Source organism: Anas acuta, chromosome 2, assembly GCF_963932015.1.
Source record: "Anas acuta chromosome 2, bAnaAcu1.1, whole genome shotgun sequence".
In the NCBI taxonomy this organism is placed as follows: domain Eukaryota; kingdom Metazoa; phylum Chordata; class Aves; order Anseriformes; family Anatidae; genus Anas; species Anas acuta.
Window position 1 is genome coordinate 15,193,833 of NC_088980.1, and position 144,179 is coordinate 15,338,011.

Below are 144,179 nucleotides of genomic sequence, written 5' to 3' on the forward strand. Positions count from 1 at the left end.
TTGGCCATAGATTAATCATTTGCCAGACTTAGTTTTTAATTAAATGCATTACTGTACTATATGAGAGCATAAAGGAGTAAACATCAAAGTTGCTCTGTTCTGCTATTGTTAAAATGGGAAACTGTTTTTTCCTTTGGAATTTTAAGTTTTATATTACATGATTTAGCTCAAGGCAAATATTTTTATGGCTGAATTATAAACTTCCTGAGAAACAGGTTTATAACAGAAGTGCAGACAATCTTCAAAAAAAAACATAAGCACCAAGTCAAATTATAAAGCAAAGATGGGCCTGAACCCAAACCCCAGAGCCTGCCACTCCATTAGCTTTTACACACACTGGATTCAGATTCAGTCTTTGTAACACTAACTCATCTTTGCCATAAAATCCCATTACTGACGTGAAAATGGAGAGCTGAACAAATATGTAAGCAGTTGCAGGAGCAGGACCTAAAATACCGTGACTAAAATGTGAGAAGTGGATTATAAAAAGAAACTTCTGAATGTTTCAGTTGATGCCAGTTTATATTCAAGATGATTAAAGATTAAACATTTTCAGATAAATATATGTAAACCAAGGATAGAATGTCTTCGCTCATCATTTCAGGGCAACTCACACATGGAAGATACATGCGCCTGTGTCCATGAACCAGAGGGAAAAAGATGGGTAGAAAAACTAGACCAATGCCATTCACATCATGATAAGAAAGAACATTAATGAAGAACATTAATGTACCAGACTCTGCTATACTTCCTAGGCTTTGAGAATTCAAGCGGAAAAAAAAAAAAAAAAAAAAAAAAAAGTCCTGGTGGGAAACCCAAAATGTCCACAGAGTGCTGAGGAAAAGAAGTGAAAAGAAGTCCTCCTTCATGGGCCACTTCAAACACAACAGAGGCCATCCCTGTCCGGTTCTCTTTGTGGCCTTGTACACTTCTCTATGTGCAAGAGAAGGAAGAGCTGATACGTGAGACCTGAGCACACTGAAGTAAGCCTTGGTATATGGATTAGCAGTTACTAGGGAGGCTGAGGTGATAAAAGCAACCTTCATCATTAGTCTTACAATTTATCACATTGTACCATCCTCACTAACGTACATGTTCTGTCAGTATTTAAGTATTTAATTTTTCTTTCAGATAATGGAATATCTTAAAAATGCACACTAGCTAGCAGCACACTATGCCCACATCTGCAGAAGGTGACATTTTAATCTGATATGGAAACAAATGGAAAAAATGTCACTGTTGGTTAGTTTGTTGCTTTGTTTGTTTGGAGCATCTTTACAACAGGGAATGGGTATTCCCTCTCTTCAGATCCATAGATACCACCCAACAAGACAATGTTAAAGATGGCAAGAGAGCCATCTGTAATTCACAATACACAGTCTCTGGGTATCTACCTGCTACTTTTCTCTTACAAAATTAATAGTGACTTCTGAGACTGTTTTTTGTTTATTTTTAAAGCTAATATGTATGTATACGCTTGCATATACACCGATTAGCTATCATCAGCAGGTAACTTCAGAATTTAAAAACCGATGTACTTTAAAGTGTATATTGTCACTCAGTCAATGCAGACTATGATGTGCACACATTGGACAGGACCAATTTATCTCAAGGACTGTCCAGCAGCATGAGAGTTTTAATAATCAGAGACCACTGTTACTTCTCACCTTCTCCCTTGTTCTGGTTACTTCACTAAGAGTAAAACAGAAAGAGGGCTTAATGTGCTACCCAGAATGTATACATCCCAATCAATCACAGAAGTGCATAGGTATTGTATGTGACGATCGAGAGACTGCCTAAAGACAGGGAAATGAGCCTGAAGTAAGTCAGTCTGACTATCTCCAGCCTGCCTGGTTTCCAGGCAAAGAGCACGGCCTGTCTGGAGGCATGGACACATGGACATGGGCATGGATATGGGCATGGCCATGAGCAAGGTCGGAGGTTGAGGAAGGAGAGGATGAAGTGTGCAGAGAATGTAACAGGATCAAACTGTGCTTTAGTGCATGATATTGCAGAACTGCAATCACAGAGGAGAGCAGGAGTGGCTGGCAAAAATTCAGAAAGTAGTGATGAGAGAGTGTGCAGTATGAAAGCAGCAGACAGATTTCCTACAGACTTAATCTCCAGACTTCAGCTGACCTTAAAGTCGGGGCTTCAAAAGGGCAGCGAGGGAGAGTGAGAGTGGAAGGCTTAGACTCAGGGCTGGAGACAAAAGGATGGAGGAGGCTGAATCTGTGTACGATTTCTGAACACAGATGTAACACATTTGTAGTTAATCTGTGTGGCTGCAGACTTACAGCTATGTTTGAAAATTATTTCAAACATGGTTACATCTTCAGAGCAGACAGAGATTTACTGCTGTGGCTGCACTGGTGGGGGTGACCCTGCCCCAGCAAAGCCCGGCTTTTTTCCCTCTGCATCCTTCAGAAAGCCTCCTTGCAGAGCAGGTCCTCTAACAGGCCCTTTTTCTGTCGAAGCGTTAACAGTTTTCCTCAGCTGTGCACCAGTTACAATTGTTTTCAAACTCTGCTGTGGGAGATGAGAGTGGCTGACATCCACTGCTGGCCGCAGGTCATTTTCGTAGTGCAGACCCTTCTTTGGGGACCATTTAAGGCCGTGTTTCAGCTTTCAGCCTTCAAGCTCTTCGTCTAACCCCTACCCCAGTGACCGGATTGCCTCCACGCAGTGGGAGCTCAAGGCGCTCCACATAAAAGAAGCGGTCAGGTTCAGCTAGGTAATAACTCCCAGGGTGCAGGGGCAGCCTGTAAGGCAGGGCAATGGGGCACGGGAGGGACATGCCCCATCGTCGGTAAGCAGGCAAATGCAGCACGATTTGAAGCTCACTGGTGCCCATCCGCTGGTGCCAGCTTGGAGGGATTGCTCAGAAGGCAGATTGCCCTCCCTGATTTGCTACATAGTCTCCCTGGGGAGCAGGGGGACCCTGGCCACTCCTCAGCTCCTGGGGGAGATGGACAGACTGGTGACAGCCAGACTGGGTGACAACGGGGATGGGAAGGAGGTTGGGAGGCAGGGGGTGTGGGAAAGTGCCCCCCCCCCGGAGATGCAGGTGGGTCCGGGCGAGCCCACAACCCGAGGCTCCCCCAGGGGGTGCGTCCCCACAGCTCAGCCCCAGAAGCGCCGCCAGCACCCCGCGGCACGGCAGGGCATGGCGGTGCCCCACGGGGAGACAGCGGGGGCTCGGAGGGGACACGCGTGGGGCTGGGGAGGGGGTGGGGAGAAGGAGGCAGGGACGGGGCGCCACGGAGGGGAGTGCAGACAAGGGATGTGGGCGTGGGGGCACGGCTCGACACGGCTGCGAGGAGCCACACAGGAGCCAAAGGGGCGCAGGTGGGTGCCCCCGGCCGGCTCGGCGCTACCTGTCGGGGCGGGGAGGCCGCTCCTCTCCCCCCCTCCTTGATCACCTCCGCGGCCCCCGCCCCTGCTGGGTGCCAGGGCTGGGGCTGTGCCCTGTTTGTTCGGCTGCTCTTCCGCGCTGCCGATGTCTTGGGGGGCTGAGGAGGAGAAGGAGAAGGAGGAGGAGGAGGAGAAGGAGGGCGGGGAGAGGGAGGGGACTGGGGCTTGGGAGACGGCGGCTCCTCGGCCTCTCTTATTGCCGCTGAGTTGCGCTCCTCTTCCTCAGGCTGCGAGCAGGAGCCGCCCGGCCGCTTCCCCCTTCCCCGGCCGGCCGGGACTCCCCGCGGCAGCGCCGCGCCCGCCCGCTCGCTCCCCACCGGGGCAGGTGAGTGCGGGGCCGGCCCCAGCCCCAGCCCCCGGGCACCGCCGGGCACCGCCGACCCCCGGGGAGCCGCGGCGGCGCCGCATCGGGGAGCGGGGCAGGCGGGGGGGGCCGCACTTTGCCAAACTCCGGCGCCCGTCCCCGTTCACCGCCGCTCTCCTCTCCTTCTCTCCCCTCCGCAGAGCACTCCCCGGAGCCCGCCCCGAGGTGCAAGCAGGAGCCGCCGGGATTTTTGTCTGTCTTGTTTGTGTGTTTGTTTTTTTTTTTTTTCCTTTTTTTTTTTTTTTTTATATATCCACTCGCTTTCATTTGGCTTTGTAGTCTCGCTGGGAATGGCAGGGGCAGCGGCGCCTGGAGAAGGAACAAGTGTGGGGAAAGGGAGAGGGAGCCGGAGCTGAATGACAGGATGCGGGCGACTTGAGGCACGGAAAGAGAAGCCAGCCTCCCTCTGCCCCGGGGACTGCCCTTGCGGACCGTGCTTTCTGCTCCTCGCTCCGGCCGAAGGATTTAAGACCTAGGAAGAGTTGTGCGTGGAGGGCTTTTTTTTTTTTTTTTATTGTTATTGTTATTATCATTCATCCTCTCCCTGCTCTCGGAAGGGAAAATGGATTGGGGACTTTTCCTGCACTGCGCAGCCCTCACCTTCACCCTCGCCGGGGCTCCGCGAAGCGGTAAGTGCCACGGGGGGGGGACGACTTCGGGTCTCAGCCTGGGGAACCGAGGGCTGGCGACGGGGCCCGGCGGCCCCGGGACCGGCCCCGACCCGCGCCCGGTAGCGGGGAACTTTGTACCCGAGGTCGGAGTCGGCGGGGTCCGAGCCCCGGTGCCCCCCGGCCGGGTACGGCCGCCGACTTTATTTTCCGCTCTTTGGGGTCGTCGTATCAAGCGGGGTGCCCGTTCTCGCAAGCTCAGGACGGCCAATTACCTCCGTAGTGGTTCCTCCCATAGGCAATTAAATAAGTCTCGCCTCCGATATCTGAGAGATAATGAGCATTTAGAAAGGAAGGCTCTTTCTTCCCCCTTTCTTTTTTTTTCTCCAAAGCGTAGTATTTCAGAGTACCGTGCCTGCTACTAGCTGTCTGTGTACCTGCGGGCAGACCTCAGACGGAGAGCCCTCTCGCCTACCCCTTTGCGAAGTCTGCAGTTTACGTGCAACTTGCACGGTGCCAAGAGAGAAGCTGAGCCTCTCTGTGAAGGCTCAAGACTCTCGTCTCAGAGAGAAATCCCGTAACACATGACTGATGTAGCTTAGTTTACTATCTGGCAGTCCTCGAAAACACAACTAATTAAAAGCACCGCGCTCCTCCTTGCCTGCACAATGCCTGGGCACCGTGAATCTTCTACTGCATGATGCATTTTTAAAGACGGTCTAATTGTAGGACTGCTTGACGTTTAGCTCTCGCACGCGAAACAGCTCGTGTGAGTTTTCCTTTCCCGGCAGATCCTGTGCAATTATTATTAACTAATTATCAAATATTTACTTTTGCCTGACTGGGTTTTCAATCAAAGTAATTAAAAGAAGAGAGCACCCTCCACTTAGGCTGGTATATTGTTTTAATAAGAGACCGCAAGTGGAGTGTCGTGTAACAGAGAGTATTAAAATTGCGTGTTTTATGATGGAAGTTAATCTCTTTCCCAATATGTTTTGAGGAGGCTGCTTAATTTAATCAGGACGAGCCTCCCCCAGCGCCGTGGCACGGGAGTGAAGGCGTCAGAGGCGTGCGCCGAGCCGGGCACGGGGATGCTCCGGGAGCGCTTCCCTCACCCCAGGCAGGTGGGGGGCACGGGCAGCCACCCCCTGGTCCTACATCATCCAGGAGTGCCCCAAGCCCTGCACCCTATGAGGGGCATCCTGAGTTCCTGTTGTTCATTTCTTCCCTTTGGAAGGGGAGTGGGGCAGGGTGCTGGGCAGAAGCCTCCAGTATGAGCAGTTAACGTGGTGGCCCTGCTGGTGTCATCCAGGCCATCAGCCTCCTCCGTAACCTCCCAGACCCACTGATGCCACCTTCACCTACGTCCAGCACTAGTGTCTGCTAAATTAATTCATTAACCTTATTTAGAGCTAATGGTCCAAAGTCATTAGAAACTGCTCTTCTTAATCAAGTGTGAGAGAGATTGCACAGAGCCAGGGAGTCTAGCAGACCGCATTATCTTATTACACTGTCACTTTCCCAGAAGTCGCAGATTAAGGAGCGCTGGTGGTAGCAAGTCCACCTTAGTGTCCTCTGAAGTGACTCTGTCAAGTGACTAGAAGCAGCACTGCTTTATTTCAGGCATTTAACAGATGCCAGACTCTGCCATGTTGTTTGCAGGGCTGGAGTGGGCTTAATGAGACAGGATCACTTTCCGAGTGTGCTTACACAGGGAGGAAAAGGCAAGATTCCCTGAGAGCCCCAGACAGCGGATTAGCAAGATCACCAGTGACAGCTTTTGAGCTTTGAGCTGCAGCGCCTTTTGTTCTGGTTACAGGAAAACAGTCTGTTTTTTAAAGGCAAAGCAGAAATAAATAAGATAGCCATTCCCAGCAACATGCTTAGCGATATCTGATTGTGGACCACACAGCTGAGTATGGATCATCGCCTTCCCTCTTAATTTACAGCAAATAATATCTATACAGTGTGTAGCTTTATGCATTTTTGATGTATACTTCTTCATTCATTTCCATTTGACCTGGTTTTCCTACAATAAAATCCCTTACATTTATAAATTCATGCTGAGAGCAAAGTGCCATTTTGCTTTCACAGGGAGGGTATTAGATATAGCATTGCAGTCCCTATGTACCATTTTGGGGATGTAGTGATGTATAGGCTCACTTATTAATGCAGTCTTCCTGTCTGTAACTTACCATCATATTTATTACTCAAAAGTAAACAATTAGTGTGTGGGGAAAGTTTTTCCTCCCCAAAGATTTGTATATAGAAAACCATAGTAGTAATGAAGTGAAAACACAAATCTGCACTGGACAGTGAAGCGAGTGACCATGTAGATTGGGTTTCTTGTCTCTTTATACTTTTCACACAAGCCTTAAAATGCAACCTTGACAACACTGGTGAAAGGACCAAGGTGCAGCATGCCACATTTCATGGTCACACTTGGTGATTCTGAAAACTTTGGCAACTATTTTGTTATTAGAAATAAACCTTTGTTGTTGCTGGGGGGAGGGAGGGAGGAACAGAGAGAAGAGGAAAGGATGTTGTTCTGCTCCATTACTTTGATGCAGTCTCCAAGCATGAACAAACTTCCTTGAAGGAATAAATAGTGGATGATTTCTGCTTCACTAAAACCACTTTGTTCTCTGCTAGCCTGGGTTTGAAGAGCACAGATAGTTTCAAACTGCCTAGATTTATGGACTGATAAAACAATGGGAGGGTCTGCTGCAAGTGAGCGGGGATCCACCAAGACAATCCCAGTGGTCAGTGACACAGACCAGGCTTCTCGCGGAGCTGGACAGGGGGTCAAATGGCAGCCTTTTAGCTTCCCCACCCCCAGCTTCCCTTAAAACTTCATACTTAAGCAGATTATAGTCGGGGGGATAATTGAGGCTCTGACACCCTTCTGGGGCAGCACTAGCACTGCTGTGAGGAGGCAAGGATTGAACACTGTACGGGGCACTGTTTCCTTGTGGGAGCTTTTAGAAGTTGAGGAGCGGGGGAATCCTCTGCTCCTTGCTGGTGGGTTTACGGGTGGGCAAAGAGTGTCAGGCCCCTGTCCTTCAGAAAACGCAGCCTGCCCGTAAGCACGCGGTAAAAGTTTGCTTGAAGAAGGCTGCCGCGCAGGGTGCTCGCCTGGGGGCAACCGCAAAAAAAAGAAAAGCCAAATCTCTTTCATTCCCACTGCAGACAAATGTGGCGACACCATCAAAATACTAAACCCCGGGTACCTCACCTCTCCGGGCTACCCTCAGTCCTACCACCCCAGCCAGAAGTGCGAGTGGCTGATCCAGGCCCCGGAGCCCTACCAGAGGATCATGATCAACTTCAACCCCCACTTCGACCTGGAGGATCGCGACTGCAAGTAAGTGCGGGCGCCGCGCTCCGGAGCGCCACGGCGCCACCTGCCGGCCTCCGACGGGCAACTCCGGCCTCCGCGGGGCTCCTCCGGCCTCCGCGGGGCTCCCCCGGCTTCCAGGGGGCTCCCCCGGCCTTCGCGGGGCTCGCCCCGCCGCCGGCTGCAGCCTCCCTTCTGCCGGAGCCTCCCAGCGGAGCTTCCTCCGTGGGGCGAGGGGAGGCTGAAGGGAGGCTCGGCAACTTTTGCTCCGGGGCATGCGGGTTGGACTTCGGCCTCCCCAGGGTGGGGAGAGGCAGGATGTTGAGGTCGCGGGTTGCGCTTTTCGCCACGCCGAGTTTGCCTGCTTGCTTTTTTTTTTTTTTTTGAACGAGGCTCTGAAGTGTTAAAGAGCGGTTCTCCGTCGTTTTGCGTCCCCACGGCTACTGGCAGCCTGTGGCAGAAACGGGCACCTTGTAATTTGCCAGCTCTGTTTAACGCAGGATTAGTCTGGCATTTACTCTCGCCCATTACAGTGCAGCGGACTGCAGGTCCATAGACATTATTTCTCTCTTTCTCCCCTTGCTGCTGCTTTATAGCCAGTAGCTCTTCTTTTCCCTCCTCCTACTCTCCTGTAGTGCTCTGAGAGAAGGAAGGGGAAAAAAACAAGGCTCCTGTGCTCCTCTGCGCTTATATTCCCACTGACTTATATTGACCACCTATTTCCAAGAGTGGGAAGGGGAGTAAGAGCCTCCCAGAACACTGTTCACCATTTGTCCCCAGGTCTTTGACTGGAAACCACATAGTTTGCACAAGACAACACGTGTTCAGATCACTCCCCTCTTCACTACACCCTCTAAATACTTATTTCATGAAGAAAATATTTTAATGATTCAGTATTTAAAAATTTGAGTATCATGGGTTTTTAACCCCCTTCTGATAACTGCGAGAGAGACTCATTGTTTATTAATGCTACCAGCTAAGATTTTCTCTGCATGTCAGAGAGAGATTAAACTCAGTTGCCATCGGTGCTTGACATTTCATGTGAGTATTCAGTATTTTACAGGCTCTGGTACTGCACAGTGGTGCTTAGCATCATCAGGAGTGGTAGTAATAGGCTGTGAGGTTAGAGTGCTGGACTTAGAGAGGGTCTGTACTCAAGCACTTAATTTTTACCATGCCTGCCTTTGTTCCTATTATTTAATAAATAGATTACTTAGATCATAATTATTGATTTCTCTTAAAATGAAGTTCTTTAATCATGCAGTGTGGTGGTGCTTAGCCACTTTGTTGTTGTTTTTTATAATTTCTTATATGTCAGCATTTCAGTACCACAGTCAAGTGATAATGCAGGAAAACCCTATGCTCATAAAACTAAACTGACTCTTTGTTAAAATGAATTTTTATTGTGGTGTTGGAGCTGTGGCTCATATTCACACCATATGTTCACACGCTCACTTCCCGTTCTTTAATTTTTAATTTGCTGTACTCAGGCAATGATTCACTTCCCCATGCCTTCTTGATACAGATTTTACTTTCTTTCTGTGGGACAGTGCTAATGCTTAAAAATGTCTTCATGTCTCTCTCTCTTTGTCTTTTAGACAGAAATTAGGAAATTAAATCAAGCATATTTCAGTGTCAACCCCTTTTTGTTCCTTGCTAGAATACATGTTTTTCCAACGCTATAAAACCAACATGGTCTTTGACAGCAGTAAAGTGGTGTACAGCATACAATTATTTAAGGAACAAGTAATCTTTGTGGCATAGTGTTGTGCTAAACAGTGCCAGATTGAGCTGAACTCAGTCCAGGGAAGAGATTGACTCCCTCCCTTCATCGCTCCCTTCTCAATATTCATTGTCCACTCTCCCCCTTGCATTATTTCTTCGTCTGAAAGGGGGCCCAGTGCAGTAATGAGATGGTAGTGGGTGGAAGGAAGTCTCTAAACAGGGTTGTTTGCATTGTCTTTGCAGTGTGTGACGGTGATGACTTTACCGTCGTTTGGTCTATGCTGAAATGCAAATCTTCTAGACTATGATAAATTACTCAACTGCTACTTCACTTATATTTAAAATTGCTCTTTTTAACTTGAGAGGGATTGTGTTTGTGCCAAGAACCTTAGGACCAGAATAATAGAAAATGATTTCAGCAACAGGAATTTGTCAACAAGCTCTGTGGTTTCAGATCTTACTGTCTACTTACAAAATTCACATTCCTCATACCAAATATTGCATACAAATGGAGATTAATGCAATAAAACCTATCACAAGATTTTTTGGTTTTGCAGCTAAGTACATTTTGATTTCCTAATATTCTTCATTTATTATCAACTCAGTGTGCAATCTAGAAATGTGCAATTTAGGTTACACACTAGCTTATTGAAAGGTTTATCACTGGAAATTAATAAGCACTTAAATATGAAATGCAGATAGAAAATGAGAGATAGGGGAATTCATGTCTGGGAACAAAAAATGCCCCATACAATTAAAGTGGACTAGAAGAGAAGATTAGCTTTTTGGCCTGGCTCCCAAAATCCGCTTTATAATGCTGTTCATTGCATTGCATACCTTAGTTAGAGTTGGAAATAACTTTAATAAGAAGAACCCCTGAGCCCAAGGGGGGGAACAGTATGACTTTGGAAAGGTTACCATCTTTTTCTGTAGTGCCAACAAGAAAATCAGGAGGCCTTACCTAACTTTTGTAAATATCACTCTATATAGAGATCTAGGCATATTGAAATGTAAAACTGGTAAAAGGTTGATTCTCTGAGGAGAATCAAAAGAAGCAAATCTAAGTGTTAGCTGTACTGAAGCTGTTTGCAGTGAGTATCTTTGTATGTTAGGGTCTGGGATTTGTTTTAAAAATATGCACTTGATTTACCTACTTATTATGTTGTGCTTTAATGGATAAGTATTTCTCAAATGACTCCTAATAAAATTCATATATGTATGATTTTCTGATGATCATTTGAGTTCTTTCAAGCAAACATGGTGAAAAATCCTGTTTTTCTGGAGACAGTCCAAGGGACTCAACTTTCACAGTTTTGAAGAATAAAGATATGCAAATTATTAAAAATATGTTCACACAAGCTATGTTCATCTAACAAAAAATCTTCTAGTCAGAACTACTGCAACAGCATAATGGAAATACTGGGTCTCAACGGGAAACATACAATCATGTCAACCACAGATTGTTATCAAGAATATTAATACGTAATGAAAAAATACACAGTCTCTTTTTAACTTTTAACTTTAATGAATGTTATGCCTCCTCTTTAGGAGGCAAAGAAACAGAAGTTATGGTTTACTTTAAGGGAAAACCAGTTTCTGTTTGCTGTTTTGCCTTTTCTCAAGCAAGCTCCGATAACATCCATGCATTTGTTTTAGTCAGGAACATGGTAAAAATGAATAGAAGAGACAAAACATATGGCTACATATTAGTTAAAATGCTGCGATGTTTGTTGCATGTGGTAAATGCTTTTCAGCACTCGGTGCAAGCTGTATAAGTCTCGTGTTGCTGAAGTATCCTACTGTGTAAATGTAGCCATCTTGAATCCAGTAAAACTTTATACCTAGAAAATAAACAAGAATGTCACTGATACAGTACTTTGAATTTATGGAACTTTTCCGGTTTCCCAGCAATGCACACTATCAGCATGATAATTTATAATGGTTTGTGACAAATGTTGCTGAGCAAAGAGGTGTGTGGTTACATTCAGATCAGATGTCATTATCTAGGGAGCAATAAAAATTTCACAGACACTAGGTTAAAAACATTAAGAAAATGAATGTGAAGCTTCAGAAGAAAAGGGCTTAAGAAAGGTGGAGAGCTGGGTAGAGAAAGCCCAAAAGTGGTTTTCTTACTGACAAATAATTGACTTTGTTGCCAGACTTGACTGTATTGTTTTACAAGGTTTTCATAGACATACCACACAGCACAATTGTTTTATGGGCCATCATTTACAGATGTATAGAATAAATATCATCCTTACGCGACAATTATAGGGTGTATATACAATGCTGTCAAATCAATTTGTGTGGAAAAATTGGCCCATTTTGGGAACATTTCAGTCATAGGAGAGATGTCATAGGTAATTATTCTTTATATTGTGTTTACCAAGAATTAGTTACACCGATGAGATTAGGGCTGTATAGAAATTGCCGTCAGTTATAAAATGCAGAGCAAAAAAATACGTATGTTTGTTTATATAGAAGAAAGCAGTTCCTCCAGACCCTTGAGTTTGGAAAAAAAACATGGCCAGCCAGACATACTGAGTGCAACTGTAGCCCCGCAGAACTTCTGTAGCTCTTAATGATGTTAGAAATTCATCCATCCATTGTATTTCTAAATAATGTCAATGGATTTATGCTGTAAATCTGTAGGTATAACAAACTGAGGCTGGTAAAATAAACAGGAGCAAGGCAAGGCATGGCTCAGCCTTTCTTTAGTTTCTGCAAAGTTTAAGCTTTCATTTACTTCTGTCTAAATCCTGGTTCCCATTCCTCCACACGGCAAAGGCTGCTTTCTGCAGAGTTTGTGGTTGGTATTTCTCTTGTGCAGAGGCAGTTTGAGCCCCAGGTGGCACTGAGATGCTGTGGCAATGCAGTAATGTCCTAGGAGACCTGTGCGCGAAGGGCACAGCTGGGCTGCCGTCAAGCTTCATGTGTCAGAAGGGTCCTTTGAACTACTAAGGGCTGCACACATTATAGCTGCTTTCTGACTGCCTGGAGCTGTGCCTGGGGCTTGGCTCAGGGCTTTCCAGCCCTGAATTGCTCCCAAAAACTGTACAAAGGTCATCTCAGCAGCAATGCAAGGTCTGGACCCCATACTGTCTTGTTATCATTGAAAGCAGTGGGAATTTTGTCCTCCACTTTTGCAGAGCTGTATCCCGTTCTTTCTGGCTGTGAAGAAAGGTGGAACACTGGCCCTGTAAGACTTTTATAACTGCATTAGTCATGCTGATGTCAAACGATAATCAGAGTTTTCTCTCCTCAGCTGCTGTTGAGCTTGGTAGGCAGTGAGGTGACTGCAGTGAGCTGACAACACCAGCTAAGCAGCAGAGACAGCAAAGGAGCAGATTACTTTGGGCCTGTGAGAGATAGGAACAATATTTGACCATGGTTGAGCATGGTAGAGAAGCCTGAATGAGTTAAGGCCTCTGAGCTTTCAACAAGAAATACAACTTTAACAGCCTGGCCCTGCTCCTCTGGGCATCAGGGCTGGACTTTTAGCCATTTGCCTCAGGACAAGGTACGTAAGAAAGGTCTGAATGTCCCCTCATCATCTGCTGAGGGCAGCTGGAGTAATGCCCATGTCCGTGTGTGTCTTTTGATTTGAATGAGCTAAATCACCCATCCCACATACCTTGAACCACCCCACCAAGCACCTCACCACAGGAGGCTGGCATATGCCTGCCTCCCTGCCGAAATCAGGCTAGATGTGGCCATGAGAAGGATGAGAAGCACTGACTTACTGGAAAGGCTGCACCAGGGCCAAAGGGGTGGTTTCTCCACCCCCTTCTTCTGTCTCAGAAACCTCTCTTTCAATAGGAACATCTAGCTGCTTGGGACTACTAAAAGATTATTTGGGATTACTGAGGGGATGGAGGTGATCATCCTTCATTCTAGTCCACACAACAAGAAAAAAGCATTTTTGGTGGAATTTAGGTTGAGAGTTGCTGCAGTGGACTTGAGGGGCGTATAATATCTCATGTTTCTGGGGTGCACTCCTAGAGCATTTCTCTATTTCATTTAAAGTACATGAAAGGCTTTCTCACCTAGTGTGCTGTTGGTGACCACCACTATCTGATACTCTGTGGAAGGCTGTGGTAAATGGTGCCAAGGAAAAGAATTAGGCCAGAGCGTACTCAAGATCAGGGGAGCAAATAAAACTTGTTGCAGTATAGTCGGAGTAGGTTATTGCTTACGCATGTGTGCACATGGATAATACTTTTCCTTAACTTAAAGGTTCTGAATCATAGTATTTGGCCTCTGCTACAGGATTCAGTGTGTATTTCCATACATGTATCAGACGCAAGTATCTAAAAACAGTTCTGCTATTTTATTGTGCTTTTGATACCAAATAAGAGTTGAAAGAAGTTGGAAGTTAAATTGTTTTTCTGATTACACAGTATAATAAATAGATTCTGAAAGTCTCTATTGTTAACCTGGCTAACAATTCTTTCTTTCGGAGTGGTGGTTTGGGTTTGCGTTCTCTCAGGAAATTTTTTTAGGGAAACCATGACCAAACTACCTGGTCATCACTAGATGTCTGTGTTTGTATGTGTTAGGAATGGAGATGCTGGATGCAGAGCCTGTTTTATACTCTGTGGGCATCAGTACATGCCTGGCACTGTAGAGCCTTGATTTGGGTCCCTCTATGTAGCACAGTGTAATTATAACAACAGTTTGATGCAGGTGTTTATATTAATCCGGACAGTTAAGTGAACTGTGGGGAAAACTCTGTCTTGCTGTGCTAAAACCAGATGCCCTTCAGACAGGAAAAAATCTAAGGGTCAGATATGGATTCCCATGAGCCTCATCCTTCAGCCTTTCTGCAGACACAGAAACAAATTCAGAACAGAGGGCTGAGTCCTTTCTAAACTGAAACCCAGAATCGTTGGCATTAACATCATGAAACATTCAATATGCTTTCAGTCAACCCCACCCCACTCTCATCTTCACTCCCCTCCCCCGTGCTAATCTAATTAAAACAAAAACCTACGTGTTGCTGAAAATTAGTTTCTTAATTATAGTTTATTGCAAGCTATAACATTGATAATTATGACAGAGAGAGAGAGCTGATGTAAAACCAAATTCAATTATTTTCTTTTGTAGTATTTCCAAAGAATGAAATTATGTCTGAAAACAGGATACACAAGCACTCACATGTATATGTCTAGACTTATGTGTCATACAGAACAACTTGGATACAGACGTATATGTTACATGCACATCTCTAAGATTGTGCATACGTACGTACATTTATACATATAGTATAGATTTGTTAGTTTATGTAGAAGTTCCTAAAGTAAATCTACTAATTAAAGCGCTAATACCCATCTTAAGGCTGATAATTAGGTATAAAGAGAAAAGGAGACAGGATTAGTGTTCAGATCATGTTCCAAATGCCTCTTAATTGGGTGTTTGTAATCAATCCTGATTGCAAGAGGCAGTGGTTTGGCAGTATAAAGAATGAAAAAGGCTTAGCCCTACTATTTTCCTGTTAGTTGACTTGGCCGTAGTATTTAGGTCAGGATCCAGTGTCAAACAAGGTAATTTTGTCAGCATTAGAAATCCTCATAAAATATATAAAAATCTTTTCTAAAGATATATTCTTTCAAGCTAAAAACTCGCAATCTAAAGAGTTATTTTTATCCAGAATCTTAAAAAAAAAAAAAAAGTGTTTTCAAAGAGAACCACAGAAAAGATTTTGTTCTGGCCTCCATCCACCACTGACTTCTGAAATCAGGTCTGAGTTCACTGTGGGTCTTTCATTGCATTGACCTTGGCACTTTTCTCACCAAGCCACAGTTTTCCATCACAAAACCACACAGCTTGGTATAATGATTATTTCTTTATCCCAAGTAACCAAACAATTTTTTAAACAGGGTGACAGATTTTCCTCTTGCACTGTGGGAAGCAAGCACCTGGTCATTTCCAAATAGAGTTTTAATGAACTTCCTGAAGGAGATTTGAGAGTGGTTTAATAACTCACCTGCCAACTTTCTGGGAGCATAGGTCATTTTATTTTTTCTGTACGAATTCACAAAAATGTGAGCATAACCCCCCTTCCCAAGTCCTAAACTTCCACAGAGGAAATTGATTTTCATGGGCAATATCAAAGGTTTTTAAAATCGTAACCTCAAAAAATAAAACTTCTGATCATTTCTCACACATAAGGTACTGTGAAACTGTGAGCCACAAAGCTGGTTGTGAACTGTGTGATCAAAATACATTTAAACAGAAAATGATTGTCCTTATTTAGACTTATCGTGCATGTTAATAACATTACAAATATTTTACGTAATGCTATAAAATGAAGGATTTAGATGGCTCAAAAGGACCATTGAGAAAATATATGCATATATGGAAGAGACACCCATTTGACGTGGTGATTTCTTCCAGAGGAAACTATGCATATCCCAGAAGTACAATAACCAGCTGTTGTACAGGAGAAACTAGGGCACTTGTCTTCTGCCTTCCACACTGATGTGGAGCTGTAGTGGCCCCATGCCTCCCCTAAATGCAGATGCCTAACACTGAATGGGAGCCTGGGACAATCCCTTCCTTACGTTCCCACCAGCTCAAGCTCCACTGCACATTTGCCCTGTGGGCTGCCCCCATGTGCAGACACAGCACATCAGGACTATAGGGTGGAAGAGGGGTTGGAGCACCCCACTGCAGCTGGGAGCAGTCACACTGCCTGCACAACTCAGCCCTACATTGGGCTGCTCCCCACTGCTTTTCATATGGGAAAAGAAGATACAGATATATAGATATATATATATTTTTTTTAATACACTCCTTTTTTTCAGTTGGAAACTAGGCACCTAGGGAAAATTGAGAGGTCTGTTCACACACACACGATTATTCTGCCTCAAGCTTTGAGAAATGCTCTCTCAGCCAAATTCTAAATTTTTCCTCATCATATTCACATAAACAGTTCCACCGAAGTCAATTAAAACAGCAGACTCACTTGTGCAGGGCTAACAGTGCTTGAAAGCTAGGACATACATTTATGGCCCTATACAAATTAGTAGTCACTTTTGTAACAATGGATTTCAGGTGCTTGCAGAGAAATTTACTGTACAGTAGAAAATTCAGCTTCAATCCTTATTGTCCCCTCAATTCATAAATCACCATATGTAACTTATAATTTGTGCTCCAGAATCTGAGCTCATAACAGTGAAGGTTTGGGACAAATTGCTAAGCGCATTGGTAAGAATCGAAGTTTGTCTCGGTGTAGAATCTTGTGCCAATCTGTCATTAAGCCAGGCAACTTCTGCCGACTCTCGTCTGATGTATTCATCTGTAACAAGGGAAGCAGATCAGCAATTTAGAAAAGCTTTAGCTTGATCACCATGCAGAAATGTAGACTGTGCTGCCTATTTCCATAGTGATCACTCAACTTTGCCAGATGCAAAATGGGAGGCTTACGTCTCCCATGCTAAAAACCCTTCTTATAGGAAATGCTAGGCTGTTGCTCCATTTGAGTAGCTTTAGTTAAGTCTGGAAAAATATGCAAAGGTGGCTCTTAAATAAAAGCTTTTTTTTTTTCCTTCTTTTTTTTTTTTTTTTTTTTCTGTTTCACAGCCATTTCCATAATCTGTTTTGGAGACAGAAGCAAAAGATGTTTTAGCACGGAAGGCATATGTTCTGATTGTTGAGTGTTTATTTTTTTATTTTTTGTCATTCCCACAAAATCCTGAGACTTGTGTCACAATTCTATAAACTTTATTTATTTGTATATTTATATCTGGGCTCAAATCCAAAACTTCCTTACATGCATTTATAGCAGAAAATTTAGGTTCATCTCCATGTATTCCAGATGGCAAACAGTTAAAGCAGGTACACGTTTTAGCCAGTCTATGTAGTCTAACTTCATTCTAATGCATTTCAGAAATCTTTTTTTGTTTGTTGTTTTGTTTTGTTTATTATATATAAAATATGTGCTATATAATGTAGGTGTACACAATAGATGCAGGACCACAGGGAGCTGGGGAGCAAGTGAAGATTGTTCGCTGATGCCCAATAGTCTTGCACCTGCTAGCATCTCAAACATAAAATACCACAAGCATATTGTATTATGTTCCTTACTGGTTTTCATTTTCATTTATGCTCCACAGCTATACTAGATGATGGCCTTCAGACAGTATAATAGTCTTCTTTATCTCATCTCTCTGACATCATTTTCAAGTTCCTTATTACTCTTGAACAGTGTAGCTAATAGTGCCCAAATTGCTTCTCATTCTTCCCATCATAGCATGTCATTATTCAAGAAACCAGTGCTCTTCAGCCTTTCCCACACAAATAGCTCTCCCCCAAACTAAACTTAAACTTACTACCAAGATCCAGTCTCAAATTTCCCAGGCAATCAGGGTACCCCTGTTGCCTATTACATTTTTACTTTCTAAGTTTTTACATATATATATTTTTTATTAACAATACTTGTGTGCTCCTTGAGACTTGAATCTTTGTCTTCTAAAGCCTAGTCTTCATGCACTGATTTTTGTACTGGTTTAATGACTTCAATTAGGGATTTGTTTGTGTATAGTTAAAACAATTCAGCACACACGGGGGGATACATTTATTCTAGTATAAAGATGCCTTATGTCAGTACATTTGCAGAAATAAACCTTGCTAGTGTCAGCAGTTTGTAGCAGGGGCTGTACTGCTTCTTCCATAATGGTTCCTAAACTGGTATAGCTCAAGTGGCTGTAAAAACAGTGTATAGACTAGTACATAACTCTTATAGAGTTTTTTGTGTACTAATTTTGTGAGCAAATTTAATATGATTCCCCTGCTGCTTGCAAGTTTTGGATTGCAATATATATATATATACACATGTACATATTTGTATGTACTTATTGGGGAACTTACTGACAAGTAGATTTTTCCCCGGCTTTTACTCTTTGAACACTATCTCAGGCAAAGTGTCTAAGCTAAGCAGTTCCTCTGCCTACTGTAACTTATTCTTTCCAGGAAGGTTTTTTTTTTAACTTGCCTCACTAGGCAGCTAGATAAATTACTGTGGTGTGACCTTCAAGCACCTCGCTTACTCCATGGAAATCATCCATATGCACACTCTCACCCTGTGATATTCCATATGACGTGCAATGTAGCTTATCCCCTTTTTAGTTATTCTTCTCCCCACCCCCAAGGCTGCAAACTGAAAACACATTCATAGGTGTAACCACAGCTCAGCTGATGCTCTGAAATCAAATTCTGAGTGCTCTGAAAATAAACATCTGATCACCGGGTAACTTTTGCATGTCCCCATATGCTCAGCATAGAAAGGAAAATATATCCTTCCTTGCCACGTCTCAGCTTCAGCTATTTCTCATCTGAAAGATTTCAGATTATTTCAATTTAAATATCTAAAGAAAGGAAGCTGGTTTTCATGGTCCACAGTCTTAATTTTCCCAAAGAACTCTCCACTGAAGTTAATGGATCTACAGAGATTTATGTCAGCTGAACGAGAGCTGACTGTACACTTCAACAGCACCCTAGAAATTTTCAGAAGACCAGCATTGTAGCTCAAACTGTATTAACTTACAGTGAAGTCGGTTAAAGTTCTGCCATTCAGCAAGATCAGACCTCAATACTTGTGCAGAATGGGCAGGAGCTTCTTAAAATAAGGTAGAATATAGACCAAAGTCCTCTCGACATGTGTACAAACCTTTCTTTCCACTAATAGCTTTACAGAACTACAGAGGACTCTGTGCTAGGGCATGATGGCAGTGTTCACAGTGCTAACTCTCTCATACTGCTTGATCTTGGGCAAGTCAATCAATGTCTTTGTGCCTTAGTTTCCTTAGAGAGGATAATATTTCTCATGTTTTCAAATATATTGAGGGTACATTCATGATGTTTGTCAAGTCCCTAGAGACTTCTGGGTGGAAGTGTAGTGCAGTGTAATAGTTATTTGCCATTGTTTTGCATTTCTTAATCTTTTGGCTGTTTTTATTTTTTTTTTTAAACAATATACTGCTGTATAAAAATGCATGTGGCAATCTATCGACTTTCAGAGAGAAGTGTTATCCAAACAAAAATGAAGAATAGGACTCGTGCTCACAAGAGACATATTATCCGTGATGAGAAGAATCTATAACAGACACAGCACTAACTCAAAACTGAACGCCAAATAGCATCCAAATGCAACCAATTTCCAGTGTGTGCATATTGCCAGTACAAAACCAGGCCATTCTGAAAGCACGGCGGCCCCCGAGGAGCTGTGAACCACGCAGCAGCAGCGCTAATGGCTGTCTTCTCATGTGCAGCGAGGGAAAGCAGCACTTTAGAGCCGCCTTGGGCAGCTTTTAAGTTATTCATTCTTAACTTACTTCTATAAAGCTGTTATTGGGTGGAAGCAGATGACAGAAAGATTTGGGGCCTGCTCTGTCTGCAGCAGGGGAGATTTCTCCCTTGCAGATAGGGTAAAATTCTGGCCTTCTTTAAGTCAGCAGCAAAAATTCTCCCCACCTGTGTGGGACTAGAATCTCACTTGAACTGGACAAAATGATTTTAGGCTCCAGAAAACCCTTTTTTGAAGAATATTCTTCTGGTGCCAGTGTATCTTGTAAACCTTTTCTGAGTTTGGACATTATTTTCTTTCTAGCACACAGTGCACTTAGGGGAGCAAAAAGGCCCATGAGTTTTCAAATGTATTTGTACTGCTAAAGCAATAATGAAATACAAAAAATACCCCATTTTCCCTTGAACATTTAATTCATGGTGTATGGTGCAGGTTCTAACCGTTTTCCTAACCTGGTTTCAGAATAATTAGGGCTGCTTTGTGATTTGCTTGATCCCCCTAATGCCTAGTCCTTCTTCACCTCCTCTCTGTGGGTGATTTACTCTCCTGACTAAAACAGTGGTTTTCTTTCTTAATATCCTCTCCAAGTTTTGGATATCATGTCAGACCTCAAAATATGAAACTTTTGAATCTCAAAAAGTATTGAGTATTTTTCCTGTTAGTATATTTTTGGTGATTTTCTCTGTGATACTAATAGCCAGAAAATTCCTTCATCTTAAATGAGAAATTTGCCAATACCATGATATAAGCAGCTGATGCTTTAAAACCTGCCATCAAATTTCATGACACTGGTGATAAAAATCATGAGAGCTGGCAATGCTGTATTCTTGTTACAGTCTCAGCTTTCTGATGCTGTTTCTTTCCTCAGCCACAGCCCTGAATCTTCTATCATTCAAGTGATACATTTTTAGGAAAAAAAAAATAATCAAAGGGAAAATAAATTATTAATCTCCATTGATTTCACTGCCTGTGTTTCTTCACCCCTCACTGCATAACCAAAACTTACAGAAAACAAAATTAATCCCAGAAAAAAAAAAAAATCCCACTTAGTCTACCATCCTTATCTCTGAGTATATATATATGCAATAACATTAGACATCCTATAGTTATGGAAGCCAAATTTTTGTTTGGCTTCATAATGAATTTACAGAGATGAGGAGAAAAGAAAAAAAAAAATTAAAGGCCAATAAGCACAAGGACATGACTTTTGGCTAAGGAAGACGCAGATCTGTAAATTACTGGCATATTTTGGACAAAGCTCATACTGGCTGCTGCAGTGTTCTTGCACTTTCCCACTGCTCTTGTCGGACAAATGCACTGGAGATAAACTAAGCGGGCTGACCGAAAAAAAAAAAAAAAACCTTTCTTATCCCATTTTCCTTTTTCCTTTATGCATTGCACAAGCTAATGTTTTCAGGGGATTGTTCTTTTTCAAGTATTACACACACACACACAAAAAAGTGTAAAATAGCAAATATTAAGGGTCCCATCCTCACCGTAACTATACCATTTTTATGTTGGCATGTTTCAAGTGAAGACAATAAAGTTGTGACTGATGACTTTGTATTTCCCTCATGGGCTGGATCCTTTCCTGCTGCAGTTACGTTAAGTGCAGCGGGACTGCTCTGATGTGCACCAGCTGAGAAGCAGCCATATAGCTCTAAACTCAGGGGCTGTTCTGAGGACAAAACTAATTTTCAAAACATTTTTATGAAGTCAAGGAAATCTTAATGTCTTTAATCTGTTATTACTCTAAAATAATAATCCCAAACTGACCTGGGAGCTATTACTCGGTGAGCACTGGCCCCTTGGAAGGTTTCAGCTTGTCAACTTTAGCCATTTTTTGAATGCACAGAGGAAGTCATTAAGGCACATCAGGCTGCTGATTGCTATTAAACTCTGTAGAGAATTCTGTGTTAAAATCAATGCCATAACAGGGCTACAAGAATCTAGGAGTCAGGAAAAGCATTTCTCTACCCTCTGGATCTCAAAAATGGATTAATAGATTTTGTGAAACCTCAGAAAAAATATCACCTTTGAGTTAGGGGCCACATGTAAACCTCTGTGACAAAATAATACAGCTCAGAAAGCTCCAAGCACGTGAAAATGGGATTATAAAAGAATTGTCACTCCTGTGGCCTCAGCTGTATATGCTGGAGAAATCTCACACATCTGCACATGTACCCATGCACATGGTCATTTATTGTATCCCAAGGAACACCTTTTTTGCGGTATCTACACTAAGGAACTTGGAGAGAAAATCTGTCTAATAAAGCATGTTCTTATATAGTTCTTGCCAGACGAGTACTGAAGAATTTTCCAGACGAGTTCAGTCTCAGCAACAGTGAAACTGTATCTTAGGTGGCTGGCGGGTTCTGCTTGTGTGGGAACGGCACTGAAAAATGCAACACAGCTTATTACTAGTTGAAAACATTTAACAATATATATATATATATTTTTTTTTTTTTTTCCATGGGAAGAAGTAGTTTAAATCATATTAGGAAGCATTATTGTAAACATGTAATATATAAACAGGCAAAGTCCTTTGGCTCCAAAGCCAATTGCCATGTAATGGCTTAAATTCAAACCGTCCAGTTCTCTTCCCCCAGAAAGAAAAGTGGCAGCATTCATTTCAGTTTGGGGCTTGAATTTCTTTCAAATTTGATGAGAAAATGTTGAAATATCTTTTTTATTTGATTATTTTTCTTTGATTCTTAGATGAAAATATAATTTCACTGAGTTGTAATTAATTTGCTTCATTCCATCATAGGATCATTTGGGTTGGAAGGGTCCTCAGGAAATCATCTCATCCAACTTCCTACTCAAAGGAATTACATTTTATATGTACAAAGGCTAAAATGAAGTAATCCATATAAACCAAGTGCTTGCATAAAAACAAAAGAAGACGTTTTCATTCTGAATTAGGATGCTTAAGACTCTTTATTTCATGTAATATCCCAGCCTTTCTACTCATGTCAATACTAGTTTCTCACCAGCTCTCCTTGCTCTCCTTGTTCATATTAAAACCTTAGATTTCATGTTTTTAATCAAAAAAAAAAAAAAAGTCTTCTTGTTTTTCAATTTTAAAACTAACGAAAATATCATGTTGCCATCAAGTTGTCATCCCAGGAGGAGAGCTGAGGGGTAAGGCCACAAACCTGCCCCTGCCCAACTGGGTCTTGGTCCACCATCTCAGCTAAGCCCAGAAAATGCCTTTTTAAAGAGCTCAAGGATGAGCTATCTAGCATCAGGACTTGGGGCAAGCAGGATGCAGGGCCAAAACTGCCAGCTTTGGTCCAGAGGGAGGTAACTTTGGCCCAAAGCTCACAAAGCCTGCAGATGTCCAAGAGCTTGCCCACCATCCTGGGGAGCTGCTGCTGTGCATCTCCCTGAGTCCATGGCAAGAGCAGGAGATTGTGGATGCAGCCAGTGTCAGCAACCCCACCCAGAGTATCCAGGCCCAAGACTGAGGTCTGGAGAAAAGGATCAAAAATAGGCTTTCTGCTAAGGACTGTATCAAGCGCATGCAATGAAAAAGCTCTTAACAAGTGAGCTGTTAAAGCCTGTTTTAGTGTGTATGGTCTGGATTGGCTGCAGTGAGGGGGCAGATTGCAGCTCAGCATCAAGGATAGAGGCTCCTACACTCTCATTATAGCAGGGAAAAATCCACTCTTCTTGCATGGATAATTTGGAAGTTATGAATCAGCCTGTTGTTTTTATTTCAGTGGAGTACAGACAAGAGTTGTGTAAAATGAGGCTGCTGCCTGTCTGTCAGGCAGCTGTAGTTTCTTACCCTGCAGCCTCTTTTAATGTGCATTCTTGGCAAATTCTGAAGAGAAGCAGTCACAACTGTGCGCTCAGACGTTCGAGCAGATCTCATACCCTTGTCATTGAGCTGAGGACTTCACTCGTGTATCACCCTGTGTTTGATGCAGCCATTAAGCATCCTGACCCAGTAACCAGAAAACTGATTTGGTGTCTGAATCAAAAGGCACTCTAAAAATATTTTCTTGAATCATTTGGTTTTGAACAGAGGTTAACATTTTCTTGCGGTATATCTGCTTTTCCCAGGTGTTAAATAGATCATTCACTATCTGCTGGTTCTTATTTTTTTTTTTAAAGGACATGTTAAAGGCTATTTCAGCCAAACTCTACAGGATTTTAGGGCATAAGAGACAGTTATCTGCAGGAAAAAACAAAAAAAAATGCCCTTCTCTCAAATAATTAGCAATTATCTGTAAAAAGAGAAGGAAAAAAAAAATAAAGTAAAAAAAAAAAAAAAAAAAGCACTTTAAAACATCTTTAGCTTTTTTCATCTCCCCCTTCCTCCCCGTTCTCAGCACCCTCCCCCTTTCCCCTCACATTTTCAGAGCAGGCTTTGCCAAAAGAAACACTGATGAAAGTAACTTTCAGTGGCTGAGCAGTTCCCTCCGTCACCTCCTCTCTGTCCGCCCCCTAGATTGCAACAGACATCTGCCTTTGTACACACCATGTCAGAGTCCAGCAGAGACATTTTATGTTCATTGTTTCTCCAAAATAAATAAAAGCAGCACAGACGATGCGAACTGGCTGTAGACATCCCATTGCTAATAATGGAGCTATGTTGGTAATTGCTAATAATGATGCAGTGTTTCAGCATGGGAACGCTGTTCTAGCTGTAATGTGGATCTGGCCTGAATAAAGTGACACAGATGGTAACATTATTGCATACTTCTTTGTAGTGGAAGTTGACATTTTACTGTGGGGGAAAAAAAAAAAAAAAGTGTATTCCTATATTTCTCTCCAGTTATTTCTTTAATATTAGCATTACTGGCATACTTGATCCAAGAACTGTGTCAGTGGCACCTAAGAAACTTGCAGAGGCATCTGCAAAGAGAGGAGAAGCAATTGTTTCCACTTAGGGAAGAGCTTAGATGCTGTTTGACAGAACGGCATTCACGTCCCTTGGCAGGGATGACCCATTCTGATCACACGCAACAGCCCAACAACAAACAGCCAATTTGCAGTAAATCAGACTTCAAACATCTCCGTAGCCGTTATCTGCAAGATGGGTCCTGGAGTCCTCTCTCATTGAGCAGAGCTCCCACATGTGCACTGGGAGTGTTTCCTTGCATTTTGCAGGCTGCAAACAGCAGGGACATGTGCTCCGCGGACGGGCTCCTGGCTTCAGCTGCCTTTGATGCTCACAAAATACGTGCTCCTCTGGGAACGCCCGGCATCCTCCGTGCTTACGTGCCCAAGCCCTTCAGCACCCTGGTGAGCCAAAACCAGGGGAAGGGCACGCAGATACTTTGGCCCGACTGCAGCACGTTTCCTTTGAAAGGTGTTTGTAAAGCTGTGGCAGCATGTCAAAGATAAGAGAGGCAGGAATTGGTTGTGTTTGCCAAGTGTCTGCCTTTGTTGGCTCTGGCCGCAAGAGCAGCTACCCTCACTTTTGAACTCTCCAAAGTTGCTCTGTACTCACCCACAAAAATCACTAAGCTCACTCGGAGCATGAGTGTCAGAGCCAGAGTCATCCTTCCTGCAAGATTAGGTCACAGCATTAGATCAAAGCCCTAATATGCCTTTTTACACCACACGGATGCAACTATCAGCCAAGTTTCAAGTCCCAAGCACAGGTGTCTACTAGCTGCACTGTGTACACATGAAAGTAAGGGCCAGAAGCCAAAATTATGAGCTAAATTTCATCTGTGCTCCCCAACTTTACACCTTTCTCATCCACACTGATAACTTCATCTCCAATTTAAATTCCAGAAGATTTGCAGGTCACTGCTAGTGTCTAAAACTTTCCTGTTTGCCTTTCCCAATGCTGCAACCTTTTGCAATTTTCCCTCTTCCTCTGGCAATTCAAAACCAAGCTTACTAATGCTGTCTAAAAAGAAACAGTTGTGTTTCTACAAAAGAAACTTCTTCCTGGCAAAAGAAGTGCTGCACAATATTAATTGCTGCGTAGAGGGAACATGTAGCAGAAAGCAGTGTTAGCACGCATGTAGGAAATAAACAGTATATTTGCTGCAGAGTGGCCATACAGCTGGAAGTGCAAGGCATGAGCCAGTGACAAGGAAGTGCTACTTAGAAACAATTATGAGTAAAATAGTGACAAAATGCAGAGATTCATTCATCTCATCTCATTAATTTACACTCCTAAAAGCTAGGTGTTTCCTCTAACCTAGATACTTGGGCTTCTCTTGTGATTAATGGGAGGGGAAATACTTCCAGCAAAGTACTTTCCATCCTAAGGCTGATCAACAGGCTAAATCATTCTTTATAGGTGCCTCTATCTCTCTCCCCAGACTACCAAGGGATAACTAGCTCAGAGCACCTCCCTGACTTTTAGATAACTACTGTAAGGTGAAATAAATTCCTCCCCAAATCCTCAGAAATAGCTGCCTGAAGTGGGCTGGAAAGGTGGCAGACTGAGATAGCTGCAGACGCTTCATTTCTGTTGCAGTGGGCACGGAGCTGGCTGCCAGGGCTGGTACAGTATTATCCATCTCAGCGAGGTGAAAAATTTTGCAGAGGTTTGGAAATAGTTCACCATGTGACAGGCTTAATGCACAACAAGTGCTATAGTCAGGTTACAAGGAAAAATGAAAACAGAAAATGAGGACAGGAACTTTATGTTCTGTTTATTTAGCAGTAAACATTTTCTTCAAGAACTGAAACTCCTGTTTTAATACGTATCACTTGTTGATGTGCTTACAATGTAAAAGTGCACTTGCTGAGGCAGTGCTACATGCAACTTCTGAGATGAGGCATGCCACTGTGCTTGGCTCAAAGCTGTCCTGAATCCCCCTGGGGCAAGCTGACAACCTGTGCTCACTGGTCTGTGGCAGTCAGAGTCACTCCTGCAGCGCACATGCACCGCAGGAGCACAATGGTTGGCAGTGAGGAATCTTCTGTAGCAAAGAAGAAATTTGACAGGACATAAGAACATGAAGTAGAAGGGAATGGAAAGAAAATACCAGAGTATAGGAATGGCATACAGCATAGACAGCCTAACTCAGCAAACACATTTCATTCACTTGAGCTTCTTCAGCCTCTCCTCAGTGCTGCCTCAGCTCTGTTTAACATATGCTTAAACCATGCTTAATTTAATGTGGCCAGCAGGTGCTTACAATTAGGCACGTGCTTAGTAACGTGACTGAGTTAAGGTCCAAATATTCCTGCTTCAGTGCATGAACAAGACTGTTTCTATTAAGAAAGAGCATTGCATGCTAGGGCTTGTAATCACTGTAGACCACACCGCGTGGAAGATGAGGCACTATAAAATGCTTCTAATTCAGAAGACTGTTCACATGCATCCATTTAGGTCTGAGCTTGAAACTTTTTTCCTAATCGGGGTCAAAGTCATGACTCTGTCTCAGACCAATTTCCAAGATCAAGAAGCCCAAATCTTGAAGCTGCTGTTGCTGCAAAACGCAAACAGACTTGAAAGATGCAGGTTGGAGGCAGTTCGTAGACTCCTGGCAAATTGTCAGGACAGCCTCCTCAAATTCCAGATGTTTTGCTAAATTATAATAAGTAGCTGTGTACTTTAAAAGTCAGGAAAAATAGAGGACACTAAATTGTCATTTACAAACTGATTTCTTGTCTCTCTACCTTGTGTAGTTAAAACAGGATGGGTAAAGTTAAGCAGCAATAGGGTAAGTGGCAATGACGCCAGCATTTTCTTTTGCTGAGGTTTCAGCCAAGACAAGGATGCAATGCTAATCTAGAGTTATTTCTCTTTTTTCTTAAATAATATTTTTATTGAGCAAGAAGCAGATGTCAGAGTGGCCTTTTGATCAGCTAAAAAACAAAACAAAACAAAACAAAAACAAACAAAAAACAAACAACAACAACAGAAAAAAAAAGAAAAAAGAAAAAAGAAAAAAAAAAAAAAACATTGTCTCTAAGGGAATCTTTCATGTTTATAGTGTGTTACTGCATTTGAAAAATGCTGGCCTCCACTAGAAATAGACTCCTTAGCATACAAGAAGTAGGACAAAACAGGATGAGGCCAAAATGGGAACTGTATATCACAGGAAAGGCAGGAAGTAACAAAAGAAGTTGAAATTCTTGATTAAAAGTATAATTGTACCAGCTTGTGCAAGAGAATAATGACTTTAAAATGTCAGCCTTTGTGCCTGTTCATAATGATAAAGCTATTAAACCGTATGTACTGTTCTTAATTCCATTTCTCATGGCAAGTCATTTAGGATCCGCATCTATTCTGTCCACTAAAATCTGAAGTATTTCTTAAGTAGTATATTCAAACAGTAGATTAAAAGCAGTGCTAGCTAGAGCAATGCCAGCCAGGGCTGCTGCACAGTGGTTTAGAACGTCAGAAATTCTGTTGTAAGCCCCTATTTTTAGGGATTTAAATATGAGCTATAAAATTCAATCCCAAGATGAAAGTCCGCCAAAGAGTGAATATATAAACCTAAATTCTTAAAAGAAAAAGATGTCATTTTTGTATTTTAGAAGTTTTATGTGTAAAAAAGACCTTAAAATACTTTCTGCAGATCTGTAACTGAAAAATGGGTCTATTTCAGAAAGCAATGCAATACGGAATGAACTCCTAAAGCAATCAATGGCTTCTTTATTTCAGAACATAAGTTGTAACTAACAAGCTACCCTGCTTTAAAGCTGCTGCACAGTTGAATTTGGTCCATCTCTGTGTAGCTATTGGAAGAAAATAAAATAAATAAATAAATAAAAATAGGGAAAAAATAGCATTTACTTTCAATGGTAATTAAATGCTAACTTCTTCATCAGGAAGATAGCTCCTGGAAGAAAAGCTAAGAGCTCAATTTTGCGACCACAATACTTAGCAAAATTGTCACTTTTAGTGTCAGTAAAATTGCCTTCAAAGATAGGAAGACAAATGTTGTGCTGGTGTCCCTCAGAGTGCTTTTGCCTTTCCCAGCATTTCTGTCAGAGCGTCAGGGCTTCTGATCCCCAGCCGTGGGTTGTGGTGCTTCCAGACTGAAGCTGGTAATAGCATGTTTTGTAATTATAGGCACATGCCAACAGAAAAGCTATAGAATAAAGCACCATTACCAGATGGTTCAATGTTTCGGGAGTTGGGGAAAGATGTTAGCAAAGAATTCTGCAGCAGCTTCCTCAAGCCTTACCCAGCAGGTGATATTTATGGACTGTTTACAAGATTTTCGCATATGGCATGCTAAAGTTTGTAACTTTTATACTCTGCCATCCAGTTTATTTATTTCACAAAAATCCCACTCCAAAGGTCAGCTATGTTCGGTCTGTCTCAACAACTCCAGGCTTAGGGAAAAATACTGAATGTAATCTCAGCATGGCGTACTTAAACAAATGTGCTTTTAAACATGGTAGAGATGCGTCTTTTTGTGTCTTGTTCTCATACATCTTAGGCCCTGTGTCTCTTGGCTCTAGCCATCATTTAAATGAGAGCACTGCTTAGCACCTCTTTCACATTCAAATGATATATTTGTGTTCTTTTGTGTAGAAATGTCTGTATATTTTCAACACTGTTCAATTCATGTGAAAGTAGACAGGAACAAACCAAGGAGACAAAGATTATGTCAAAAAGGGTGAATAATACTGAAGTGATCATGATGCATCTATTCTTCTTTTCAAAATCCTCAGAGGAAACCCTTCTTTCCTTTTCTAGCTTGCAAGTGGCATGAGGAAGCTCATTTCAGACTCTTCCAGCCTGCTACTCTTCTCTTAGTGCTGGGTTTCCATCCCTGAGCCTCCTCTGTTGCATTCAGTTCAGGAATGGAGGCCAGACTCAGATTTAGTGACTGTCCTCTTCACCTGGCAGCAAAACAGGATGGCTTCTCTTTCTCTGTCCACCTCTTACCCACATACTATAATAAATCCCCTGCTAAGTGATGAACTGCAAGTGAAATTCAAGTAATGAACATGCCACCACTCTGGTCTGCTGAGTTCATTTCTGAGGGTGCAAAACGTGCTTGCACACAGCCACAGATCAGCTTTTCAACTTGCATCCCAAACATAGCTGTAGCTGCGAGCTATTAGTATCTCAGAGTTGTATTTACTGTAGAAGACCAGTGAAAAATTTCAACAATTGCTTGAACAGTTGACTCTCTTGATTCACAAAAGCAGCATGATTACAGGGCAACCATTATATATACAAAGTCTGATTTGTGATATATGTATATAATCAATTGCAAATTATGTGCCTTTCAAACATCTGCTGGGGTTTATTGTGGGTCTATTAGAGGATATCTAATATCCAGTAAGAAATGATGTGTAAGAAATCCATCACCTCTGCTTTGGCAGAAGGGGTTTGCAATTCAAACAAGATGCTCTGTCTTTGTTATATAGGGCCTCTGCATTGGAGGATCTGAGACTTTCTGATGAACCAAACAGGTAGTTTGCAAGTCAAAATTACAAAATCATTATTTTCATCGGCTGCTAATATCCCAAGGGCTGTTCCTTTTAGGAATATTCTCTGAGAACATAGATTCCCTTTCCTCTTAGGAGTCTGATGTACAAATCTTGGAAGCAGGATGTATAAAATGCATAGGGAGGTTTGTGATTTCTGGTTTTAAGCAAGTTTTGTCAAACCACCTCAATTTACAAATTCCATGTTCTTCACTGGAGCAAGAACACTTGAAACTGTATTTCAGCTGCAAGAGGTAAAGGCAGTTATTAAATAAACCTTGTGCTACATGTTTCTAGGTGTACTGAGGAGGCCTTGCCTTGGGCAAGGCCTCTGAGTATTAAATTGTGTACACTTAAATTGATAGAACCCTGTCAGTTTTCTACTCTGGTGGAGCTGTAGCAGCCATACAGGACACCACATGATTCCTTCTGCTACCAGTATCCATGGAGTTTCATAAAATGTACCAAAGAGGAGAAGGGAGTGATGTCCAAATGCAGATTTTTGGGCCTCCATTTCAGGCCAGGTTCCTGCCTGGTCCTCCATGCAGGAGTGCTGCTGTTCAGCTCCCTTGTTTCTCCCAGGTTAATTTGCATAGCAGACTGATCTTGCTGTGGTTTTCCCTTTTTTTTTTTTTTCTCAGCCTAGAGTAAGTTCCATCATCTCTGTGAGAATTTAACTTATGCTGAGACCGTGGGATTGGGACTGTGGTTTACCGTGTTACACCTAATTAGCCCTGGGAATTCATCTCCACCATAGAGAAGGAAGGCCAAGAATATAGGTAGCTTTAAGAAAGAAAATTAAGGATTTGCAAGGAAGATGTAGAATATCCACAATTACATTTCATATGATACAAAATAATTAAGGGATATAAGCCATAATGGTTCGTGGCACAATCCAAGTTCTAACAGATGGGGATACGATGAAATTTCCCCACGGGAAAGTGATTTTGTAATTGTAGAGGTGGGTGTATTCCTTTTACTTCTGTATTTATTTTAGCTGTGCATTTATGTTTGTATAAACATTAAGGAAAAACATCAATCTATAACCTCTGGGTATTTTTACCATTTCTTTAAAATACAGAAGCAATTGCTGCATACTTGTTAAAGAATAAAAGGGGAAAAAAAAAATTAAAACCCTCATTTTTCTCCACCCACACGTTTCTCTTCACTTCATAGATCCCAGCCCTCAGATTGCCCCTCCCTCTACAAAAGCCTGGGAAAAGATTCACAGGCACATGTGAAAAATGATAGTTTCACATGGCTGCAGTAGGTTCACATCCTTATTATGTAAATGAGTGGTTTTGGTTTGGGCGTCTCTTTTGTGGTTTTTGTGCAGATGGTTAAATACTTAAACACAGTGGGCCAAAGTGTTCCTACTGGAATTTCACTGGCTGTGGCTAAGCTACACCAGGAATTGAAACAGGCAATGGAACCCAAATCTACTTTTGCTCATAATGAAATGGCCAAACGGATAATGGGATTGCAGCACAGTAGCAGGGAGGAAAAAAGCAACCACGGACAGATCTCCCTTTGTCTGTTCAGTAATTAATGAAGTACCTGGTGCATAATAGATCTGAGGAACCTCGCCTTGCTGCTGTGATCTGCACTTCCTCCAGACAGGTAAGCGCAGAGCTGTGTGTGCTGGAGACTGAGTAATTAGCCCAAGCAAGTTGTAAAATCTTTAGGAAGCAAGTGGTGTCTGTTTTCGTTTGCACAGGATGCCAAGAGATGTATTTAAAGTGTGAGAGTCAAAGGTCAGTTTGACATCACGTACTCTGAGCAAGGTTCCTGTTTCATGTTAGAAATACTGACTGAGAGCTGTGAAGCTATTGTGCTTGATAAGGAACAGGATTAATCTGCAGCAAGGAAAATTTAGGTTCAATATTATGAAAAATGTTGTAACTGCGAGATCACTTAAGCAAAGTAGCAGGCTGTCAAGGGAGACAGCCGAGGCTAGAAGTGACACTTTTCCATCAGAGATGGCTTGCAGAATAATTAATAACTATTTCTCTTTGAATGGGGAGGGGTGCGGGGCTCCGCTAGAGGTCCCTGCCAGAGCAAACGAGCCCGCCAATGGAGCAGGCAGGCTGGGGCTGAATGCCTCGCACAGATAAAACGCAGATCCCTGAAAGGAGTCTTCCAGCCTCTTCTCAGCTTGTGTTACATATTCTAAATGTAAATTGAATGCAAATACTTTGAGCTGCTTGCTACAAAGCAGCCTACAGTCTCCTGCGCCACATCTGACCCGCTAGAAATTTAAGGGGACATAATAATGGTTCGTATAATTCTTTCAGAACTAATTGGGTTACGACAGGGAAAAAGGCTGACCCAGTCTCTATGATTTCTTGTGCCTGTTTCATATTTATATCCATTATTTCTTGTTTCAGTTACAGTATTTCTAAGTTTTTCACCAGTCCCTTCCACTTTCAGAGTTAATGAATGTGTTAACATTGCATTCAGTGACAAAATGCATAGGCTGGATGTGAGGCTGAAGTTCTAAATATTCTGCTAAGGTTTTTATCTTCAGATTGTTCAGGCTTATCCGCTTGCACTAAACCAGTGATAACAGCGTATCTTTCTTTCTGTCTTTGCTCTGGAAAGATAAAATTTGTCATTTCCTAGCATTATATCCAAGTGCAGAAAATTGCAAAACAAATGCATTACTTCTGAATTATTTGGGGGGGACAGTGTGTGTTAAATTCAATTTCAAAATCAAATTACAGGAGGTTAAATCTCAGTCCCTAATTTGTGCCAACAAAATTGGCAAATCATCTTAACAAAGGGCCAAAGAATTATTGCCTTGATAATAACAGCAAATTTGAACTTGGCAGTTTTATAGATTGGCCTGTGTCTAAAAAGCCCATGGCTTTCAGAAGCTTTAGTAAAGGTTGTTCTCCACCGTCACCAATGGAGCAGTGCTTCACAAAAGCAAATATTCATTTTTCCCACTAACAGGGGGGTTGGCAAAGTAAAGGGGGGCATATGCAACACAAAAAATAATCCATAGCTTTCCATGCACTGCACCCTAGAAAGCCACAACCCAGGGAACTAGAAGAAAGAGATCAAGAGGCTTTAAAAATGTCAGGTGACAGGATCTTATTTAAATTATTAGGTGAGATGCATTCTTGCTTTTAACTATAGCAAAACACATCACGTAGCCTGTTTACCTCTCTCCCTTTTATGCTGTTTTTGACAGGCTGGTGCAAATTGCATGTAGAAATTGTATTTCTGCTTTCCAGCATCACTTTGGATAATGTTTGAAAACATGTTTTTTGTAAAACGGTGTAATATTCAAAGTTATTTGAATCATATAGAAGCTGGAGGATTTGTAACAGATTCTTTACCAGTACTGACAGAGATACAACTAACTTGGAACTAAAGAAACCTGCCTTAGGTTAGACTTAGGGAGTATAGGCACTTGGGGAATATAAGAAGGCTTTTCTGTAATTTTGTCAAGTGATTCAACTTCAAGAATTATGCATTTCTAATTCATATGCATGTCTTAAAAGTTTTTTGTTGTTTTTTTTTTGGGGGGGTGGGGGGTTGAGTTTGCAACAACTGGAATCACTAAGTCCATATAAGAAGAGATTTTTTGTAGTTGTCATTTATGTTGGCTTATTTGCAGCAAGTTAGATGCTGGCCCAACTTGATGTCATACTGAGAACAGTAAAACCTTTCTCCGCAGCTCTGTGTCCAAGCCCTATGCTGCTAAATCGTTTTTCACATGAGTAGGCTTGCTGACATAAACAAAACCAGGGTGGTACAGTCTAACTCTTAAAGTATTTAATGAACATATCAGTTCTTGATACTATTGTCATCACAGGTTTTGTAAGGTAAAACATGTGGCCTGGGTAAGAGACTGGCTGAGTATTAAACTTCTCTGGTTTGCTGAGTAATTTATGTTTCTACATCATGTGAGTAGTGGATAGTACAGATTTAATAAAGCACCAGTCAGCTGAGACTGATGTGTTTAAAATGAAAGAAATGGAAATAAAAGGTCATAAATTTACACATGATTGATGATCACACTTTAAAACAGTTTTCTCCATACCTTCTAATTAGGGGTTTGCATGTCTACATGTCTGTGTATGAAGAGTGGGCTGAAATGAGTGCAAAGACCTCTGCACCATTCTGTCTTCCTTACTTATGCTAATGCCCCAGGGATTCTTCCATAGAATAACACAAATATTATGGAATAAGGAAAACAGGATGGACTATTTTTAGGATTCATAAGAAACCATTGTCACTTACCTTATAGCAACTCTGTTTTTCTTCATGCAAGGGGTGTTGGTTTAAGGCATGGGCAGGGGACTGCAAAGCTGAAGTAAGTGGGACTTGCATCCTGAGGGATTAAAAGCATTAAAGTCTGTGTTGGAGAAGAGCAACCTTAAGCTGTGGGAGTAAAGGGCACGAGTCATACTGGGTGACAGGCACTTCACAGACAGCATGACTTGCTGTAGGGAAGTGTTTCACTAATGGTGCCTGCTTCCTCTCCTAATGCCCCAGGTAGCTAAAGCAGCTCCTGCATGGCAAACAGAGAGAGTCCTTACAACGTGACAGGCTCATGGCAAGGCTGGCAGGGAATACTGTTAACCTCACAAGCCCTGATGTGACTGAAGAGCCTCGGGATCTGTATGGGAGACAAGTCTCAAAATTAAGAGCCTCATTAATCAAATCACAATGTTTTGACAACTTCATGGTGTGTATGCAATCTATCTTATATACAATTTGGCTAAGGCTTTCATGAAACAAGATGGTTTTTGCTATAACTTTATGTGGTAAAGCTCCATCCCACAGTACAATTACTGGGTTGTATGCTGATTATCAAAGGGTGAAAAAGCTTAATCAGCTGAGCTTTGATAATAAAATACTGCCAGGAATTTGAAGGAGGTACTGCATCTCCTTGTTTCCTATTTGTGTTTTTTTTGTTGTTGTTGTTGTTTTTTTTTGTTGTTTTTTTTTTTTGTCTGCCTGATGCATAGCCACCCTCATCACTTGCTTAGAAATTCTGGGGAAGGGTGTCCAACCTCTCACACCTGGGCTCAGGCACGGGACATAGCCCTTCTCACAGAAGAAATCCTTTGAATTCATTCACCAATTTTAGTCAAGAGTGAAACGTGGAAAACCTGCTGGGTCCCCTTACCATGGCACACCAGTGCTTGTCCCTCAGCTCACCAGGTCTCCAGAGCAGCACAAGGTAATTCAGGGCAATCCTGGATCCCTCAGATGTCAGACAATCATTTTCTGCTTAAAAACAAACTCTCCCCCAGACCCTTTGTTCTTCAGGTTTGTCGTAAGTACCTCTTCTAAGGAGCTTAGGGATCACAGTAGCCTCCTCCCGAACCTAGAGATTTATGCAGAACATTTATTAATGCTTTGGGGTTTTAATTGTGTAAATGTCTGCACACCTATACAAGACTATATCCACGAGTATTTCTGGGTTATAAAGAAATGTTATTACTTGTTATAATGTGCTTATGAGAATAGGGTATGATGTAGTGGCAGGAGTTGCACAGTGCCGTATTTCATTATGCACATTTTGAAGTGGAGACTCACAAAAATACATAGCATTACAAGTCCCTTTGTCCTTCTTGCTCAGTGTCCATTTGCAAAAATAAAAATGTAAATCAAAGCTAGAAAGGCTGAACAGCAAGAATGTAGCTCTTTCAACTACATTTAACTATCTACAAAAGACCTATTAAATCACTGAATTAATGACAGTGTCACTGTCATAGCCATTTCATTTCATCTGATGCCTTCAAATGCTTTCAGGGAAATATCACTGATTTTCCAGACTAGAAAACTGAGGCACAGGGAAGTTAGCTGACACCTGGCTTCACTGAATAGCAATGCCATGGGAACAGAGGTTGTGCTTTCAGCCTTCCAGTCCATTTCTCTGTGCACTTTCTGCAGTCATCTCCCATCTCCCTGACTGACCCAAGCCCCATCACATTGAGGGCCAGAGTCTGGCAGCTGGTTGACTCCCAGCTTCCAGCCTGCCACATGTTGGATGTCTGTGTCCACACTGCATTTGAAGACATGACTACAGTATCTGTAATGGTGCAAAAACTTTATCCAGTTAGTGGCAAAGCTGTAGTGGCATAGGTTTTATTGTCCCCAGTGGGAACATCCAGCACTGAACAGAGCCTATGACATTATTAGTACCTCAACCAGTTAAATAAAAATAGCTCAGACATGTGTCCCTGTGCTGTAATCACATCTCCAAATGCAAGAATAGCAAATTCTGGTAGAAGTTATCACTGCTCTGAGCAGCAGCATTAATGAGAAATACTGTGATTTTCCCAGAGCATAATTCTGCACAGAAACCTTACTCAGATTCTTTCCAGCTCATGTATCCTTTTGTTGCTGGCACACGAGGCTCTTCCATGATCCTTATTCTTATGGGAAAAAGAGACAATCCTTCATGAATTCCTCTCTTATCCCACTGCTAGCTCTGATTTTGGTGAATTCCCATGTGGAATTTTCACAGGGGAAGGGCCAAAGGTTTGAAATATTTCTCAAAGTCATCTGCCTTGTGTGATTCCTAAACCAGACATGTGGCAATCATGCAAGGGGGGGAGGACACTTCGTGGTATCTGTTTTAGGAGAAATGTGTCGTAAAAGAGAAAAAGATGAAATATGGGATATTATATGCCAAGGACGTGAAAATCCAATTCTTTGGAGCTGTTTCAGGAATCTGTTTGCCTCAACATGTGTTGTTACTGTGAGTCGGGCAGAGTTTTGCCTCAGTAATATTCTGCTAGTCTTTTAACATCCCTTTGTTCAGAGAGAGAAAGGAGGACTGGTTTACAGGGCCCGTGAGACCCAGCTCAGGTTAAAGCTAATGAAGAACGCATACATTTAATTTGTTAAAGGGGTTTTCTGCCTGTTTCAGGAAAGAGGGGGGGATTATTACCATTTCACCCCCTAATAAAAAACAGGATCCTGTATCTTGGAAATGTTTACAACATAACAAAATGAGGTTATGTTACGCTGTAAAATTTTAAAGGGGGCTGTGCACTGACACCTAGGCTCAAGGGGTGGGCAGGGACTTTGCTGCCAAAAGGAGTCCTGAGTTCCTCCTGTGCAAGCCAGACATCTCCATGAGCCAGCTCAGGGGACTCGATGCAAGGAAAGGGATGGGGCATTATCTCATTTCCTTCCCAGACTTCCTACTACTGTTTTGGACAATTTAAACCTTTAAGAATGCATAAGGCAAACAAACTTGTTCTCCCCAGTGTGTGAAAACCTGTCTTTTGCATTATTAAGCTGCAAAGGAAGGCATGGCTTATCTTGCTCATATTCTCTGCACGTACGAGAGGATCTGGCCCAAACGTATTTCACGGCTTGTCTGTCTGGGTTAGCGTGCTGCTTGCCATGAGTGAAGGAGAGGAAAGAATCAATGCTTAATACCACAGAGCCTTACAGAGATTGCTCTTGTATGCTTATCACTACCAAATAGACAAACAAAAATAAATGCATTAATAGATACCTGACTGGAAGTGTAAATGAAACAAAAGCTATCGAATCAGGATTTTATCCATTTAATTGCAGAATAGGTGTTTTCATCAGCCTTGTAATGGTTTATTGCCTTTCAAGGCTTGTTTATTGTAATTGATTAATGAAGACTTAGAGCACCACTCTCTTATGGGTTAGAAGGGGAATGAAGTTGCAATACCATCTATGTTTGTAATTCACTGTGTTACTGCAGGCTCCCTTGATATTTGAGATAATGCATTATTATAGCTCCATGTCACACTGTCCATCTCCCGGAGCACAAAGCAAGGACAGATGCCTGTCCCATGAAATGCAGAAAGCAAATCTACACCATTATCCCATGCTTGCTTGGGCCCGGTAACAACCATTTCCAAAAGACTATGCTGTTGTCTGGATCACAGCTGTAGAAACAGACAGGACAAGGATGAGAGAGAATGATTCCAGGAAAACATTACTGTAGACCTGAAAAAGAGCAATTCCTATGTGAGTGCATTAGTTTTGACTTAGGTTTTGTGCATAGTGTCTATATATCTATATATCATAGAGATAATAAATATTATAATATACATATTACATAAAATGACTGAGTATAGGTCCAAATGCTCAGAAGATTTAAAAGACTGTATCTCACAAAGTTGCACTGATGAGAGAGGAAAAGGAACTGGAAAGACAAACTCCATCCCATCTAATGAATACTTCCTTGACATATGTGCAGCTCCCGCTGGGGATTTGAGCTGGCGCATTTATGCAGTATGGTCCCAATTATTGAAGCCCACGAGCTCTGTATGTGTTTGGGTTGTGTGTATGTTCATTACCCTGCTTGCTTTCTCAAGTAAGCATTTAGTACTAGCAGAAAACTATGCAAAAATCCTTAGCAGACACTTGTGAATTCTGGCAGATTTTCAACTCAGTTTTAAAACAGTGTAGGTCAATGCACCTCTGATGCAACTCAACTAAACCCTGTAAATTTGCACCAGGGATGACGCTGATCTGCTGTGCACATTTTCCTTCCTGAAAGTCATTATCACATGCCTCTCTTTCTAAGGAAGACATTTTTATGAGAGGTGGATCACTGGGGTGGGTTTCTTTTGCATGGCTGATTTGCCCCATGCTTCAGCCGTAACAATGCGGTTTCACTAGGCGCTGGGTCATACGGCTGACCTCAGCTAACAAGCTGTTCCTGTTTGTAGGCTACTGGGAATGTTTATAGGCCACTGTTTTCCTCCATTCTAAACACATAGTTATTTCTCAAGATCCATATAAATCATAAGGTCACAAAACTCATAAAAACTGTGACATTCTCTGTGATACAGGATACAAATGAATTAACTTCAGGCTTAGCAGCTTTAAACAACTATGATATATTTCATCATAATATAAATGTATTCTTTGAAGATATATATACTTTTTAGTTCAATGATACACACATTAAAACGGTAACAAAATTTCTCAGTGGGACCAACTTTTATATACTGATGTTCCAAATTGGTGCAGTTCAACTGAGCTCTCGTAACAAAACAAAACAAAACAAAACAAAACAAAAAATAAAAAACCAACCAAACAAACAAAAAAAGTACTAGGTACTAGAACTGTACTAAACTGAGCTTAAGAGAAATACTGTTTTGTTTGCAATGAATGTTAAGTATCCATGTACTTTATAAGAAAATGATGCTGAGGATGCTATTGAATTTCTTAATGTAGAATTCAAGACCAGGACCTTATGGGGAGGTTTGAACTAACATGCTGGATTGACAAATCCATGTGTGCAAAAACCAACTACACCTATAAAGAAGCACATTCAGTTACCAATACCAGTTCTATTCATAATGTCTGTACTGAAGCTAGACAACATATTAGTAGAAAGTAACTGGTAGCCATTACTATAGTTTAATTTGCAGAAGTTTCCATTCTGCTGCCCTGTTGTCATTTGGCTTACTTGTTTTGAAATGCCTGTCTTCTAGGCTGAAAGTTTCCCAGGCTGCTCCTCTGCACGATAATGAACTTTGGAAAGAGAGAGCTAAAATGATTCAGGTCTTTTTTAGTTCAAGGAATAATGTAAAAACTCATGCAGAGGGAAGCATGCATACGTGCATGCACATGTTCCCATTGCAAAACAGAAGAACCGTGGGACTTTTTCAGGCAGGTCTTCAGACCAGTTACTGAGACCAGAAGGCTGAAATTTGAAAGCAGCCTCCATGAGTAAATGTTCTTTGCACTGCTCTTGCGAAATATCATCTAGATTTCCCAAAGCCATGGCTTCTTTAAAGTTGCCGGCTGCACATATTACTCATGCTGCTTAAGGGCTGTTTGTTAAAGTGGCAATGTACACAACCAGATGATTTTGTGCTCAGATAACAGCCCGCCAGGAAGCATGCAGACATTGTAAGTGGGTTGATCTCTGAACTACAAATGCTTCTTATTCAGCTTTGTGTGCCTCCCGTGCCAGAGAGTGCTTCTAGATGCTATGGTCAGACACTTTGTCTTTCCATGTTTGTATTATATGAGAGAAGTAAGGAGAGAGGGTTTTCATCTCTAAGTGTTACAACAAACTGCCAAAGGTCTTCTCAGCATTATGACAATATTTAGCTAGTAATTCCCCACATTTCACACACCCTAGGAATTAATTTTCAAGCCAGAGAAGCTTTGAAAATTTTGATCTTCTTTATTAAATTCAAATATATTTTTTTTCTTTGACAATAACTTAAGAGCCCATGTTCCCCACCAAAAACAAACAAACAGGAAAGAGATCTAATTAAACACTGACAGGTCAAAAAAGTCAGCAATGAAGCTGTATGCTCTTCAATAACTCTAGTTCTTTGTAAGTATGCCTTACACTCTAGTTGTGTGACTATATACAGGTTTTAGATGCAGTTTCAGCAAAAATCAATGCATTCATTTACATGTGTCACACTTCCAGGCAAGCAGGACCAAAAGAAATCATTTATATCAATACCAACTGTGTACACGAAGACACTAATCCAACAGTGGATTTTTCATTTTGGCCAATGGCCTGCCCAAAGGGAAAGTGATGCAGAAAACAGAACAAAGAGAAAAACATTAAGAAATATTGAGTTCTGAGTGCCTAACACTGCATCCTTAATGCTCTCTTAATACAGTTCCTAACTGAAAATAAATGAATAAATACCCATCATTTTACTGCATTTACAGAGCTTCAGGACATGGTTGCCATGGAAGAAAATTGCCATAACTTGTGTCCTAATGCTGATATGTATGTCTGCAATTTCCTTTCTCCTTTAGCCTCTTTTAGTTTCATTAATTACGGGTGTTGCTCAGAGAGGTTGTAGACAGCCCACAAGGGAAAAATATTTGAGAGTTTCAAAAGCGTGAAACTTATTTTATGTTCTGAACTTTCACAGTTTCTGTGTAAAGCTAACATCTACCTAATACTTTTGAAAGTCAAGTTCCTTAGGTTATGATTAATATACCACATAGATCCCAATAGGATAATTACAAATTAATCAGCAGTTCAAAACTCCCAAATGGAGTACTATAAGGTTGCCATCCCTTTAAAGCATTCCTTTTCTACTTTCATAGAAAGAAAAATAATCACAGAAGAGTCTGATCTTGGTTTGATTCAGTTCAGTCCCTTTCTCTGTTCTTCAGGCATTTGAGGAACCAAACCTGAAGCTTCAATAACTTAGCAATTAACCAGGCTTTTTAGTGAATTCAGCAGTACATGCTAACAGCGTTAATCCAACCACAAACCATTAAACTAGTTAGACACATGAAAACAATATTTAATGGACATAGAGGCATACAGATAGAGTTTGGCTCACTGCAACAGTGTGTATGTATATAAGCACAAGTCTCTGTAAGTAATTTAGTCTAGCTCTCCTACAGAAATCACACAAATGTATTTGATTTTTAATTGTGTGAGACTTTGCAGCCCTTTCTTCCAGTTGTACGGTTTAAGAAAACTTCCAAGTTTTGAGCCTCTGTTAAGAAGCTTTACTTGACACCCACAGAAGCCACTAGGAATCTTTCCATTATTTCAGAAGGAGCTAGATTGACGTTATTTAAAACACGGTATCTAGCTATCTAGGCTTTGTTCCTTGCTGTTTGCAAAATTTCTAGAATGGCACTCCATCTCTCTCTTCTGTCTCCACATATGTAAAATGAGAATGACAACTTTACCTCAGAGGAATGTTGCAAAGCTTCACGTATAAACAGATTGGCATACTTGGGTGAAGTTGCTCAACTAACAAGAAGTGTTCTGATGGATGGGCGTCTCTTGGGAGGTCATAAAAACAAAAACAAAGCTGTGTAATTGAGTTTGGGGAAATTATTTTTGGGGCTTTCATAAGCCAAGTCTTATGCAAGATGATTGATTGTGCCTCCTTTTTTCTCTCTCTTATCACCTATAATATCTTTCCAAATCTAACCATGTCGACTTAGTGGCTTTATACAAAACTAAACCACGGCATAACCCTCATACCTGAAATGTACGAAGGAGCACAAAACTAAAATATATAAAAACATTTACTTAAAAAAAGAAATGGACTTTGTTCCAGTTTCTTAAGCCCTTAGCTGGCTCAACATAGATAAAGTAGCTATGAAAGAACCAGTAAAAATTAGCCTGCGTTTTATTTTGTGAACACTGGGAAGTTGGCAAGAGGTAAAATTTTGCAGTGAAACAGGGAGGTGAACAAGTTGTAAATGACTCTAATATATTCCAGATGGCATATTTTACTTGGGAACTGAGTTTAGAGTAATTAGAGGCATGTGAATTTCCTATAAATACTAAACTTCACCAGTTTGACAGTAGAAAACTCCATCGTCTCTGAAGCCTTTCAACTCCTAAGTGTTTCTTTTTCCCCACTTAAAGTGGAAGTCATGGATTTGTAAATTTGTCTTATTTGACAGACAGAAACCTTTTTCTGTGAAAATATAACATTTTTCTATGCCAGAAAGTTATGAACTCAAGTTCCTCACTGAAGAGGTTTAAAATTGAATGTTTCTTCCCAGAAGAGGTTTTCATTTTTATATACTAGGATCATTATATTATAATTTATTACAGTGTGTGACAAGCAATGAAATCAGTGGAGTTTGCCCTAACTTCAAGATCAGATCTTTTCATTGGTAAAATGATTTTTGCAGATAGATATGCTGAAGACCTTAGCAGATGAATTTTGCTCTTACTTCCCCTAGGACTCTACAAAACTGAAATGGTAAAACCTGGACCACAGCGTCCAATTCTGTGTGACATTGTTACATTCATTCCTGGACTGAATCCTGGTGTTCATATTTCTGTTGAAGAATTTTCCAGGTTTTATTTGGTGTAAATAGAATAGAACTAAATAAATATAAGGAAAAATATTCTGTCATCACTTCCACCCTCTTTAGCCATATATCAGTGTAAACTGGCTTAGATCCATGGACATAAAGGGGCTAATCTCATTTGCAGCAGCCAAAGATCTCTCTGCTGTTCTCAGTGGAGCAGTATAGATAAAAGTACAGATATAATCTTGCTTATTTAGTTCAGATCTTCAGTTCTGCCAGTCCCAGGTATTCAAAACACATGAGCCAAACAACCAGAAGCATGTGATAAGATGAAGGATAATCAGATTCTAAAATAGTAGTGATTATTTTTATTACTTCTGGGTTTTCAACTTTTATTGGTTAAGGTATGTTGTATATCAGATTCCCCTGCTCTGCAGAGAATTAAAAGCTTGATTTTAACATAAAAGGTCAAATCTCAAAGCATTAGATGATTCCAGAAACCAGTGTAATAACAAAACCGTTGCTAGCATTAGTTGTAATCAAACTGTTACAGTGGGTAACTGTAGATCTTCATTGATGTCTTTGTTACATCTTTTCTCTTTTTCTCTACAGCATTGTCTTGCACTAAAATAGAACCTCACTAGTTCATTCTTAATGGGGACCCACTGTCAGTTAATGGCATTAGTAAATTACTGAACAGTGGCCAAATCCCAATGGCCTTATTCCCAGAAATCTCTTAGGTTGACAGGAGCTCAGCATGAGTAACTTCAGTGAGTTTTGGCCCTGGATGAAGACCATGAAAGCAGCAGCTTAGAGAAGACCAACTGAAACAAAAGCCTCCCAGACTGACAAGGATTTCAGTAAATTACAAATCATTAACTGATTACAAATTGCTAATTTAAATATCCAGCACTTCAGAGAACTGTGTGATTCAGATGATATACTGTTTCCCTCAGGGTGCTCTATCCATGCTGCGAATCCTGCAAAGCCAAAACCAACTTAAAAGATTCCTGCCATGGGCACTCACTCCCACCTCCCTTGTTTGCACAGAGTGTGCATGACCTGGCTGGTGCTAATTCAACTGTGTGTGTGTTCCCACTCAGAGAAATGATCTCCTGGGGTTTCAAATAGGTTTAAGAAAGAAAGCAAGAAAAACAGAATGGTCATTTCACTCATTCTGCCAAAGATATGTCCACATCAACAGCTGACTTGGCAGGATGGAGGAAGACTTCTGATGAGAAGTCTTCTTGCAATGGGAGATACCTCCCCTCTGGGTAGAAACCACCATTGAGGGTCCCAACCACCAGCAAAGGCTGATGTGTCTCCTCAGGAGGGGGCTGCCTTTTCAGCCCCCCCTCAGACGGGTCACCTCACCAGGGTTGGGGACAGGAGCCCTGGAAAGCAGTCGGGCTGTGCGAGAGCTCTGATGTAGAGCAACCTGACAGACGTTGAGGTTCCTGGCAGAAAAACAGCCTCTTTGGGGCTGTGCCTATTTTTTTATTTTATTTTATTTTTAACAGCATGTGCTTCTTTTTCTTGTCGCTAATAAACCGGGATTAAGGTTGGTATCCCTTGAGTGCCTGCCTTTCTTAAGCTCTTAGCTCTGGGATACAGATTGCCTTGTGCCACAAGCACTGCAGTAAATCCCACACCGCTAACCTTCAGTCACTAATGGGGCACAAATCCACAGAGCAGAACCACTCGAAACTTGTTATTTAACTTTCTTCTTCCAGTGCCTTCTGTTTTCAGCTACGATGGAGAATTGTGAGGAAAAAAAAAAAAAAAAAAAAAAAAAAAAAAAAATTTATTATAGAATAAAGGCAAAAGAAAGATATATTCTGGGAAACAGATTCTCATAACCAAGGATAGTCTGTCCAGCATGGATAATTTGAATCAGGAAGAGATTTAACAGCTTGGTGAAAGGGGAAACAGAGAAAGAAAGAAACAGAGAGGTGGAAGATCTTTTCATTCTAACAGGTGAATAACCAAAATATTCATAACCGCCCTATAGGTGAATATTATAGTAGGCTGCAGAAAAATATGGCATATTGAGGTGTAAATTATAGCTCTATGTACTTCACTGATTGTTTCATAGCATAAGTTTAGATTTCAGCTGATTTCCACATAGGTCTTAGGAAGGAATATTTTTTTTAGGCAAAAGGCAGAAACTCTTGCTGCCCTAATATTAGGAAAATGTGAAGAAGCATGTAGCTCGGCAGAGCGGCTGGCTGCAGCACTGGCAGGGCTTTCCCATGCTCTCACTTCCCTTCACGTTGTGCTGTGGTGCATTTCAGTGGTCGCCAGCACGTTCACAACTGAAAACAGACATGAGCACTGTTATCACCTACTAGAAACTGGAAATGAAAAATCCACCAAAATCTGTATTCTGCAGCTGTTTATGTTTTTTTCATTGCCCATTGCTCATTTTTATAGGTATGGGTTGGCCTTTTCCTTGAACCTATAACTTACACTTTCAAAAGAAAAAAAAAAAAAAAAAAAGAGCATGCTTTTTGCAATTCCTTCAAGAATTTGCAGAGGAATTCTGGATTCCCTCATCACTCCAATGGGAATATTTTCCAGCCATTGTGTTGCTGAACCATAAAATTAGGACCGCCTAGTGAGAGCATGCCCAGGCACTGGCTGGGAGGAGTGGTGCTGCACAAGATCCCTTCCCTGAGCTTCAGCAGGCTTCCCTCGAGAGACCACCCCATACAAAACTGAGAGTTTTATTACAGTGCTAACTGAAAGTGAACACAAATGGGATATCCGGAGAGACCCAGGCAAGCAAAAGGGAAAGCTTTTTGTGTGCTGGCATAGCGGCTCCAGGAGCAAACCCACTGACAAACCACTGGCATGGACACGCCTTTCCTATTTTCACACATGAACTCACGTGCTAGTCTTTCACCTGAAACTCAGAGCAATGGTTAGCACCGTGTTTATATTTACATCTCCATGCCATAAACCCTAAAGGACTATAACATTACAAGAAATATTTGCCACACCATTGGCAGCAGTAACTGAGCGAAGAATTGCCAAGTGGGAAATCCGAATTTGCAAACTCAGTACTCTGGGCTGCACGCCAAGGCTGTCTGGGCGCTGTGGAGGTGACACGTTCAGGCTCCTCACAGGGAAACCAATGTGCCAACTGCATCCCTGGCACAGCATCTTCTCCTGACATACTTATGGAGAAGAACTGCGACCAAGTCCAGAGGGAGATGCAAGCTGCTTTCTGAGCTTCCTTGGCAGCAACTCCACTTTTGAGTTGTGACTGTACTTTCCCCTATTTACAAGAACAGTTGTTTGTGATACACTACGATCTCTGGTAGGATTTTGAAAAGTGCAGAAATGACAGTAGGACTTCGGTTTCCAAGGATAAACTAGTAAAATCCAAAGTTATTTCCCTAGTAAAAAAAAATAACAAAATTACTCAGTTATTGCAGCCCAGATTTCAGATGTTGCTGCCAGTGTGGGAGAATCCAAACCCATTTGTTGGTTGCCAGGTGAAATCCATGATCCCTTAAACATGAAGGTTGTAGGGCCGATCTCTATAGCTTCCCTTTTTCAAATCTTACTTCATACCTGTTGTCTCACATCTAACCTTTTCTATCTGTCAGTAATTTTTCAGAGCAATAGAAAAAAAAATCAAAAATATCCTTCAATCTCTGCAGGCCAGCATGACCTATAACTTGCAAAATCCATTAGAAGACAGTGTTTTGTAACCAAATTGTTTCATTTACAACTGCACAGCAGCCAGAAAGAGCACTGTAAATTACAGTTCTGTCACTATAAGGGACAAAGGAAAGGTGTGGGCAGGCTATTGCTATAGAGGAGGAAACCTTGGAGAGCAATAGAATTTAATTTGAATGTTTTTTGCCTAATGTTATTCCATATAATAGCAAAGCTGGTACTTACTCATCAATGACTTGTTTTTAGTGGTATATGAAAGCTTTAGTAAGACTGTAGAAGATTTTTTATTCTTGAGGTGTAGCAGAAGAAAGATGTTGAATTCAAACCTTTCTTTTTTTTTTCTTTATACAAATAGTAAAAACATGTAAAATTGGATTAACATTTACAGATAAAATTGTTCTTAATATGTAAAAATTCAGCAGTAGAGTTATCAATATTAATTTGAAAAATCAAGTACTTTTGAGGCTTGAGCCCTGAATGGCACCTGGGTAACTGATGAAGTAATGCTGTCAGAGAAGAGCAAAGAATGTCACTCAAAATCAGGAAGGGACTGAGATATCTGAACCCCATTAATGTCAGATGATGCAAAGCTCACAAATAACTTTAAGCACCTGCTCTTGAGCTAGAAGAAAATTCTCTGCATCACAGTGTTTGGAATGCTGTGGTTTTGAGTGGTTACTCTTTAATAAGCAGTTAAGGATATGGAGAAAGGTTGTCTAGTTAAAAAGTCTTAACACTTATTATTCCATAAGGTCTGAAAACCCGCAGCCTGCAACCCTGAGTGCATCCAATAGGTACTCCAGGGAACTTAGAGCTGGTATTTTTAAGTATATTTCTATTGGGAAAATTAAAATAAAATAAAATAAAATAAAATAAAATAAAATAAAATAAAATAAAATAAAATAAAATAAAATAAAATAAAATAAAATAAAATAAAATAAAATAAAATAAAATAAAAAATTTTTAAAAGGAACTCTTTCTGAGGTCTTTTAATAATTCCTTTCACAACTTTCAGATGCTCCTATCCATCATAATGAATTTGTAGCAAGAACAGAGGTTTAATTTAAAAAATGCAAGTTACTTGAAGAGTTTGTAAAATTCTCTCATAAATGAACATTTCCTCTTTGTATTTCCACCAGTTTGAAATGGGACAGTGAAGCTAACTAGCTGAGCAATTGCTACTAGAAATATCAAATACATAGGGGGAAATGCAGTTAACACAATATTTCACATATGTTAATGCTTACAGTTCCATCAGTGTCATCTTTATTTTCTACTTGATATACACCAAAGCTGGCACACAGTTTTAACTGATGAGGTAATGTCATTTTTAATTTAAGGAGCCTTAAGCCGGCCACTTTAACTAGTGATATCATCTTTGCAGTTGTCTCACGGGACTTTATGTAAACATAAGTAATGTGTCCTGGATGGTTTGGAACAGGGTTGTTAGAAATGACATTGATCATCACAAAGACATTCTTTTTCCTTTGATCTCTTTAAAAATGTCAGACGCTTTATTTTACTGTCATTTTTAGCTCTTCCTTGTATATTAATATGTTCAGAACATTTTGGTGAACCTAATAGTAGAATAAAGGTCTAAACAAATTAATGGCTACATTTTAGTGTCAGTTGTAGTCGGCTAATGAAAAGTAAATGAGATTGTCTGGCTAACAGCAACCTGTTAAGTAAAACGGCAGCATGCCTGAGATGCAAAGAATTACAGGCAGAGATACAATCCAACAGAGACCAGAGCAGAACCTAGGCTCCAAATGCCACCGCATTTTAGGAAAAGATTAAACCAATTCTTCAGACTGTGTCTGCCCTTCCTTCCCACCTAGGGTTGAGTGAAATCATCTGCTAATAAAACTTAAAACCTGACCTGTCTCCACACATGCAGCTCATGCCTCTCTGTGACCATGATGCTCATTTGTATTCTCCAGGTTGGCTCAGTGCACCAAGCTGCCGAGCTCTCCCCAGCCCACTGAAATCCAATTTGTGAGACCCAGCCTCACGTATTGGCATTTCTGGTCACTCAGCTGAGGAACCCTAACATGACTGGTGCTCCCAGGCCTATCATTATTGCATATTATTGCTTTTTCTTATGAAGTCCTTGAGAATCTAGCAAGTAACCGAGGAGGATTTAGCCCAGCCTGTTCAGTAATCATATGCTGAACAAGCATGAACAGTGTAGTGTGCTCGATTCAAATACCTAAGAAAAGGTGATTTGTAATGAGACAAATTTTGTCTGAGAAAACTGAAGTGTTGTGATTGGTGTGTGGATTTTGAGATTCAAAATTATTTGTCCAAATAATGGGGAAAATAACAGATTTTTCTATCACTGATCTGCAACATGGAGGAGTTTTGAAGAAAAACTAATGTTTAGGGATTTATTTATTATTCTGTGGACATATGTTTGGAGGACAGCATATGGAAATCAAAGTATTGTTCATAAAGAGCTCCAGCCAAAAAGACATTTTTGAATTCATAACAGAACTTCACAGTTTGAAAAGAATGCTATGCATTATGTATTGATAACAACACTACACAGACAAAGAAACACAATTTAATAATACAGAATTGTGCTCATGAGATTTCCTTTTTTTTTTCTTGTTAATTGGTTACTTTAGCTGACATTGTCTGCAAGCATAATGGACACCATTCTTCCTAATAGTTCCATGTTGCCAGATGATGTCTACAGACATAATGTAGTCCATTTTAATTATTTCATTTTGCTTACATCTTTCAGCATAATGCATTTTCCAAGCAAGCTAGCATTTTTCTTGATTATCTATGTTGTGTTATGGTTTCTAAATTAATTAGGTCTCCTTCTTTCCTGGAAGTTAAAAGTTTCTTCCTTCCATTTATCTACCAGGTATGATTATGTTGAAGTGATTGATGGAGATAATGCTGAAGGACGCTTATGGGGAAAGTACTGTGGAAAAATTGCTCCCCCTCCTTTAGTGTCTTCAGGACCATATCTTTTCATTAAATTTGTTTCCGACTATGAAACACATGGAGCAGGATTTTCAATCCGTTACGAAGTTTTCAAAAGAGGTGAGAAACAATTTATTGTTATATAGCTGATCACTTTGTGATTTTTGCTTTCATCAAAAAGTTCACCATAATTTTTAGGAATGGCGGGAATATGGTAAAATGCTTGAAACAGAGAATTATACTACCTTTGTCATTGCAATGTGGGGCATGTATTTAATGGGTGTAAATTGTTATGAATCCAATGGGTCAGCTGCATTTGAGGATTGACTCCTTTGGGTGTAATCTGATAGTCTTCATCAGCTGTTTGTTTGGATCTTCAGATCTTCTTCAAACCATTAGCTTTTTTTATTTTTTTTTTTAATTTTTATTTTATTGTGATAATAATTGCTGTATGATTTACAATGTTACTGCCTTAACAGCACTGTAGCCTTCTGAGTCCCTGTCTTATTCTGGTTAGTGCTTTGCTCTGCATTCCCAATAGGCAGCTGTGAGCTCAGAAAGGACCAGTGTACACATGGGCAGCAGATGATGTTACTGTTACTTTCACAAATCATGTTTGGGAGTTAAAGGAGTGGGGAAGGTCACACAGTTCAGAAATTAGTCCTACTGGATGCTTGTGCAGGGAGCACAGATAGTGGTATAGGCTGCAAAAAAAGCCCAGAGAAACAGTCCAGGGTTAACCAGACCAATAGACAGTCTTTCTTTAATAATTCTCTGAATCGATACTAAAAGGACCTTGAGATAATTTTTTTGGCATATGCTTTCCCTACAGTTGGATGGAGATAAATAATTCATATATCCCATTCCTGAAGAATACAGGACCACAACCAGATAGCATACAGAAAGACAAGAAGCTTAAGACAAGGCAAAACCAACCAAGCAACCAAAAATATTGACTTCAACATCAATGATACAAGTCATATTTACAAAAGCAGATAAAAACTCCAAATTTCCAATGCAAACCACTCCCAGACAGTGTTACGTTTTCAGAATGAGTTCAAGTCCTTTTTATGTACCTAAATCAGAGCTGGATTTTCAGTTGTGTTGAGCACACACACTTGGCGGTAGCCGTACTGTTAGTGAGGAGAATCTCAGTAGTGAGGGCTCTCTTCAGTTGCACACTAGTGCTGCTCTGCACAGTGCTAATTGGGGCCACAGACCTCTTGTTCACTATCTTCCTTGTCTGTAAATCCACTCTTGGCTCCCAGAAATTCTTTTGGTGACCTTCAGGGTCAAATTTTTTGAAAGAACTCAGCATCCAAATGACACCAAGCTTTCCTGAAAAATATCTCTATTTATTTTGGTGTCTTTAGGAGGCTAAACTCTTGAAACTGTGTCCTGAAGTTTCTCAGTGCTTATATATATATATAGTACCATCTTTCATAAAGACCAAGGCTGAAACATGAGAACAAGTGAAAGAATGGCCCGTGAAACAATCTATTTTAGTAACTGAGTGTTTTCAAGAAGAAAAGCTTTTATTTATTTTCTAATAGTGTAGTGGCAAGTCAGAACTCTGACAGGAATGTTGTGCTTATTTCCTTGTGTGGTCATTTACATTTCTCAGTGATACACATTAAGCACGTTAAGTTGGCATTATGAATGTGATTTTACACACACAGAAGTCAGGAAACTCAAAATTATGGCTCCCAGAACAACTTTAACTCTAGTTCATTCCACATAAACTGTATATTAAGGCAGAAAAGTTATCACCGGGTACAGCATTAGAAAAAGCTGTGTGTACACAAAGGGTACAAGTTATAGTTGTCGTGGGAACACATCCCTTTTTAACTTCTAAGTTAATGCATAGATGCTATTCCAAATTTGCATTTTAATTTCTGTACCAAATAAAGCTGACCAGTTTACCCTGTTATGCAGATGAAGCTCAGATGTGCACACCAGACTAGCATGCCCTGTTTTAGCATATTCACCACCTCGCTTATCATTTCCCAGACATGAGAAGCATTAAAATGATCCCAATCCCAAGCTCCTGCGGCACTGAGACAAAGTCTGAGCTGCACTCCAGCACTCCTACATCCCAAGATGTGAGAGCATCTTTAGTTTTAGAAAACAAAAATTGCATTACTCTACCCATGCACTAAACTGAATCCTAAACCTGTAGGTTCCTGAAAATATAGGTTCAGCTGAATCCTGAACCGACACTTAACCCATGTGATAAATGATAAATGCATGATAAATGCATTATGGACTTTGAGAGTAGGATCTGCCTTTACTTCTCATCCAGTTCCTGAGCCATCAAAACACTGAAGGAGATGTTGAGTTCCAGAATAACATGAAATCCATATTGCCTAATGTTTAGCTCACCTGAAATGTTTCTTATTTTGGCTCTGGCAGCCAGCCTCCCATAGGATGGGTACTGACTAGAAGAGGATCAAGATAGTTCACGTCCAACATTCCTAACCTTAGTTTATTCAGAGAAAAGTCAGTGTCAACCAAGAAGGCAAATGATCTTCTGGCTCAGTGACACCTATAGAGAGCAAATGAAATGATCCCTTTCTCTTTCATTGCTCTCTCTTTTGTCTCCCTTCCCTTCAGCTCATCCCTTTTACTATGTTGCATGCACACACACATGTAATCTCCCTGCCTCACAAGTATCTGTTTTGTTAGGTCTCTGCAAGAGCCTTTTCTGCCAGTTTCCCATGAAGATTGCTTTGTGGAGTTCCTTGTAGCCTCAGTGTTGATTTAATTCTTGGGTTTTTTTTCACAGTGTCAATAAAGGGTCAAAATCTGTGGAGGGCATTTTAGTGAGGCAGCTCTTCTGAAAACAGTTTTTTGTTTCTTGCACCAGATTGGCTTGAACATGTTTAAAACAACGCAAGCTGGTACTGAGATGCCATGTGTGAATGGAAGGAGCCTGATGATCACATACTCACAGAGCCAGGATTTGGCTGTATTTAATAAAGCAATAATGATCCTGGCTTACATTTTATATTGCATCTTTTATTGGATTCCAAGAGGAGTACAGAGCACTTTATGCTATGAATGGCATACTCCAAAGCTATTTTATCCTGGAACAGCAGCTACTGGTGGGAGTGAGGAGCAACAACTAGAATATAACCCTCCCATACATGACTAGGAGACAAGAGAATGACAGGGAGAGAAGAGAAATATCCAGCGTATGGGGGTGATAAAATTATAGGCAAAATGTAATTTCCCAAATTGGAATGGGTCAGGTTACATGAGCATTAATATCTACATCTTCCAAAATATGCCATGAAGTGTTCTGAATATTGATGTGATAGCTCAAGCATTTCCCGTCAGTGTCTACTGAAGGACAAAAATACCTGAACTGACTAAATTCATTCATCCCTCTCTCTTGTATGCTGAATTTACTTGGAAGGTGGCCAAGTCTGTGGGGGGTAATATGTTTGGCACATTCACAAGGAAAACATTTTCTATGGTGAAATAAGAGTATTCATATATGCAACAAGCCAGACTGTTTTCCTTCAATGATCTGTGTTAAGCATTGGAAGTCCTCTAAGGTTCCTGACTACAGTCTCTAAGGAAGCTGGGCATCCTCATCCACACTGAAAGCTCACACACACTCATTCCCCAGCACAGAGCTGTTGCAGCCAAACTCTGTTGCCCATGTCCTTCTTTTACTCCATGTCAGAAGAGCTTCATCTGAGTCATCCTACCCAAACTCCCCAGGTTGGCTGCCATCCACAGATGTCCCAAACCCTGTAAATCACTTTCCATTAAACCAGGAGTGTCAAAAGTCAGAGAGGGGGGTACCTGAGTTGACCTCATGGGAAGATGTGTGGGCAGTGCCTGCAGCTTATTGAGAGCACACCTGCAGATGTGGGATCCACAGAGAGGATTCCCGAGGGACCTAAACAAAGGAGAAACATGATCTGTCAACAAGAGATTGACTCTGGTTTTAGTCCCTTGTATTCAAGGCAAGTCCAGTGACCTGGCTTCACATCTCCAGCACCGCTTTCCTGCTCTACCGAGAGCAGTGTTTGGAGCATCACTTTATGCCATGGTGGGGACATGGGGGAAACCAATGTGTCAACATTGACATTAGGTGACTTCTTGCAACACTGCCTGTAATCACACAGTTTATCATGCTTGCACTAACAGCAACATTTTACTGGTGCACCTGTGTCAACACCACTCAGAATGAGTCACTCACCCTTGGTACGTGTACGAATTACCTTTCACATTTAGTTTGTCAAGGAGGCATAGGTCACATCTGGCAGAGTTACTGAGTCAGTGCTCCAGGAATCTGAAACCACTACTCCCTCTACTGAATTCACTCACCCGCTTTTGGAAAAAAAAAAATCTATTTCACCAATAAAAGCCTGTCAGCTATAAGATTTAAAGATTTGAGCTTGAAGGGGCTATAATTATTTCTCTAGGGCTCTGTCGAGATTTCTGCAGCTTACACTTTCATTGTTCCCACATGACTTTGTATTTGTCATAATTTTTTTCTAGAGCTGGTACAAGTTTTCATATTGTTCCATACAAATTGAAAATTGGAGATCAGACAGTGTATGTGAATTGCGCTTTAAAACCTGACTATCAGTAATATGAACAAGCTGGGTGAATGATTAATACAGTGATTAAAATGAGGTGTTTCATTGAAAAGCCACCTTTGCTGCTGGAGAGACAACACAGCCTAATTTGTTTTCCAGCTAACTGCTTTGCTTAGTAGCATAGTGTTAACCCAGGTGATTTTTTCTCTCTCTTGCAGGACCTGAATGCTCCAGAAACTTTACTTCATCAAGTGGAGTGATAAAGTCCCCTGGATTCCCTGAAAAATATCCCAATAGCCTTGAATGCACTTATATTATCTTTGCACCAAAGATGTCAGAGATTATACTGGAATTTGAAAGCTTTGAACTAGAACCTGATTCAAATACCCCAGGGGGAGCGTTCTGTCGCTATGACCGATTGGAAATCTGGGATGGATTCCCTGATGGTAAGAGAAAAATGGACTGTGATACACATAACCATTACTCCACAGTGTGCTGCAGAAGGCATATTCTCATTTTTTTAAATGCCAGAGTAGAGAGGTCCTTGTTTGATTTATTTGAAATGAGTTGAATTAAAGAGAAATGGGGAAAACGCTCTGTAAATTCATTCAGTAAAGCATATCACAGTGTGAAGTACTTTTTTAATGAAATATATGTACTTTTGAACAGTTGGCTTGGGGAAAAAATGCATTTGTAGAGGGAATATGTGATGGGCTTCCTACACTAAAATATGAAACCCTATGAGTCCCAAACTTTCACAGATAAAACACAAGAATTTTCCAGTAATATCCAAAAACTTGCACAAATTGGAGTTCAGGTACTAACTCTCCAGCCGGAGGAAACAGGTTTCAGAACTGCTGACCAAGCAGAGAATTTCTTTGCTAGAGCAAATGTGGCATCCATAGTTACACGCACTGAACAATTCCCCAGGTCAATGGGCAGTCCCATTGCCATTCGGGTAACATTGGTGATCAGGCACTGCGGTGTTCCTCTCCCACAGTGCTCTCTCTTCCAGCAGTATAAACAAATCAAAGGCTTTATCTTTGCTAATTTATAATCTCTGATTAGCTGGGCACACGTGCCAGGGTGGGTGTGTTGGTGCCCTTCTGGAACGTACTTCTCTGACATCTCAGTAATTTTCCACTTAGTTGTTGATGACACTTGACTTTGTTTAATTCAATAAGTGCCCAACTAGATATTAGCTAAGTCTATGGAGCCAATGAGCCCTCATTTCACCCCATATCCAATATTATATCCCTTTTCTACACTGAGACCAGTTAACAAAATAACTGTGTGATTTCTTTATTTTTTCACCTAAGTCAGCCAGTCCATATTAGCCAAATCCCCTCTAGGAAAGGGGCAGCCATGGACCCCAGCTAGGTAGGCTGCAGTCTAAAAGGGGCTGCTCATGATAAGTACCTAACCTTTAGGATGCCCTACTGCCCATACAAATTGTGCAAACATCTATGTAATACTTTTTGTGATGCTTTTTTCAGTATTTTCCTGTATGTTGCAGACTGATAAAGGGAAGCATCATGTAGCTGCCTTATATCTTCTTTCTTTTGTAACTTGTTGCAAAATTCATTGACTGATGAAAATTCATGATTGATGTTGTTTTGTTGGGTGCTAATTACAGATATTTCAGTTTTCCACTGGTGTGCTAACCCATATTAATAGATATTTTCTGGCAGTTTCTACAAACTGCTAATGCTACATCAATATTTCATTTAAATGAAAACATATAACTTCAGGAACATATTTTAATAACTCATCTAAACTTGCCTGCTTTCCTAGATAAATCCCCAATATCATTTTAATTAAAGTATTTATTGATACTGTGGTAAATAGGTGTGTACTTTTTAACATATATTTGTTCTTCCTTTTTGTTTTATGCTTAATGGGTTTATCACGGCTCTTTTCAATCCACTCCAATAAACAGCAAAGAAAGAGCCATAACAGTAACTGAAAGACTACTTAGTATTTAATGCTTCAGTTAGGAAAAACAGTATTCTAACAACACAATAATGATGTCTGGAACATTTAATAATAGCTTTATTTGTATATAGGCCAAATCTTTTCAAGCTAAATTCCTGTAGAACTTGGATTTCAAATGACTTGTGAAAAGATGATCCAATCAATCAATTTATGTGTAATATTACCAAAAAGAAATGCATTATTGTTAGTGTCAGAGGGTTTCAAAGTGGTAATTTCCTGGTTCAAGAAAGTGACTGAGCCATACTGAAGAGCAATTAACAACAGGCATTATCTGCCTTCCAATTCCCTCACAAACTGTCTAAATCCAAAATGCTCCTGACATCCAATAAGGGTGTTTACATGTTTGTAAATATTCAGCTGAATTTGTAGACTAGAGAGAAATGTTTCCTTAGATACAAACTGTTGGAGCTTGTAGTGGTTGTAGGGAAGCATTTCCTACATCATTTCACTGTGGGATGCTCTTTAGCCAGCAGTCAGGCTTTCTTGTTTAACTTAACAAAGGCAGAGAGGATGTGATTTCTTCTGTATAAATGCATCACAGGATGAATACTTAAGAGGGAGAACTATTTCAGCCAAAGAGCAAAGATGACACAGGAAACTGCTGGTATGATCTGGCAATAGACTGAAGATAGGGGTGGGAGAGAAGAGACGCGACATAAATCTAATTTGCATCTACATGGAAGTAGTACGTTTCAGAAAAATATTCAGTAATTTGGCTGCCTTTGAGCAAGGGAGGCTCCTCCAGGATGAGTCTTTGTTCCTGTTTCCCTACAGTCCATGAAACAACATTTTGAAGATATGTTTTGAAGCACCAGGCTTGAGAAACAGTCTCTGGTTGCATGTACTGCTTAATCACTGGCATGCTCCCTTGCACAGTTTTAGCCCACATCAGCTTAAACTTCCCCACATAATTCCCAAGCACTGTTTGGAGGAGCGAGGGGCTGTTCCCAGCAGGCACATCGGACATGGCTGTCCTGCTTCAAAAGGAAGAGCCATATAGGAGCGAGCTGTGTCACACTGCTAGTCTGGTCCCAGAAACAGTCCCTGGCCACTGACCGCAGGTCCAGAGGATGCTCCCTGGCCAGCTTTATTTTCTCATGTGGACATAGCCATAAAGAAGTAAGCTATTTCACTTTGCTGTACTACATCACTGCTCACATGCCCAGTTGAGGTAGAGGTTAAAGTCCCCATTGCACTACACTTATATAAACACAGAGTAGAAGGAAGTCTAGCTCTAATAATGGGACAGACAGCTGTCCCATTATTAAGCTGTTTCCTTAGAGGAAAGCAATGTACAAGAAGGAGTTTAACACTTTAATTTGTTTAATTGTAAACTTTTATTCTATAAATGTTTGGAACAAATGTATGTCCTTCAGTTCAAGTCCCCTGATCCAAGCAACACAGCTCTGGTTTGCAGATTATGATTTTTTTGTTGTTGTTTCTTTTCTCTCTCTCTTTTTTTTTTTTAATAATATGACAGAACAGTTTGGTGGAAAGTAGTCATGACTGTAACCAGCGCAGAATAAGGTGGGCAGCCTGCTGAACATGGTGCTCTCCTCTAACTCTGGAGAGCAGGCACCGATGTTTGAGCCAGGTACTGCCAGTCTGAGCAGAGAACAGCAACCCCTGCACCAGTCTCCTCCCCCCAGAAAAAAAAAAAAAAAAAAAAAAAGAGAGAGAGAGAGAGAGAAAGAGAGAGAAATTTTCTCTTAAATAAAAAATAACAATTATATTTAAAAGAATATTTTTCTTCAGAAAATTTGCCAGCAACCATAATGATCATTCATGAAGAAGTTAATTCTGAAATCTGTCATGTTTGTGAAGTCCTCAGCCTTCCTGGTCATCCTTTTAGTTGAGTGAATCTGGCAAGTGCTCAGTACTTGCATCTTGATTCTGCAAAACAAGTGCTTATCTTCAGAACGCATGAGCGGTTAGACTTACTTCAAAAGGAATTCACAGAGGACACTTACAGGTCTGAAGTTAAGCACTAGTGTAAGTGTTTTGCCAGTTCAGGATGGGAATGATAGGCATTCAGGAACACCTTAATCCTGGTATTTTGTTTCTACGTAACTATGCCATAGGAACCCTTTGGTCTATTCTTTAAAACAAAGCAAAAAGTGAAACACTGTTGGAGAATATTTGGAAATTACAGGTGCATTTTGCAAATATTGTGCAGAAAAGGGATGGTTGTTTGAAGACGGTAACAGTAACAGGTAGAGCAGGAGCAGGAGAGAGTAGATCACAGAATATAAATGTATGATTTTGAATAAATAAACTAGACACCAAAAATGTTTTTGCCCAAAGCACAAATACACCTCAGTGAGCCTTGGCCAAGAACAGTCCATTGACGACTTTGAAGAAAAATAGCCCACTCAAAACCAGGACTAGCTTAAGTGACAAATTGCACGTATTCATCATGCAGCTCTCTTTGAAACTCTATAGACTGTCTACTAGGGCTCAAAAGTAATATAAAGTTTACATACTGTTTGAGAACCACAAGCTAAACATTGCTGCTTCAGTCAATACCACAAGAGCTTCCACTGAATTACAGAGCAAAACAGGAGACTTTACTGCAGTTGTTAACATCAGTGCAAATGAAGGTTGCTATTAATCTGGATGTTTTCCTCCTCTATTGTGGTTGCTTTCTTCACTCTTGTGAGAAACCATTACGATATAAAAGTGTATGTAAGCTCAGTGTGACTAGTGGACTGTGAAAACAGGATTCATTTTTCAATTCTTTTCTCTTTAGCATCCTAAACAGTGTGCAAATGTTTTGCCAATAACAATCACACTGCTGTGAAAATATTGTTCACAGCACACCAGCACACTTATAAAGGCCAAGTTTAAAATTCAGTAAACTGGCTAGTTAACCAAACATTTCTTCTAATATTTTAGAATATTTTTCTAATATTCTAAAAATATAGAATATTAAACATATTCTGATATTCTAATAAAATATAGTATTTTTCGTTGCTTTTTTTTTTTATAATTATTACTCTATTCCAAAAGCTCAGATTTCAATCAAAAGTACAAATACATATTTCAACAAGTCTCAAAATTAGCTGATACTTACAGTCTTTGAAAGCTAGAAAGGCAAACAGCAGATTTTGAATTAATTTCACCTTTTATGGTGTCAGTTGTATGAAGCAAAAGAAAAGAAGAATAAGTAGGGACAACGTTTCTGTTTAGCCTTAAGCCGTCAGCCATATTCTATACAAATGATAACTCAGATCCTGTAAACCTTCACACATATTTACTAAGAATAACCAAGGATTTATTCAAGCACTAAAATTAGCCTCGGCATTTTGGGAAAAAGCTTGTAAAACAGCTTTCTTGGTTATTCCTCCATCATTTAACCTAAAAGTAGTTCTTTTCTACTACAACATACCATGCCAGTGGACAGAGGAGCCAAAGTCTCAGAAATAGCTAACACACGTGCAGTCAAGTGAAGTAACAGGCTCACAAAAAATGCCTCTGTTCTGCAGGTAATGTAGAAGTGACCTTGAGTGAGGACATTTCCAAGTGGCTTATATTTGGAGTAAGCCTTCCTGAGGGATGCCAGCAAAGTGACATGATGGTCTACAGGCAGAGCCTGCAAAGAGCTTTCTGGGCCTAATGACTTTTCAGCACCTGCTAGCCTAAAATTCCCATCTGGGGCTGTATCTGTTCTATTATGAAAGCTCATCTCAGGTCATAAAGCAGAGTCAGAAAAAAGGAAAAAGGCAGGGAAAAAGAAGAATTTTAGTTGTGTTAGCTATTTATATAGGAAAAGCAAGAATCTTTATTTGATCCAGTTCCACTTAGATCTGGATATATTAGCTCCATATTAGCTCAGACAAGTAAGGTTTACATGTTGTGCAAAAAATGCAATACCTTTTTCTGTCATGTTCTGCAAGTTTTTGGCTCCTGCATCTACACAGCTAGTAAAGGGAATGGTACTATGATAGCAGTGCCAATCTGCAGAAGAATGAAATGCAGAAACATTAAATGTGTCTTAAAAATTATAAACCAGTGAGTCATGGGGAATCTTAAAGCCTGTCTGCTTTAAACAAAGTTCTCTTCTGTTTGTCATTTCAAAGACGCTTCCCTGCAGGAAATGAGAGGAAGGAGGCTCAGAATGTCCTAACATGATGGCCTTATACTCCTTGTTTTCTTGCAGATCAGTGACTGTAATGTCAAAAGACCATCATGTGAAAGAGCAGGATCAGAGCTGTTTACACATACAGAATGATATATATATACCAGAACTGCAGCAATTGGAGCCTGAAGTGGGCATTATTTTGTGTTTTAAAAAGGCTAGTAATGGTAACAAAAAAACAACCAGTTTCTCGCTACAGATAATAAAACTGTAAAGCTTTAATGATTTCTAGAATGAGAAAGAATCCAACTCATATGCTGTATAGGGTGTTCCACACTGTCAATACCACATTGAACAACCCTGGTGAAAAAGTCTGGACTGGCAGGTACTATAAATGCCCTGAGATTGCCAAAGTAACTGAAGACTAACTCTGGCCAGAATATGGTTTGAAAAATAGATGCTGGCAGGAAAAGCTATATCATCTGAGCTCTCTCTTTCTGGCAACTCGAAGGCCTTACAGAAATGTGTAGCTTACATAATGAAGTTATTCCAAGCTGGAACTGTTTTACTTGTTGGAAAATGCCAACAAATGACTACAAAATGATGTTAGCTGTGGATTTTCTTTGAACTGTGAATAATTATGATATATAAACATTTTATATTTTAAACTGAAAGTTAAATGGAGTTCCTAGAGATATGACAAGGTGTTAATTTAAGCCTGGAAACCAGTGGTGTAAGCATTAGAATGACGTTCTCTGATTAGTTTTATGATTGACTCCATGCATGGCGTTTTAGCATTATCTGTTCTTATTGTTTGTAAGCACAGATGTATCACTGCTCAACAGCCTAGAGACCTATCTGTAGGGAATGCTCAAGTGCAAGAAGGCCACATATGTTAGTTGTGATTTGAGTAGCTTAATTAAGGGAAAAGATTATCTCACTGCACAGGAAATCCAGAAAAATATCAGGAACCAGTTTATACATTATTAACACTGAGAGAAATCATGTGTGCTTGTTCTGTGCGATGGAGGTATACTTAAGAAATCCTTGCACTTTTGAATGGATTAATATTTTCTTCTTGAATTCTTTTACAATATTCTTTAATATTGAGCATATGGGTGAACAATCCATGAGGATGTCCTGAAGTCTAAATAGGAGGGAAAAAAAAAAAAAAAAAAAAGAGAATTTGGTCATTGGCTCAATACAAGAGCAATTATTTTTTTTGTTTGTTTGTTTCCCAAATCTGCTATAAAATTAACAGATTGTCTGCAGCATTGGGCATAAATCCTGGAAAATGTTGTCTGCACTTTTTCTAGAGCTAAGGGTATTCAGCATCTTGTTGGCTGGGTGGGCAAATCAGGACATTCAGATGTCCTTGTCATAAATAGGCGCTTCAACCACACTTTGGAAAATACTTTTGCTGTTTTGTACATGTAATTTTGTGCATCATTGCCCTCTCTGTGCACTTTAAAGGACACGTTTTTGAAATCCTGGTTCTTTACATTTTCAGAGGTTTTATGGAGTGTTACCTGGAACATTTTAGAACTAAGATTACTGGGGCAGGGTAAGCAATTTATTGTTCATTGCTAAGTTATTGATGAGGTTGTGATTTTAAACCATTGTAGAGGTTCACTTATTCCTGCTGAGGGAATCGCTTTGGAAGCTATTGTAGTGTCATCTATTGTTGCAGCAGAAGTGGTAGTTTACTATTATATTCTGTCTTTTTGCAGTTGGCCCACACATAGGGCGCTATTGTGGGCAGAACAACCCAGGCCGCGTCCGCTCTTCAACAGGGATTCTTTCAATGGTATTTTACACCGACAGTGCAATAGCAAAAGAGGGATTCTCAGCAAACTACAGCGTGTCGCAGAGCAGTGTATCGGAAGGTCAGTATTTATCCATCCTGCAGAGCTTCTTGGAAAATATTCTCTGTTATGTCTTCTTGCACACCAGGTGTTGCATGAAACTTTAAAGAAACCTTAAATAAATAAGATGGTGGGGGAGGATTGGTTCTGTTTTTTTTTTTTTTTTTTTTTTAAATACAGCTACCCTTTGAAAAGCTGTTTTCCTCAGAGTTTTATTCCTCAGTATTGCCAGGAAGTTGGAAAAATTATCATTAAAAACCGTGCTGACCAAGGAAACACGGAAATGCAGAGCATTTGAATAGTTACATTAAAACAATGAAACATGAACAATGAATGCACTATCCAAAGCCTTCTTTTATTACATGGAAAAAGCTTTGATGATCGATTTCTTGAATAAAAAGAACCCATTTAATAATACGTGCTCTTGTTAAACCATTTCATAAGCTATCGAAGCTTTGTTCTCTGTTACTTTGCTCCCAGTTGCCTCATTTTCATGCTTACTCTTTGCACAGAGAATGAAACCAAGTGAGGGAGACACAGGAAAATAATGGGCTGTGTTACAACATGTCCTTGCAGATTTCCTTTCTTTGCTTAATGATAAAATATGCTTTAAATCAAACTCTCCTTTCTGTGACTGAGTTTTGAGTAGATTCGGAGTTAATGTAGTTGTTTAATCAAAGAAGGAACAAAGGAAAAATCAGTAAACTGAAATTATTGGTGTTTCTCCTCACCTCTCCTTTGTCCTTGCATCTTCATTAGCTACCATGTAGATGCACAGCAAGGAGGAGTTAATGGGACATGCCCCAGCTGGCATGAATGGGAAGAATCCACGAGACTGGAAACCTGTTTTTTAGATATTTTGATATGACTCCAACCTAGCATGACTTGTGTCCTCTGTAGTGGATTCTTCTGATTCCAAGCAGAAGCTGATTTACTTGAAGTCTTACCCTAAAGTAGTTCAGTTTCAGTACTTCACCAAAGGCCCCTACTACACTGAAGCAGCAGGGAAATGGGGAAATGGGTGGAACACAGGAAATGCATTTTTTTCAGCAAGCTTGATAATTCTGTTATGAAGCACCTTAACTACAAATTAGTCTCCAAGGCTAAGTCAATTTTCACTTTCACACTTTACAGAATGCTTTCTACTCTCCTCCTCTTTAGGTCCAATGCACAGAAGCAGTGAGCTGTAGCTCTCAAAGCTCGCAATTGCATTTGCTCAACAGATGAGGTGAATCAGAGGCAGCAGCAGAGCAGGCTTCCCATAGTAACATGGAAATGGTAGTCCTGACCTTAATACTGAATCCAGACAGAAGTCTCTAGTAGGGGGGTCTTGAAAACTGACTAAGCACCCACCCCTCTGTTAGAGACACAGCTACTTCTCTCAGAGCCAGACAAGGTGTGCTAAGAACAAGTATGTACCCAAATGTCAGGGCCTCTACTTCACACACTGGCATTTTATCTTAAGCTACCAGTGAAGGAATGATTTATACTAATATATGGTGAAGTTCCCAAACTGAAGTGTAGCCACATGTTCTGCCCTTGCAATGCAGCTGGTAAACCCCTGGCAGAGGTCCAAAAGCAGCTGTTTCTGAGGATCCATCTAAGGCCACTGGCTTCTACTGCTTCAGTAGTAATATCTTTTTGAAGAGTGAGAAAAGAATTCAGACTCCATGCCCTATCAGCCTTTGAACTCACTATATTGACTGGATTGTCAATTGACTCTAAATTATCTAGGTAATTTTTATGTCAACAGAAGGAGATCGGATGGAGATGGTCAACTCATTTAAAATACAGCACATTACAGAAGAGGTGGTAATTCCCTTGTGTCAATACTCTTCTGACCTAGATTCAAATTTAGTTGATGTGTTTCTTCCCAGTGTCCAGGACCTAAAGAGAATAGCTTGAATTTTTAAAACATCTTACACTTTTTGTACTGGAGTAAATAGTTCTAAACAAAATTGTTTTGTACAGTCTTATGGTTTGTCTTTCCTGGCTTTGTGTATAATTATGAGTTGAGCATACATTGTTTTATATTATGAATCTAAAGAAGTGAGTGTGCTACCCTAGAAAAGAGAATTCTATTGTCCTGTATTGAAATGGCAACAATGCTGGGCTAAAAATATTTGTATAGCATTATTATTGCAGAAATTGCCATGGCAACTTGAATGACAGTATTAAGAATGACACCATAAGCACCATACTGCCTCACTTAAAGTTGCTAAAGAATTCAAAGTCACATAAAAATAAATTCCTTAGATATTCATATTCAAAGCAGGAAAATGTTCTCATTATTCAAAGTCTACATCAAAAAGCTGACCATAGTAATGATGGCAATTTATTTTTCTTCAGATTTCCAGTGCATGGAACCACTAGGTATGGAGTCAGGAGAAATTCACTCTGATCAAATCACTGTCTCCTCCCAGTACAGTGCTATCTGGTCTTCAGAAAGGTCCCGGCTAAATTACCCTGAAAATGGATGGACCCCAGGGGAAGATTCTGCCAGGGAATGGATACAGGTAAAAGATAATACTTTAAAGATATTATTAATAATACCCTGTGGAATTTTATTGAACGTGGAGAATGCAAAAGAAAGAGCAAAATAATACAGTAAAGTACTTCTACATAATCTAAGAATCGTTGCAAGTGAATAGCTCACATTCCTTATTAGACACACACAAAAAGACTGACTCCCAAAGGTATAAAAAAAAGGAAAGGTCAGGAAGATTAATTCTTCTGCTTCCTACGTCTATTGTTTTTTCAGTCTTCTGGGCACAAATAACAGAGATTTTGGTTTAGTGGAAAAGTCAATATTAGCTTAACATGCACTTAAAGTGGAATGTCCCAGTAAACTGAGCATGTGCTATGTCTCAAGCTGATTATAGTTAAGCATTAATACAGGATGGTGTTTTCATGCACTCAGATTTCACCTCAGAAGACCTAAATCCCTTCTAGAATATCTCACACATGAGATGAGTTTACCTGTCTCTGTACAGTGGCTATTATTCCATGTCCTTAAACACAGCTTTTTTAGCAAGACTTGTGCTTTGCAGTAATCCAGCAAACATGTGCCCCCATGAAGAGACTTCGTGGGTTCTTGCTTGTGCTCAAGCTTGTTGCTTGCTAATTGTAACCAGCTCCAAGGCGTTATGGTGCATGGTTCCTGAACAGGATAAAATTGCTTGTATGTATTACTGTATGCAAATAGTAATCTATAGTAACAGGCCAGTATTAATTTCATTAGGCAAAAAATACTGATTTATCTTGATTATGTAGGTTGACTTACACTTCTTTGTTGTGTTCTAGTTTCTATTTATTTTGGCAAAAAAATAAGAGAAGGACTTGAACATATTAGATCCATATTAATGATATTGAAATTTTGTTCATGTATGTGAAACTTTCTTCCTGCTCCTGTTGTTTTCTGTAGGAAATTACTAACTGACATATAAAAACAATGCCTCATTAGCCATCAATAAGAATGTTCACATAGGTTTTTCCTGTGAGGTTTGCTGTCTGCAAGAAAGCTTAAAAACATGTTGAGTAGTAGTTAGTAAAGGGAAGAAAGTGGGGGAAATCTTTCATTTCTGATCCTTGGCACACAATGGAAATTTCATGTGTCCTGTTTAGGGGCCCCTACACGTCCTGAGCTCTTGGCAACTTGGCAATTGTGTATGATGGACCTAATCAGGCTACAGAGTGGCAAAAAATTCTGTTGATTTTTTTTCCTTACTTAGGAATAAAAGTTAAAATCTCCCCAGCCTTATCTAAGTGCTAGGCTTGTTATTAATCATTGCCACTTGAAATCTATGGAATGCATGTAGAAAAAGGCTGGAATGCAGCAGAATCAAAGTCCATGTGTTTCATATGGTCAGAAGGCTGGCACTTTTTTCTTTATTTCCTTCTTTTCTGCTGTCACTTACACATTTATGACTGGATAATCAAAACAAGAGAACTAGTCAAATCTCATTCATGTGTTCTATGTGCTTATTAACTTTATTAAGTTATGATGACTACATACATATATATATAGCTTAATCCTTTCACTTAGAACTAGATCTTTCTGAGAAAAAGTTTCAAAGGCCTTTTTTAACCATTAACTTTTTTAATAACAAACACATAACAGAATCCAAGCTACTCTGTGGTTTATACTTAAAACATCTGAGGGTACCTCAAGCCTCCTGCCCAGGAATTTCTCAGCCTCCTTTGTGTTCTGCCACAAACCAGGGTGCTCAGTGGCTGAAATAATTACCAAGCAAAATGTTGAGCAGCTTTATGCTGCCTCCAGGTACTCCATCAGCCAAGAAGTTGGAGGTTTATTGTATGCTATCCTGCTCATACCACAGCTCTCACCTACTTCACCCAGGCCCGGTTTGGAAAAGGTAGCATGTACCATTTCCCTGAGTATTCTAGCACTAGGACATCGCCTCCACTGCCTAGAAGCCATGCTGGGGGGACGAGCACCCCAGAGGCAGACTTCACACCAGAGAAACTAAGCTATAGCAGCCTCCACTGCAGAGCTGGGTGTTGTTTGCAGGACTGAGCCTACAAAATCCTGCTTGAAGATTAATTGCATTGTATACGCATGCTTTACATGTGTTGCAGAGGAACTGTTAATCATCCCTACCACTAATCCTGTGTAGCATCTCATCATCCTACCACTCATCATCTGTGTAGCAGAAGCAACCACATTGATAAGCTAGTCTGGGGACTTGCCATCCCCTGGCTTTTCACAAGGTACAATGGCTTAACTCCTCTCTTGTTCAATTTGTGTGATGATAATATGAATTATTATGATTAATTATTATAGTTTTATTCAACAACCATACTAGTAATTCAAGACTCCAAATGTGCTCTAGATACTTCCCCATTAAAGTTAACCAACAATCTTGAGATGGATGCAAAGCACTTCAGATCACCAGGTACCTCAGTAGCAGTGTCCTTGAGCACGTGAACCACCATCTTCTACAAAGGCTTGATGCCACTGGCAGTAAGCATGTGCTGTGAGTTTGTATCTGGATATAGTATTGAAATCCCATGTTTCCTCTGTACAAATATCCCCAGGAACAGATGTTCATCTCCATAAGAGCTTACAGACAAACAACCAAGGACATGCAAATAATAAAATGCTCTGAAATTACCCGTTGAAAAAAATGGTAATATTTGCTAAAAGGAGGAAGGCACTTTTATATGAAGGACAGAGGTCACTTTGTTCTGTTTTGTTCTGTATGCTATTGTAAACTAGTAATTTGTGTGAAGTATACGCTTTTGTGCAGCACTACTTAAATAGTTTTTGTGGCACAGTGCAAGAGCTCAAGATAATATTCAGTAGCAAAAAAGAGGCTGAAGGATACAGCTGTGGCGAACCTGGAACTTTTAACTTGAAAATTTCTGCCTATATGCCATTGTCTGAGAGATTTTTTATGTATATCATTATTCATTGATCATTCCACGTTTGCGGGTTTCCATACCTGCACACACACTGCGTCTGGTTAAGTAGCAACGTCTGCCTTTAAACTGCCAAGACACATATGCAACTAGGGCATATATATCTGAGATATGTACAATTATATATGACCAAAACAGCTTGAAAATTCAGCTCCAAATACTAATTTTGTTAGTGTATTTTATTTTTTTTCTTATATAGGGGAAATATTATAGGTCTCCTTTCCTTTCCTTTTAGCCCTCCCTTCAAGGTTAATGTTTTTGCTAAGACAAAAGAAACAGAAAACCTCAGTTACATATCAGCAAAGGGAGATTGGTATCTACAGAGGACGTCTAGAGGGCATGCGATATGATTGTCTCCTTTGAGGTGTTGACGTCTTTTGGACCATTTCACTGAAAATAATTAGGAAAATAATGTTGGCTTGCTGTTAGCAATGTATTTACATGAATTCCATCTGTGGACATGAAACCCATTCTTTGGTGGAAAAACTGGGTTTCTCCTTTGTGTCTGACAAAGTACTAGCTCCTGGGTGCATCTAAATGTTGCCTGCCTGCCAGGCTCTGTGAAACGAAAGCTGCCTGTTCATTCCTTTCCTTACTTGTTTTGAAATAAATGCCAAAGCTTAGATTCAAAATATCAATAATGTGCTCACACCATTAATCTGCACAGTAACTTCTCTCTTATTTTTAACCTCAAATATACTTTTAAAAATTGCTTTAGATTTGGAGTGACTCCATAATCAGAAACAGAGTCACTCCAGATTGAATTTCTTCTTTAAAATCGCATTAATAAAGTCTATGGACTTTCTAATATTAATGGAATAAAGATATTCACGAGGCAAGGGTTGCCAAAAATAAGCATGAAGTTAGTTTATTGTCATATGGGATGTTATTAGCTCCTCAAACTTAAGCTAAATGTCCTTGTTTATTACACTTAGGTTTTCCACACTCAGCTGCCCTTCAGTGTGAAATAGCATAATTTAAAATAAAAAAATAAAAACAGACTTTTAATTTAATCAAGAGCAGGGAACTGCCATTGCAGTGTAAGTCATTGTCCCTCATTAACGTATCCTTTCACAGGAAAAATAGTATAGTGTTTCCATTTCTGTAATCTGAACAACAAACATGTTAATAGGTATCAATTACCAGCCAGTTTCAGTACTTAGAACCAGTAAGAAGGCCAGTGCAAGGGTTTCACATCTGGTTTTAGTGAAACTGTTCCTGTCTGTGGTATTTAAAATTTAAAGAACTGCTGTTATTGTGCAATTGGGAATCCTAGGGGAGTACAATGTTAATGAAATCCATAATGTGCAGGGATTTTATGATTGCATTTTCAAGGCATTCCTTCAAAAGGGACGACTGATTTCTGCCATGGCAGCAGTAATTGCATTTTTACAGAGTAGATTTAATGTTTGCATTTAAGAACAGCAGTCACGTTTACACGCATCTGAAAAAGTAACGTGCAGAGTCTTTGCATTTAGGAAACTTTTTGCATCTCACTTTTGAATCCCTTGAGCAAGAGCCATGGCTGGCTGTTCATGGCAAGCCTTTGCTTCATCAGGTCACACCGATGGGAGGTGGCAGCGGCGCTCACAGGCAGGGATCCTTGTGGGGTGCCCATCCAGAGAGTGCCTTAAGGCAGAGCCACTTGAGACCCACGTACGTGTGGTTTTGAAGGGAAACTGATTGCCTATTACTAGGGTCACTGGGAACCTCTGCTGTCATCAATCCTCATAATGGTGTGGGTTTTCAAACCCGCAAGGAGCAACACCTTCTGGGTACTTTTACTGCAGTCTGTATGCTTTCTATCAAAATGTTTCTTCTAATGCATGTAACGCAAATCTTTGCACTCCCACCAAGCTGGATGATAGTTTCTGGGTGGCATAATTTTTCTTCCGTCCTGTAACACTGAACAAGACCTACAGCTTGCCCAGAAAAAAATATATATATATATTAAAAAATAAATAAATAAAAAAGCATGTTTGTTAATAGTACAAGATCCTCAGTTTGTATTATGGCTGAGGTTCAACACAGCCATAAATTATTCAGTTTTAGGAATCCTAGTATCAGAGTGTCTGATCAAAACTTTGCAGCCATAAGACAAAAGGCACTAATCTGGTACAAACACACTCTGCCAGTTCACATTTGTTCACAAAGGTTAACAGGGGGCTAACACAAATAGACATTATACTCTGGATTGGGTATTATCTTCCATTCTGCTGCTGACACAGGAATATGGAGTAAGATAAACTCCACATTGTGTGTCCTGGCTAATATGACAGAAATGGCTTGTTCAGCCCAAATTTGCACTGCTGGGTTTTCCAGCAGGGCACAGATCTGGAATGAAGTGGACACAGGGTCGGAGGTCCACAGGGGAAGCAGATCTTGTGTGCTGCCCCTGGCCTCCTGCTGCCCACCCGGACCTCTCCCCACAGCAGTGCCTCTGGCACCCAGGTCTCTTGCAGGGCAAACCTCTAGCCTAGTTGCCCCTGGGAATATCAGCCGACCTGGTGTAAAATTATCCCTCAGCATCTTGCGGCAGTTAGGGCTCTGGAGAAGGGCCAGGCAGGGAGAGGTAAGAAGTGGCCTCCTCACAAAGCAACCTGGGAGATCCCCTTGCCTGCACTGATTGAAATATCAGTTGTTTATTTAACACTAACTCTCCCGTGCAAGGAAAATATACTTCCATTGATTTAAAACACTTCTATGTATACACTGCTTCACCAGAATGAGTGGGACCTCTGAGGTGGAATTTTCCTTCCACATTTGTCTTCATTCCTTTACATTTGCGGTAACCTACCTTCTCTGTTATTTGCTCCTTTGTAAGTGAAACCCACGAGCATGCATAGTTGCTGTAAACTGGTATATAGATTAGAGCAGATTTATTCCTGCAGCACTTCTGAAAATAATTGCAGTTCATCACTTGGTGTCTCGACCTTTCATCTGTGTCATAGCTTATTTCCTTATCAGGTATTCACTTAAAAATGCAGTCAGTATTTATACATTGCTGCTGCACAGCACATTTGTTTCATTAACAGGTTTATTCTTACATCAGGCAGCTGCTCAGGTTAACTTTACTGAGCAAGCTTATCTAAATATTTCACATGAAACCTCAAGGAAATGCAAGTCAACAATGCCTTTTGGTTTTATTCTTATTATTTCTGCTTCTTTTGGAGTTTGATATTGCAGTGAAGAGCATCATCTTTCTGCATAGAATAAAATGAAACCTAGGAAACCTCAGCCTCCCACTTCTTGTAGCCTTTGAAGGACCGCATGAGAAGTGAGGTTCAGAGGCTTTGTGGCAAGGCTTGCCCATCATTAGGGAGCACACTGACATGAAAGTACAAAAACTGTCAGTCCTTTGTCTTCTCTACCACTTAAGAATACACGTGCACGTGGTTCATGTCATTTTACAGTTCGTAACTGCACTCCAGAAATTACAAAAAGCAGAGTTAGCTTTGTGTGGAAAAGTGTTACAGTTATCTTATGGTCTTAACATACGTTTGCACACGGGCAAAGAATGACAAAAGAATATTCCTTTCTGGAAATCACAGCCAGTGCAGGCTGTGACACAGTGCAGAACTGGGGTTAATTGACCCAGCAGGATACATTCGTACCTTTATTTACTGTGACATGGGAATCAATGGTAGAGTTTCACAAAGGCAAGTACTGAAATTAGACAAGAGGGAGAGGGAGAAATAAAAGGGCACTACAAAGTATGAAGGTTTTTTTGATTATTCAAAGTGCTTTAAGAGCTATTTTAGTACCAGAAAGTTCCCAGCCATAGATTTATCACTCTGGGGAGGCTGAAGGGATGCTCAGAGAGCTGTGTGCAGCCGTTGGCAGCCTTATTGCTCCAGAAGTGCAGGTGCAAAGTGTAGTTTAGAAGAAAATCCTCTCTACATCCCACTGACATGTTTCAGCATCAGCTCTAATACAGAGGGGAGTCCTATGTGGCTTCGAGCAATCCTGCATGCAACATATGGAAGAGCAGCAGAAGCAGAGCCCCTCTGAGCCTCCACCACCAGCCTAATCATTATAATAGTTGCAGTTCTTTCAGGGGATCCATTATGCAGAGATCTGAGTAGTTTGTATATAACTCTGTAATTACCTATGCATCCACTTCCCAGTCCAGCCCTACATCCCTTCAATGGCTGCAAGACAGATGGCCTTATAGAGCTGATATAGCAAATTAAAAATGTGTCCAGCAAAAGCACTGAATCAGCAACTCTGAAAATAATTTTGTAAATTTGTCTCACTTTTGCTAAATAGTTGGTTCCAGGAGGGAAAGAAATGAAAACCTTTAAATATGCTTTTAAAGTAAATGCCACATAGTTTTGTTGTGTTGTTTTGTTTTTTTTGTTTGTTTGTTTGCTTGTTTGTTTTTAATCACAAGATCTTTTCCTTCTACATTATTTCACAGAAATTAAAACCACTTAAAAATATTAAGAACTGGATGATTATTCTCCCTCTTTCCCCCCCCCCCCCTTCAACGGGTTCACGTGTTTAGCTTGACTCAAACCATTTGTCATTATTTCCTGATTTTTTTAATTGCCATCAGGCCAAAAAAAAAATATATATATGTTGTTTGTGCCATCGTGCTTGGCAGGGGAGCTCTCTCCTGGACGCTTTGCAGGCCCCCTGTGGGCTGAGGCAGCCTTGCCCACCCGGCACCACAACACATCTGCTCCACCGCAGCCAGTGCTTTGTACAGAGGTGAGGGAAGGTATCTCAAAAGGAGATTTTTCTGTGTCCAGCAGAAATAAATTAATCTACAAGACCGGACAGGTGTCAAACTGCAGGCAAGGCAGAGCTTAAGGCTAGAAGTTAAATGACTAAGGGTAGCGGTAGAAACACAGTCTTGGGTAGGAACGCACAGCTGAGGCATGTTATAATAAGCAGAGTTGTTACTGAGCTAAAGGTCTCTGCTCTCACGGGGCTGACCCCGGGCTGGAGATGATAGGTGCACTGCTGAGTGCTTTGCAGAGACAGTTGTGCATTTTTATTCACTCTTTCCACACCTGCACAGTAGTATGAAGCTGAAGAGTTCATGAGTCCTGTGGGTCTTTCTCCATGCCGGCATCCACGCTCCAGATTTTCTGTTCCTGAGTTATTATTTGCCTCCCCTGCCCTTGTGTTATTCTGCTTCTCTGTCCCACTTTAATTCTGTTCTGCCCATTAGGTGACATTTTCACAGCAGTAACAAAATAGGTAAAGTGGAAGGATAAATGACATTTCTCACAAGCGGTAAATACCTGCCCTTCAGACAGCAATTTGTCTTCTTTCCACCAAAAAAAAGAAAAAAAAAAAAAAAAAAAAGAAGAAAAAAAAAGTATATTTCAACAGAGAAATGCTTCCATTCTGCTTCACCTCTAATGTTTTCATTCAAGGTTTTTAAAAAAAACTCTTTAAAAAGTCATCACTGTAAACTTCACAGCTGTCTGATAAACAAAGCCTACTGGCAGAGAAAGTGAACCAAACATTAAGCTGAGGTTGGGTTCCTCCGTCTTCAGCAGCAACTGGCTTCTCCTTGGAGGAGCTCTGTTTACAGACAGCTTCCAGCAGCCAGCAGTACCTGTGCAGTCTGGTCTTTCTCTTCTCTGCAGCCTCCTGTGTTGAACACTATGGCCAAATTCATTTCTGGTGTTGATCCTCTGAAGCCGCTGAAAAGATTAATTTGTCCTATTGCATGTAAAACCAGGGCATATTTTAATGGGTCATATTTAGGTTACAGATGGTTGTAGTAGGGACTAAGGTGGCTTTCAGCCTTAGCAGCAGCTCTTCCATTGCAAATACTGTTAAGTTCAAACTGTGGGCTGAAGGGCTGACAGAGCACAGAATAATTTTAAAATGCTGTTATCAGGCTGTAAAAATTAACAGTCCATAGTGGTGCTCCCCCTTTCTGTGATATGCTTAACTAAGAAAATACATCCTGTGTTTATTTTACAAAGCCACAGCACTTAAAAATCAATAGCTTTGCCCTTTACATAGACAGAGATAGAGCAACTTTCAGAGAGACAAAGAGGCAGGACACAAACCAGGCACCCTGCTTTGGCCAGCAAAACCCTGAAAATGAGATCCCAGCAGATGGAGTTTGAGCATGCTTTGATGAGAGAAGGGCAGCGCTGGGGAGGAAGCAGTCTCCTGCTCTGCTTTAGCACCAGAGTGGAAGTTGCCTTGGTTGTCACCAGCCTGCAGAATCCCTTCTGTTGTCCCCATCCTCCTCCGGCATGGGACAAAAGCACCATGGTCAACAGCGGGTCTTTCAAATCATGACCTCGGAAGGATTTCATCCACATCTGAAGCTATGAGGGAAACACCAAACAGGATGATCTTGGCATGTACAGCCTGTCTCTTATTTTTCCCTGAACATTTACGGTGCCTTCACCACACTATATAACTGCAGTTACCTGACATTTTTCTAGAAAGTAGCAGAAACTCCTATTTTTTTAAAAAAGTGTTGACTTGTTTTGTGACCCAGTAGTAAATTAAAATCATCATACACAATGTGTATGAAATAGAAAATCGAATTTTGGTGCAACAAAACTGACAGTTCCATTTAACAGAGAATAAATGAATGCAGACTCCTGTGGATGACTGACTGATTTAAAGAGACTGCACCGATTTTCTGAGATGAGAAAGCCGATCACAAAAAAAAAATAAATACATAAATTTCTATGTGACACAGGTTATATACCTATTCCAATTGCCAGTGAAATTAGGCTTTAAAAGTATTAAATCTCACACTGGCATTTTTCCACATTTTGCTGCTACTTTTATAGAAAACCCAAAGTTTGAACTTTATAGCATATTCCAGTGATTTCAGCAGCAGTTTCTCTGAATCCAGTGATCACAGAGTCAGATCTATCTTCACTATCAAAGTCTGAGATAGGTTCAACTCTGCATAACACATCATACCCGAGCTTCCGAGCTTCCTACACAATTAACATAGGCATGTTGCTAAACTGGAAGAAGCAGAGGTTATTTCTGTGTGTTTATGCATGTGTAATATTGTATTTATATTTAAAATGACAAAACATATTTCAAATCTAGCCCTGCTGCCTGTACCCTCTGATTTCAACAAGACAGCAGCTGGGGAAAAAAATGCTCCATGAGAACTTCATAGGCAAAATTCAGTGTTTTCTACCCAAAGGCCAGTTATTCACATGTGAGGCAGTCTGATAGAGAAGCTTTGGATTACTTGTTTCCCATTTGTGCATTAGTTGCTCAGTACACTTGGGGGAAAAAAAGTCCTACAATTATGTCCCTCTCTCAGAAAAGAGTGGTTCTGCAAGTATTGCTATAGAGTTTCCCTTTTCTATAGTTTCTGACACAAACTAGGGAAGGTTACATTCAAACTGCACTAAATAGTTGTCTTCATTCCAGATCAGAGGATTAAGCTCAGGTTTAAAATTAAATGTAAATTACAAATAAGTATTCAGAAAACGTTAATTAAAAGTATTACGTTCCTGACTCATTTATGGCTCAGCAAGGGTTCCTAAGTATCTTAGCTGGAGAAAGGGGCCATTCACATTCCTCCTTTTTTGACCAAGTCATTGTAAATGTCTTAGGTTATCCATTTGCAAGTTAATGTAGTGCTGAAGCAAAGGTTTTCATTTTAAAGAAGTAATATTTCACAGCAAGATATGCTCCTGCAAGATGTAAAACAATCTTTTTCTAAAGCACTGGGAGTTAATCAGCCTTTCTCTTCATTGCTACAGAGAGGTTTCGAATGGCACAAGATGCTGATTACTTAGATCCCAGAGTCTATAGAAATCCCAATACTATTACATTTTCCTCTCTTTGTTATCAGAGTTTATTGTATCTCAGTGTTCAGGTTTTAAGTAGTTTTGAAGTAAGAAATAAATTAAGAAGAAGGTATTTTCTGAGCCTCCTGAATAACGATCGCGTCACATCAGAGCCCTACCAGGATGCATAAGGTGGAGCTTGGGAATGAATGAACAGCGGCAGGATCGCTCCCTGCCACTGCACGGGCACCGGCTGTGTTTCACACAATACAGCTAGCCCCTTCCAGGGGAACAGGGCATTGCCTGAACTTCTACACCCAACCCCTTCAAAGCCTCACACTAAAAATATCATGCAGAGCTAATGTGTACCAGTGGCAGCGCTTCTCTCAGCCCACTTGCAGCATTTCTCTTTCGCATTTGATCTTTATAGTTTCCATACTGGAGCGATTTGGTTTGCTGAATTCTGGAAATGTCTCAAGTTGAAATGCTAGTGTATTAACCTGCTATACTGAGTCTCTTTTGTTTCTCTTCACCAGAGTGCTGCTTGCCAATTTTTACAACTACAGCAGATTTTACTATTCAAACAGAACCAGATGGAACACCAGTTCAAAGAACATGTCAGAATTAAATATTTCTTTTTTAATTAGTTGCTTCTGATTTATGCAAAAAAAAATTAACATAAAAGTGGGAGAATGTGCCATGAATCCAGATGCAATACAGCCCACACAAGCATTATCTTTTCTCTGTCAGAGACACAGAGGCCTTTTCTTTCATTTTTTCTTGTCTTTTTTTTTTTTCCTTTTTGTTTCTGGATTTCATTTTTCTTATACTTTCTGCATATTTTCTTTCTTCAGCCAGCCCCATACTGATGACCGAGGTTCTTTTATGTCTGTCAGTCATACGTTTTCATGACTATCTTGAATATTCTCTTGGAAAAACTGGCTGATCTGCCTCTGAAAAAATAAATAAATAAATGAATAAATGAAATCACTGAACTCAATACTGTAATCCCAGCATTGGTATCTCAATGTGATAGCCTGCCTTGAATCAATTCTTTGTTTTCAGACAGGGAATCTTTACACTCACGTTTTTTCTGCTGCAGAAAAGCATTTGGGCAGAGGGCAAAGAGTGTGAGGAATATTTCAACTGCTAAAGAAAGTTCATTTCCTTTTCGCTGCCAAGCGTTCCTATTTCTTTGGCAAGAATATTTGTTCATCTTTGCTTTCATACCTTCCTATTTTTGCCAAGTCACATAAGCATCAGTTCAGTAAAGCATACTGACTGAGGGCAGTTGTTTAGCACAGGCTAGAAGTTGAGCGTGTGATTAGCTGCTTTCTCTTCTGGGGCTTTCAGTATGTTGCTGTCAAGGTCAATGAGAAAGACTTCAGTGACTCAGGAGAGATCCTACTAACAGCATTATTTTCATCTTTCTTTGTTTATGGAGCTGTCACAAATAACACTGAGAATCTTGCACAAAAGTCTGAGACGGTTTATAGATTTAACTACTTTCACTTAAACTCAGGATGAATATTTACACCCTGTCATTAATCAAGGAGTTGTGCTCTTGTAGTGATGACTTATTTCAAGGATGAAGACTTTTGGAAGTAATTTTCCAACCAAATTAACAAAACTCCTTTCAGAATTTCGACTAGAGACTGTGCCATTTTTATTTAGCATTATAATCTTTATTACTTCAAGCTTGATCAATAAAAGAATTAAGTGATAGTTTTGTATACATCAAGGGAGAATGTGATTGGTCAAAACAACAGCAACATCTAATAAAAAATATGGGCTTAACTAATGAAAAAGATCAGATCTTCCTTAATTAAAATATTTGACAGAAGAACAGTGAAGCATCACAACAGTTAATCTAACTCAGAGCACTGTATGCTATCTAGGGAAATGACACAGTTCTCTAAAAATATTTACTTTGGTGTGTTGTGTCAAGTGATGGATTATACAGCTTTTCAAGCCACAAGAGATGCCCACAACAAAAAGCTTCCTGTTGTTAATCAAACTCCAGCGCTTTGTCCTTTATTTTCTCAGGCTGTTGAGCAGACCTACAGTAGGAGTGTTAAAAGCTCGTGAAACTGCTCCCTTGCTACAGCTCCCTCAATGACTGTATTTTATTTAGCAAGGCAGATTTTCATTCTGAAAATAAGGACTTCCATACAATGGCATGGTTATGTATGACAACAGGGAGAAGCAATATTCATTTCATGTCATGCATGTTGTGTGCTGTTCGTTAACCAGCAGTTTGCGAAGACTTGCTACATGATATATTGTGCAGAGCTAAATGTTATTCTTTTTCCTTCTCCTTAACTGCTCTCAAATCAAATGTGCATGCCACTCCTTGCATATCTATGTCTTACAAATGTGTCACCCACCCACATTTTTTGGAGAGAGTAAGACAGCAATAAAAATATTTTTCCTGGATGCTAAAAGATATTGCAGAATAAATAGTGGGGAAATAATTCATATATAGAAACCACTACTGTCTTGCAATATGATTTCACAGGAAATAAATTGATTTTAGAAAGAGGAACAACTGGGGCTTTTTTACATGAACATTTCTCTCCTGGAAAAAAAAAAAAATACACACTTGAGATATTCTTCATTTCTTGTAAGTTCGAGGCTCATTCCTTTAGGCAGGTCTGCTCCCAATCTTGTACTTACCAATAAAGGTGGTCACATCGCAACACAGGCAATTTGTTGGATAAGGCCCTAAGGCTCCATTTTCCAGAAGGGAGATGTTCTTTAGTCTGAATGAAGGCGAGCAAAATTTTGAAAAAGTGTCAGCGTACTACAGTTAGTTAAAGCTAAAATTCTGGTCATGGAAATGAAATGTCATGATTTCAGGCTTGGAGACAGCTGCCTATCTTGATCACAGCAATACAGCATGCAATAACTTACAAAATCGTTTGCATCCTGTAAAATAAATACCAGATGTTTGTTTATCATACGTGCAGAAAGTTCAATGTCAAATAATTGCAGGGAAATGCATTTGATGTTCATCTTCAAAAGTACTGTGTTTCATCAGCATATCTCTCTGCAGCTCATTTTTACATGAAACACAAGTTCTTGACACAAAAAGGACAAGAAGACCAAAACAAAAAGCTAGCTGTTAAGGATTCATATTAGTGTCTTGGCTGGCAGCAACTGGATCTGAGAAAAATGGTTTACCTCTCGTCATGTAAACACTTAGAGGCCTCTGTTGAGAGGACATACTAAGCTGACTGGAAATTTAATGACTCAAGAAGCAAAAGTCTCCAAAAAGCATAGGAGTTCCTAACCATTTGGTGACACATCTGTACTAGAACTACTAGCTACCACCCTGCAGTGGTTCCTGAGGGTAACGGTATAGAAGAGCTGCGTCTTACCTCTGTTACATTTTGGTCCTTTCAGATTCCGCTCATTATTAGCAGTTGACATGGTTGAGCTCCAACCCTGAGCAGTCCCCATGACATTTAAATTGTGTACTCTATGCACAATTTTGCATTTTACAAAAGGTAAAGTTAAAAAAAAATCATCACAAAGTGATTAATGAAGATGAGTTTAACAGCTTCTTTAAGATGTTTCATGCAGTTTCCAAGGTAGTCTTCTACATAATTTATTTCTATCCCCTTACTTAGAGAAGAAGATTGGTAAATTTAGAACTTGATTCACAAACACACTTAGGCACTACAGAGAGGTGCTCAGCATTGCAATTCTGTTTTTATGCACCTGGAGAGGAGCAATTACTCTGGAGGCCAGAGTGAAGAACAGCCAAAGGGATGAAAATGCCTTAAGCTCTACCTCTCCTCTGGACCTCCGTGCTGAGACCAAGCTAGTACTAATTCCAACCCTTCTGCTTCCCAGCTGCTTAACTCCACCTTTTTTGTACGCACTGTCCCTCTCTCACAAAACAGTGATGGAGAAATGTGATTCTTTTTCCTCTATCAACTTGTGAGCAAACATCCCGATGCATGCAGCAGGTCCAGGGCTGCAGCTTGCCTCTGCAAGGTATTTAAAGCTGCAGCAGGCAGTTAAACGCTCCAGCCACCTGCTCCCAGGTGAGCCAGGGCTGTTGATATTGCTACAGTTTTCACGAAGTACATGAAGATTTGCTGATCTGGAGACAGCAGTTCTGCATGAAGAAATGTTCTTCCTAATGACAGGAGATGCCCTCCTCTTACATTGTATTTCACAGTTACCAGGGCCAGGAGCACAAATTGCCTCTTCCCTACCTGTAGGCAAAAAAAAAAAAAAAAATGGAGGCCTGCTCAGAGTCTCGTTCTCCGAGTAAACTATTAATTTCTGGCAGGAGAATTTCTGCCTACCTTTTGAATTCTGACAGATTTTTTTTTAGATTAAAGTGTCTTAGGATTTTCAATGCCCCAAGATTTACGGGGGTGTATTGAATATCGGTGCCTGGGTCTGAGCAAAATTTGGGCGCCTGAAGTTCTTTGATGGGACAAGCCTGAGGTGTCTGAACAGTCAGTGACCAGTAGCTGTAATTGTCTGTTCAGGCATCAGTTAATCAAATCTTCCCCTGAAAACCCCATGTTAAATGTTAACTTGTCCTCAGATGTCTAGAACTCTTGCAATAGGCCATTGCTTGACTTTATTCACAATGAAGTACTTACTGTATATTAAAAAGCCCCTACTAGAATCATTTCAAATCAGTTGGAACAGTACAGGCTTGGGACCCTAATCATTTCAAAACTGAAGAGCTGTTTCAAATTGTAAGAGAAGCAGATCATTTAAATAACTTAGCTCTGCACTCCCTCAGACTTCCAGATTTTCAAGTGCACTTCAGCCTGGAAGTGAATGTGGTATTGGACATAACTCAGCGCAGCACACTTTACAATCAGCAGAGTACAGTTTGGAGAGCATTTGAAGTTAAGCTGAGATTGCTCAGTGCAATGATGCCCAGATTCCCCCATTAACTTTCAGATTGCAACAATCTAACATCTGAGACTCTCCAGTTACTTTAAATCACTTGATTGTTTTTGTAAGGCAGTGCTCCCATTTTATTATTTTTTTTTAAAGACTGGATTTTTATTTTTTTTTAACCAAGACAAAACAAAATGTTGCAGTATTTCACCTCTGAAGACCAAGGCTGAAATATTGCATATAGACTTTACCAGCTTTAAAATCTGTGTCAGGGGCAGCAGCTTTGTGCTGAAAGCCAGTTCTATCTGTCACACACAAGGCTCCTATTCTTGTGTTGGAAGACTTCAAAATGACTTGTATATGACATGGGCATTGAGAAAGCAGCCAGCCTGTCCTCAGTAGCACTTCCTTCAGCCTTCTGAGAGAGAATGCAGAGCATGTTGATTTAACTGCTCCAGTGCCTTTGGATATATGACATACATCCAGGAAAAAGGATGCCTGTGGGACACAGGGGACCTACATGCTGCATCCTGCATGCTTTGGAAATAATGAGAAGGCCTGAGACATTCGTTGGACATTTACATGAGAAGGGCTAATTCAACCTATTATTGTGCTACTAAAGTATGGACAACTGAAGTTGAGGCAAATTAATTGCTTTGATTAATAATTTGTGAACAGTGTAATTTTGTATTGAAATTAAATGGTTTGTTTTAGGAAACAAAGAGATATTCTAGCTGTGGAGAAGGCAAGGCGATTAATTTGATTTTAATTGGTTTGTTGTTATAGCTAAAGAAAGGAAGTAAGGAAATAGCAGGTGTTTCACAGTTGTGGTTATCGACCAGGCAGTGAGAAGTTTAATGCCTAGTTTCAGCCATTTGGCAGCTGGGACAAAGGCTTTTTTTGCTAGCAGAGATGACTTTGGTAGCCATGCTCTGGCACCCAGCATCATCCTCCCAGTTCAGCTTCCGTGATGCCATGAGATGAACTAGATGAGGAAACAGATCTGTATTGCAAATAATTTAAGGAGGAGACAATGGGGAGTTAACCTAAATCGATTTTAAAAAATTTTTGATTTTTCGAATTTTCCAGAAAGCCTCCAACATGCATTCATGTGTACATCATAGCCTCCATTTCTCCAGCAAGTTCAAAATGCCAGTGTTTTCTAATGACTGAAGTTCACTACAGTTGTCAGTTGGAAGAGAATTATTGCACTTGTGTTAGTGCTACCTTCTCTTTTTTTCTGCAAATACCTCATGCACTATAAGCTACATTTGCCTTTTCCCCTACAAAATTACACCGTGATTCATAATTATCTTGTGTCTAAGTAATACACTATGGGTTTCTTTTCTCCCTGTCTGTTTGCAAGTGATGAGCTCTTGGGTTTCAACAGAATTCTTGTTATCATTCCCTAAGTGCATGGCTTTGATATTGTACTATTAAATTTCATCCCATTTCTAATACTCCAATCCTCAGGGTCATTCAGCTCTCACTGCTTTACTCTCCTCTGTATTGGCAATGCCTGGAAGCATTGTGTCCTCAGCAAATTTCATTAGCATCTATGCAAGATAGTTAATGAAAGTATTAAAGAAGATTGCTCACCAGACTGGTCCTTGAGGAACTTCATGAGTAACTTGTCTGCAGTGTAGTGGTTCCCAGTGGCACTGATGGGGTTTCTGGTTCCTACCTCACAGAACAAAAATAATTCTCTGGTATGTGGGTAGCACTCCTGAGTGATCAGGCAAATGTTTCTGTCTCCTGTGAGACACTATTAGCAAAAGAAGAGGCTATGACCATGTTCTTGTCAACAGTATGCTGCAATTTTCCTTATACAAATCTTTATTATCTCTGTAAGACATGGGGCTCGTGGGGTCACTTCTGCAGTACTGCTGTTCTCTAAACTGATTGTCCTCACATCCCCATTTGTTCATTACCACAGGTGGATCTAAGCCTTCTCCGCTTCGTCTCTGGAATTGGAACCCAAGGAGCTATCTCTAAAGAAACAAAGAAAGAATATTACCTGAAAACATACCGTGTGGACGTCAGCTCCAATGGAGAGGACTGGATTACACTTAAGGAGGGAAACAAGCCTGTTGTAAGTCTTTTCTCTTTTACCTCTCTTTGTCCAACAAATAGGCTATTGAACTCCTTAGCTACTATCTGTTCTAAATAAATAAATAAATAAAATAAATGTTTAATCAGCATGATGAAGGTTCACAGTATCCCAAACCTAAAAGAAAGAAATTGTCTCAATGGAAATGGACCACAGAAATTGTTTGTGGGCAGCCTCAAGCAGCTGAAAAGGTGCTTCATCACCCACTGTAGCCATCAGAATTGGAGTGGTTTGGCTCGTTTCCCTGGAGTGTGCTGCTGTTTCCCAGTTTGCTAGAGATTTCCTATGTGACCTTGAGAAAACAATATGGGGGAACTTTTTAAAATATAGGACCCTTATCTGCTGCAAAGCTCTGGATATGTGCTGTTTCAGTACCTCAGCATAGCCCTGCTGCCTTGCAGGAGTGCTACCAAGTCATTAGTAATTTGTTAGACTTCTAGGCATTTCAGTGGTGGAGGTCATGCAGGCAGATAATTAGGCATACCTTTCCATCCTTATAGATTTTTATCACCTTTCCGTTTATCAGCGCATTTGCTCCTTGTGACCTCCCAATCAAACAGCTTTAGACTCATAAGAAAAATCTTCATTATCTGCTACCATGAGCATAAAGCTCGTTACTGAGAAGTCAGTTCTGCTCCAGCTCTCACATGAATAGTCCCAGTGAGGCTGTGCCTCCCTTCCTGCCTCACCTGGGACATACCCAGGGGCAGCATCCCCAGCAACTGCCAGAAGCTGATGAAACTGGAAATGTTTTGTACTGACTCTCTTCAAAAGAGCTTTTTTTGTGGCTCTTCTGCAAGGACTCAGAATGGCTGTGTAATATTAAGTGGTCAGTGTAACCATACCTAGCTGTAAATATTTGGTTACTGGTTTGTCCCTTACTTATCTGTAAGTGCTATGCCAAGGCTGCTACACTTACCTAGTCAAAATGGTAGCAGTGATCAGCGTGTTCATCTTTCTTCTTTGAAACACTTAGTAAACAAATAAACCAAATAATAATAACAAAGAATCCTGAAAGCCTTTCTTTGACAGGTGTTATGCTGGTTTTACAGTTGAGAAGGAACTTCAGAAAGTCACATGCCTCACTGTGGGCACTGTGTAATGACTTGTAAAAGTACAGGATCTGACTTACCAAAGTCACAGGAGGAGCCAACACTACAGCACGTACAAGACACAGAGTTTCCTGGCTCTGGTTCCCGTAATCTGAACAAATGCCTCTTTCAAATTCAGACCATGCCCGATTTTCATTATCAGCTTCAATTTGTAAACTCTCCAAGAGTGTATTTTACATGAGTTTCCATTGTACGTGCTGTCTTTAATTCACAGAGAACTGAACTAAATGTCTTGTATTTGTTCAAAGGGTTTATTAAAAAAAAAAAAAATCAGGGTTCTAAAATGACAATATTTTGCTGTTGATTAGGACAAGAAAAAAAACTGTACAACCGGTCTCCCTCTAGTATCTTTACACAAATCAAAAGTTAAGGAGACTTGGCTATGGAAAAATGACAGGCAGCCACCTGAAGGAAGCCTCAGCGAGCTGTGTACTCATCAGGAGCTGTGTGCATTAGGGAGACTCACTGCCTTGGCCAGAGGCACACCTCGAGAACGGTAGCATGTCCTTCAGAGAAAGAAAAAATAATAATTGCTGAAAAGAAATGTAGATTCATTTAAAATCTCTTGCTGGGTATGAAACTCCAATATTAAATTATTAAATTATTTAAGAAATTACCGGGCCTGATGAGCTGGCAGCTGTGTGCTGCTGGCCTCCACTGCAAATTAGCGCAGTTATTGCAAGTAACAAACAGGAAAGTAGACACCATATGTAAGAAATTGAAGAATATCCCATAAAAGGCCAGAGGCCCGTGTCCCTGGCAAACAACAGGAAGTCAGTTCCCTCTATGTGAGAAAGAGGCAGGAAGCTGAATCACCTTCTTTGGACTAGAACATTGCAAGGTTTTGGCTCTGCTAGGAAGGAGTGTGTTAGCAGGATCCTCGACATGAAAGCACAGCACAATCCTGTCTCTTCTTGTGGAAGTCTCATTGTTCATCTGATCTGCCCGTTAGCCTCAGGGGACTCAGAGAAAATCTTAGAACCCTCTATATAGCTTGTAAATAGATTTCCATCGCAGTATGCAAGGAGATAGAAAGGCTGAGTGTTTGTTAAAGGATTTAAAGACAGAAGGTTAACAGAGCGAGGGTTGCACAACACACTCTGAAAAACACTTATGTCCAAGGACAGCAAAACAATATGTGTTTTTAGCTTAACTCCATACAGGGATTTTTACATGGTCTAACTGAAATCCAAACCTTTAACTTGGGCATGAGGTTTTGTAGTTTTTTTGCATCATTCTGTGAGTGTGCAAGGAATAAAACTCTCCTAATTGGGCAGTGAGGGACTATTCCAGGACATGGCAATCCTTGATATGAAAAGAGCTGCGTATAGATCTGGGCATTAGGAATACATCAACATTGGCAGGGAGTGGACAGGGCCTTGCTGTGTTCAGGGGAGGATCCTGCTCTCCTGGTGGCCCTGAGCTCCCCTGGTCTGCTCTGCAGCATTATGGTGTGCTATGGGACGTGGCAGGTGGCAAATATTTTTTTAATATAATTGACCATCTTTTTCCTCCCAAAGGAAAACTTATTTTTCTGCAACATTGTGTTAGCAGTTTAATGAGATAGCTCTCCATGTAAGTCTTTTGTCTCATCCTCCACAAAAATAATCCTGGCTAGACCTTGTGTCACTAGTATCTGTAAAGCACAGAATTATAAACACCATTTAAAAGAAAGCCTAACATATATATACTTTTTCTTTCCACACAAAGGTGTTTCAAGGGAACAGCAATCCCACTGATGTTGTTTACAGACCATTTGCCAAACCAGTTTTAACACGGTTTGTGCGAATTAGACCTCTGACTTGGGAAAACGGAGTATCGCTGAGATTTGAAGTGTATGGCTGCAAGATAACAGGTAGGTCTTGGGAAGGATTTTAAAAACAAAGGAACTTCTTGTGCCTATGCTGCATTTTTTATTTTTATTACTGAAATGCATCTTCACTATTTCCACTGTGGTCTGCATGTAGATATGTAAACAAACTGAGAAAGAAAACCCGACACAAACATCCAGTGTTATCTTAATGTTGTTCTAGCATTCTCTTTTAGGTGTTTGGTTTTAAGAAGTTTAATAAATAAAGTGCAATTACTTTTCATGTTGTTTTTTTTTTTTTTTTTTTTTTACGGATCCATGCAAACTACCTGAGATACACAGCTATTTTCCAAATTCACCTCCTGTTTTCCCTTCTTTACTCTCCTGTCCCTCTCTCTCACGACTGCTATTTGTAGTTTGATCTCAGCAGATTTCATATACATATAACACTGCAAGGTACAAACCCTGAGATCTGAAGCCTATTCCAGCATCTAGACATATAAACCCAGGTTCCCACTGGTGCTCACTTCTTGGAATGTAATCCCCTTATATCACACAGACACCTACCCAAATAACTGCCCAAAGTACTTTCTGAGCCAACAGCAAAAGGTGTTCACTACCATGAAAGTACTATCTTCAAAAAAACTAGACACAACCAAGAATTATGTTAGACTCCTCCAAAAATGTATTAACATTTTATAAGTAAAAATAATCTTCTATAAGACCATTTACAAGGTGCATATTAAAGTAAACGTTAATGATTGACTGTTTTTATAAATCTGATTTTTCTAAAAAATGTGCCATTTTATAGTACTTAATACAGTTTACTGGTACTAATTTTTAATAGTTCTGTGGATTTTTCTTTCCTTAAGGTCTTTCTTCAAAATGTTTCTTAGGACTGACCTCCGTAGAGTAGGAACATAAGATTAATGAATACAGAGTTATAAAATTCCAAGTCAATCTATGAAATCTTTCCAGATTAGATGAAGGTAAAATCAGCAGAACTGGTATTACAGTCTGTATTGGAAATCTTCATTCCTTGTTAGTAGCTTTTCCTACTTTTGACTTATATTTATCTGGGACTATAACAGAAGTAATTATTTAGCTTATGTGTCCTTTGAAAATGCCTGAGACCAAAGAAATGCAATAGAAAAATACAGGTTCAACAATAAACTGTATTTTATAGAATACATAAAAGATTTCCATTTCCAACATCATAAGAAATAAGTAATCTGCAACAGGGTTATGGCTGATTTGGGAAATTTTCCCTAGGGAAATATTCACAAATTCAGATGTGACCCTGCACTCTTTGGCTTAGCAAGAAGAATAGAAAACAAGAATAGAATAAGATTTTCTGATCCTTTTGGTTCCCATCAAGCCAGAAATACTTGTGGTATTTTGGTACTTCCATTTCCTGCCAAAACTAGGATGTGCAAGTTTGAACAAATAAAAATTATATACAAACCCAAAAAGATTATTTTCGATATAAGAAAGAAATAAGAAATTGCTTATGAGAGTTGAAATGATTGATATGTCCTGTTTCTGTTTTGGTGTTTGTTCAGATTAACTATTTAGTTCATTGGTTTTTTTGTTTTTTTTTTTTCTTTGTAGATTATCCTTGCTCTGGGATGCTGGGTATGGTGTCTGGGCTCATTCCTGACTCTCAAATTACTGCATCTACTCAAGTTGATCGAAACTGGATCCCAGAAAATGCTCGCCTCATAACAAGCCGTTCAGGTTGGGCGCTGCCACCAACTACTCATCCATATACAAATGAATGGCTTCAAATAGACCTTGGCGAAGAAAAAAAGGTGAGGGGCATAATTGTCCAAGGAGGCAAGCACCGAGAAAACAAAGTATTCATGAAAAAATTCAAAATCGGCTACAGCAACAATGGATCAGATTGGAAAATGATCATGGATTCTAGCAAGAAAAAGATAAAGGTAAGGAGGATTGCTCTGCATGGGGAGGAACTCATATTAATTTTTATACCTTTATCTCTGATCTTGGAAAGGCACAACATTAGAATGAAGCTAAACGGGAGGGTTTGTAGGACAAAAATACTGAAGGGGTGCTGTGGAAGTGGTAAAATGAGTGCAGGAGCTGATCACAGGAAATTAACCACTCTGGCAAAGGTTTCGTGTATTCAGCGGCTAGTTCAGAAGATTACTTCTGCCAAGGGTGATGCACCTCTTCAGCCCCTAGGTTACTCCAAAATCCCATGTAACAGTAATATCCAGCGCTACCAAAAAAGTGGAGTTCCATCTGCAGTTTTCTGTGAGTGGGCTTATTTGAGACACAGAATTACTTTTCATCTGCTTCTTTTTTTTTTTTTCTGAGCAGCTGAATGAGGATGGTGTTATTTAACTCAATGGGGTACCTGTTGGATTTCTGAACTGCCTGTAGGCTGCTTTGAGAGCTTCACAGGCTCTCCATGATGGTCTGATCTAAGTCGCACTGCAAGAGTGATGTCGTTTTTGACATTATCCCATCATAGGTGGAAAGTACTATTGTACTATTACGAGTGAAGCATCTTGGTGCGTGATTGGGAATAAAGGGAAGCTGGTTTGTAGGATCAAGCAAAAACTGCAAGGCATTTACAGGGAAGGGTCAAATAAATTGCTGGGTTAAATGACAAGAAAAAGAATATGAGTATTCTCCAGAAAAGCTTCTGGGAATATACCTACTTCGCTTTGTCTTTGAATGTATGCTCTTCAGGACATAAAATGTACTGTTTAGAAAATTGACCCCAAATCCCATTCATTATTTTCCATCTACTTTTGCTATTGTTGCTCAACCAAGTGTATTTTTGCCTTGAGAGTCACAACCCTTTCTCAGTCCTTCCTTTCCCTTGAGGGAAGCAGTGGGCACACAGAACTGTTCAGGGACTGAACTGCTGCAGTACTGGGAAGATCAGGGAATCTGATCCACCAGAAATTTGCCCTCAAAAGGCAAATCAGTACAGTGCTTGGCAGACGGAAACCTTGAGAGTTGTTCCATATCTTAACTGTGTCAGTCTGGAAATTAAATGTAAAAGCTGTTTTGCTATAGAGACTTCAATTGGGCAAACCTATGTTTCTTTAAAGGAAAAGCTGAGTGGGCCCATGGATGTAGCTTTTCCAGGCACATTTGGTAAATATTGGACTTCATTCTCTCCTGTTTTAATCTCACTGAATATGTCTGCATTTTCTCACTTCTCATCACTTTTCATCATTTGTTTTGGGGATTAAAACTAAATGAATTCAGCCTTTGCAGTCAGCTCCTTTCTCTTGTTACCATGAGTTTTGACTTCATCATAAAGTGTGAAGAGAGTGTAAATCAACAATGGGATCTAACCATTTTCTTTCTAAAATAGATGTTGTTTTGACATGTACTTCTACACTGCGGCTCAATGAGGGAAAAAAATAATGCCATATGCTTTCAAAGCAGTGCGCCGTCTGCTGCATGGCTTTCTGTTTTCTAATACAAGCACTTGCCATCATTGTCAGAAGTTAACGGTTTGACAAGAAAACTAGAGTGCTAACTAACACACTGAGCCCATCCTCAGCTTTCATCACTACCAGAAATTAAGTTTCAAAGATTAATGGAACTAGGAGGGCTGGAATTCAAATCTCTTGTGGCCTAATTATAATCCTTCCCCAGAATTCAAGACTTTTAATAAACTTTACTCCAAAGCACAAATTTTCTTTAAAGAGAATTAGATAAATCCTATGATTTGGGAGTCTAAGGGATTTAAAATGTTAATACTGGAATGTAGTATTTTTAAATGTAAGTGGAGCTGGATGGGACAGAATGCTATAATGAGTCACAGCAGGAACATGGATTAGAAACAGCCCTGTTTTATGAAATGAAACACATCGTTTCACTTGGTTAAAGTCTTGACTTTCAATAAACAAACAACTGCACGTTAGGAAAAGAAAGAGCAATGACAAGCTAAATGTAAAAACAGAGTATGTCCAAAGGATGAAACATCACCTTGGTCCTCAATGGAACCTTGTCATCCATACCTGCATCTCCTTCCATAGGACTACCATAACTCTTTCCTCTTTTTCCACTTTCTACTGTTTTTGACTGTGCAGAATGTTTCCCCCTTTAGCCTCTATCAAGCACACAGAGAAGTGAACACCACTCAGATCCTCAAACAACCATGCAGAACTCCATACTTATTTCAAAATCCAGCTGGTATTTGTTCTCCAAAGTCTTGCTCAAGCTTGCTCAGTACATTCATCTTTGTCTTCCATACTTTTTTCCTGCTTCCACTTACTGACTGATGACGTTTGTTGTTTTTTTTCACACCTCTTCTGGTCATGTCTTGCACAAGAAACTGAATATCCTGACATCTGGAACAACCTTTTTAAATTTCTCTGCCATACTTATTTTGATTTAAAAAGCTATTAGGAAGACTTTTTTTTCCCTCTTGCTTATTTATATTCTCTTTTGTTTAGCAATTATTTATTATACTTGTTTTTGCAGTGCAAGTAGTACGCGAGAAGTAAAGCGATTTGTGACATACCCTATATAAAAGACACTCACAAAATGAAGTTTTACTGTATACTTTTTTCTCCTCCCCCACAAAGAATATCAGTGCGTGTTTTAAATGAACAGTCAAAATTGAATCACAGGCAGCTCTGCACTACAAAGGACAATGATTCAATATAATTATGATTCAATATAATTCTAGATGCCTATTGAATTCTAATGTCTATGTGTCAGTACTCCAGTATTGATGTCTTTTATAAAACAGTTTTCATTATTATATGTTGCTATTAAGACTACTATTAAAAAGGAAGCAAGGATTCCTCAGATACATGTGTCTGTCTACTTTTTGCACATAAAATGGCATTCATTCTTTCTCATATGGTAGGTAGCTTTTCTGATCATTTGCACTACATTGCTGTTGAAATATAATAATATATAATTGCATGTTAATTAGATCTGACAGGCCATCTACATGTGAATTCTTGACAACTGTCTTTTATGCACAGTCAGAACACCAGGTCAGCCAGTGCTCCTTGAAGACACCTTGGAGATAAGTCATTCCTAGGAAATAGGAGCAGAAGCATTAATGTAGAAATTATTTCTTTTAATTCAGTTGGTCATAGCCACCCATCATCATTGGCTTTTGTGACTGACACTCTAACCAATGGCCAGAAAGGATTTTGGACCATTGGTTCGTTATATACAGATGCAGAGCAAAAACAAGCAAGGCTTTTAGGACTGCACTAAAAATACAAGCAGCAATTGGTTTTACCTATGCTTTTTTTTCTGTCTTGGACAATGCAGCCTGTTTTACCCATGGCTTCTGTTTTCTCTGCCCCCAGGTCAATAGGAAGAGTTTATTGCAGGTTGGGTTTTGTTATAATTCAAAATGAAGACAGACAGGTGGTGGTTTCTTCCAGAAGAAAGCTTCAGGCCTCATAGCTATGTGTTGGAAGTAACAGCACTTCTAAACAGTTCATATAAGTTAGTTTTAATGATTTGTTATTTAACTAATTCATAGAAAATAAAGTTGAAAACATTTTACTTTTACTTCATCGTTATATGTATTTTCATATATTGTTCTTTATTCTTTATAAGATCTTCTGAAGTTATTTTTTACCATAAAATAGGCTAAAAAAAATACTGTTTGCCTGTCTTGGATCACAAACATTTCATGGCAAGGACTGTTTCTTTGTACATTTAATTCATTCTCATGACCGATTATCTCCATGGATGCACCCAGGGTGTTGCTTTAAGTACAAATTTTAACATGTTCCATATGCAAAATTTCACTGACAGGAGAAGCTGAAAGTATCAAACAAATGCCATTGAGAGCTGTATTATGGCTGAAGAACCCAGAGTGCAACTCAGACAAGAGATTTTTGTCTGAAATGTACATTCGCTGACCTGCCTTACCTGTTAGATTATATTGCAGTTTTATCAGGAAGCAGCTTTCTTCTTTCTTTCTTTCTTTTTATTCTTATTCAATAGCAGTCTCACTGGAAGAACTCTTGTAGCTACTGTTCCTGGAGTTTAATTTATGCCTTTTGAAATAACTGCAACTTGTGAAACTCTGTCACTGGGGGAAATCAGATTGAAATTTTCTCTTGAATAGTTGGATTATTATTGTAACCACTTAAAAGGTGACAGGATCTTCACCTCAGTCATTTTTTTTCCCTAAAAACTGTTGAAAATGTCACCCAGCTAAACCCCAGATCAGAGCGTCATTTAAAAACATGTCTCATTAAACACTCAGCTCTTGTTATGACCCTGATGGATTGGTTGCTACTGAGTTTATGAAAGAAAAAAAAAAAAAAAATAAAAGAAAAATGAAAAATGAAATGCATTACTTTTCCAAGAAGCTTAAACTGTATTTTCCATTCTCATTTAGGGCAGGGAAGTCTGACACTTATTAAATGGCTAGAATCTGGCCTACTTCTCATCTAATTCAAAGGCTAGAGAATGAAGAAAATGTTGAAAATATCTTTTCTTTTTTAACAAGTAGCATTTGTTATGCTTTGCAGACTTTTGAAGGAAACACCAACTACGACACACCTGAACTGCGGACTTTTGAACCTGTATCGACAAGATTCATCCGTGTCTACCCTGAGAGAGCCACACATGGAGGACTGGGACTGCGAATGGAGCTGCTGGGCTGTGAACTCGAAGGTAATTGCTCTGCTAGAGATGAATGCACTTTATTATTTTCACACATACATTCTGTACTTGGACTACTGCTGAACACTGCTGTTCCTGTACAGGCAGCACGTTGGACTCTTGCTTCCGTGACTGCCATTAGTGCTGTTTCTTGGACTAATCAGTTCCTTCTCTGCAGACATTTGAATATGCCCAAGGCACAAATATTATTCTTTCTCCCATTCCTTTGTTGAATCACAGTGATATTCGCCACATGGTTTTCTGTTCCCTTAAGCAACCTTATGATTATACTTTCAAGAAGCATAGAGCTAGTATTATAAAATAAAGGAACTTATATTTTGTGTTACAATGATACAATCCAGGAAGAGACGTTTTCTGAGAATGCAGAGGGTGTGTTGGACTAAATACAGCAATTATGCCTCTTGCTCCTTCAAAAACCGTGAAAGTCGCACCAGACAGTATGGTAGACAATGATTACTTGTCTGGTTAGGGTCTGTGCTCTTCTTTCTGGGGAGCAAGGGAGGTCCCCTTTGTTCCATACCAAGCTTTAATTTTGCAATAGTATGTCAAGAGATGAAAGACCAGGAAAAGCAAAGTTTAGACATTTATCCTTGGGCTGTGACATGAGGTATTATAATGCTTTGATTTTTGTTATATAAACAATAATTATTTAACATCATAGATAACTACAGATAACTACATGAATTTCACATTTTTATGTGGTGGATAATGTTACAGTGGCATGGGTTATAAATCACAGAGTTTAACAATACATATAGTAACAAAACACGTTATTGGGGGTTTCGTGTGATACCTCATAAAGAAGTGGTTGAACAGGCTCCCAAGATGAATGAAACCAAATGTTCTGCCTCCATTTCTTTCTCACCATTTCATTCCCAAGGTAGACAAGTGGGAAGTATTTTCTGTGAGAACTACCAAGTTCTGTGTTGTTTTTTAGTGAAGGCCAGACTGAATAAGTGTGTTTTTTACTTGGCCCGGAAAGTGGGTAGGTTGGAAATACTTCTTAGTTCCTGCAGGAAGTCCTCATTTCCTGTGGGAATTCTTAGTTCCTGCAGACTATTGTGCTGCTTGCTCAGAAAAGAGAAAAGAAAACTCAGCACCTGCCCTGTGTAAACTCACAACCTGTGGGTAATGTCCTCCTGCCACAGGGGTCCTATAGCCACCTAGACATCAAGAAGTGAGCCCATGGACCACCTTATAAAAATGTGTTACTCAGTGAGATGGAGGAGCCAAAGAGGAGCCTAACTAGGCAAAATGCCTTTTATTTTGGGGAAACTGCTGCAACGAGCATAATGTTCCCCTGGGACACATTACTTTCATTTATCTTCCCACTGTGGTGCACTTCTGAAGGTAGCTCACCTGTAGGTCACCCATGGACAGGCAAGGTCAATTTCAAAGCACCCATGGGAGAAGCAGAATAAGAAAACTTTGTTGTATAACTGCGTCTTAAGGAGGGAGTTGAATGAAGAGAAGTTACTTAAGATTTCCTGAGGAGGACAGGAGCTGAGATGAGAGAAGAAGCATAGAGATAAGCACAGACAAGAGTAGAAATCAGCTCTCCAGCAGTAATGAGCAAGGGGAAGCTTTGTGTGCTCCGAGCATCCCAGGGGGTTTATATGAAATGATGGCAGGGATGTAGGCAAGCTTGAGGCTATACAGGGGCATGAAGATCAAGATAAGAAACTCAACTCGATGTAGAAAGCTAGAGGGAGCTCCCAGAGGGGTTTTTAAAGAGATATGGGGAACAGACACTCTGTATAATTCATAACAGGTACAGAAGTGTACAGAAGAACTAGGGCTAGATTATACCTGTAATGCACAGGTTGGGTTCCTTGTTTCACCCCAGAATATAGCTACTTCAGAAACTACCATCCCTTCTGACATTATGAGTCCGAGTGCTTAGTATGTTATGTGGCCAGTGGACTCCAGAGGCAGTAGAAGGACAAAGAAGAATCCAAGGAAGAGAAGCATTATTGTACAGCTAATAATACAGTAAAGCATTGTTAATGAAAATAACAGTAGTTGACAACAGGCGAAGCCTGGACCATGTTCCCAGTCTGGTTATCTTTAGCCAGGGAACTATACTTAGAACATAAAACTTAAACATAACACCAGGTATCTGTATCCCGATTTTCCAGATGTGATATGTTTTGCAGACACTGGGATTTAGATATATTTTCTGGCATCTTTCACAAATCTCAAGACCTTAATTGTAATAATGAAGGTCAGATTTTACTGGTTATGGAGCAGCTACCGGAAAGTCATCACCAATGAGAAGCAAGCAGGTGGCCAGGAGGGATGACTGACATCATTGATGTCTTACTTATTTATAACTTCAATAAAAACAAAAGAAACTTCTTCCAGATCTTCTCATTGAGCACAAAGTGATTCTACATCATACTGCCTTCCTGCCACTGTTACCAGGACTCTGCTCAGACATTTCCTCTCTTATACGTGCTCTGCAGAGAGGTTTCTTTGGCGGTGTGGCAGGTGCTGCAGAATCACCACCTTGAGCACGCAGCCCTCCTGCTGCTATGTACAGGCCCACTCACTGGTGCTTTGGCCATGCAATAAAATCATGGGTTGCCTACCCTTCCCTGAGACTCCCATTCTGCTTTGCCAGACCTTCACTCCAGTTTTTTAGGAACAAGCACTCATCAGCCAGTCCAGGGCTTTGCTGCACAGCTCCGCTCAGCCCTTGAGCTCAGACACAGCAGAGTGCCCTAGGGCAGGAGGCAGAACAGGTACTTCCCAATGCAAAGAAATACTAACTAACCTGCAAAGTAGAGTTGTTCCTTTCCTCAAAAACAACACACAATGACAGCATATGGTACTCATCAAAATGTTACTGCCAATTGCACGTTGATTCTCCAGCACACTTTTTAACCAAGCAACTGGATTTTGTTTCAGCTCCTACGGCTGTTCCTACCGTTTCCGAAGGCAAGCCTGTAGATGAGTGTGATGATGACCAGGCGAACTGTCACAGTGGCACAGGTGATGACTACCAACTGACAGGTGCAGAAACCATCCTCATTCCATTGCAGCTTCATTGTAGCTCATACCCATCGCCAGTAACCAGCTAAATGTTTGCACTGATTTAATCACTCAGCATAAATGGACATTGGTATGCAGTTTGTATTGTCAGTGCTGTCAAAACATAGGCATCTGCCTTTTATATATGACAATACTTTTGATTGTTTTCTCAGCTATGTAATTTTTGAAGCAAATAATAGTGACTAGTTGGAACAGAGGGCATATTTTTGAGCAGGAATTGTGTCTAATCAAATGTCCTAATCAAACTTCCTCTTATTAAGAAAAAAGATGGACAAACCTTTTGAGATTTATTGTCTGAGACTGAAGATCTCAAAATGAAATATTGTTTAAGCTGAAGATACATACGCTATTCCACACCTAAAATTTAGCGTAGGACTCAGATATCAGCCCCAAATCTTTCTCAGACAGAAACAAAGCAGATTTGTTTCATCAAAGCATACTCACACATACACCACCGGAAACATTTCCATGAGTTTCCCCACCAGCACTGCATTACTGACACAGAGGGGCTGACATTCTCCAAACTGCCATCACTAGCAGAAAAATAGAAGGGTGGGACATAGCGTAGTCTGCATTTGGAAGGGAGAAAGCTTCTTAAATTTCCTGTTTTCTCTCTTCTGCACCAAGCCACTGTCCTTCTGATACAGCTGCACCGCTACATTTTTTTTTTCTCTTCTTGGAGGTTACTTGCTCCACAAAGCTCTGGGCCCATTTGAGGAGACCTTTCTGTAGCAGATCCATACTGCTACAGCAGCTAAGCTTATTTTTGGACAGAGCAACACAGGTTATTTCATCACCTCTCCCTGGTGTGCTTATCTAATAAATGTTTATTGCTTCTTATATCCATGACATAAAATAGCATTAAAACCTGGCAACAGCTGTCCGAGAGGACTTTGGGAAATCTTAGGTAAGAGAGAGATCAGCTTTTTGGAAGCAGCCAAGTAGAACATCCAACAGCAGATACAAATGAAAGTGCAGTTTCAGCTTTCTGAGCTTTGCCAATGTCTCATGTAAATGCATGTTGCAAATCAAATATTGAAAAACAATTCTTGAGCAGAAAAGACATTGCACAGTCACTGTCACTGCTTTTCAAATCAGTGTTCCAGATGAATCTTATTCTTTATGAAAAAAAGCCATGCAGGGAGTCTGATAAAATAGTCTGTATTGTGTTAAGGTAGCTCAGGAAGCTTTCAATATTACTAGACATTGTATTTTTTTTATTTTTCTAAAAGCAGAGAGTCAGGTCAGAAAACCCTGGGGCTGCCTGCAAAGCCCTACGTTGAGGGTTGTCTTGCAAGACCCAATAGGTGGAGACACATTTCACATAGAGGCTGTGCGAGGGGAAGGAGATAGATCTATGCAGGCACCTTCCTCTTCACTTGCTCATAGTCTGTGTGCTTCAGGCAGCTCAGGACTGCATCCCACATATCCCTTAGGGAAAGGTTATTGAGCAGAAGAAACTCCCTCTGGCAATTTTTGCAGGCTGTGCTTAGGGAGACATTTATAACCTCTGAGACAAGGGAGCAGCCATCAGCCTTCCTGAACACCAGCTTTCTGGGGAACTGAACCTTTTTCACTACTAAAATTGAAAATTACTACATTGCCCTTCTACCAAAGTGCAGACACTTGAGTATAATTTACTACACCACCTAGAAACCCTGGCCAGTGCATGCTCAATTGTGGACACTGCAGAAATTCAGTGATGCTACATGTAACACAAAAATGCACAGAAGTGATTTTACCAATAATTTAATCGCAAATATTCTTTTCTTACTCCAAAATGCATAGAAGGAAAGTATGTAAATCTCATGGCCCATTAAGGCTAGCAGAGAAAGGCAGAAGGGTTTCATCAGTGCCTTCCCCGCTTCCATCCTCTGCCAGTGTGAGCACGGCGCCTGCGTTCTCGCGGGTACGGCTGCTAGAGTCACTTCCCTGATGGTACTCGCACATATGTGAGTATCACAATGAAGCCTTCCTTGCAATTAACTATAATTGTGCTGTAGGCCAGATTCCTTCCTGCTCTATTTGGGCCCCATACAGAGCTGCTCTATTTGCGTGGCGTATAGCATTTCCCATCAGATCATTCTCACAAACATAAAGCTGATATAGCTCAGGCATTCATTCTCATTGGAAGTCATCTTAGTCATCCTTTCTATAATGCCTTAAGTACTTGCTTGCTGGAGAAGAGAAAAGCCATTGACTGGTAATCAGCACCCCACTGCGCATTTATAATTGTGCTAATTTACTTTTTGTTTCCTTTATCAATATGAGGCTTACCTTAAAAAAGTCAAGTATTTTTAAAAGTAGTGGGCTTAGGGAGAGGGCCATGACCCCGCTCACCTCTTCTTCAATTGCTTGAAGAAGAAGACAAAGGGAAAGTTCTTAATTCCTCCTGCTCTTTGAGACAGAAGTGAAACCTGCCTTAGATGATAGCCAAAATTTGGGCAATTCCCACACACCTCTCCTGTGAGCTGGGGCCACAGCATAGCCAAGAAGCAATGCACAGGGAGGACCCAGCACAGCAGGGGCTGGAGGATCTCAGGTCTCTGATGTGGCAAGCATGTCATAGCTGAATGCACAGATTGGTGAGTGTTAAGAGGGGCTAGGGAGGTCAGTCACTGACATCCCATGTGATTTTGAGCAAATCACTCTATAAAGTGATGACAACCATAGGGACATGGCAAGGATTGATTAGTTGGTGTTTGCAAGGACTCCAAAGACAGAAAGCTTTATTTAAAGACAAAATCTAATTTTCTTATTTATTTATTTATAAAGGAAACCAGACCTTTAATGTCACATTTTCATGCTTCACATACTTAGTTGCCTACATGTCTAGTAAAGGTGGTAATATTTCAGATTTATATATAAGGATATTCCTGATGATTGCTGTGTCCTTTGTTGTGTCCCATGTATCATGACATGCATAATTTCTTTTCCAGGTGGTACTACAGTGCTGAATACAGAAAAGCCAACAGTAATAGACAACACATTACAACCAGGTAAAAAGAAAAAAAATCTTATGAAAAACGTAATAAATTCCATACCCAAATTTCATGCCAGAGACAAAATAATGAATTGCAGCACTTCCTGACTCCCCATTCCCTAAAAGTCTCTGAAGTAAAGAAGCATCTGGTCTCTCAGCTCTGTACAGTAAATATTTTATTCCTTTCATCCACATGTAGACACAGTAGAGAACAAGATTTCCTTCTGCATCAGCAAATGCCAAATGCTGACAAAATTGAACTAACTTAATCACACAGTGCACTGTCTCTAAATGTGGCATGTCAGTGACACAAAGTGTGTTTGCAAACTCCAGGAAAACAAAAACAGAGCCACACAAGCCATTCACTATTTATATACATGGTTTTACAAAACTAAGACAAATAAAGTTTGCCAGTTTTCTCCACCAGGGAGCTGGCAGTTTTACAATATTGTTTTCTAGCAATTTTTCTCAAAATGGGGTTACATAAACTGTTACCACAAACTTGAAAAGGGAGAAACAAGTTGTCACTGGCAGCAGGTCCTTTTTAGTTAATCAATACAATGACTAGCAGCTTTTAAAATCCTTACTTTGCTCCTTCCACAGCTTTCATAGCATTTTTTAATATCCTGTACAATTTACTGGGAGTGGAAGAGTGGACAGATTTGGGCAGAAAATCTGAGCCGTAGAGACTGGGAACAGCAGTTTAAAGCTCTGTGCATTACTGATTGCAGAGCGGTAAGGAGGTCAGTTTTCAGCTACTCCCATTTCCTCCATTAAGGTACAGTCAGGCACAGTCTTGCAAGTGATTTATTAACAGGGTGGGTAAGTGTTTATCATTGTTTCTTCAACTATGTGACACAAACTTCTTTTGCTTCAAGTAGAAGAAAGGTACTAATAATGCAAAAATTTCCTACAGGACACCAGTGGCATCGAGCTGTTAAAGAGATAGAGCTGGCTTCTCTCTGACATTGTTCCCCCTCTTGGCCTCTGTGTTCTGATATTGCTTTTACTGTCCCTAAAATTTGTCTCCAGGGCCGTACAGTTTGCTTGGTCAGCATATACTATTTCTACCTCCGCCCTGCTGTATGAGTGAGGCAGATTGAGGGGTACCATTGACTTCTCAAGACACTTCTCTGTGCTACTCTCCCTCAGCCAGCAATTCTCCCACAACCCCAAAATTTAAGGTTGGGGAAGGGGAGGGAGGAATCGTAGTGTTTTTTGAGTAGAACATTTGGATTTTTCTGTCTGAAATGATCTTGTAGCTTTTTATTTGGCTGAAATGAAGAATTTATTTTACAGTTCTTTTGACTGTTTTCTTGCATTTAAACAAATGCTAATTGAAAATTCATAAAGTGTCTCTGTGGTATGCAGTTTTCCTCGCTCCTCCACAGTGCCAGATGCAGTTACAGGTTGTGTTTAATCCCTTTGGCTAGGGTGGGACTCTCCAATAATAGATTGACTGTTTCTGCCAGAGATGAAGATATCCTCATTTTCTCTCCTTACTTCCCTCCTGCACCACCTTCGTTTACTGCATGATGAGCCAAGATTTTTCTCTACTGAAGAAGTTTATGAGGTTCCCTTCAGAGCATGCCAATGCTACTTCCCTGCATTGTGTTGGTAGGAGCTATTTCCTTCCGGGGAATAAGGGACAAGTTCACATCCCAAACCCCAGGCTCCCACATGGCAGCACATTACAAAGATCATAGACAAAGTTCAGTCAGATGCTAATAAATAAGGTTTCCCGAATCTGCAGTTTAAGACATAAAGATTTCCAGCTGCTTCGTAATCCCTCACCGAAAACCAGCCAGAAAACTCCCCAAAAGGGGCAGCCAGAAATTCCCCTCAACATGGGGAAAGCCTTCTTGGCATGGCGGTGGTGCATCTCCCTCTGTGTATGGGGCACGGCTGGACCTCTTTGGCACAAGAAAGTGTGTCCAAGCCAGAGGCCATGCTGCAGGGAGCAAAAGCCTGCTACAGCAGCCACAAATGGAATAGTTTAAACTGGCCTTGAAGCTACAGAGCTGCTTGGGCCCCCCTGGCCCCAGCTGGCCAAGGATCAGGGGATCAGCACGCTTCAGCTATTCTCAAGCTGAACAAGGTATCCGTTTAACACACCAAGGACTGAGCCTTCAGCTTCAGCTATAATTCCCCCTAAGGTTTACCTTAAGATGCTAATACACCTCGAGGCAAATGGTGACCTCCAAGCCAAAGAGCTATTGAGGAACAGATGCAAGATGCAGGCTCCTGCGGGTAACCCTGCATGAGCTATGCATGCCATTGCCAGCCACAACAGCTCATGCCACGGTGATTTGGGACATGTTTCCCAGCCCTCTCAGTACCAGCTCCTGCCGTGGCATAGGTACTTCTGCAAAACGTGCTAACACCATGTATTGCTGTCCTCCTGCCTGCACTCATGCCTGCAAACACTCCTAATCTTGTTATCCCAGACTAACACGCTTGTGTGTGTCAAAGCCTGAGATTATCCTATTCCCACCAGCTTTCATACCCTATGGAAACAGTTAAGTGCAAATAGCTGGAAAGCCTTGTTTATAAACAAGCTTTTCATCAGAGACTTTTGCAGTTCATTTCAAGGGGACTGAATTGTAAGAAAATAAAAAAGAATCATGATTTCAAACTGCTGAAAATATTTAAAGCTTTGATTTTTTTTAAGATAAAATCTACTTTGCTCCTCAGACTTAAAAAGGTGCCTTTAGCAAACCTGTCTGTCAAGATAAATACCTTTCAGGCTTCAGTCCTACAACTCACTAACATCTAGACTTTTTGAACACATCTCTTTTAATTCCACAGAAATATCTGAAACTCTTTACTCTTAGCTATTTACATCCAGAGCAAGCAGTTTATTTACATTATGTGCTCTCAGACTGTAAGCTCAGTCCTTTGTAAAGCAGTATTCAAGAAGTAACTTATCTTGTTTTTCATACATGTAGGAGGTATTTCAGGAAAACATAAATAAGAAATCCTGAGGTTAAAATCTACACAAAGAAATAATTTAAAGATAGAATAGGTCTGATCCTCATTTATGGCAAGACAACTTTGCATCAATAAAGGGATGTAAAGGGATATTAAAGCACTTAAATTAAAATTTACTATAATTTAGGGTAATTCTATGCCACCAGCATAAGCAGTATAAAAAGGTGAAATGCAAATAAGAATCAGACCCAATATACTACTTTGAAGTGGTCCAAATTATGTTTGTAATTTCCCATTTTAATGTTGATGTACCCTTTGGCAAGAGCATCCTATAGAGAATTTTCATAGCATTTTTAATGCCATCATGCTCTTTCTTGCCTCTTGTCAGAGGAGTTATAAAAATATGTCAAAGTCTGTGGGCTGCAAAAGATTAATGGACTTGCAAGAAACTCACTCAACTAGATTTTCAAATGACTTTCTTGTTCATGTGCTGTAATGGCTCCAGCTGTGAGCAAGATGTGGTCAAGAAGTACAGCTGTTGGTTATTCTTTGAGAGGATAAATCTGTTTTAATTCAGTATCACGTACCCTACATTTTCAAAAAGACATATGGGATTTCGTCACACCTCCCTCTCAGATTCTCATCTGAAGTGGTGCTATTTAGTTACATAATAGCTGGTTTTCTTCATCTTCTCAATAGGCACAAACCCCAAGATCAATCACCTCTTGGCAAGGGAATTATCTTAGCAGGGGAACGGGCCAGTGCTGCAAAGGGAGCCCACCAAATGCTACTCATCCTTCCTTCCTCTCTGCTTTCCTTCCTTCCCCAAGAGCTGCCAAGCTATAGTTCAAGGACAAAGAAGAGGACAGATTGCCTGTAGCTTACTGTGAACTACTGTATCAGCCCCCTGGGACCTTTAATAGAAGAATTGAACTATTATATCTTTTCCTGGGACAGTCCTCCTGTCCATACGACTAATGAACCTATCCTGATGCTACAAGTGTCTGTTATTAATTGGCTAGCAGGTCTATTTTTTCTTTTTATGGGTCCCTGGGAGAAGTATTGGAAGAGACTTAAGAATAGACAATAAGAGATGGCATGTTTAAGGAGCCCATAAAATGAGAGAACTCTGAAATGCCTTGCCTTTGACCTTCAGTTCCATTGCTGTGATTGTCTAAGGAATGCATTAACATGATCACTTCTGAGAAAACAGTAAGGGCCTAGCCAAAAGTAACTGACTGTGAGCAGGTTACATGCCTAATCCTGCTCAGTTTCAGGGGATTCTCATTAACTTCTGCGTGGAAAAGAAGTTCATTTTTATGTTACTCTATGCTGTCTGTGAGACCAAAGCCAAGGAACACAGGCATGGCCAAAGCATATCAGACTTAGGCTCTTTGCCAGTTTACTGGCCTATATGTTTCAAATGAAAGTGTAAAAAAAATCTTTATTAGATGGTGCTGTGAAATTTAGTCCTGCTTTGAAGCTCTCACTCTAATCCCAGTGTTCAGAGCTTGCTTCAAACCATGAAGCAAAAGGCTTTTGTGACTCCCTACGTTTTAGAATTAACGATTAAATTTTGTATATTTTCCTCATCTATTTCAATGTCCAGTTCTCTTCAAATTGTGCTTAGCTTTAGCAGCATTCAAGGGAAGCAGTGTTGTTCACACTATATTAGAAGGTATTTCCTTTGATCAGTATTGAACTTCACTGGATGCCTCATAGTTTTTGGGCTACGAAATGGAGAAAACAGAACATTGTAATCTTCCTTCTCTAGATTCTTCACCTATTTATATATTTCTCCTGTGTCCTCTGCTATTTATTTTTATTCAGAGTCAAACAATCCCTGTCCTTTCGGTCTCTTTGTGCTATATGCTCATTTATGCTGTTACATCTTCAAATATATGTGATCTCTCTACCACTGTTCTCCTTTCTTTTGGTTTGAATACCACACAGGCTATCACAAGCTTTGCATTATATAATCCTTTGGGATTAATAAGATTAATTTTGTTTTAGGTTTTCTAGGGCCTTTTTTAAAGTTCTGTTTCATGGCTCTGATGTCAAAGCCATGCAATACAGCTCTCTCTAGGCCTCCTTGACAACGAAAGGATATTTTTCACAAATTTAAAACCCTTTAATTCATTTCAATGTCACTCTGTTTCTTTTTTAAAAAAAAATCCCTGTGATTTTCAGATGTCCCCTTTCGGACAAGAGCTCTTTGATCACGGTCCCATTGTCTAGGAAAGAAAAAAAAAAAAAACATATACTGAAGTAGGAAACATAATGAATTGCCTTTCTGTACCCATGTGTGCACAGGCTGAGTTCTGCTTCTTCAACATTGTGAGCCCAAAGAGAGATTATTCACCACGATCTTCCCCTTTCCTAGAAAGGGCTGGGGTCCGCCAGGAAGCACGTTTTCTCCACATTGAATTCCTTCAACAGACAGTATCTGTTTAATTCATTTGTTCCCAGTTAGGATGCCGCATCCGTGACAATGTTGGGTAGACCCCTCCGGAGGCTGGCGGGAGGGTGGGGGCGGTGGGCGGGATGGGGCAGATGAAAGGCAGGAGAAGAGACAGAGCTCAGTGCTGAGCTACTGTAGCAGAGGGGATGGATGGGATCTGCCATGAACCCAGACCTCTCTGTTGACAGAAGGGCATTTTGGAGCGGGGGGCAGGGCAGAGGGGAGAGGGCACCGTGGCTGCCATGCAGGAATATGGTGAGTTGAGTTAAAACTTTTTCTGGGAGCAAGGTCTCACTGAACAAGGGCAAGGAGAGAGTGATAGATGAACCCCTTTTGTATCTGTCCTGTCTTAACCTACTCACTTGAGGTTTTCTTTGAGGTTCATAAAATAACAGTTCTAGTTTACTTCCTATTAAAATCTAGGTTGTGAGTTCAAAAGTCTTTCCAGTCTTCCCTGGGCAGCTCACTGTGTGGAGAAGGTCTTTGCCTCTTCAGATTGAAGGAGATCCACCTCAGAGGTCTGCCTGGCTGCAGGTCCCAGCTCACTTCCCACATTTCTCCATATTTTCCCACAATAAACAAAAGACATTCTAAGTTTTACATTACCTCTCTCTCTTTCTTTTTTTTTTTATTATTATTATTAATTTTTATTTTTAAGTAATGGGAGAGATAGCAAAAGAACACAATTGTTCCCCCAGAGCTGATAGTGAAGGGAGCACAGAGTCCTTTGTTCTCAGTTCATATTTGCACAAAGCATCTCGTTAAATTAAACCTAAGTATTTTTCCTTTAAGAAGGCGCGAGTCATGTCTGAGAATAGACTTCAGAATTTGGTAACATTGCCATAGAAAAGGTATTGCTCTAATGGGAGTTGCCATTGCTCAAGGTGAGGTAAAAGTTCATACCAGTGGGGTAGAAATCAAAAACCCAAAAGATTTCAAAATGGTTCTGAAAATTAGAAATAGGGGATTTATGTGCTATCTTTGTATAATCTTCCCAACCAAATTCCAAGTTGTATTGAATAAAATAAGCTACTAGGTATTAAACCTTTGGGCAGAATTGAAGAGAAGCTGAAAACAAGATATGATCTCATCCTGACCATAATACCAGACTTCCCTTGTTTTACGTGGAGCTTGTTTTGAAGCTTATTTTCAGTTCACTTGGCAATCAGCCACATTTGTCCCTTTTCTGTCTCAATTTGTCCATTTCAATGCTGCCATCTTGTGGGCCTGTTTGTCTGGAAGATGCTGAAATACTGTTTCTCACTGAAGCCACGTACTATACATTTCACCAGAAATCCTTTATGGACAAGGACATTCCACTAGTGTTCCTGACTTTTCTTATTTTTATCCAAATCTTATTGTGATTTGTTGCACAGTTATGGTGCAAATGTGTATTAATAACCAGTGAATGCATCTGATAAGCCAGAGCTTTCTTTTTGAGTCATATACATTACAACAGAGTTAACAGACAATGTGGGCAAATCAGATGAATTAGTCTAATGACATAATATCACAAAATATGGCTCATAAAAAGACAAAAAACAGGTATCTCATTTACTAGACATAGCCATTCTTCTTCTTTTTCCTAGAAAGGCTTCTCAGACTTTCAAGTGGGAATGGCTCCCTTAAATATCAAATAAGTACATTTGGTATTGAAATGAAAAATCTGAATAATGCAATTAATAATCATATTTCCTTCCTTCTTTTCTCTCTTTTCCTGCAGAGTTGCCAATATACAACTTCAACTGTGGGTTTGGCTGGGGATCTCACAAGACTTTGTGCCACTGGGAACATGACAACCAGGTGGATTTGAAGTGGGCAATTCTGACCAGCAAAACTGGTCCAATTCAAGACCACACAGGTAATCATGAGTTCATGATTTAGGCATTTTACATGGGAAGAAGTTGTTCTGTTTTATACCAAGATGCCTTCCAAAACCGCAGGAGCATGAGTTATACCTAAAATATGTATTGTGGGAAAGATAAGTCTGGGCAAACTGATCCATTATATGTAGACACAACTGACCATAATTGTCCCTTCTGTTGGGGAATAAAGATCATTTATGGTCAGGAATTGAAGATATTCCCTCCTTCTGACTAGACTTTGGATAACTGCCATCCAGGATAGGGAAAAAATAAATAAATAAATAAATAAAAAGAATAGCCAAATATTCTGCAAATATAACTTACCAAATGATACCATCCTGAACAAACCTCATGAACTATTCCTGTTTATAGTTACTGTCTGCTACAGAAAGGTGTTGCAAGTAAAACTTCCCCGATGGACTTGTTTCCATGTCCTCTTCCTCTCCAACAAGAGTTGGTGAAGATTACAGTGATCCCTTTGCTCACACAGAGTTTTTCCAGAATTATTACCCTGGGAAATCGATTGGTTGGTTTTGTAGTATCTAACTCATGGCTTTGCATAATTAGGCAATAAATATGCTGCTGGCTAGTGGAGAAGGGGAGGTAGTGTGTGACCTGCACAGCCTCTCACTTCAGTGTTCTCCCTTGCATACATGAAGATTAATCAAATGTGTTAGAGATGAACCCCCCCTTCCCACTTCTGCAACCCCTTTGCCTAATGAGAATGACAAGGAAATTAGACAAAATTGGACTTTTTAAATTCTGAGACATTTTCAATTGAATCTTAAGACAAGTACAGTAGTTTCAGAGAAAGAAAAAAAAAAAAGAAACTTATAATACTTTGACTATAAATGGCATTGTACAAATAAATGGCATCAAATTAACTAAATGCAGTTAGCTGAAGTGAAGGCTGTAATGGTGGAAAAATTGATGTAAAGTAAAGTGAAATGGCTCAGTAGGATCTGACATTGAAAGGAGGTTAAAAGCTACGTTAGCCAGAGACTGACAAAATCTAAAAGGCATGCATAAGTAAAGCTCTAATTAAGACAATGAAGACAGAGTTCCTGACCCAGCACTGCAATAATATTCTGGAAATGAGAGCTATCTGCACTTTGCCACCAAGGATTATGGAGAGACTGAACCTGTCTTCAATCAAGAGATGAAAAAATGATATTTTTTCAAATGAGATTTTGTTGTTTCTGCTGGGCCCTGCTTGTGCAGAAGGCTTATCCATTCCATTAACTGTAACTTCAATAAGTCTTCCAGGCAGCTCCTTTTGCTGCTTGCTACACTCACTTTCAATATTGTCCAGAATTTTCCTTCAACTCCAAGGGCACCTTCACCTGGCAGATTTGCCATCTGGGTGGGGTGGGTGTGAACACAGACCACAAGCAGTCTGTATGGCACTGCCATCCCAACCACACCCTTCAGTGTGGCCATTACCCAGCAAAGCTACCTTGCACGTTGGCAGAACAGCAATGAGAATCCCCAGGTATATCTTGCTCTCAGCTTTACATGTATAAAGCTGAAGAAACTCCACAGAAGTGATCTTCAACAGCAATTGCATTATGACAGCAGGATATTCTATACACCACTTCAAAATGTACATTATGATTAATTTTGGCCAGTTGGGTCATCTGAGATTATTTTTCTTTTTTCCTCCCTTTGGATTTCCCTATCACCATTCTTTGATGAGATTTGCACACATGTTGTGCTGCTCTCTACACAGAAGCAAAGTTGGAAAGAACATATAGGCAAATAAATATGCCAGTAAATGCTGTTTCCATCCTGTTATGTGACTATATCATGTATGCAATTTCCTCACCCACAACAGGTGAACTTTGTATTTTTCTACCCTAATCCTCTGCAAATAGGCTGTTCAAGAGCTGACTGAAATGACTGCTTTGCTAGTGCAAATCACAAGCGCTTCACTGTAGTCAGTATCTCACTTAGCATCTTGTTACCAAATCACATTCCCCCCTGCTTCCCTCCCAGTGTGATTAAGCAAATGATTTTCAAAGTTAAGGGGATCCAGTGTTCAGATTTCAACATGCATAGATCTATTCTGCTCTTCAGTAAATACCAAACATAATCTTAATCTTCTGGAAAATGGCTCACAAAAATATGTGAGCCCAATTTATTACTGCCAAAATCCAAGGGAATATCTCTGGCACCATTTGTGACAATAGTATAACTCGATTTAGGAACACTGTTTAGATTTCAGTTCCTGATCTCAGACCATAGCTGCTCACAGCTATCTTATTCTCCAGTGCTCCATTCTAACCTTGCCTTCTCAAACACAGACTAAACAGAGATTAAAATAGCTCTTTGCACAATCAGTGTGGAGCAGGCCCAGGGGATTTCTGCCAAGCCTGCTGCATGAGGACTGGCTCTCCTTAAGAGGTGCCCACTGACTACTGCAGCATACGTTGTCACACTTGAACATGCTCTTGCGTCCTTTCCTGAGCAATTCTTGGCACAGGCCATCCTGGCGAGCACAGGAGACAATGGCCAGCAGAAATAAACTCTCCTTGGAGCACGTTTGCTTCCCCAGAGCTCTCAGAGCACCGCCCTCAGCTGTGAGACTTGGCAGGAGGCAACATGAGCACGGGTGGCTGTGACTGGGGTTTATTAGGTGAACAAAGAAAATGACATTTGGTCACTATTCCTAACACAGTCCTTCTGTCACAGCAGGAGATGGCAACTTCATTTACTCACAAGCTGACGAAAGCCAGAAAGGCAAAGTTGCCCGGCTGCTGAGCCCCGTGATTTACTCGCAGAACTCTGCCCACTGCATGACTTTTTGGTACCACATGAGCGGCCCGCACGTCGGCACCCTGAAGATCAAGCTGCGGTACCAAAAGCCAGACGAATACGACCAGGTGCTCTGGACCCTGAGCGGGCACCAGGCAAACTGCTGGAAGGAGGGACGTGTTCTTCTGCACAAGTCTGTGAAACACTACCAGGTGAGTGTGGCTGCTGTTCGCTACACTGATAGAGATGATGCCAGTAAGACCTTGCTGGTCATGTTTCATACGCCTTAGCAGAAAATGTCACTGGAGGATTTATGTAGACAGGTTTATACCTACAGATGAGGTGCTGCTGCTGTGACAGTAATAATAGTGGCATATTTCATGGCATCTCAGATGACAGTGATACAAGCTATTTGTTATAGAAGGCCAAATAAATACATTAGAAATCATTTCTCATCTGTCACAAAACTCTATCCTTGCCACAGTTTTGCTGCTGATATAGAAGATTTCAGTGAAGTTATGGCATTATATACATTCACATTTGCATGTGTATGTTCAGAAAGACACAGTGCTGACTGACAGGCCACAGTCAAAGTATATGTAATATGGCATCGTGACAACTGGAGACACGTGTTAACAGCTAATTAAAATTTCTTGAATGCTTCAATTGTGTGTTAACATGAAAACAATGTGAAAATTATCTTGTTTTGCTAGGTGGTTATAGAGGGAGAAATTGGAAAAGGAAATGGAGGAATTGCTGTGGACGATATTAATATTGACAATCACGTAGCACAAGAGGATTGCAGAAGTAAGTACAAATAGGAAGAATGTATTGATATCTCATCCAAAATATGATTTACTTAGGTAGCTGTTTGTTTTTTTTTGGTTGTTTTGGTTGTTTTTCTTTGTTTATTTGTCTGTTTGTTTGCTTTTTCTGTGAGAAAGGGACACATAATTACTGCCTATATCAGAAACTTTGCACTGAAAACACCCTGATCTGGTCCATAGCTTAATTCATAGGCTGACCTTTGTACTGCAGTGATGCAATCTGTTGGTTCAGAACTGGCACCCTACTGATGGGTCACAGCATGTTCACATCCTCACATTTCTCCCTGTGTTTTTATTGATGTACTCTTAAAATTATTCTGCTTTTCCTAAAGCTCTTACCTGCCTTAAGTAATGCTCAAAATTCCAATTTAACTTCTTCACCCTTTTTAGATCATTTACCACTTGAAGACTATCCTAGTTTTTTTTTTATCAAACCCACATTGGATGTGCAAGCATGGTGCAATGGCCCCTGACCTGTCCTGTGCTGTTCTGCAGCACTGAGGTTGCTGTGCCTCATTTGCTACAGTCACCAGCTCCCAGACAGATATCACTGAGTAATGTTAGATCATGGCCTGTTCCACATCTGAGCCAAGCTATTCTTGAGCCACTATTTCAGAGGTTTTATTTCTGGCCAGTCTTGAGTTATTCCAGTCACTGCTGATCATATCTGCATCGCATACTGCATGTAATTTGGCAGCAGCACCCACAGATAAACACAAGAAACTGAATCCTGTCCTTCATGATGGAGATTAAGCAATGACTTTCACATAGGAGAGGAAATAGAACTGAGAAGCTTCGGCATCAGAAATATAAACTTACGCCATCTGAGTTGGCAGCACAACTGAGAACAATAATAGAGGGTGTTCCTCACCCTTTGTGGCTAACAGCCATTTGGGGATAACATGACAGGCTTGCACTACATGGTAATTTCATTGCCAAATAAGAAGACTGTACAGTCTCTTTATTGTTCAGTCCATCTCCTGGGGTTCATCCTAGGCTACCAGAGTGACTGTTACCAGGAAGGAGAGGCAGGGCATGCTGCCTGATCCTTCTGCGGTGTCCTCCTTTTAGAAGCCAAAGCCAAAAGCTCAGTCTGCAGCCCAAACACGAGTGGTCTCGTTGCAGTCAGTGAAACTGTTCTTGTGATTAACTATGCCTTCACTGATGAAGTGTTATGGAATTGGGCTCCAAAATTGTAAATACAATGAATGAGATGCTAATTTATCACACTGATTTCTCTATCCTAGGCATGGAAAACCCCTGCTGATAACTCTAAAATTCTGCCAAGATTGGGTGGAGAGGAGTTTTTAAATCCTTCTTTTTTCTCCATTAATTTTCAGAGCCCATCATAATGAACAGTTCTGTCAAGCTGACATAATGATGCTCTGACACAGAAAAATCTGCTATACCATTATTGCCAGCATGATAGTCAATCAGTGTTTGTAACCTTAATAATCAATGTCAATTCTCTTTGCTTCGTTAGAATCAACTGATGTGGAGAATGAAATAGATGAAGAAGACCCAGAAAGTAATCAAACAGGTAAAAATTGTGTTATTGTTACAAGAACATGAATTTAAAAGTGTATTTTCATGTGAATTTTTGTATTCTATTTATTTATTTATTTATAGATTGGTTCTCTTAACTGCTTATAGTACTATTTGTTTTTTTTTTATTTATCTAGATCAAATTCTAAAAAAGATTATATTTATACCAAGGGTTTCATATTTTAATTCTTCTATGGCACACAATCACAGACTTTCTATCATTTATAACTATCTCAAATATTTAAAATTATATTTTTATATATTTGTTACATTGCATGCATCTATACATACAGACGCTATAGATCCATAATACTTTGTTATCTAGAAGGCATGCCCAAAGCTGAAGAAAAACTATCATTATATCTTACAATTTATGTCTCATGCGGTGTCTAGGTAATTAGGCTCAAAACTCTTCAGGCTAATCATTTCTCAGACCTTGCTGAAAATGTCATTTTATGACCAGTCTACCAAAGCATTATCGTTTTCAATGATGATAGCTGTAAATGGATCATTAAATGGATCATAATTGTCATATTGTCCCAATAATAAAATATAGTCGCACTTTTTCAGGCATAGAGTTTAGGTGTTTTTTTTTTTTCTTTCTGTTACAGTCAATGGGATTGTTATCATTGGTTTCAGTGAAAGCAGCATTTGTCCTGAAAGAGTTTTTTGCTTTTCCTGCAACAATTAGCAAAGTTTATAAGTTTATTTTATGTCCTTAATAGACTGAAAAAGGTGAGGGAAAACTTTATGATACCCAGTGAATATTTTACACAAGGGGGCAGAGTGCTCTGCTGTGTCAGTTCTGTCCCTGTTTGCATGTCAAAATCCAATCCTGAAGTCAGTGAAGTGGAGACAGAGTCAAACTCGGTGGAAATTCCTGATCAATGTCTAAGACTATAAGTATTCACACTGAGCTGTATAGTATTTATTTAACATTGTGGAGCTAAATACCACAAACTGGCAAAATATAACCAAAAGGTCTGGTTATTCTTTCCCAAGACTCCTATGTAAATCAAGACGGAGTCAGAACCCTACTATCATGTGGCAGATTCAATGACTGAAGAACAGTATGAAGAAATCAACAACAATTTGGGCCACCTTATAGTTTTCAGCTGTTTACGAATACCCTCCAAGAAGCTAGGTTTTCAAATTATGTAGCAATTTATGCCAAAACCTTTATATTCTTTTTCTAAATTTCCAACTCATCAATCAAAGCTCTAACTCCAAACCGTTCTGAACATTTTGCAATTCTTTACTCCATTTTAGGGTTTACGCCTCGATATCATACAGATGAGGACTACGATGACATCTCCAGGAAACCAGGCAACGTCCTGAAAACCCTAGATCCAATCCTTATTACTATCATAGCCATGAGCGCACTTGGGGTGCTTTTAGGAGCCATCTGTGGAGTTGTCCTGTACTGTGCTTGTTGGCACAATGGGATGTCAGAGAGGAACTTGTCTGCACTGGAGAATTACAATTTTGAACTGGTCGATGGTGTAAAACTGAAGAAAGACAAACTAAACACACAGAATTCTTACTCGGAAGCATGAAGGTATAAAGTGAGTGGAGAAGTTTCAGAGAATCGAGATGGAAGGACATAGCTCGGTCGTGCTGGGGAACTGTTGATCTTCTTTTACTGTACAGGCTGAAAAGTGCATTGATGACACTGAGCCAAGCTTTTCTCAGGAGCTTCAATGAGTGTGTAACCGATAAACATGGACACCAATCTGTGTTAACAATCTGAATCATGTACAGTCTGCTTTTTCTGTTGGTTTTATTTGAAATAATCAAATGCTGGTGTTGAGACCAAGTATGATTGACTTATAGTTCATTTTGTCTTTCTTTCTCTCCCTTTCTTTTGTTTTCCGTTAATGGATAATTTTGTTTTTACTGTGCAAAATCCAAGATGCTGTCACAAAATGTATTCAGTGGGGTCCTTTGGATGGACATGCTGTCTGTAGCTCAGTGCCCAGAAATTATTGGAGTAACAGCAATTTAGTGGACTCCTGCACCTGTATTTGTGTATAATTGCTCGTGTTGTGCATAGGCAAAGAAGGTTTAGGATGTTTTTGAAAGTACTGCTGCATCAGTACCGATATAGTGTGTCAGCTCTGTTTACGAAGCAATACAGTCAAATTTTATTGATGTTTTTCAGTGTTGTACTAAATTTTGTGCTTGTGAACTCCATAAAAGAGTATGTGCCATCATCAGACACAACTGGTAACCGAGTGTACTGCCTAAAATCTAAACAAAAAAGTCCTTGGCACTGGCTAGTGTATGTCCTCTCAAGTGCCTTTTTGTTTGTACTGCTTCTCATTGTGTTAACATTGACTACAGCTCTGCTTCTCTCCAGTTGCGCCCTTGTCTTTAATCATATACTGATGGCTCACTGACTAAAAGAAAAGTATATTTTAGGGTAAGAAAGTAGCCTAGGCAAGGCAAGGGCTAATCAGATTTGACCACCTGGCTCGATTGTTCTGCTTTCTGTATTTCAACTTCATGTCTCTTGACCCTTTTGTATAAAGCTGCAATATCCCCTTTTATTGTTCTTTCATATAGAATGTATTTTCAAATGTAAAATCTCTCTCCCTTTTTCTTCTCATTCTCTCTTTCTCTCTCTGAGTAGATTGCATAAACATTTGCCATTGCCAAGGAAAGAAAACTGCAGCTTTAACTTGCTGGTAATGGCAAAGGATTTTATTAGAGTTTGTGTTTAAAAAAAAATAAGGGAAAATTCTTAACTTTACCCTCCAAAGTCGAACTTTGGGTTTCTTGTTAACAGCATAAAGTGACAGTATCTTTTTTCCTGAAGTCATGAAACACATCTTTTATCCTGAACAACTTGCCTGTTAATTACACTAGGGAAAATGAATCCCTCACTGAAACAATTGCCTTTAAAATGAGAAACTTTCCTTCTGCTGCCACTACCTGAATCAGACTTCTGTTCTCTCAGTAAACCTGTATTTTCATGCTAATCAATGCTAATTTGGCTTGCACATGGGTACTGAGGGCAGAATAAAATCCCACAGTGTATGTAGGGGATGTTCGTACCATTCTGTTATATCTGACTGGCCACAATCTCATACCACAAGGTTTCTGTTTGACCAGAAGCACAGATAGTGATAGATTCAGTGAGATGAGCTAATTTAAGCTGTCAGGAAAATGTGCTCAACGATTATGTGGCAATTTTTTAATATTTAGGGACAAATATTATTGGACGAATAAAATTCAACAGCTTATGCTGGTCCAGAAGGGTAAAAAGAAACAAGTATGCTGTGCTCAGGAGAGCACAGGAGGAGGTGAGGGGACAGAGGGTTTCTCCCCTCCTACTAGTGTGAGAGCAGCCCCAGGCCACCTGCAGTGAGCTCCACAACACAGCCAGTGCTGGTGAGCTTCAGCCAGTGCAAACCTGGTGGAAGGAGTGTCCTGCAAAGTCCTGAACTCCTTCCTCACTGAATTCCCTTCATAGAGTCAGGGAAGTGATTGTGACTTTTGGAGTTAGTCCTTTCCAAAACTGATTTTGTAGTAGAGCAATGAAATATCCTGCACAGGGTTAGGAATACAGAAGGGCTAATTCACCCTTGAATTACTACAGCAACAGAATACACCCTTATTTCTCAATTAAATGTTTTGAAGCATATCTACCAATGTAAACAATGCTAATCATAAAAGAGAAACTAATCACAAAACAGAAAATCCTGTGGAAGCCAGTAACCTAAAAATTGAAGAAGAGGGAGGGAGACTAAAGGTTAAAAATATGAGGTAGGTAGTTGAAAATATTTTAGAGGAAGACTCCATAGAAAAAAAAAAACAGTGGACAGTTGCAACTTCAAAGAACTCCTGAGAGCAGAGACTACAGTGAATATTCAAACACACACTTCAGGTCATCATACCTTTGCCTAAATTGTAAGAATTACCTCCCCAGGCTCTAGACCTTGGGTTGCCCAGAAGGTGAGACGGAGCACATAAGACCTGAAAATTAAGCCCAAAATTTAGACCATGAAATGGCCCAAGTGACAAGCTCACTTTGGCTGAGGCAGAATTTTCATTTATATCTTACAATGTAAGTTGACCATCATGGTATCACAGCAGCTAGTTAATTAACCCAAAGATAAAGGATTTTTCAAAACTATTTTCAGCATACCACCATGTGATTCAGTTGTGTTAAGATCTATTCTCCTTAGCTCAAAACAATTCTAGTCCACTAGCCTGAGAGTTACATTTATATATTGCCTTGAAGAGAAAATCCCACTGGGGAGCCCAGACTCAAAAACTTTTGAAATATTCCCGTGGATCTCAATAGACTCTGGACCAGCTCTTGGTCTCGGTCTGTTTGAAGAGTAAAGCTGGTTGTTGTTTGTCTGTTTTTCTGTGATCTTTTAACATACTGAGAATAGTAAACATAAAAAGAATTGTATCTCCTTTGTGGTCTTCAGACCTTACTATGATAATGAGGATCTAGCACTGAAGATTTGATTTCTCTGAAGGTAATAGAATGAAAGTTGCCCTTCAAAAAAGGAAAAATGATACTGCAACTTTACATTGAAAAGTATCTTGCACTGATAAATATATTTAAAAAAAATTATATGTTTATAAAGTTATTAATTTGTAAAGGCAGTGTTACAAAATGTTCAGTTTATATTGTTTTAGATTGTTTCATAATTTTAAAGTGTAAAATAACATATTTTTTTCTTTATTGAAAAACTATAAAAATCTTCTGTAGTAAAATGATTTCATTTTACTGGTATATTATTGCTTCATGTTTTGTACCATCATAAAACTTTGTGCAAATTTTTTTTACAGAAATTTTTATTTTCTATGACAATATGACACTTGTAAATTGTTGTTTCAAAATGAACAGCGAAGCCTTAACTTTAAATGACATTTGTATTCTCAGACACTGAGTAGCATAAAAAAAAAAATCACATAGAACTGAACTGTAACTTAAATTTCCAAACTATGACTACTACATTCCAAAGAAACAGTTGAATTAAACATTTTCATAAAATATCCCATACCTGATGTATTTTATTATACTAAAATGGATTTGTTTTATTAAATGTCTGTTTTTCTTTAGAATCTTGCAACAAGCACAATGTTTTAATCATGGTTACACTTGCTTGAAGGCAATTAGAATAAAAGTTAGGATATATCTTGCTAGCTTTAGGTATTTGCTGAACATTTCTAAACTTAACTTTCTCATCTAATCTGATTGTCTCAACTACCTTTATGTACAGTGGACAGACACCTCAGTAGGACAGTTCATTGTTTAGGATAGTTTTAACACCATGGTTTCGGTATTGATCACTTTGCACATTAAAATTTGTCAAATCCTTCCTTTATTTTGTACACATGAACAACACACCTACTGACAGTATGTAATTAGTTTGAGTGCACATGGACATACTTACCTCAGCATATTTTTGATGATTGTGACACTTGAAGAGAAAGTATCAAATCTTTCCTCCTTGAGAGAGCATCATTGTATCTGTTTAAAGTATAAGATGGAACTACAGCAATGCTTCCAACAAAACTTTGCTTTGTGGTCAGAGTGGGGATTGCTCTCAAAAGCTAGTTGTAAAGGTTGTTGTTCATACAATCACTAAAGATTCCATAGGAATGTACCTCATTGCATTCTGTTTGTTTCTGTGATACTCAGCCACAAGGCATTTTGAGGGAACATGGATGACATTAGGGACATTAGGGGGGGGTGGTAAAGAAAAAAAATCTATGAAGTGAATCCATTGAGGATGAAGTTGAGAAACGAGAGACAAGTATTTCAAGTTAAGAAAATTATCTTTCTTTCATTTAGGGAAATTGATTGGTCCAGAAGCTAATACTTACTTAGCACTAATCCTTCCATTTTCCACACTAAATAGACTGCATGAAGGAAAGACAAAAATAATGCAATGGATTCTGGTAGTGAAACCCACCATAACCTGTAAACTTGGAAGAAAATAATGACCAGATGGAAATAACAAATTGTTCATCTAAAGAAAGCCAAAGCCAGGAGTACATAACTCTGAGGTTCAAACATTAGGGTCATGGTCTGCAAAAGGGGTCTTAGGCAGGTAGAAACAAGAAAACCCTGTCATTATTTTACAAATCAAAGAAACCAGCTCTAAATCAGCAGCCATGTAGCTGCAGTGCTGAACCCAGTCTCATTTCATTGCTCTTTAGCAGGACATAAAATATTATACAGCAACAGGCAGATGCGCAGGAGAGGCAGGGGCAGCCCAGCTGACATACAGTTGGGTAAAGCCCCTGGCATCACAGAAAGGACAGTTGTGCCTACTAGCATATTTCTAAACTTGATGTTCATATGTCTTTTCTTATGTGTAATTAGTCTATTTTTAATTCAGTTCTCCTAACCTGCTTTCCCAAAGTCAAATGTCCAATTTGGTTTTGATTTTCAGATCACAGGTAAATTTACAGACACTATGGATGTTAGATCCCAGAACTAATTCCCTTCCCATTCCTTAATTATCCTGTCCTTTGCAATGCATTATGCCTAACAGCATATAGGTTCAAGCAACATTAATTTATTAGAGTTTTAATTTCTTCTTTTATACCATCTTATGCATCTAGTCACCCATAACCACAATTCTATCTACAAGTGTTTGTTGAATTATAACAAAGTGTTTTTGTGTTTTGTTTTTGTTCTTTTTTTCCATGGGATACTTTGTATAGCTGTTTTCTTTACCCATTAGTCCCCCTGCAGATCCTAATTGGTTTTCTACAGTAGGTCAGTTCCCTGTATACAGTTCTATTCTCATAGTTACACTCATTCAAATGGTAATCTTATCACCTCAGGACTGATGGTGCTTCAATGGTTATAGCTGAAAATCTCATTAAAAAATCTTCTGGCACTTTTCACAGATGGATGGATTCTTATCATGTTTCCAAACCTAATTTCACCTTCAATAATCATATCCTCCTATTTAAATTTACATTGTTTTTATTCATCTTAGGCATTTAATTCATGTCCCTGTCACTGTGCAGCATCACTGTGCACCATGCACTGTGCTTCCCTACAGACTGCTGTATTTTCATCATAGGTGAGCTGGATCCTATTGAAAAAGGAATGACAGCTTTACTGGAGTGCCGTTGGTACCAGAGAGAGAGATCAGGTGGTGCTCTCAAGTGAGGAAGACAAGGAGGAGGTGTTGTCATAATGCAGACTGAAGGATTTAATGATAAGAGGCTGGAGAATGAAAGGCTTGCGTGAGGAAAAAAAAATATTTCAGGTGATACAAACTGCAAAAAAGTCCCATGTTCAATTATCTTGTTTTTCCTTTGCCAAAAAAAAAAAATATATATATATATATATATATATATATATATAATATATAATATATATAAATATAAAATTCACAATTTCCCCAAAAATGTTTGCATTACAGAAAACTCTCAAGCACTTGCCATGTGCTTTTAATTCCTCATGCACAGAGGAAGGAAAGGGATCCAACCCATCTGTTAGCTGAACCTAAACGATGAACTTCTTCACTCAAAGAGGCAAATGGGTGAAGACATGCCTTTGAAGACCCAGGCAGCATCTCAGGACTGTGAGATGGGCATTCTTCATGCATTATTTTAATCTTGAGCACCCCTATTCCCTTTCCTCTGTAACAAGTTTCTCTGTGCCAGTTTTTGCTTCCCTCCCTTCCCAAACACTTTTACATTATGTATTACTAAGGGAAATAGCCCCATTCAGTGCCCACATACTCTGTGTCAGAAGAGAGGAGAAGAGCCCGCTTCATCCCACCACTCCTTTTTCACATCCCTACCAGGGTTGTGTTCTCCATGTCAGGGGTACAACTGGTATCCCTTTAATAAATAATCTACCTTTCAGGAAGCTTCACTGGTTTATAGATCAGGACTAATATCTTTGCATTAATCCATTAATTAAATATTGATACCAATCTTCCTGCTTAATATTTACTTACCAGCTTCATCACTGTTAGCATAATCGAGTGGGTCACTCTTCTTTTGCCTTTTGAGACTACTGACTAAGCCCAGTGTTTTATCTTTCTCTCCTTTTAACCTTCTAATCTGACTGTTTCCCATAGCTCTGTCAGCAAGGAAAACAAAAGAAAAAAAAAAAAAGAAAAAAAAAGAAAAAAAAGAAAAAACTAAAATGGAAGCATAGTTGTCCCTTTTCTGTCTATGAGACTGAAAGAACTCATTGAATAAGTAGAGGAATTAAATTTATTTTAAAATGAGCTTTTGTGGAGTGAAAAACAAAGGCATCAGGCTGGTTGGAGCTGTTGTTTGAGATGGCTGTGAAGCATTAAGGAGTGAGCCACTGGATCTGTCTGAAAAATATTCTGTAACACCTGTAAAGGTTTAACTAGACTGTAAAGTCATGACAGCACAAGAATATTGAAGTAGGCAAGATGTAAACATATTGGTTTACCCCAGGCATGGTTGGAAAAATTTGGAAAAAAAAAAAAAAAACAGGAAAATAGTGCTAAGAGTAGATTGGAAAGGAACTTCTTATTCTAGGCTCTACTAGTGTCTCAATCAGTTCTCAGAAGACAGAAGCCAAAACAAGGACTGAAGATAACCTAAGCTCAGTCCTACGTACAGCCCAAACTGGTTAATTCATGCCCTAGAGTTATCAAGCAGCTCTAAGACTGAGACAAGGAGAAGTTGCTTGCCACCACCCACTGTGTAAAAGGTCCTCGACCCTTAACCCCAGCTCCTTTGCATAATTTTCAGTTACACACACAAGCAACAATACCAATTTGCAGCCATTGCCCACATAATCAATTGTATAAAAATATTTGTTGTAGGACATATTTTCTTCCTTTTGCATTTATTTGGCCTTAATTATTCTTAAGACAGTATTTGTGAAATAAGCCGTGTTCTCCCAGACTCTGTCTTGCATGGTGCAGAGCACCCCAGATCCCGTTTGTCAGCTTAGGAAGCCCATTGTGGAACCAGACCTCCCATCTGCTCAGCTGATGCTGTTCTGCTGCCCTTCTTCATGGCCTGCTGATTGTTTTGCATCACTATCCTGTTTGCAGTAAGAGGTCACTGAAAGTTCATTTGAAATGTAGACTATTTCAGTGCCATAATATATAGACAACTCAGGATCATCTTTGCTACTTTTAACAAGTCTTTTCACAATCTATTCCCTTTTCTTCATGCATGCTGAGGTCTTTAAGTGGTCAACTTAAATCCATATATCTCAATAAAGTGGCTGAATTACTGCCATTGAATGGTAGGCCATTATCTACAATTAGTTTATGGCTCTTAATAGCTATTATTACAAAAGATGGATTTCTCTATAGCATAAGTGTCTTACCAAAGATCCTGTTAGTACTCTTGCTTATGAAAATTTAAGTGGTAGCTGCTTTCTGGAGAAGATCAGGTTACTCTCCAAGCTGAAATAAGCTGGTACCAGCTAATTAGTCTGGTTAATAAATAGGTTATATGCTTTGTGAGGACTCTGGTCCTTTTTTGCAATGTATTGTTTGTAATAATGTAAGTGTGCACAGCACTAGATAGCCAAACAGACTGAGGAAATGCTCTGAAGGTGTCACCATCTAGTTTAAGAGAAAAATACTAAACCTCTATCAGCCACAGAGGACATAGTAACTTGTCTCAAAAGAACAGCTTTTCTTTTTCTGTTTATAGAAGTATGGTGGTTAGAACACCTAGAATAAGTGTGCGTCATTTCAATGGAGAAAACGATGGATTTATGAATCTCCTTGAGGAAATGCCTTCTGATGAAGGACATGAAGGAGCAGAGAGTAGAGGCAGAGTAGATGGGGTCGTGAACTTCATTTTACTTCTCATCATGAGTAATAGTGCTAAACTGATAGTCAGTCAGATCTTTCATTTTCTTTAATTTAACGCTATTCTTCTTGCTCCTTGCATTACTGACCCCACATTATAACTGAACCATGTGTTTTATTACAGTGCTAAGCACTGCTTTAAATGCACATGAGAAGATTTCAGTGCTTTTTATACTGCACAGTTACATGTGGTGAGTTTTGCTCTTTTCACATAAAGAACCATCTCAGAACTAACAACTTGTATTATTTTAATCAAGTCTCATTTCACACAGGTTGTGAACTTTAATACAGACTGCCATTTCTTCTGGGTTTCAAATATAATGCACAGCTCAGCACAGGCCTGACCTTCGTGGTTTTATCTCTGCACATATTTGCCGAAGGTACTTCATTAGATACCAGTGCTGATAAAGCTTTCAGCTTTTTTACTGGCTTTTTTTTGGAGCTGTTGCTTATTACCAATACACACATTTTAACCAATAACACACTCTCTGTATATTAAATATAGTACACACACATACATACTATCCCTTTAGATGCAACTGTGATTCTGCAGCAGACAATGAAGAAGCACTAGAAGTACAAGAATGGAAGTTCTGCCTGAAGGGAAAGGCCTGTTTGATTATTAAGTATATGAAAGCCAGGTTTGGAGCTTCCCTGTGACAGTGCAATGCACTTAGAAATACAAAGAGCATCTCTACAGGCAGATGCATTTTCAGGCTGCTCTCACATGGCTGTTCTGGCTCACTTCCTAGCTCAGATTTTGTAGGTTAAAAAGAGTATTTAATATTCAACAACTATTTTCCTCTACTATTTTATGGATTTATTTTTTTTTTAACTGAAGCAATTTGTATTTAATATTTATATTGTGACAGTGCCTGCAGGATAGCGAAGTTGGGATCCCATAAGTGTAAAACGGCATAAAAAGATACAGAAAATGTATGTTCCTGCCTCACAGACAGGAATCATAATATGGCTGTTATGAGAAAAGATGGCTTTGAAGCCAATGTCTTCATCAAGTACCTTTATTACCAGCTATGTCTCTTGCATTCTTCAGAGCCATTGCTGTTTTTTATGATCAATGCATCAAGTGAATGGGATGCTACTACAAACATTGCTGACCACTTGAAAGTTAATTGATTAGCTTTCAAGGGTAACATTCAGCTCACCTACTAATGGCCAAACGGAACATCATCTCCAAAGCTGAAGTCACAGCCCCTGTTACAGATGCCTACCTCACAGTAGGGTGAACTTTATTGTCATAGTATCAGTTTCTCCTTTCTATAGAATAGTCTGGGCTATAGTTCAGATTATATAGGGCCTATATTTTCAATGGATAAAATGAAATGAATAAAATTTCCCAACTATTTCTAATTATGAGCAAACAAGTGTTGGTTTTGTTTAGTTTTCCTGGGGATAAAGATCTGAACTGTTCTGACTGATTTTGGCCGTAGCTGCTTTTGACATCTTAAAGCATTGGTACACCTGCTATCATGCTAGCTGAAGCTAAGCTCAAGTGTTTGGTTCATGGTAGGACTTTCAAAAACTACTGGTTTAGTTTCAGTAGCAAAGGCAGATAAGAAGTGTGAAGGTAAGCAGAAGATTGGTTCCTTTATAACCGTGTTATCCACTACTACCTACAGAATTAGCATGTATCTTGAAGAAGTCTTGTCCTATCTTCATACTTAGACAGAGTTGGGTTTGATCATACCTTTATTCAGGATCTAGAACTGAGAATTAAGCCTGGATTTTTATAGGCTTCTTTGAATTTGCTTCTTAGGTTGGTTTTACTCCAGCTGCTATGAGCTAATTACCATACATTCCTACAGTGCTGCAGTTCAGATTAATTGTTGCCTACCACACAGTCATCTAATCATTTTCTCACTTCCTTGTCTTGTGCTTTGGTTTCATTCTGATCTGCATGTATAACTTAACAGAAAGTTGTTTTTTTCTTCCTAGAGATTTGATCTACTTACAATTTTATTGTCTTACACTCCTTCTGAATCGTTGAGTGAAAAGTACGTATTTTTGAAGTGCAGTTCTCTGCTCTCACTAGGAAGTCTCAAAGTCCTGCAACATATAGCAGTATTTCATAACTTGCCATGCATTTCAAGTCATTATACTAGATGGTTTCCTGAGTATTTTTCTCAGCAAGGAACACATTTATGACAGTGACAGGCAATATGAAGGATGACCCAAAATTTTTCTGCTTGTGATACAGGAGTCCTAGTGAACATATTAATGAAACCTGACAGAACCTTCTGGAAGAAACTATCAGAAGTGTTATTAAGGATTATTATAGATAATGTTATTGACACTTGTATGCCTGCAGTGAAACTTGAGTTTTTTTCTGATTACCTTTATTAGGAAAAAACATAGTTCTTATCTGCTTATGCATTTTAACAAAAAGGTCATGCCTTGCTTCTTTTTGTATTTATGTGGGCGAACAGGATAAGTACCACTATATGCCATAGTAATCAACACCTTTGTGAATTTTGTTCTGATTTTTTCAGTGCTTCCTACACAAAAGAGACAGAGGTACCCATGTTATCTCCATGCTACTCTTCAAAGATTTAGGGGTCATCAAGTTTGGGAGAGTTTTGATTTTCATGTCTTCCCAGCCCATTTTCTGTTTCTCCATTTTTACTATGCAAACCAAAGGTGAAGATTTGCTATGCCCCCTTCAATCATTCTAAAAAAATACCTGTTTCATTTATGATTATTGCCTCAGTCTAAAGCAAATAAAATGCATGCAATAGACAGCTGTCATCCCTTAGGTGCATATGTTATAAATGGCTGGGAGACATTGTACAAACAAAGTATATAAATGATAGATAAATGGGAACTGGCTCATCATTTCCAAGTCATTTAAATAGGAGTGAGGAGACATCCTGAAATCCATTAACCTATGCTGAAGCTGGGGAAAGCACTGAGCAGTCAAAATGTCCCTACTCCTCCTGTTACTGGTGCTACCAGACCCAGTTCTGCAGGTCCTACTCAAGTAAAACAGCCCAGAAAATTAGATGAAAGTTTACAAGAAGGAGAAAGTTTTAGGGCCACTGTCCACCGTTGCCAGCTGAAAAACAATGCCAGTGTTTTAAAGGAATGTTATCAGATATGCAATAAGTGCTATAATACTAATAAAAAATAATAAAAAAATAATAAAAATAAAAAGATGGTAGAAAAACTAGGAAAAAGTGCAAAGTACATGTTAACCAATTACAGAAGCAGAGAAAACTGTTCAGTAATTCACACAGACTTTTAAATATGAAATAATCATCATCTTTTGCACAGAACACAATTTTAGCTTTTATCACTACAGCTTAGATATAGCTCCCAGCACTGAAACTATTTTTGACATTAAATCCAGTATAGTAGTTGAAGTCACTGTATGAAAATCAAGACCTGCAAGTTCAGAATGTACATTCAGAAAGTAAGAAAAACCCAGATGGCAAGTTTCAAATAACGACTGCTGCTAACAAATATCTAAAGACAGTTTTTATGTCATTTCCTAAACTTAGTAGCTCCTCATTCTCTAAGCAGCTGAAGTAATTTCTGAGTCTTAGGCACATTGTTTGGTGCATAACGGCATACAGATACCAGTTCACCTTAGGCACCTAACTCACTGAATTCATTAAACATCCAATTTAGCTGTTCTAACTTACTGTCAGCAAAAACATACATGTATTTCTCCCAACACAGAGGAAATGGTGGAAGAAAAATTCCTTTGCCTCTTTTCCCCCAAAGTGGTTCCAATGCTCTACTCCTTCTGTAAATTACTATTCAATGTAATCCAAAGTCTCAAGAACTTGTTGGCTAGTTTGCCAATAGTCAGTAGTTTGCCAAAATCTGAAAAACTGGTATATGGTCGTGGATTTGCATCATATAGCAGGTTTACAGATTTTTGAAACCCTTCTGCTCCTAATTTGACTGTAGAAAAAGTGAAAACAGCAGCAATTGATTAACGTGCATATAGAATACGTCCAAGAGTTTTGACCCAAGAACTTGGTGGCCATCACATGTAGTAGAATAAATAAGTAATGCTTTAAAATGCATCTGTAAGACCTGGCATCATCTCAATATTCCATACACAACAGAACTATATGGCTGTAAAATGTATTTGATGGTCATTGGTAGTGACAGGACTTGTCTTTTTAAATTCCATGTCATCTCTAGATTAATTGAACTCTGGTGCAGCTGCAAGAAGCTTGAGTTCAACTTTCCAATACATCATTATCATTTGATAGTAAAGCCTTTACTCTTTTTCCAAACACTGAAGAGCAATGCACCAAAGAGCAACCCTAAGAATGAATATTCCAAAGATCATAGATATTTTTAGACCTCTAAAACAAGCTACCCCTGTGGACTGAATGAAAACATATCTTGTCAACCAATCAAGATGAAGTGATTCCCTAAAGCAGGGGTTTGGCATTATGAGAATATTTTTAAAGGTAGGTTTGAAACCTGCTTGAACACAAATTCAAGTATATTGAAGGAGTTACTGAAGAGCACTTAGATCGTTATATATTTTATATCTGACCCTAGATTCTATGTGACAATGATTAAATACAAGTAAAGAGAAGTAGCTCATTAAGCGAAGAGTGTGACTGCAGTTTCCTACAACATGTTTTCATCTCCATCTGGACAATGATTTCTATTGTTTGCTCTGGCTTGTGAAATAGAACCAGCTGTCACAAGTCCCATTGTCTTTCAATGAAATAGAGCATTTGGCTGTGGCAAATAGTCTAATTTTTCTACCTATTCAATGTACAAGTTTGGTTCTTTCTTTTCTGAAGACTTTGCACTGAAGGCCTAACAAGAAGATACACAGCTTAGTCATATTACTGCCTTAAGCACTTAATTAAAGCGGGTGCTACTAGAAAAGTGGATTTAATCCCAGTGTTTTAATTAAATTCTAGCTTGGCACAAGTCCACCTGTCTGGATGCAATTGGATATAGCTCTCTTTACTTCTTGGACCAGACATTACTGCTCCTATTGAACTGCTGCAGTGATTCTCCCATTGCACTTCAGTGCATATAAAGGCAGTCTTCAAATACAGAAAGCCTCTTGCATGAAAGGGACAGTAACATCAAAGCTACTATTTAAGACTAAAGTGTCACACCATTTACATATTCAAGTTGTCTGAGCAAGGCAGTGTTCACCCTGGTCCCTTACGGAGTGTGGTGGTGTAGCCATGCAAGCATGGAGCTCAGTGCAGGCTACCAGAATTAGTTTGGAAAAGCATACACTATACTGCAAATGGGAGCCAAGTTATCACTACAGAATTATACTGGATATGTTTATATATGCAGCAGTAACTTCATTCTGAATTATAGAGAGAAGAGAGATTTCCCCCTCAGAATAGGAGAGAGAGACAAGTCAGAACACTGAATGTATTGCAGGTGACCAGTATTTTGCAGCTTCACTTTATTCATCTTTGAAAATCCTAAGGAGTTAAAAATAACATATTTCAGAGGGGCAGGATTGTAACAAGAAAGTTACAAAACTTCTGCTATTAAAACTCCCACGTCAGTAGTCTAGAGATGGAAAACCTGCAGTGCAGAGGAGCTGAATATGACCCAAGGTCATAGTTCAGTTTATCTTACGATGAAAAGGTCTCCAAATCATGCAGGCAAGTACCATCACCAGGCTTTTGTTCATTCACCAGAAAGAAAATAAAGCAATGCAAAGTGGAGCTCTTATTTTGTTCCACTGCATACAAAGAATTTTAAATTCTGGCAGTATTCTTGAAACAAAAATGGTCATTTGCTGCCTCTTGCCAAAGAGTTGCATGTGGTGGGGAAGAGGACAAGTGTGGAAGGAAGTAAGGGATGAAACTTGGAAGCTGGAAACTTCCAGAACTGAGTTATCATCCTTCTGCAAAACAGCAGAAAAAGAGATCAAGCTCTGAGTCACAGCAGTGGGATTCATCTTCATCCTCTCTAGTCATCCAAAAGTGAGGTCAAAGCAAGCCATGTAGTTTTCTTCTGTGAGTAGAGATGGGCACCTCCAGATGGCAATTCAGCCCACATTTCTTTGATGTCTATCTTAAGAAAAGACGAGTCCCTGCTCTGCTCCAGCAGCCATGTAGCTACATGCCACCACTGACTCAACGCTTCTTAGTTAATTAGAGTTGAAATGTCAACATATGTATGAATCGCTCACCACCCCCACAGCCTTAATCCTCTCTCACATCTAACTGTTACTGCTCATCTTTTTACTCCCTTCTTCAGGCACAGGAAACAACTGTTGAGAGATACTTGAGCTTCTAGAGAGCATGCTGCTGTTAAGCAGAAAGCACAGAGCATGTGATTTATTATTTTCTAAAACTACTGAAAAACAGACTAGTCTCAGCACGGATACCGGTCTGTACCAGTATGATGGCTCTGCTTCCCCTTAGGTGACACTGAGACTACACCCCCTCCCCACATGAAAGCAAGTACTAAGAAGTGCACATGTTTACCAGCCTGAAAGTTGTGCCACATAATACCGCTACAACCTGGCAGACACTTGCCAGTTTCACTCTCCAAAAAGCATTCTGCCACTCTCAGTTTGCCCATTCTGCAGTTAAAAAGAAGACTTTTTTTTTTTTTTTTTCTAGATAAAGAACACTAAAGCCTGAGAAGGAGCTATTAAGGGGAAAAAAAAAAAAAATGAAAAGACATTTCTTGCAGAAAATAACCGCGTAATTAAATAGTAAACCATACCACAATGTGCATTGTTAGGCTTATTGAACTTACATGACTCCAGCATATTAAGAAACTAAATGCATTCAGATACCTGGCAGGAGGCAAATTTCTAAGGCAAAGTTACGTGTGCCCAGTTTCATCCTTATGGAAAATTACAAAACAGCTAGAGGCGTGTTTTGTTTTGTTGTTTTAATTTAAGGTTCACAAAAGCTGGTAGATACATAAGGCTTCATAACAAGAAAACTCTGGAGATTGGAAAGCATCTGCTAAACTCATCTAAATCTCAAGTGCCCAATAACCCCATGCCACTATGAAACACCCCTATCTCAGTATTCAACCAGGTGGTGGTCCAGGGAGGAGTTAGGTGGCTGCTTGCTTCTGCACAGTCACTGAAGACATCTTCCCAAAGGTGTAGCAGTGATCTGTGTCTGTGTTTTTGCCATTCTTTTCTCTTTCATGACTTCTAATTTTAAGAAATACCAATGCCACTGGCAGGCAATTTTCTTTTCCTCAGTGAGGCAATTCCCTCCTCTCTATCATGTTGCAGACAACTTGTTAACTTCACAAGTTACTTTATTGTTGTGATTAGTCTGCGGCCCCTTGGAAGGCTGGAATAGGGGCTGCCAACTCTCAGAGATAAATGATTTGGAAGTATTTTTATGCTCTAAGCTCCTCTCACATCAGTTGGACTAAGCTCCTCTAACATCAGTTGGGCAATTTTTTATTTTACACTCATGAAATGAGAAGTCTCTGTGATTTTTACCCACAAAGACCAAGAAACAAGTTACAGATGCTAAGCATGAGCACTGTCAAACTTTCATTGGTCATTCTTCCCTTGCCATTGGAATAGCCTTGCTGCCTTTCCACTCTTTCCCTGCCTACCAACCTAGTATGTTTGCAGAAGGTACAAATTTGGTCCCACTCTTTCTGTTGCAGTACTAGCACTGCAAGAAGACCTGGGAGTGGGAGAAGCCACTTGCAAACAGATATCTTGCCCATGACTAACACAGAGATCCTGCTAATTGCACGCAAAGATAAAAGCAATTCACAAAGCTTCCCCCTTCCAGACCTAACCTCCCACTGTGGTGCCTTCTCTTTGCAGTCCTAATGCTTTGGGACCACAATAGAGAGCAGCCAAGTGACATTTTATCATCTGCATACAGCTTGCCAGCTCCCCCAGCCTGTTGTCATTTTCTTACACCAGATGTGCCAGAGTGGGAGGAGATGACAGCAGGTCAAACACCAGGAAGGGGAAGGCCACAGCATGCAAAGAGTCCCCACTGCTCATGGAAACAGGGGGGATGATGTGCATGCATTCGCCTCTCTCCAGCTCAGGGAGCTCCACGAAACAGGGCTGGCAGCTGCAGGGTGAGAGCACCCAGGTTGTTTGGAGAGGAGGGAGTGTGACCAGTGAGGGGCTCAGGTTGGCAGGAGGATGTGGGGAGTTGGAGGGGGACTGCGGCAGGGTCAGGGAGGGCACTCAAGTTAAGGTACTGGGACTCAGTGGCTGAAGGACATATGAGGGAGGGAGAGGCTCTCCACCAGATAAAAATTTTGGATCTTGGCTGGTAGGACCTGGCACTATGGGCACCCCTGTCATAAGCATTTAGAAGCACTTCGGGTTCTGTCTTTCCCAAATGAGTACTTGTAAGTCGCCTTGATGTTAATGAGAATTACACGCACACATCAGGGAAAGAATAGTCCCTCTACAATGGGCATGTGACAGCTAAAGTGCATCAGTCAGCAGGGAAACAAAAGAGGTCATAATTTATGTAAAAGGTTCATTTTTAATGTAAATTCTGCCCCCAAATTCTCTGCTTACCAGCCTGAATCTGTGGTATTTGGCAGTGGAAAATGAAAGGGGTGAAAAACTCACTGCTGGCAGGTAAATGCATAATGTGATAGATTGATTTAAAATCCTTGTCATCTTCCTTTTTCACCTGCATACATAACGATCCTCTGTTAGTCATTAGGGCTCCTTGTACCTTCACCACTCTAAAAAAAATATTGGCTTTGAAATGATACTTCATTGTTAAGGAATTTTTGTCAGCTAGCTCCATTTATCGATGTATCAAAGCCATTTTACAAGAGATAGGCTCCGCTTTGGCACCAGTAGTGCATACATTACGTGCCTTGTGAGGACTTGCATCTCATTCCAGCACTGAATGGAAGTGCCAAGAGCCACCACAGTACATAATGAGACATGTCACCCCGCATTGGAGGCAGCAAGGAGACATGAATGAATCGGCCCCCGATGTTTTCCCATGGCCAGAGATGAGAGGAGCAGGCACACAAGGGGTCACCTAGACACATGCTCAGGGTACATCCCCGCACCAGCAGAGAGGGCTCTGCTGTAGACCCCCAGGGTGGAGGTAACATATGTCACTAAGCCGAATTTTTCTGTTGATCTATTTACACCTCCTCCCCAGACAGCATGAGCCATGCCAGCAAACACTCTTTTCTCCAGCCATATGTGCGTCTGCTACAAGGGCTTTTTTCAGCATACCGGTGATAACTGGGGGTGTCACACTGTTTTTTGAGCAAAATTTTGCAGCATAAGCCAAACCACAGAAAGAGTACTATGAAGTAACTACCTCCAGAGCTCTTCAGGGTGTCTTGTGAATTAAATCATTTTTCTTTGTCCTTTTGTTTAGATCTTTACCTTGTGTTGCCAAGCAACTGGACAGGGAAAGTTAATGGCAAAGCTCCCATTTTAGACTAAGTAGGAGGTCTTTGAACTGAGTTGGTATGGAGTGGAAAAGACAAGGGTTAGCCCCTCAGAGAAGAGAAAGATCCCACACTCATTTGGATATTTTGTCTTTTCTATGCATCCTAGAAATAGAGGATGCTGCGGCAGAGCTAGCCAAAGGCAGGGCTTTCTTGTTTGTGGCTTATTAACACATCAGTTCAAGGAAACTGAGCCCAAGTGCAGGCAATGTGCTGAGAGATGTCAAAAAGAAAATAGCATAGCACCAGTGATTCCTACTCCAAATTATCTTACCAATATTTCTGCCTCAAAAGAAAAATCTCAACCCAATTCACTGACACTCAAACCACTTTTAGCCTTAGCCTCTGCAGCCCCAGAAAGAATCTCTGCCTGCTGTAAATTATAGCGAAGCTATAAAGGATGCCACGGCTTCCTGGCAACAACACCTACTGCACTTTTCAGATGACAAATTCAGTGCCCACAGCTTCCCTGTGATTTGGGACATACATTTTTTCAGTCTGGAGGTTGATAGCTTGAATGGGAAAGCACAGCCCAAGACACAAGGAAACTGTTGCCTTACACTGGCTCCCACACACAATTTTGCACAACTCACTGAACACAGTCATTGGACTCAAGGAGTCCTGGCCATTAGGCACTTCTACCCACTACCATCAAAGAGTGCTGACCCTGGTCCCTTCTATTCACTGCCTTGAGTTTTCTTTTAGTAGTATTGTTAATGATCCCAGTCCTGTTTTCTAGTTATACTACAGAATATCCACATGGCCTAAGGCTAGGATTTCAAAAGACGTGTGTTACTTCTAATTACCTGCTTCATTTTCTAAACTTGTGGTTTTAGAAAGTATTAATTAGATTGGTCTAGTTAGTAGTATTTTCAATTCATGGTTTTGTCATGCCTTGTACATTTGGCATTACTCCCAGGATCTCAGATAGTGAACTCAGGACACCACACAGGGACATTTCCAGCTCTCTTGGCAGAGAAGAAACCCTGGGAAAGTTGAAGCATTTGTACCTGAAGACTCAGAACACCAAAAAAAGTATTAAAGAAGAAACTTCTTGATTTTTTAAACTAAAAAAAGTCAGTTCAATGACACAAGAGGTCCTGTTTGACTCATCTAGACAGAGCCTGTGAGGCCTTGCCAAGATAGAGGAATTCATCTTCAAAAGTTATAGGTGCTATTTGTGCCTCATTTCATCTCTGAAGGTCAATGAATGCATCAGTTGGAACATGTAGGAGGTGTGAATGGAAGCCAGATTCAATAAGAAGAGAGTTTAGAGTCTGTTGGGTATTTATGAGAACCAACGGGAGCACAGAAAAAGACGTGGGAAAGGCAGATAAGTACTGAGGGCTCATGGGAAGAACTTAGTAGTCCCAAATAGAGCTGGAGAGGAGTCATGCTTCATAGGGATGCAGACCTGGAAACAACCTCCTCCCCTGTCTAACTGGCAAACCTCTTCTGAAGTGAACAATATTCTATATTTATTATTCCCCATGTTTGAAAAAAAAATAAAAAAAGAAAAGAAAAGAAAAGAAAAGAAAAGAAAAGAAAAGAAAAGAAAAGAAAAGAAAAGAAAAGAAAAGAAAAGAAAAGAAAAGAAAAGAAAAGAAAAGAAAAGAAAAGAAAAGAAAAGAAAAGAAAAGAAAAGAAAAGAAAAGAAAAGAAAAGAACTATTGCAGATGAAAAACTGTATCGCAATAAGAAGAAACTACAATCAAGACTAGTTATTGCCACAGAATATTGTAAGAGTTGTGCTGAGAGTTGTGCTGAGACTACCACAAATATATTCCTAACACATTTTGATCTGACAGCGCAGTTCCTGTGATTCTGTCTAGTGTAATATCCTGTCTCTGGGAAATTCCAACACCAGCAGATTCAGAGGACAAGAGAAGAAACGTCTAATAGTTGAATAGCGCTACTAGTCAACACTACAAAAATATTATCCAAAAGCCTAACAGCACAAGATTGATTTCTGAGAGTCATTCCACGCTGTAACAAATGCCCCATATGCAATAACAGCACACTGCTTACAGCTTATATGAATTACAAATGAAAAAGTCTTTTTGTTATGTCTAACAACATCTTGGAATTTTAGCAGCCCATGTCTGAAAACAGTAAAGGTTAACTGATCTAATCTAGCAAGGTAAAATCAGTGGTGAGCTGTAAGAAGTAGGAAAAATCTTGTAGGTTTAAAGCCAAAGAGATCCAACTTTAAGATCTCAGCTAAAATTATAGAAAGTCATCAATATGTCAACATTATAACACAATTGTACACAACCCAGCTCACAAGACTAGATCTAATATTTCTGTATTAACACCTTAGGTCTTCTAAACAGGAAGTTACACTGCAGACCTTTCTTCCAAGATCTCTGATAAGGTTGACACCTGTGTGTAAATATGCATATATATGTACATATGCGTGCATGTGTATATAGTTGTTGTTAAAATTTGTGGTTTTTACACTTGTATTACTTTGTAACTAGATATGTTCACACCTGCCAAACCTCTTTTTTTTTTTAGCAGAAAAGACAAAAATAAATTTCTCTTTGTAAGTATCTGCTTCTTCAGAGTCACCTAACCACCATTATAGCCTTCCTGGCTCTTTGCTAGTCTTACGTAATTAATGTCAGTTGTAGATTAGTAAGAATATTCTGTGACAGACATAACAGAGCAATTCTAGTCAGACTGTAGACAGATCAAATTGTGTCTTTAGTTATATTTTAAAACATGAGAAATACAAATTTTACATAATGCTAAGAGGGCTAGGAGTACATTGTTCTGGTTTCGGTCCTCCTGAAGGGACAAGAGATATCACACTAACAGGAAACCACAAGGCAAATACACAGAGTTAAAAGAAAATGCCTCATAATTTCAACATCAGTCTTTCTCCCTCCTCCCACACCCTGGGTTCTTAATGGAGAAACAGATCAGTGTGGATGACCACAGGTTGCTTGCCTAGAGGCTGAGAAGACAATATCAGGCTTCATTGTTAAGCCTGATCCAGAAGGATCAAAGATGTCCATAGAAGACAGACTTTGCCTGAGAGAGGTCCTTGTGCCAGCATCAGCTACCATGAGAGTGTAGAGAAGACAACAGATCACCTCCAAAGAAAACTGTGGAATAAAACAGAAAGAAGCCTTTGTAAAGGCTGCCATACTACTGCTTTGCTCCCAGCTGGCAGGTGGCCCATGTTGCTGGTAGTCTGAGCTGCAAAACCTTCTGGTACTTAGGAGATAAGGACAGATACTGAGCCTGTGGAATAAACAAGATGTAGACTTCCCCCTTCTAAGGATTTATGCCAAACAACCAAGTTCCAACACCAATGCCTGTATTATATTTTCTGTGGTCAAGCATATAGCCAGACACTACTGGAAACTCATAGTATCCTACCTAAGCTACTATTTTGAGGTGGTATTCAGAGCTGAGACTTCACGATGTGAGATGCTATTTAGAGCATAGGGGTGCACAGTCCTCTCCTGCCATTTCTCTCACTGACTTCTCATGCTATGAATTTTAAATTTTTCATAGTGTTATTTGAACTATAGTGACTTTGCTATTTGAACCTCCCACTTACGTTTGAGTCATTCTTCCCAGGAAAAGTAGTTGGTTAATATAAAACCATGGCCAGGAAATCAAGGGCTTTTCTTTCTGCTCCCAGTTCTGGCAATGCCTCTCCCCAACTGATCAGCCTAGTCTCAGGCCTCACCACCCCTGTGCATATAGAATATTTTAATGCTTGTGCAGATTGGAGAAACAGTCTGCTTACCTGTAAGACGAAAACAGCCCCATACAAACACCAAGAGTTTTATAAGCAAGGAACTCTCTATGTGCCATATGGCATTGATATTGATATATCAATATACTCCTCCCTAACTGCAGCAGATGCTTAGAAGTCAGTAGTTTAACCACACAATATAAAGCACTTTTGTGTCCTTTTCTGTGAGCAAGAATAAGCCAGATGCTTTTCCACAACATATTGGCAGAAATATGGTGCTATACAGCCAGAGAAAGCAAAGTTTACCTCCACTGCAGATGAGCCCCTACAGACCTGCTTTTTAAATCATACTTTTTTAAAGCTGATTAATCTTGACAAAAGATTTACCTACTGATAGCTATCCAGATGATCAAATACATCTGAAACTGAGACTGATGTATCATCAAGGAATATGAAACTCCCCTAATGTCACAATTATATTTTTCATATTTCTTTTTATAATACCATTAGACAAAGGAAACAAATTAGTGATTTTCATTTTTCCTCCATTAATCTTTTTTTGCTCCTTTATCTTCTCTATTCACTCATTTATCTTCTTTCTCATTTCCTCAGAGAGCAAACAGTGCTAGCCTCCTTTCCTGTTTCCCTCATTAAATATAATCTTAATTATTTTTACTTTACCCCTACCCGTTAGTTTTTAAAGTTCTCTTCCAGCTGCATATATTAACACCTCACTACTCCAATCATTCTCTGTTGCAAATATCATCACCTAATTTTGGCACCTGAATCTTTGCTCTTTGATCCTTTAATTGGCATCTGCTGTGGAGTTCCTATGGAGATTTGCTCATTCACTGCTAAACTCCCTGGTAATTCACATCACCAATTTCTAAGGCTCTACCTGTCTGTATTTCACGGTGGGCTTCCACAGGTGTTTCAAGCCAACTGAAGACCATGCAGCCACTGAGAAGGGGTGACCCTGCCATCCCAATGTCTGTGGTTGTATGTCACCATCCCACTGCTTGCACTGGCATCACCACTCTTGTAACCGCACTGCCAGCCAGACCACAACTGTGCTTTCAGTTCTCTGTGCTTTTTTTTGGTACTGTAAATTTTCAGGGAAGTTAGTTGGTGCAGGACAGCAGGGCTAGAAGCAGGACTGCCTCTCTCTGCCTTGGGGCACACTGACAGGCTTACAGCACACATGAAACTGTTGTCTGGTAAGTGCAAAGACCACACAGTGACAGGCAGAAATGTGCATTTAAACTCTCTCCAGCTACCACTTTTCTCTTTAAATCACAGCCACAATTTTACATGGGCATAAAATTGTGCCCTTTGCAGGGAGAGGCTTGCTATTTGCTTCACTGAGCAATTGAACCTTGGCAGGCCTTCCCTTCAGCCAAAATCAGAGCCCACTGCATGAAGGGAACAAGTCTTGCAGCCCTTAGTGATCAACTTCAACAGAAATTTGGCTGGAGTGGGGGAGGGAAAACCATTAACGAATAGGTCTAAAAATAAACGCAAGGGTTTCCTGACATTGTTTTCTATTCTTCTGTATTCATCTAATGAGGGAAAAAGAACAGTGGGATTCAAACTGCATTTTAGTTTGCAGCTAATATTCAGGTCCCAAGAACATATATACACAATGGGAGGACTCAGAAACGAGCAGGTCTTGACTGATGCCATGATGACCTTCACTTCTATTGTTCCTGGGTGTTGTGAGAGAGAAATCACTCACCATCACCAATACCTCTTCAAATTACTTATTACAAGGTTAGGTGTCCAAGGACTTAACACTTAAGGGCTTTTTTTTTCCTGCAAAAGCTCAACCATTTCTTTTATAAAAGAAACCAGTATGTTACATTTATAGGTAACATCTTAAACTCTTACATGTCAGAGAATATAATGAAAGCTCTAATTGTTTCTTTCGGTATCTTCAGGGAACCTGCCAGAAATTCTCCCATATCTGCAGCAGCCAAATACACAACTTTTCTAGCAATGTATCTATCTATGTCATAGGACAGGCTTGAAAAAGAGGCGACAATATTGATCTTTCAGAAATCTATACAAAAACTATTTAGGTTCATCTATCTTGAATACCGCAATTACAGAGCACAGCTCTGACTGTTAGATTCCTTGATACATGTTGAAATCTAGCAGTTTGAGTATTTACTTTCTCCTTCTTACAAAAGTATCTCATTGCAAACTGCCCTAAAGGTATTCAGAGAAATCCACAAGTTTTCCTAATGGTTTTCAAAAGTAAAGAAAAAAAAAAAAAAAAAAAAGCTTGTTTCTTAGTCTTCTGTTATGCAAGTTATATGTAAGGGGCAAGCTCCACTGGGGTCTGGAAGTGTATGGAGTCTGGGGTACTGAAGTAGCAATCACTTGGCAGATATTATGACAAAATGAACATACAAGTAAAGACAAAGTTCTGGGGCAGTTTACACTGATGGTTCCCAAACTTGGGATGACATGGTTACAACAATTGACTATGTGCTAACTTCTATAACAGCCTTGGGCTGCTTCCTTTGAGTCATTAGAGTAGCAGGCAATTCATTTCTACCGTATTCTCTCTCAAAATAAAATGACTACAATAAATAAATAAATAAATAGAACCAACAGGATGAACTTATTTACTGATTGTGGCTGGGATGGACTAAATTTTCTTCTTTGGTTCTGTGTTTTGGATTTGTGACCAAAACAGTGTTGATAACACACTAACCTTTAAGCTGTTGCTGAGCAGTGAAAAAATTGGGAGGGAACAAAGCTGACCCCACCTGACCAAAGGGATATCCCATACCACATGACATTATGATCAGCAGCAAAAGCTGAGGGTAAGAAGCAGAGGGAGCAGAATGTCCATTAATGGCATTTGTCTTCCCAAGTAACTGCTACATGTGATGGTGCCCTGCTTTCCTGTAAATGGCTGAACATCTGCCTACCAATGTGAAGTGGTGGATGAATTCCTTATTTTGCTTTGCCTGCACATGCAGCTTTTGCTTTACCTACCAAACTGCCTTTGTTTTGACCCATGAGTTTTCTCACTTCTGTGTTTCCAATTCCCCAGTTCCAATGGGGAATGTGCAAGCAGCTGTGTGGCGCTCAACTGCCTACCAGCGTTAACCCACCACGACTTATTTCATCTTTTTTTCTGTGCCGGTCACCCTTGACTCCATTTCATGGAATTTAAGATCCCAAAGGATCATTGGTTCACCTTGTCTGACCTTCAGTGCACAAAGAGACGTATAATTCACTCACAGCCTCAGGCAGCTCACTACAGAGCTCTCAGGCATTTTGCCATATCTTGCAAAACAAAACCTCTCCAGCAATAGTCTGCCTGCCCTTTCCTCTTCAAGTGGTCAGCTTCACAAGACCAACTCAGAAGCTACCTCCCTCACACCTTGGCCACCTCCGAACAGCCAGCTGGATTGGACTTCTACACAATATTACACCTACAAAAATTTCTCTGCTTATCGGATAACAGAAGTACCTTTCTAAAGCTGTAACACAATGCAGGAAGACAAGCCTATCTCTAGCCTGCCTAGCAGTCTTTATTATTTACCTCCCCTGGTATCCACTGATAGCTAAAGAACATGCCTCCACGTCTGGGCTCTTTCTCTCTGCAAGATTTTCGTGAGCTACTTTCATATTAGACCTTCGTCACAGGGCTTACGGGTGTGTTACTGAACATTTGGCATTTTTTTAGAAAATACCATACTGAACTTTTACGAGTTCATGAACTGATTCAAATAACCCCATAAGAGCAATGCAAAATTGTAAATAAGGCAGCAGTGGCCATTTACTATGATATCCTTCTCTCTCCTAGAGTTCTGGTGAAGATCCAAAAAAGAATTAGGAATGGGGCAGATTCTTCTGGGATCCCACATCCTTTTGGCCTGGATGAGAAACTATCCACCACACTGACATCAGCTGGGTAGGAATTATGAAGCCCAGGGCCCCAGTGCCAGGTTACCTGCTGCTCTTTTAATCATTAGCGCCTACCCATTGTGTCGCAGTGCTATCATTCATTAGGGGGCAGAGTGCCTTGAACACAAGATGGAGATACTATCAGCATTGTTTCTGTGTACATATCCTGTTTTAGCCCTTTTTTCTTTTAGGTTCTGCCCTACCTGTGACTTCTCCATGACCTTACCACTTGTTCTGTGTGAGTGCCTCTGGTTATTGCACATCTATGTTCATATGCTTTCCTGTTGTTGCTTTACCTTCATCTGCTGCACGCACTCCCAGCAGACAAAGTACAAGGTGGAGAGGGCAGAAGCTGTAGACAAAATGCATCAATTGAGAAGAATAGGGGTATGAAAAAGACCTCAAAACCACAAATTGTGCTAGATATAACAAAGCACTACGTCCACAGCTTCCCCATGTAGTTCTTCTGATGTAGTTTAATGTGACAGTTCACAATGTACAGAGACCTAAGTGCTCTCCTTCACCACTCTGTTCTGTGAGTATTAGCTGAGGAAAGTGGCTAAATATTTCATAAACTGGTTTGGGGTTTTTTGAAGTTATGTTTCATTTCTTTTGTTTTGTTTGTGTGCTTGTTTTATTGTTTGTTTGTTTGTTTTGTTTGTTTTTGTTGTTGTTTTGTTTGTTTTTGTTGTTGTTTTTTTAAATACAGTAATAAATTAGAATAGTTCAGTTGGAAGGGACCTACACAGATCATGAAGTTCAACTTCCTAACCACTTCAGGGCTAATGAAAAAGCATGTTCAGGGCTAACCAAATGTTAAAGCATATTGTTAAGGGCATTATCCAAATGCCTCTTGAAGACTGACAGGCATGGGACATCAACCACCTCATAAGAAAGCCTGTTCCAGAGTTTGACCACTATCATGGTAAAGAAAAGTTTCCTAATTTCTAGTCTGAACTTCCCATGGTGCAGCTTTGTGCCATTCCCAGGTGTTTTATCATTGCTTCCCAGGAAGAAGAGACTGCCGCCTCCCTTTCCATTTCACCTTCTCAGGAAGTTGCAGAGAGCAACAAGATCACTTCTTGGCACCCCTTTTCTCCAAACTGTTATTAGGGACAACAGTAGAAAATATTAATCTGTGTGCAACAGCAAATGATCTGGAAAGGGATGAAGTCTAGTGGGCAATACCTTTTAGCACAGAAGATAATGCTTGCTTGTCCCTTGGAGCATAAGCTTCACTTTCCATGTGATGATTGCATTTTATTGGTGCACCCCTTTCTGCAGAAAGACCTAGGGCTGTCAACCTTTCCTCTGCATTTTCACCCTCCATCTCACCAGCTACAAAGCCTTTGTTTTGCCCAAGAGAAGTGTGTACATGGTTGGCTGGTAAAGCTAGTATGTCTTCAGTGGGAGGTACAGCACACAAAAAGGAGCCAACCAGGCCAGGAGGCAGCTGTTTCTCCCCTGCACTGATCCAGACAGCAGGCCGCAGCAAAAATCCCTTTTTCAGTCCCTGCTCATCTCCTGATGATATAATTACTTGATCAAGCCACAAGAGGAGGTTTTACAGTCAGGACAGAGCTGGGAACAGAGTATTCTGGAGGCTGATCATGGGTTACAGACATTCTTCTTTATGAGAAAAGACCAGTCTGAAGTCTGATCATATTTAGGAAACATTGCAAAGTTTCCTAGAGAAAGATATTGTTCACAAAAATCCCCCCTAGTCCTATCCCTTTAGGATGAGAAAGACCACCCCATACAGAAGAATGGCTCTGTAAAGGCAGAAATATCAAAGACTGTGGAAGCCATGAAGAACTTTGATGTTAATTCTTTGTTAAAAAAAAAAAAAAAAAACCTGCATATGATGGCATGAAATAAAGTGAATGGATAGACAAAGACTGTCCTGTCATTCTGAAAACCAGCCTCCCCTCCAGACTCACCACTGCCCATCTTCAGGAATGTCTTTTCACTTCTTGGTGCCTTTTTCTATTTTCTGCTCGAAATATTAAACATATTGGTTCTTTAGAACCAGTAGGAATAAACCATTACTTTTGACAATAATGTCTGAGATCTAGCTAATTTAGAATTATAAAAATATTGTATAAAAATGAAAATGATATAATACACAATTGGTGGGGTACTTGTTATAAAGCTGTGAATATAATTTAAAGCTGGAATAGATCTCTGTATTTGTTTAATTTCATCTCCTACAGGTCACTGAATAAATGAATTCCCTGAATTTTTTATTTAAAAATACAGTTTGACATAATATATCACAAGCTTCTGACCAATTATCCTCCTTACTAATAAATTACACTTTTATCAGCTAAAAATTAGATAAAATATTGTAATTCTGTCTAGAATGTAACACAGTAAAACATTGGTTCCTTTTTTCATATAACATTTGATTTACAGGTTAAAATTCACACAAGATTTTAAATATGTAAAGAGAGATTTTCACTACTGTGACAGCCTTTAAAAATAGTCAAATACATACAGTGTTGGCATTACTGAAAACCTGCGTAGAAACCGAGTTTGTATCCAAAGTCAGTTAATCTCTTTCCAAAGCGCATTATAAATAAGAATTGATGTGGTAACATTTTAAAATTGTATTATCAAGAAAGTCAGGTCTAAACGTACCATTTTAACTTGATTTGCCATTTCTCATTATCATTTTACTATTTATTTTGTCCCATTTTTCAATTGAATGACTTAAGTATTGCCCTTGAGATGCTCCTATTTATAGCATATCTTAGAATTTATTAGGTTCACAAAAACTCAGTCGATGATGTTGACCTTTACAAGAAAGAATCACTCAGACTCCTTAATTCCATTTCACTGCATTGCAGTGGTAGCTATCTTTCTCTGTTTTATCTAAATTTTACTTACTAATTTCACTACCCTAAGGCTGTCTCAAACAAAACGACATTTTCAAGCTTCATTTTTTCATAGCTTCTTTATTAAATGCAAATGTTCTCCTTTTGTAGTTTTCTTTTTCATTAAATTTAGGATAATAGAAAAACTGTCAAGAAAATATATATATATAAATATAGTTTCCGAATTCCAGTTGTGAAATATACCTGCAAAGGTAGAGAAGCCTTACCTTCCAGAAAAGCACGGCCAAGTTCCACCAAAGAAACAAACTGAAAGAATGACCGACTGGGTCATCTCACACTAATGTGGGTTATCTACTTCAAAATGAATAGAAAGAACAGGAAAGAACTAGAAATACCAGCATACAAGAAAAAAAGTATGCAAAACTGAATTAAGTTAGTAGATTATGAAGAGGTTAAATAAAATGTCAGTGCAGGGAGGAACATACATCACTGAAAAACTTCAGCACACAGAGCAGATAGCGTGACTACTGATTCACAGAAAAGAAGGTGATGGCAGGTTAATTAACCACATTTCATGTATCTGTAGAAAGATCACAAAAGGAGCAGAGACTAAGAAATGGTAGTAAAAGCTGCTATATTTTAATTTTCAGAGCAGAAATTGGCCTGGAGTTTGTTTGTAATTGCTGTTACTAACTGCTGACTATTTCATTCTGGCATTCAGGAGTATTTGCCCAGTGAGCAATGCCTGAACACAGAGGTTCGTTTAAAAAAAATCAAGGGAATCTAGAAGGATGACAAGCCCAGACAGAATCAGAATATTTACTCAATCAGAGCAAAATTCAAAAGCAAAAACCCCAATGCAACAGAATGCGACAGTAAATTTACCATCGTCAAATTTACCATTGTCACAGGGAAATTGTGCCATGTGGTAGGATCATGGGAGATCATAGTTCCAGCATTTCTTCCCACCTCTTTTAGTGATTACAAAAAAGGCTGCAAAAGTGTTTCCTCTCTGAAAATGTAACATCTTTTCTGTCTTGCAGCATATCTCTGCAACCCAGAGTCAGCCCATGACCCTGGCTGCAAGGAGAGCCACTGGAACTCAGGTGGGAAATGGTAGTAAGAGGCAGGCAAACATCCCATCCCAGCTGAGGCATCCCAATGCAAAAGAAGTGATATCCAGATCTAGAGCATGGAAAACTCTCCTCTCCAGTGCAGAGCGACAAACCTACCAGTTTACAGCATGCATTTGCAGACAAATGGACACTACTTTACAGACTGGGGACACTCTTGACCTTCCTTGCAGTGCATGGTATTCTAAGAGGTGTCCAGCAATCATAATAACTGAACTTACAATACCTAATGCCTACCCAGTGATAGCAAATCATTTTATTATTATACAAAATAGGAATAACACATAAGAACCATTTCATTTTGTCATACACAGATTAAAATATGGATCTGCAATAATAAAACTGCAATAGAAAAATAGGAGGCAGGAATATATCCTTCTAGGTTATGCTTATCGATTAAGATTTCCCCAGTCGCTTGTACACAGGAGCTGGCTTGTGTGTTGGGCTACTCACCTCCTTACCCTGAAGGTGAGAATTTTCCAGAAAGAACTGCATCTTACCAGCTTATATGGTCAGAGATGGTTGTCCCTGTTGTCACCTTTGACACATTGGAAAATCTTTTCTATGAGGATTTGCCACTTCATCTTCTGTGACAAGTCACAAAGCAGTGTGAGAAACTAGGTTATTTTCCTTTCCATTCATCCTTGATGTTTCTATGAGTCACATATCCATTGGATTCCCCAGCTACTTTTCCCATGAGTATTTCTAAGGGGGTGAAAAGGAAAGGAGGGTGAAATTTGTCATCTTATAGACAAGTCTCTGGAGTGTGCTATTTATGGGATACATCTACCTTCTCACTGACCTTGCCTCCTTTGCAAATTTATATATCCATTAGAATTTATTAACTATGAATACATTAGGCTCCAGGTGCATTACAAAGTGTCTAGAAAATGTTTTAATAAAATATCCAAACAGCATGTCCAGATAATGCCTGCAATGTCCCCATATGTCTTACTGCACAGATCACACAACTTAGTATGCCCTGATAATATGACCTGCAATAGGTATCATCAGCTATATTCATTAGCATTTAAGATAGGACAAAAAGACAAGCTACTAATAAGTGCTTTCAGTTTTCTAGCTGTTCTATTTGCTATTTAAGAGCATAATATTTTAATTAATTTTTTCCCCCATTATGGAAATAATTTTGAAGCAACTTTCCTTCTGGTTGCTTAAGCAGGTTCATTACAATGCAGTGCAATTTACCCAGCTGGACAGGTCTGCAGGTGGCCAGAAACCCATTAGAGAGGTATCTACCTACTACAGGGGAAACTAATATTCAGGAGACAGGAAATCTCACTGGGACTTCGATTTTGCCAGGCATTAACACAGTTGACTGGGTAGCAGGTGGCTGGAAGCATAAATTTCCCTGTAACTTATTTATTAGGGCTCCCTTGCCTCCCTCCTTCTAGAATTATAACATGCTCTTGGCATTGATAAACCCCAGCAAGGGCACACTGTAAAGACACAATTAGCAAAGTCTCGATAAATATTTTTTATCTGTTTGACCTAAACTCTTTGAGCCAAACTGGGACCCTGTGTGGATATTATTTTTTTTTTCTGAGAGGAGAAAATAAATTATTTCTATGATGCAAGCCTCCTCATTTAGAAATAGCATATAGCAGCCTGTCTTCTTTAACAGAACAAGAGTCAAGGAGGAATTATGTTTTTCTGTCACGGTTCCAAGCCTCTTTTCAGCCAACTTTCTGCTTGGAAAGCTCTCCATCAACTTTTTTTCCTATGCCATAACCTGCTTTTCCTCTGTGGCCTTTTTCCCCTCTCTTTTTCTCTGTATGTTTCCATGATGTTTTCTCTCCCACTAAAACCCTAGCCCCTCTGTTCATTCCCATGAAAACTGTTTGAGCCACATATGCCTGTGAGCTGTTTGCATGCTTCAGTTATCTAGTACCGCAAAGGGGCTCATCTGTAATTTGCAAGTCTTGGGAAGAAAAGCTTAGCACCACACACACCAGCTCTAAAGAGGTTTATTTCTGTGTGTAATGGGAGCGTAGAGAAGAAGAATACCATCTATTTGTTCATCTCCTTCCTTCATTTTCTTTATTGTTTAGAGGACAGCTGGGAGGAAAAACATAGAAAACTCTCACATGAGTGCTTTGGGGCTAGTTGTTGAAATTCCCTAGAATATTCTGAAAAATTCAGTGTTAATTCACAAATACTGAAGGCTGTATGATTGCACTACACCACAGATGTAGGACCTTGTGAACTGGCACTCACTACACTGTCATTTCCATTGCACACTCACCTGTCTTGCCAGACCAAGGATGAAATATTACATTCATACATTTTTTTCACAGCTCACTCAGGACAAACACACATTCTCTCTCCAGCCTCATGACCACATTTGCCAGATGTGGGTTTGTGTGGTACCTGATTATCCATTGCAGGAGCCCTGTGCCAGAAGAATGCCTGCTGCCTGCTTTAGGGCTGCCTTAGCCCTTCTGCATCCATGTTGCACTATTTGACACACCACCACGTCACATACTGCATAAAGAGGTCTTGGAGAAGCCTGGGAGGGCTGCAGCATTCATCCTGCAAGCACAAAACTTTTTGGAAAACACATTGCCTTATGCAAATCAAAGCAATTCTTCTCCCTGCCCACTCCCTGCTAACACCCACACATCTTTTTCCTGGAACTTGTAGTCTCCAAGTAAGCAGTAGATGCAGAAAGATGATACAGTTACTGTAAGTGGTTTGGAAAATGGAAGTGGGTCTTATGTCTGCTTTTAAGAAATTTCATTAATAAGTAAACATATCCATAAATATTCTGGATAAACCAGAGGCAAGAAGGACACACATTTCAGCTACTTAGAAGCAGGAAAAGCAAGAAAGGATTTTTTTTTCACAAACTCTTCCTGTAAATTACATGGGAAAGCTGCATAAACCTTCTTTGACCTGGTTTAGCCATATGCTGTTTTTTCCTGTTAAAATATTCACATATAATTAAGTATCCAGAGGCAAAGAGGAACAGAGCTCATGGAGATGTAAGAGGAGTCTGCACAAGCCCTTCTCCCTCACAACACAAACTCCAAAAATCTCAAAAACAGCCAATGTAAATTCAGTCTTTGGAAAGCTGGCTTTAGCTCATTGCCATTTTCTTTGTCCTTTCTCCTAAATGATTTCAACTTTTCTCTTTTAAAGTATGCATACAGAAAATGAATCATTATACTTATTTTT

The 144,179-nt window shown here is 39.9% G+C and overlaps 1 protein-coding gene and 1 long non-coding RNA gene across 3 annotated transcripts in view; one reads left to right on the plus strand and one right to left on the minus strand.

Annotated features, from left to right (window-relative positions):
• The first annotated feature begins 3,599 nt into the window (after window positions 1-3,599).
• NRP1 (neuropilin 1) lies at window positions 3,600-115,171 on the plus strand. 2 transcript variants are annotated; one of them, XM_068673559.1, is made up of 18 exons: window positions 3,600-3,739; window positions 3,919-4,407; window positions 7,576-7,750; window positions 49,429-49,610; window positions 54,265-54,492; window positions 61,850-62,005; window positions 64,334-64,500; window positions 81,983-82,138; window positions 84,979-85,123; window positions 86,690-87,021; window positions 91,582-91,726; window positions 94,646-94,750; window positions 97,729-97,788; window positions 104,888-105,025; window positions 107,724-107,995; window positions 108,497-108,590; window positions 110,094-110,150; window positions 111,425-115,171. In XM_068673559.1, exons 2-18 carry the CDS (start codon window positions 4,341-4,343, stop codon window positions 111,709-111,711), a joined length of 2,766 nt encoding a protein of 921 aa, XP_068529660.1. In that variant the 5' UTR covers window positions 3,600-3,739; window positions 3,919-4,340; the 3' UTR covers window positions 111,712-115,171. The 2 variants fall into 2 exon arrangements, with proteins under 2 accessions (XP_068529660.1, XP_068529661.1); XM_068673560.1 differs by having other exon boundaries at window positions 94,646-94,729.
• A 24,079-nt stretch (window positions 115,172-139,250) lies between these two features.
• The window catches only part of LOC137852162 (uncharacterized), a 5,122-nt gene continuing 193 nt past the window's right edge, over window positions 139,251-144,179 (minus strand). Inside the window, exons 2-3 of the long non-coding RNA XR_011093686.1 lie at window positions 143,373-143,534; window positions 139,251-141,689 (exon numbers count right to left, since the gene is read on the minus strand). This is a non-coding gene — a long non-coding RNA (uncharacterized lncRNA). The remainder of the gene's footprint in view (window positions 141,690-143,372; window positions 143,535-144,179) is intronic.

Coding starts and splice junctions, on each gene's coding strand:
- NRP1 (XM_068673559.1), top strand. CDS start 4,341: ATGGATTGGGGACTTTTCCTGCACTGCGCAGCCCTCACCTTCACCCTC. Junction 97,789..104,887: donor AGACAACACATTACAACCAG/GTAAAAAGAAAA, acceptor CTTTTCCTGCAG/AGTTGCCAATATACAACTTC. Junction 105,026..107,723: donor TCCAATTCAAGACCACACAG/GTAATCATGAGT, acceptor CTGTCACAGCAG/GAGATGGCAACTTCATTTAC.